Raw genomic sequence first — 138,909 nt, forward strand, 5'->3', positions numbered from 1 at the left:
GGAGACCGGGGATAGTTGTAACACTTCCAATTCCTCCAATCAGGGCTAAGTTTCAAATGATGTGACTCATCCTGTGCATGCCCAATTCAGTTCTGCTATCACATGTGAAAAATCAGCACATTTTGTCAACACAGACAATTTAACACGAAAAAAGTAATTTGTATGCCAAAAAGTAAGTTTTTCTACTTTATTTCAATTTCTAATAGCATTATCTGCTTTGCAGTTAAACTCATCAAATGTAAATTATGTTATTTGTATGTCTATGGGGATATATTCTGTGTAGGTCTTTAGTGCTAATGTTTTAGCCGTTGGCTGTAATGTTAGCTAGTTCATGGCTATAGGTCTCTGGGTCAGTTGTAACAGCAACAGTCTGGGTTAGTTGTATGGAACGCCAGGACTGCCATAATGAATTAATTAAATACACCATTAAATAATTAATTAAATGTGGCAATAATTAATTAAAATTGGAATTAATTAATTAAATAAATAGTTATGACACATGTAATTAATTAATTATTGACACATTTAATTAATTATTTATGTATTTCACATTTTAATTAATTATTGACACATGTAATTAATTAATTATTGACACATTTAATTAATTATTTATGTATTTCACATTTTAATTAATTATTGACACATTTAATTAATTATTGACACATTTAATTAATTATTTAATGATATATTTATTTATTTCATTTTGGCAGTCCTGACGCCTGGCTCTCGTCATGAAATAATTTTATCTGTCAGCCTCACCCATCAAACTCAGGGGGCGGGGTTAACGCTGCCCATGCAGCTTCTCTAACATTTGATTGGTTGCCGTGCAAAGTAAGTCAAAACAGGTCGATCCTAGAAAATCGATTGCTTGTGTAGACTTGGGGCAGCCAGTTATCCCAGAATGCAGATCAAATCACAAGCAGCAATGGTGGTGGTGTAGTTTTAAAATACCCCGTTTTTCTGTCACCAGCTACACTTTTAACAGTGTTTTAGCCGCGAATGTCGCGACGTATGTCTGGTCAGGTTGTCAACATAGAACATGTTTGCAAAAGTGCTCAGATGTTTTCAGAGATTTCACTAGCTCTGCTAACAGTTAGCATGCAGAGTGCACCGAGGGGGTTACGTTAACCGGTTTGTTTACATATTCCACTCTCCGTGTTCCACATGTTGCATTCGCAGATTCTCATTTTCACCGAACGATCGTCTCTTTCCGCCTGGTCTTGTGTCTCTGTGCTTCTGTAACATAAAGAACGAGCTGACATTTTTCTCACGAAACCAGCGATCAGCTCAGCAGACCCTCAGTTTACCTGCATGCATCCTCCTCCTCATCTGTCAGCTGTTTAACACCTGCTGCTAATTCAAGAAACACGCCTAGTTACCTGGTGATAGTCACAGTTTAACTGGGCAGCCGGTGCTCGATATAACGCAATGTCAGCGCATTTTTCTGCACAAGATAAGTAAATATAGTGTTTTCCCCGAGCGCAGAGCTGCTGGAGCTCGTTTCCTTACAGAGCACTTTATAGGCGAACAGCTTTATCAGCGGCTGATGTCCAATCACCGGCACACAGCTTTCAAACCTCAGCTGAGTTTTAGCTCTCAGTGGTTAAACGCTGGACTTCATTCACTCAGGTTCTGTCTGTCGGGTCACGTTTACTTCGCTGTTTTATTTACAACTGAGCAAATCGGTTTGGCTGAGGTTAAAGTTACGTTTCATAACTGCATAGTTTCACAGACGTTTAATGGTTCACTGGCACATGTGTTAGACTGAACTATCATCTAAATATCATCTGTTTTTTAATAGTTATTCAACTGTATTCTAAGCACCAGCTGTCTGTTAGAATGTGATTTTTTTCTCTCTCTCTGTTGGCAGACGTATAAAAATGCGCAGGAAAATCTGACATGCATGGCAAACTTCACCGACGATATTTAGGGAGGAATAAACACACATCAAACATAAATGAACCATTTGTCTGTCTCCATAATTGAGAGAATTTTCTCTTCTTATGTCAACACTCTCTCTCTTTTTTTTTGCTTTTTTTTTGCTTTTTCGGTCATGTTATGTTTACCTGTCAAAGGCTTGTTACAAACTATGAAACACATTGTGCAGACTTCTGGATGTTAGAAGAAAACTAATACTGCTCATGAATGAGACTAAAGGCAGGAAGGTGTCCTTTAAAACTAAACATGTTAATAGGACCTCCCTGTTTATATCATAGTTTATGATATAGCACGTGTATTTCAGTAATAGCCTGCTGAGGCCACTATACGTGCTGGCCTCATATCAAATGTGAAGGCAGACTGAGTCTATGTTTGACGTTTTTTATATCTAATCTTCCTTTTCAAACATTTAAACAGCAGCGAGTCTGCAGCTGAGGGAATACAAATTCAAATTGTCGGAACAGGTTTGCTCGTTTCTTGGATTCATTTGGTGATTTATTAAATGTATAACTGTTATTCTAATCTGCTGCTGAGTCTCTTACACTTTTCTTTATGCTGTATATTTTCACGTCTCTGGAATAGTTGGCAGTTAGATAGTCAGCTGGGAAACTTTGTGTTAACTCATGGAGCTGAGGATATCGTGGATATGCTGACCTCGCTGCGTGGTGTACAGAGCGAGGTCAGCATGATTAATATTCACAATAAAAATATTAGCCGAACATCATGAAGTCTGTATGTGTTTCATAGTGTCGAACAACCTTTGTACAGTTAAAGCCAGCAGTTACTACATGACGGAAACACCAACGTTATCTCTTTTATGTGTTTATACACAGGTCACGCTGATTACTGAACAAAAACCCAAAGATCAGATGTTAAACAGATTTATTTGCTCTCTCTCCTCCTTAAACATGTTTTTAATGTTAGTTATAATTCAGAATTGGCGACTGAAACACGTAGGACACATAAGAACATCAGGAAATAAAACACCGATAAATATAACCTCAGTAAAAGAAGTCAGCGGGGGTTACTACAGCTGTGTACCGGGGCCTGCGCTTTGTCGGTGGGATTGCTTGCGAGGCGAGCGGGTCTATCCCACGCTTTGCCGTGAGACTGGGCAGACATCTCCGAAATCATCGAAACACTTTTGCAAAGAGGCTGTATCTTGACAAACCGACCAGACACATGAAGATTAAACCACTACATTCTCGGCTAAAAAAATATTAAAACGGTATTTGGTAACACACAAACAGGGTTTTTCAAAGCTCAGTTCTGTTAGCTTCCACATGCCGGTTGTTGTGTGCTAGAAACAATGGCCACCAGGCCAAAGCAATGGTTTTGACTCGATCAGCGTTAACCCCGCCCCCTGAGTTTGATGGGTGAGGCTGACAGATAAAATTATTTCATGATGAGAGCCAGGCGTCAGGACTGCCAAAATGAAATAAATAAATATATCATTAAATAATTAATTAAATGTGTCAATAATTAATGAAATGTGTCAATAATTAATTAAAATGTGAAATACATAAATAATTAATTAAATGTGTCAATAATTAATTAATGAAATGTGTCAATAATTAATTAAAATGTGAAATACATAAATAATTAATTAAATGTGTCAATAATTAATTAATTACATGTGTCATAACTATTTATTTAATTAATTAATTCCAATTTTAATTAATTATTGCCACATTTAATTAATTATTTAATGGTGTATTTAATTAATTCATTATGGCAGTCCTGGCGTTCCATAGAGTTGTAACAATAATGCAGATGTGAAAACTTACCACACTATTACTTTAACTTATATTAACCAAGTTGGGGCAACGACATCAGCAGAGAGAGGTTCACTGGTCGCATTTGTATATGCGGTTAATGCCATTGGCAACACAATTCCTCCACTGTTTGTGTTCCCACACATACATTATGCAGACCACTGTGTCAGAGATGGACCAGTAGGAAGTACTGGTAGTGGAAATAAATCGGGATGGGTGCAAGAAACAGATTTCCTCATCTTTCTGAAGCACTTTGCAAACCACACCAAGGTAAGCCATGATAAAAAGTAATGGAATTGCGATGCTGGTGCACAACTACATTTTTTCAGCTTCATTGTTATGTTCAAAATTGGTGCAAGAGTTGTAGGTTATAATGCCCACTGACCCAATGAGGCCAAACTCAAGGAAGACCAACCAAAATTAATGAAATATTCAGTTGCAGAAAATTCCATAATTTGTCTTTTTTGGGGGGTTGGAATATGTTCAAAAGCTAGATTTCTGCATTCTGACACACACACACACACACACACACACACACACACACATACACAGCTACATAAATGGATGTAAGTGCATTCATGTGTTGAATAAACAAAGATTACATGTTAATGTTTTGTCAGTACCCTTATTTCATTGTGTTACATTTCACCCCAGGATATGTTACAACTAACCCAGACTATGGGGTTAATTGTAACATTTCACTCTTTGTGTTTGAGGCCATACCATGCAATGGGTAATTGTGCTGCAGAGAAAATAGCTGCACTATTTAATAGCAGAGACATGTAAATACTTTGCATTACATTTTGAATCCACTACCTTAAAAGAGCTCCAATTTACAGACAGAAATGTCAAAAATGTTACAACTATCCCCGGTCTCCCCTACATATTAAAACAAGCTTCCGATAAAAGCCGTTTAATGTGTAAGACAGTCAAGGTGAAGTCATAATGAGTTGAATCAGTTAATTAGTTTTTCATGCCGACACTTTTTTTCGTGGTTAGAAGTGGATTGTTTTTTACCAATATTATAATCCCCCAAAAAATCAAAGTTTAAAACTGACGGGAAGCCTGATGCGATCTTTTACATGACATCAGTTAGAACGATTAGGTGGGTATTTAATGTATTTAATACTTTTAGACAGTAAAGTGTAAAGGAGAAGGTGGGGCGCAAAAGACACTCCTCATTTAGCACGCAGGGCTTTTTTTCATGCTTTTCATGCTGAACACTAATAAAAGTGTAGTAGCTGCACTCTGTAATTGTCATATCCTCCTCACTGGGTGATAAGGAAGAGAGAGACAGAGAGATAGATGAGTTTATTTATTTTTCATGAAACAAAAGCAACATCTAGGCTTATACATGACAGCAGACTGGGACTGAATGATTTACCATTAACACCCAGGCACAACTTACGCATATGCTACCAAACATGGCACTTAAAGAAAAAATATAATAATAAGAACTCCACATATACACAAACACCCATGCATAGTTACTGATGGTAAGCAGTGGCACCATCTTCTTTAACATGCAAACTGAAATAGGGGTGAAGTTCCCCAGTAAACAAACACTCTGTGGCTCATAGAATGACGCAAAACCTTCCTTGTAATCCACAAAAACTCCAACGTTTGTGAGGTTTTCCTTTGGGCAAAGGAAGCAGGTGGTTCTGTGAGGACTGTGCAGACTTTGTCATCTTTTTGCGATCACCCAGGAATCATTTTTGGGGTTTTGTGAGAGGTTCTCCTTACGGCTTGTGCTGGCTTTTATTACACCCAGATGCTCGTGTTGCTAACCTCCACCTCCCAGTAAGATTTCCCATGGATCAGGCAGCTGAGCCCAAGCAGATTGCTGAATTACATCTAAGCCTCTGGAGCTTTCTGCTTCTCTTCTCTGGCTCTCACTTGCTTCCCTGTGCCCGGATCCAGCATTATATCCACTACAGTTACAACAAAAACAACACATCTGTAAATATAACAATGCCAGGAAACAGGAATCATACCTGCAATGAATACAAATGAGACGTGATCAAACTGTTTTTACTTTTTTTTTTGGTCCCCCTCTCCAGGCCATTAAGGGGCACCCAAAGGGCTGACACATTTTAAACTACATCAGTAGTAATGTGAAAAGTTTACAGTGACAGTAGACAAGACCTGACCTCCCTTAGGGGGACCAACCTGCCTCCACTCATGCTTGTTGCAAGTGGCACACATAATTCTGTTTAAACAAACTCCATGACAACAATGATGCAAACAAATAAATGTAAACGAAAGGATTCATCCTTCTGAGAATAATAAGAAAGAAGGAAAAAGAGGATGAGGGGAACAAAGCAACAACAGTAGTGACGGGGCACTGTTTAAAAAAAGCTTTAAGTTTGGAGTTGCAGTCACAGCACCGCTTGTTAAAAGCTATAACAATATTCCATGGTCTTCAGCTACCTACTTGTTAGCTTTCACAGTTAAAAACAACCAAACCAAAACACAGTTACCTAGCTGCTAACACAAACCACAACTGCTCTTTCATATTAAAAGCATCAGAAAATGTTAAAAAGGATCTTATTTTGAAACAATAAGACATGTTTGAAACTTGAGTTTCCACATTTCCAGCAAATCAGCTGCTAATCGAGCACTGGCTGCAGTTCCAAAACTCAGGACTAAAAGCTTGAGGAAAAATCTGAAACAGATATTTTAAATATGAAATGTGTGCCGTACCTTTGAGTGGTTTCGATCCTTCATGTCTGGGTCTTTCTCTTTTTGATGATCTTTAGTTTCCCTGGCTGAAAGCTTCTGGATAAGCAGCTTCACCTGAAAGATAGTAGGCACTCAAGTATCCATTGAATTATCACCCAACCATGGACTTTGTGGTAGAGGTGGGCGGATCCAACTAAATATCGATGGTATGGATACCAACGGTGGTATTGGTATCGGATCAATACTTGTGTGATAGGATTGTTACTTTGTTACTAATAGTGTTGATTTTTTTTTTTCTTGGAAATGAAAAAAAAACCCTTGAACATGCAGTATGAAACATGTCTGAACCTTTTTGTGTTGACTACACATCTATTTTATTGTTAGCTTACAGCACAGCGACCCAAAGTCCTTTAGAGACAGACGGGTCCATGTCTCCAAAATAATCCAGTTTCAGAACACATGAAAACCCAAAAGGTGTGTTTTGTTAACTCATTATTGTACAAAATAAAAATCACAATGATTTAGTGTCCAGTAAAATGTGTTCACAATGTTTCAATTAGTGATGATTAAGCTCATAAATCATGAGACACTGCTCTCTCCTACATAAGCTGTCTTTATAGGTTCAAAGCATCAGTATTGGCAGTACTAGTATTGTATTGGATCAATAGCAAAATTTGTGTTATTACAAAGCACTACTTTCTGATTGGTGTCCAAATGGAGTCCCAGACGTGTTCTGGTCTTATAGAATTGGGGAGTTGGAAGAGCTACAACAAAAGTCCAGTTTACTTTCTAGCAGCTGCTTAACAGACGGTCATTTTGTCTTTTGATAAAAAAGGTCAAAGTCAGCAGTAAAGATGATAAAACAACATCTTCTTTCCCACTTATGCCACATCAGGTCAGCCGAAGGAGAACATGAAAGCTTCACACAGAAAGTGTAAAACTAGAAAACATGTGCTAACCCCGGCACAGTTGTGCTATCTCAACATGACTTTTAGCTCTTTTTTTAGACTTCTTGGTCAGATTGTGGTGAAGTCAGCGCAAAACGATAGAGGAAACAGAATTTGTTAAAAACTAAGAATCACCCTCTTTGGTGGTTGCATAACCCAAAAAGGGAATATATGTTTCTGTTTTCACTCATACCAAGAATATCATCGGAAGAAAAACCAACACTTCCTGCTTTAGCAGCATTTCCTGCTTCACCCCTCTACACCCTCTACAGTACAAACCACATTATGCTCTCTGCTTTCTAAATGACATTGACTGTGGTTTACCCCGTTTGCAGGTTTCTGTTCTTCTCTCCGTTTCTCTTTTAGTCCGATTGTTTTCTCCTGTGTTGTATTGGCTGAAAACATCCGGGCCAGATGCTTCACCTAAAATGCAGCAAGCAATAAGAACTGAAAACAATCAAGCAAAGAAAACAGATGAAACCTCTCCTGTAGTAAAGAAACACTCAGGTGCAGCAGCTGCAGTGAAACAAGCTGTCAGGTCTGGCTGAACGAGTGTCAGACGTTTTCGTGCACAGGAAGTCGTACCTTCAAACCAGAGGAGAAATCTGAGAGTGGTGCATTTTCACACGCTGTAGAAAAAGATGATAGTAATCATCAGCCATGTTTTTTATTGTATTTTTCTCAATTTTACATATAAACATTCTCATATTGTGACATACATATTTTGGGATCCTTCTCCGCTGTTAGTGATGCTTTCGCTGCTGCAGAATTGATTTCAATGGGATCGCTTTTTGAATCTGTCACCATCTGTCAGAAAAGGTGGATAATAGTTTATAACGCATGAAGAATAACAACACAGCTCCCTGTATTTGTCTCCTGTGATATATTGCAAACATATATGATATATGTTTGCTTCATGATGGATTCATCTAGCTCATGCTTTTCTGTGAAACGTGCTCGCAGAGGGGCACGGTTCTGGCTCAACTGCAGGAGGAGGAGTGGTGCAGTGCGGTGCAGAGAGTAGGTGGAGTATTTGGGACACTGGCTGTGCATTCCCTAATTAACCTGTGCTTATTAGGCAGTTTGCCCAGACCTGGAGATGGACACATGCCCACACAGAGGTGCTGTAGCTGATCTGCATACTTGACAGTGAGAAGCAAGAGCCACTGCTTTGAGAGAGAGAGCACCCTGAGGCCGGGCGCATCGAGAGTAGCGACTCTTTCCTCTTATAAATGTGTGTGTTCTGTAAATAAAGAGTGTGTGCCTGATGATGCTGCATCGACACGGACACAAAGTCTTGAACTACAGAAAGAAAAACAATGAACTCCAACATAAAAACTTTAAATGTAATATTTTGCTCAACCAGCAGCTTGAAGCTAAAACAGGATCCACTCATGAGTTATTTGGGTACTTCAGGCTGGATCAAAGAGCTAAATGACTTTTCCACTGATGGAGGAAAGGCAACAGATCACTCGCCCTGCACCTGTGTGGGTTTCTGCTCCTCCCCGTGCTCCTCCTTTGCTTTGGCTGCTGTTTCCTGGGCAGAAATGACTGAAAACCTTTGAGCCAGCAGTTTCACCTGAAAGATATTGAACATATTAGAAAGCCGTGATTCATTAAATGGTGTTTGGGGTGGGGGGAGGGGTGGGGGGTCATCGTAGACATGATTAAAGATTCTATATTTTGTGTATTTTAGCCTTCAGGCTCGAGCACAGGTGTTGGTCCGTGATCATGATCATGTCCCATGTTTTACATATTTGGCTCCTCCCATTAACGTATGTGTGGGTTTGTGTTGACTGTTGAGACAGGTGGAGACTGCTGATTGGCTGCTTTGAGTGCGTATTTGATGACTGGATGGACAGCAGCCTCTCAACCTCCAGCTGGCAGCCAGCAGAGAGCCAGCTGTTAACTGGGATCTTGAAATGTGAGGACTGAGCAGCAGTGAGGAATTGATTTGAGAGCTGAGAAGCTGAGAGAACATTCTGAATTCTGTTTTCAGCTGAGTGCATTTAGGAAATAATGAATTGTAAATAAATAAATTGCTGTACATATTGAGCACCTCAAAGCCGTAAGATCCTTTTTTTCCTCCTTTTCCCCCAGTTGGAAACCGAGGTTAAAGGACTGTCAGCACTGCTCTTTGCGTGAAAATTGTAAAAAATAAATTGCAGAAAAGGTTCTGGTAGCATAATTCACAGACCTGTCTGTAGTTATAAAATAAAAAGTTTAAAATATATGACCTCCTTCACGTTTTCCAAAAACATCCAGTGGGCCAGATTGAAGTCTTTGCCAGGCCCATACAGGACCCTGGCCCTTATGTTTGACAGCCCTGTTCTAGGTTATCCCTAACTTGGGGATGTACTACAGGATATAAGAGGGTTTTACCTGAGATGGTTTTTGGTTGGCTCCGTGTTTCTCCTTTGTTGAAATCAGCGTTTCCTTGGCTGAAAACATGCGGGCGAGTTCCTTCACCTGAAAAAACATCCATAGCGACAACCAAACTCAAGCATTCCCATCAGAACGCTCTGCAGTGTCACAACTGTGAGTGAGAGATATGGAAGACTCTGTACCTTCACACCAGTGGAGAGCTCAGCCTCTGCAGCGTGATCCACTGCAAACACAAACACAACAGCTACATCATTGAGCATGAATGCATTAGCCTGAAATCATAGAGGGGCACCTCAGTGTCAACTATATATATGTTTAATTTTGTGTAATAAGCTAGGATATTTATAAGTAGAGCTATTTTGTTATATGTTGTAATATTTCATTTAGTTGAGTTAGTTACTCTTACTGTCTTGGGGCACATCATTTCCTGTGGGATTAATAAAGTATTCTGATTCTGAATGTTTATCGCCTGAACCATACGATCACATACACTGTGTTGGATTGTCCTTCGGTGAGACGTCCGCTGCTGCAGGACTTGTTTGTGTGTTTGCACTCATTACATCTGAAACGTTCTGTCAAAAAATGAGAGGATCGCTGTTAAAATTTGAGACATTTCAGAGTACAAACTGTACCTCAAACATTTGTAAGATGTTTTCAACGACAATGCTTAAAAAGTCTTAGATTAAAAGTTCAAATGTAGCTAAATTAATTAGATTAATTCTGATCAGGTGCCGTTGGTGACTACATGCTACAGCTTCCTGTTTACCTCTGGTCTGCAGGCTCTGACTTCACAGTTCTTCCCCTCTGTCATCTGAAGTTTTGGCTGTAATTCAGCTTTGAACCTCTCCAGCCTTTCCTTGAATAAAGCCGAATGCTTCTTCTTCGGCGGGACCGGAGGTGGTGCTGTCGGGTGGTCTCTGGCTGATTTGCTTGCCTGGAGGTTTAAAATTGAAACATTTGCCGTAACGTTCAAAACAACCAGAAATAAAGTGAATGAATAAAATAATGTTCCTAGTATACGTCACAAGAGGCTCAATTTTATAAAAGAAAGGACTACACTGGCTTAAAAACATGCATAAAGCTCATTCATCACTTAAAGGGGGAGCTACTTTTTTTGTTACAGTGGTGGATGTTCATTGTAGATACGGTCGAATTTTCTGGCAATTCATATTTCAGGCCTTAACGGGTTAAAGGTCATCAGTCTAATGTGTTAAATTGCAGTACCTGTGAAAATGTTTGATTCTGTGTGTGATTTTCCTCAGCTTGGCCTGCTGGTGCTGGGTTTGTGGTTGCTGGACTCATCATCTGCAAGATGTTATGCACTGTAATGCAAATGTTGACTGCTAATGGCTAAAATTTGACTAAATGCCTGAACAAAGGTCGGCCTCGTACAGTCTATTCAATACCTGTCTCTGATCCTTCGTCTCTTTCTTTTCTAGCAGCTCTGCTGTTTCCGGTTCTCGAGTACTTGGAGGTTCTCCGACAGATCTTCTAACCTGAAACATTTTTAGAGAAACACATGTTATTCTTGTTTTACCAAAACACTGCTTCATGACACCAAACTCTGGTGGTTTGTTACACAAGCCGAAACATTTCTTTGAGAAAGTCACAGGACTCTACCTTCAAACCTGTGGAGAATTCCTGCTGCTGGTCACTGGTGGCTCTTTGGAAAGATGGTTGTGAGGTTGGGGGTGCTGTGAGGAAAAAAGGATTGCTTTAATGTTTTTTTTCCCAGACAAATTTTTTAAAAATAATTTGTCTTGAATAAACTTTATTTCTTTGGTCACACATACGTGATTTTGGCTTCTCCTTGATTTTGGCTGCTGGTGTTGCATAGTCTGCAGATGGGTCAATGTTTATATATCCTGTCATTGCACTACTGTCTACTGCCTAAGAGAGACAAAACGTTTCTTAAACTGAAGAAACATGTGTAAAACCTAAAGTCCTAAGGTCTAAAACAGTGACATACATGTGATAATGGTTGTTGCTTTATTTGTTCCTCCTTAGATTGGATTACATTTCCTGGGTATGGTGGTGCTGAAGGCTCCCTGGCAGGTGCAGTCACCTGTAAAATATGGATTCCATTTACATGCTGCTGTTTACTCATTTTAAAGTACTATGAATGGATCCATTGTACCTGTGGAAGGGTGGGGAACTCGTAAAGTTGATGGTCTGACTTTGAGTTATTGGCTCTTTGGGTGGAGCGTTGTGCAGAAGCTGCTGTAAAAAGATCATAGTTCCAGCTTTCGCTTCTATTCAAAGTCATACTCTTAGATCGTAGCTCTGCACACACCTGATTCGTATTCATCCTCTCTGAACGTTGCTGCAGAGCTGTTACTGCTGCTTGTCTTTGCTGGTCCTGGTGAATTCTGTCAGGTTAAAATGAAACTATTTGAAAACTAGCTGCCGTTATTGAAGACTTTTTACTATAGAATGAATGAAAAAACAACAGCCACGCTAACTGCTCATTGATGCTGTCAAAGAGTAGACTAAGATGGGCTACATGCATGTTAATTATGATGATCATGATGCCAGCTTGGCTAACATTTGCTGCTTAGCATTAAAGACAAAGTACATGAGAATGATGTGATTAGTTGGTTTGGTGCTGGACAGTCCTTCACCAAACTCTTCCTCTGAGGGATGTTCTGCAGTCAGTAACTGTACTATAAATGTGAGATGTTAAAGATTAAATACTAAAACAAAGGTTCTGCTTCAAGCAGCCCGTCTGGTACCTGTGTTTGATCCTTCCTCTCTTGATTTTTGAGCATCACTGCTGCTTCCAGGGGAACCTGAAACATAGAAAAAGAAAACACAGCTTCTTCCTCTTTTTCAAACCACAGCGCTACGTGATACCAAACTCTGCTGTTTTAGCGCACAAGCTGGAACACTTAGAGAAAATCACCGCACTCTACCTCCTGCTGCTGAACGCTGGTGGCTCTTTGGAAAGATGGTTGTGGGGTTGCTAGTGCTATAATAAAAAGGAGGGTTTTTTCAGACAGGTTAAAAAAAAACATCTTCTTTTGTATACATTTTGTTAATTTCTTTGTTTATACATACGTGACTTGGGCTCCTCCTTGATTTTGGTTGTTGTTGTTGGATAGTCTGCACAGCAGTCAATGCTCAGATATCCTGCCACTTCTCTACTGTCTTCTGTCTAAGAGAGACAAAAAGTTACTTAAACTGGAAAAAACAAAATACAATAACCTTAAAATCTAAAAAAGTGAGGCACCTGTGAAAATGTTTGCTGCTTCACTTTTTTCTTCTTAGGCCTGACTATGTTTCCTGGGTATGATGGTGCTGAAGGCTGCCTGGCAGGTCTGTTCATCTGAAAAATATTGATTCCACTGACATATTTAATCACTTTAAAGTTATTTGAGCAGATATTTCCATCCTGAATCTAAATAGCAAAATACAATTTAAAAAAAAAAAGGCAATGCTAAATCTTAAACTGTATTACCTGCTTTTCCCGGTGTTTTACCGTAGCTGGGACTGATTATGTGGTTGTTTAAAGAAGTCAAGGATAACTAAAACACAAAAGCTACACTTCAAACAATCTGTTTTGTACCTGTGTTTGCTCCCTGCTGTCTTTTTTCATAGGCAGCACTGTTTGTTCCCGTGGTGGAGGAGTTGGAGGCAAGGATCTTTGTACCTGACATACAGAAAACACTTTAATTCCAGTGATATTGCACTTTAAAAAAAGCGTCAGCAGTAAACTTTGGTGGTTTGTCACATGCTTAAGCATTATTTAGCAAAAAACCACAGTACCTCTAAACCAGGGGGGAACTCCTGCAGCAGGCGACGGCTGGCTCTTTGGAAAGATGGCTGTGGAGTTGTGTGAAGTGCTGTAATTAAGAGCAGATGATTTTTTATCACACTTTTTTAATCTATTCCTAATGATTTGAACAAAGCTTGTCTTGAATAAACTGTAACACTTAATTCTTTGTTTGTACTTACGTGATTTGGGCTCCTGCTTGATTTTGGTTGCTGTTGTTGCATAGTCTCTACAGAGGTCAACACTCAGGTATTCTACCATCGTGCTGCTGTTTTCTATCTAAAAGATAGAAAACAGTTCTTCGTTTAAACTTTCTTTTAAAGTTTAAAAGAAAAATATCTTAACTTGTAAAAACAAAAAGGTACCTGTGATAATGTTTTCTGCTTTACTTTTTTCTCCTTAGGCCTGACTACATTTCCTGGGTATGGTGGTGCTGAAGGCTCCCTGGCAGGCCTGCTCACCTAAAAAGTATTGATTACATTTATATGTTACTGTTTACTCACTTTAAAATTGGCCGACTATTAACTCTAACTATCATTATTAACGATAACTGTAGTACCTGTGGAAGGGTGGAGTGTTCCTGCAGCTGATGCTGCGACTTTCTGGCTCTTTGGGAGTAGTGCTGTGTATATGCAGAAGCTGCTGTAAGTAAGAACACAGCTCCATGTTAGCCTCCACATTTTGTTGTATGAGAATCATGTTTTTACTAAATTCTAACTGCGTACATACTCAGTTTGTATTCTTCCTTGAATATGACCGTTGCTCCAGAGTTGGCATAGCCGTACACGCTTGGTGACTCTGGAAAATTCTGTCAGGTTGACGGATAAAGTTGAGAAAAAGTTGATATGTAATGAAAACACTAACATGGAAGTTTTTGTACAGTGATCAAAAGTAACACAGCCAGCTAGGAGCATTTAGGGGGATCTGCAAGTTACTACACTTTCGGTGACCTTGATTATCAAAATGTCGGGGTCGTCTGTTCACCACGTGATTTAACGAAACATCAAGCAACTAAAGTCATTAAGTCATCCTTTACTTTTATAAATTATTTTTTTGTTATTTTTCATTCTGAAAAAAAGAAAAGCCGGTGGTGGTGGACAAAGCTTAAAGTGCTTCCTGTCACTCATTTATTGGCCTAAAAAGCAAACTCATACCTCTTCCTTTACAGTCGCCTTCTTAGCTGGTTTCCAGTATTCCGTGTCCTCCTCCCACTGATTTTTCCAGTTGTACTGCTCCTTTTGGGGGATCCTCACTCCCTTTGGTGTGCATCCCATCTTCCCCTGGTGAATTCTTAATCCCTGGTAAGTCGTAACTTTGTTCCATCCGCAGTGACAAACCTGGAGGCTCAGGTTTGAATATTCTGTTGTTTCTGTTTGTCACATAATTCAAGAGTCAAATGAAGATTTTAAATAGTTTTAAGCAAAAATAGAAATTTATAGCAATGAAAATTATTTTTTTTTAACTAATTCCGGTTTGGTTCGCTTTAATCTGCTGATATGGGATCCCGTTCTCACACCTGAGGCATAATATACGTCCCACGGCATTCCTGAGGAAAACGAAAGGTGACCTTCCGTGTTTTTATGGTAGGTGCCAGGTTATGGAGGAAATCCAGGAGAATGACGCTCCCTCAGTAATAGACGTTTGAACCATGTATTCCAGCCCTAACCCTAACCACAACTTTAATGCTGTTAGATAGTGTTAGATAGTAAAATAAAGGTACATGTGTAGATTCATTCCAAACAGTTCTCATGTTTCCTCATTTTTCTCATGATATAGGGATGTGTTGGGTGCCCAGAAGCGTAATATGATTTGTCACCTAGCGTAAAATGTTACACTTTGGGAGTGAGAACATGTTGGATCAGGTCTTTTCCTATTGGGGTGTTTTTATCAGTTTGAAAGAAAAGTTATAATCTTGAACTCACACAACATAATATTTAAAAAACAAACAAACCTACCAATCTTGAAAGAGGTGCAGACATCTAGCCTGAGGTCCATTTGAGTTTTTGTGTGTCCCACATAGCTCTGTGTGTAATGCTGTGGAGGGTCTGAAACCCTCACACCCTTCGGGGTGCATCCCATCTTCCCCTGGTGAATTCTCAGGCCCTGGTAAGTTGTCACTTTGGACCATCCGCAGGAGTGACAAACCTGGAGCTCCATTTTTGCTGCGTGTCTGCATTACACACACAACAAAAGACACACAGAGGATGCTGTGTGACTTCTTTTTTTGCTCTCAAAATAACTGTGCTGACTGCACAGAGTGATTCACGAAACACTATCAAGAACGTAAACTTTCTGTGATTGTTATTACAGTGTTCATTTTACCTCAAATGTGAGAACAGTTATCTTTTACCATTTTCTTGTGTTGTGCGCACAAAAACTATGATTTTTTTTTTTCTTTTCAAAATGTGCATTAACATCTGGATCATCATATAAACGTTTAAAAACATCCAAGCTACAACAGCTGCAGCGGCTCAGGTAGCGAAAGTGACACACTTCCCCTTATTCACAGCTGCTGTGGGTCCATCTTTTCTACTGTAAGTCGTCACTTCCCTAATATTAGAAAACTAAATTTTTAATTGCTAATATTATTTACCTAACTGGCTTGTGTTGGTTGCAGACCTACTGCATTAAAAGCAGCAGGCTGGCATCAAAAGGCAGCCACTGGGTCGTCTTCCAGGTAACTGTCTGATGATAGACAACAGGAAAGCACCGTAAAACATCAGTTTCATTACTTCCCTTTTCAATTTTGACGTGACTACAGCTAAACCTCTACATGTGTCTTCTCCATCACCTACTTCTATCATAGTTTAAACAAACTAAATAATAATAATAATAACAATAAAGTAGTCAATTCTACTTTTTTAAAAATTGATTACAATTCCTGGAGTACGTTAGATATCCATTTGTAGCATCACACCGAAATAAGCTGTGACTTGATGATGTACAGGCTCCTCATTATTTAGGGCACTGTGGATTCTTGATTTTGCTCTCCTCTGTTTTCTATCGTAACAAACAATAGCAAAGATCAGCTGAATAAATCTGCTCTCTGTGTTACTTACAATAGAATCAGGGCGATGGATGCATGTGGTGCCTCTACTGTGCACTCTTCTCTTCCTTTGTCTACCGTTACCTCTGTGCTGACATGATGTTTGGTATGCTTTGTTTTGTGCTTTTACTTTCGTTTCCGGAAAAAAGAAAAAAAAGGAGGAAAAAAACCCGCCAACCGCCCCTGATAGATTTGCCCAGACATGATTCAACTGCATATTATCACGGCACACAAACATGGTCACAGCCATGATGAATAAAAAAGGAGAGAAAAAGTTATATTTTCAAACAGGGATTTTATTCATTACATGCTGTTTGACATTGCCTGACAACACTGAATGTCATTCATTTAGCCTGAAAGTTGACTACTTTTCTGGAAGCAAGGCAAAATAAGGAAAGGAAAGCAGTTTACATTTTTATGTTGTTTTCAGATGATGCATTGTTCTGTACACTGAGGCTTTTAGGAAACCTTGAAACTGTAAAAGTGTACATTTGATATTTGTGTGTACTTTTTATGGGACAGTGGTGACACAGCTAATCATGGACCTTGACTCAGTTACAAGAACTGTCTGTGCTCAGTCACCGCTTTGCCATAAAAAAAATACAGACGAGTTTGCAATGTGAAAAACTTCAAAATAAAATTAAACACAATACAAGTCTGTGCTAAAGAACAGCCACAAAACACCCCAAAATAATTAAGTGGGATACATAACTAAAAAACTGGGAATATAATTAAAGTATATGTTTTGAAAGCCCCTTATAACACAATATTTTATTGCTGATCTTTATTGCCCATACATTCACTTAAACACAGACTGTTGTTGCTGTTGCAGCTGATCAAGCTAGAGGTAGGTTGTGGTTATTTTGTCATATGTGCCGATATTAAACCACATTCAGCTAAAAGTGTAAAATCAAATGTTCCGTCAATCAAGAATAATGTTGGATCAGTGTTTCAATATTTATATCTTTTATTAGATGTTCATGTGGTTTGGTTATTTATCTTTTGGTTGAAAGTACACTGGGATAGGACTTTTTTTTTTATTAGTGATCTTAATAGTATTTGTTTTTTCATATTAATGTATTTTTTTAATCTAATTGAATACAATCTATTTAATAATAATAATAATATATTGGATTTATATAGCGCTTTTCAAGGCACCCAAAGCGCTTTACAATGCCACTATTCAGTCACTCTCACATTCACACACTGGTGGAGGCAGCTACAGTTGTAGCCACAGCTGCCCTGGGGCAGACTGACAGAAGCCAGGCTGCCATATCGCGCCATCGGCCCCTCTGGCCAACACCAGTAGGCGGTAGGTGAAGTGTCTTGCCCAAGGACACAACGGCCAGGACAGAGAGCCCGGGGATCGAACCGGCGACCTTCCGGTTACAGATTCTATTTTTGGAGTGTATTTTTAAATTAAATTGTGTTAAAATGTACAAAACAGTGATGTCATGTTTTGTGACGAGGACCCAGGCACAGAGGGACTTGATGAATTTAAGAATCTTATGATTTAATAAAGAAATTTGCAGACTTGCACAGAGAGGGTAAAATTATGATGACTGATAACGGAGATGAAGACAACAGACGATCAGGGACAGGGAGCAACAGGGGTTTAAATGCACCAAGGAGACAGTCAGAAGGAACTTGGGACAACTGGAGACATTTAGGGATGCAGGGACTGACAGACACGGGGAAGACGTGTCATCGTGCTTTGCCTTGTTACCCATATTAGATTCTTGATGAATGTGTGTTGTTGTTATTCAGCCTGGTTCAATGTGCCCCTTTTTAACTTTGAGCACCCGCCCCTTTAAACGTCTCTGCATGGCCCTGTTGTCATGGTAAAAAAAAAAAGGGGAGAAAAAAGATTCTTCAGTACTGTGCCCAGATGTTTTCACTATGTTCCACTTGGTCAGAAGTTTGGGACAGTTATTGTCCCATCCAAGAGTTTTGGCATTGATACGTGAGCAGAAGAATTACAGAAATTTGTATTTATACAATATCAAAGACGGAGAACACATGAAGTCTCACCCTTAGGGATGGTTACTGGTATCCGGCGCCATGATGGCACCGGTTCTGACATAAACGGTAGTAACCAGACCGAAAAGCAGCGCACATTTTGGTGCTTTATTTCGGTGTTTTTTTTCCTGAGCTGTGATACACTTTAGATTCTAGCCAATTATTTTACGTTTCCGAGGATAGTAGGCGGGACCTGGTACGTACGTTCTGTTAGAGCAGAGCTACAGATTAAACTAAAAAATCAAAATTGTTGAAATTTGGACAATCTTACCTGCTTGATAGACAGGTGAGAAAACTCTGTTTGCACAAAGAAAAACATTAAACTGTTACTGAACACCTGAACAAATAAATTGCTCACCAGTGATGCATTCCCTGCACCAGATCCAGTGCATTTGGTTATTACTGCTTTTTCACAGCAGAGATAATCAAAGGATCGCTGTTTTTCTCATTTTGTTTTGGGTGTGGACTGAAATATGGGAGGATCTCACCACCGAACAAACACTCAGTAAATGAGTAGATGTGAGACTGTGACGTCACATCGTAAAAGGACACGAGACCTTCCTCGTAATCTACAAACACCCCGACTTTCTGAGGTTTTCCTTTAAGTGAAAGGCTCACGGGTGGTGTTGCCAGGGCTAAATAGTTCTGGTCTTCATAATGTACAATAACCCAGTAACCGTTGTCAGGATTGATCGAGAGATTCCCCTTGCGGTTTGCGTAACGTCTTGCCACACCCAGATCCCACCCGGGCTTGTTCCTGACCTTCACCTCCCAGTATGCCCTGCCAGAGGACAGCCTGTTGAGCCCCAGGACACTTCCAAATACATCAAACCTCTGCGGAGAATCAGGATATTTCAACGTCTTTCCACCATCTCTCACTCTTTTCCCATTATCAAAAATTTCAAGGCTTTGGTGTGCAGTAGTTGGGTCCAACTTCACATCCACTGCAGTCAAAAGAATACAAGTGTGTGTGTGTTTTTTTTTTTGTCCATTCACAATGAAGATGTAGAACAATCACCATGTTCTTCTATTTAAATACTGTTTTTATTTTGACATACACACCTGCAAATGTAGAAATCCTCTTGAATTCTGTGGAAGCAGCAATCGGAGTAAGATGCAGTATATCAAGTATAGATTTTAACACAAGTCATGACGAATTAAAGGACTCACCAATGGGTGAGAGTTTATCCAGTTCCTCGCGAATTTGCTTCATCATGGTTGAAGTTGTAGCTGTCAGTGTGCCGATGGAGAGTGAAGTGTCAACATGGTCATTTATCCCATTAGATTCCTTCAGGACTCTTAGAGGAGAAACCTGTTTGTGTGTGTGCAGACACCATGAAATTTATTGATTTTAGTGAAGCAGAACTGACACGGCACATAAATTAAATGTTTCCTCTTTTAAGTGCTTTTATGCTCCAGTATTTTTAAAAAGCAGAAGACGGACTTCAGGCCTTTGTGGCTCACCTCCAAGTCTGGGTTTTTGATTGACTCATCAATGGCCTTTTTAAGCACATCAAGTTCTCTCTGAAGCTTCTGGAGGAGATCCTGACTGTCTCTTTCAACTTTCCATCTCCTAGAGTGTGCAAAAGACAGCCTATTTTATTAAAATGTACTGCACCATAGCAACATAAAGGATTTCCGTGGTGATGTTAAGCTGTTCATCACTGATAAACTAAGTGACTAACTGTAACTTAACATCACAGGACCAACCTTTCGTTCAGAGGCTGAATGGCTTTCTGCCGAGCATCATCCACAATATTTATTATGTGGGAGAAGAAATTGTTGACTTCCAGCCACTCTTCATCCAAACTAGCCTGAAAGCCGTCAAACAGAGTGGAGGGTTTTGATCAATAAACAAAAAACAACAACAACAACAACAACAAAAAAACATATGTTACAGTCTTTACCTTGCAGGCTAATTCTGATGATCTGACTTCTGCCATCTTTTGCTCTCTGATATGAATTTGCTGCTCGAAATCAGCTTTCAGTTTTTCATGTTTAGCCTAGAAAGAGGACAAAAGACACGTATAATACTTACAAGTTATAATAAGTTTAAAAAAAGAATGTCAGCTCTGTACGTCTGCAACTAGAGTTATGCTCAGATTTGCAGGCAGGAGAGTTTTGTGTTTTTCAGGTTTGCAAGCATTTACAAGATTTTCTGCTTTGAGCTTGTACCAAAAACGATGGCATGTCATCTAACAAGTGTTAACAAGGGTATGTCACTGGACCCTGCAAATGTTAACGTCATGGTGGAGCTAGAAAAAGAGCCCAGTTATTAATCAACCTGGAGAACTGATTAATATTGGATGGAAAATGAAATCTCAGAAACAGCAGTTCCTCTAGTCGCCACTTGAGGCTCGCTCCTAAAGTGATTCAGTCCAAACAGACAGATTGTAGTGTTAAAATGCCCAGCTGAACAGCAACAAAAGACATGTTTACAACCAGGTACAAAACTGTAATAGCTGCCCCCTTCATAATAGCTTTACTGTCAATATATGGCTATATAACCAACCTATGTGAATATTAATAAAGGCCTAAAGTGAGGGATGTGGTGGTTTTGATTGAGCCATATGCAAACACACAGCTGTAGCCGTAGGTATCTCCAAGGCTTTATTTCACAAGCTACAGTGTTTCTGATGTTTTTGCCTTTTGAAGCATTTTCAGCTTTTCTTAGGGTTTAGTGAGACAAATTCCAGTTATTATTACTCTGTTACTAGGCACTAGTAACAGTAACTGTTACTGTAGTAACTGTATTAAAATTGCAGAACCTTTTGTAGATTTTTGGCTTTCTTCTCTTCCTCCAAGGCTATCCCTATAAGACCAATTGCTGCTTGCTGAGCTGCGGTCCTAGGACTCTCCAAGAACTGTGCCACCTATAAGATACAACAAGAGCAACAGAGCACAAGGGTCAAACTTGACCTTAAGCTCGAACAAAGAAAGTCATAGAAAGGTGTTTAGGCAACCTTGGTGCTCATGTCCTCCAAGGCCTAATATATTGTAGTGAAGTTCTGTTCACCAAAATGAAATCTGCTTGAGCTGTTATTGGTTTTTACCATGACAGAAATTTGAAAATGATATCTTGAAAACTAGTTAAGAAACAGACAGACAGACAAATAAACAAATGGAACTGATTACATACTCTTTACCGTCGGAAGAAGAATTAAACTATTGTTTATATAGTTTTACTTTGAAGTCAACAATGAATCTGTTGAACAATGCAGCCAAAAGGCCTGTTAAATTCTTAGCAAATGAGCAAAATGATGTATTTGGCCACTTTGTGCTCTTGTAGAGGAGCTTTATTTTGGCTTGATAAGGTACACTTCAGTATGAGTCCATTTTACATGCATCAGAATGGTGGTTCTTAATAAATATGCAGTACCTGAGCTCTGGAAACATCAAAGCGGGCCAAAGTAGTTTGATGAGAGGATTGAGGAGTCTCATAGACTGTAAAGAAAGAAGACAGGCCCTGCTCACTGTTTTGTGTCTGTTATCAGTTGTAATTGTTTTAAATGTGATGTGGGGGTTGCTATACTGCTAAATTCCATAAATTGCTGAAATACATTACCTCTCATTGTAAACTGGGATGATAAGAGAAGTGTTAGTGAGGATATTTCTCTTGGCCCTACATCAGCACAAACACATTACAATCGATTGCACTCACCAGAACTCTCTATATTGATTTCAGGTTCATTGTGGCTCGGTGGAAAGAACCTGAATCCCTGGTGACCTCTGAAGCATCTACATTTGGTGACACCACAGCGGGAACACTGTGCATTCATGTTGAATAAGTTGGATGTCTGTAACACAATATTGCCAACATATTTGTGAGTGAATCAAAAAAAAGCAGTGGATGATTAAATTTACTTTCACAACATCCTTAACTCTATGTCTACCTCTCCCTAAATTTCACCACACCTCTGCACTCCTCTGTTAAGCGGTTTCTTTCATCTGTTTGCTTATGTTTCTTTTCATTTTAATAGTGACAAAACAAAACTTAAATTGAGAGCTTTATCGTTTGGATTTTTTATTTTGTTTTTTGTGACCATAGTAGTCGTGGCACAGACTGCATAGTGGCAGTGTTTAGAACTTTCAGAAAAGTAAGTGTTGTTCCAAATTATTTGAAGTATTGAGCTTTTCCTAACATGAGGAACCAAACTCAAAAAGGGATACTACTGGTACAGTACCCCCAAAAGGTTGATTCTCTTCATCTGGACGTAACTACCTGGATGATTGAACATGCATCAACATACTGGTACAGTAGTTTCATGGGTTTAATAAGGGTTTCAGGTTAAAAATAGCTTTTTTGGTGCAATGCTGTCATAGTTATTAACACTGATGTCTTTATATCAAATATACATATCCACATGAGACAAACAAGATATTTATTTATTTATTTTTCAAGCCAATTGACATCAGGAAGTTAAATGGAGAGTATTGTCTCAGTAAGATTACATTTTGACAGGTCAGCATCTCAGTGAAATGAAAGTTATTTTTTCAAGAATGACCTGGGCTTAGAGGTGTTAAGACTGAACAACGTGCAACACGATTGATCTAGCATGTCTGTGTACTGTGGGAGGAAATACCCAAGCAGGCACGGGGGGAAAATGCAAGCTCCACACTATCCCCAGCCTGAATTCAAATCTAGGAGCATTATAAAGTACAACAACAGTACTATAGATCGATTTGTGTGTGTAACAGTCACTGTGGTTTCTAATCCTAATCAACTTGGTGTAGGAGAAAAATGTATTTATGTGTGGTTATACTGTACATAATGTTTAATAAAAGATAAAGGTAGAAATAAATTGGGTCGTGTCCATAACACAGGGATCTACATAAATTTCATTAGTTTTATTGATGCTACAAGAATAAAACATTTGTGTTATGGTTATATATAAACCATTTATAACCACATATTTATAAACTTAACTTAACTTAAACTATAAATATAAAACTACCTTTTAGTGTTTGACCACGCGTGATTATTGGAAAGTGACATGATCCTTTGCACAGCACAAACACTCACACCCTGAAATCTACTTTGGACTAGAAGGAGTTAAAATGAGTTTATAGGAGTAGTGTTTGCATTTCAGGTTGGATTTGTTTATTCCTGCAATGGAAAGAAAAGCAGTCTAGTGGGAAAATATTGTTTCATGTGTAGCTGAGCACACACCCTGCAACCTGCGGTATAACCATGACAGCTTCCTCATCCCTTATCCTTGTGCCTCGCTATAACGCCTTTCAATTGTGTTCTGTGTCCTGATTGGCTGTATACCACTGTCAATCAATCTCCTCCGTGCAGCGTTTCCTTTACAGTACAGAATGCGTAATGCTCGTCACATTTACATAAATCTTTTCTACTTAGGTTCTAGGGTGTTTAAACAAGAGAGAAAAGTGTGAAAATATTCATGCCCGTCTGACAAAAGACCGGCATATTTAAGGTCTTCACAGCCCTAAAACATCTGTAATAATTGTTTTTTTTTTTTTGTGTGTGTGTGTGTGTGTGTGTGTGTGTGTGTGTGTGTGTGTGTGTGTGTGTGTGTGTGTGTGTGTGTGTGTGTGTGTGTTTAAGCTATATACTTCGCGTATTTCGCCTATTGCAGGTTAACGGGTTGGATTTGCGGGTCATTAACAGGTTGGATTTGGTTATTCCTGTCATGGAAAGAAAAGCAGTGTAATGAAAAGAAAAAAGTTTCGTGTGTAGCTGAGCACACACCCTGCAACCTGCACTTCACTTTGATAACAATGACAGCTTCCTTATCTTAAAACGATCCGCATATAAATAATTGGAGTTGTGTTGCACAAGTTGGTCTCTATAATTTTGTTTAGCTACACTACAATCTACCTGTTAACTATGAACTTTTTAGATTTTAATTCATACACAAGATGACTTCACAGCATCTACACAAAATGAAAAACATATAAAAACACAATATTATACAAAGGCGTGATATTTTAATATGATCTGGTTTTCTTTCGCTCATACAGGCATGACAGTGAGTGGATTAGTTAGACTGTCAGGCTATTTTTATCATGAAACGTTTCAAAAAGTTCAAAGTAACACCAGCAGCCTACCTGCTCTCCTCCGTATCTCGATGCTGTGCGATCTGTTGCTTTCTCGACACTCTGCTCCTCTCTGGTAAAGATTCAGCGGTTCCAGTTTCGTTTTTTCCCGAAACCATCCGTTTAAATTCAACTGTAAAGAGTTGCGACACATCATTGCGAAATACTGGAAACGTCATGGAAAAGAAACAAACAAACGCGAAAAAAATGGAACTGCGTTTATTAATTCTTTAAGAAAAACAAGAGAAAACAAACACAAACACAGCTGAGATCCTCCTGTGACTGTACATGGCTGGTCTGTCAGTAAATCGGATACTAACATCTTTTTTTATACTGTAGTGTAAAGGAGAAGGTGTTTACCACACGTGTGGGGCTTTGCGTGAAAAAGACACTCGCGCAAGTCTTTCTTTCATGTTTCATGCTGAACAACACAAAAAGTGTACTGGCTATACTCTGTAATTATCATATCCTCCTGCGCTCGACTAATTGGACGATAAAGAAGACAGAGACAGAGAGAGACAGATGAGTTTATTTATTTCCCATTTCCAGCATGAAACAAAAGCAACATGGAGACTTATGACAGCAGACCGGAGCTGTGTCCCAATCCAGCGGTCTACGTGGACTAGGTAGGCAGGGTATGGCGTTATTTTTGTGCCATGTGAGCTCTGAGCACACGTAAAAAAAAAAACAAAAAAAAAAAAAAAACAAATAAACCAAACCAAAACAAAAGAAACGTTGAGCGCATGTAACAAATACTGGGCTGGGACAAAAAAAAAAAATCGGCCCAGTATTTTGACTAGAGACCGACCCACCAGGTATTAAAGCCATAAAGCCTTTAAATGAAAACGAATGCTGTTGTAGTCAAAGGAGCTTGCAAAGAAAAGCGTCTGGACTTCTTTAAGTTGCTTGAAGACGTTTCACCTCACATCCGAGAAGCTTCTTCAGTTCTAAGGTCAAATGGTGGAGAGTCCCAGATATAAACCTAGTGGGAGTAACCCCCCACAGAGGGACAAAAGGACCCCCTAATGATCCTCTAATCGCCTGAGCCAAGGTGTGAAACTGGGTGTGGGTCCCAATCAGCCAGAGTTTCGGGTGAGTTCATTGTGAAATCGCCCCTGCCTTATAGGTACAATGTTGCTGTTGAGGGGTTTCTGCTGCTCCTGCTGCTGATAGTGCTGGAGGGCAGGGCTGTGTTGAGCTGAGATTGTAGACATTAAAAAGTCCATAGGAGAGATGGTGGCTGATTAAACAAGTATCATGAGATAATAACAAAATGCAAAGATTGGTGACAGCACTTGGAACCATAAGGCAACAAAAACTGTGAGAAATAATTTAGGCTCTGCCTGTGAATCACTCTTTGCTTCTCTTCTTCCTTCCATCCCATCATTTCATATATATCTCTCCACTTGCTGTCTATCTGAGAACAAGGCACAACTTGCTATTGCACTAAACTATAATTTAATTATCCACACCTAACAACTCTTGCACTTAATCTATAATAAAATGATGACAGAAAAATGTTATAGCCCTGCCTTTAGTAGCCTCACACAGCTCCTACTGTTTCCTCCTCATGTCCTTACCAGGCATGTCTGGACAATGTTATATCAAGAGTACTAATTTAAAAAAATCCATATACATATGGATATATACGTGCTCTTTGTGAGCTCGTTCCCGGCTCGTAACCAGCGCGTTCTGCCGTCAAGAGCGATCATTGGTTAAATGTGATTATGTGACTGATGCAAGCCAGATCCTTTTATTTAGGAAAACCGTGATTAATAGTTAAATATTATTGTTGAGGACTCTGCACGCCCACACACATAATATATATATATATATATATATATATATATATACATATATATATATATATATATAGGCTGTGTAAAGATGCCCCAGAGACAATCCAGCACATAACAGCAGGGTGCAAGATGCTAGCAGGCAAGGCATACATGGAACGCCATAACCAAGTGGCCGGCATAGTGTACAGGAACATCTGTGCCGAGTATAACCTAGAAGTCCCGAGGTCAAAATGGGAGATGCCCCCAAGGGTGGTGGAGAATGACCGAGCTAAGATCCTGTGGGACTTCCAGATACAGACGGACAAAATGGTGGTGGCTAACCAACCGGACATAGTGGTGGTAGACAAACAGAAGAAGACGGCCGTAGTGATCGATGTAGCGGTTCCGAATGACAGCAATATCAGGAAGAAGGAACACGAGAAGCTGGAGAAATACCAAGGGCTCAGAGAAGAGCTCGAGAGGATGTGGAGGGTGAAGGTAACGGTGGTCCCCGTGGTAATCGGAGCACTAGGTGCGGTGACTCCCAAGCTAGGCGAGTGGCTCCAGCAGATCCCGGGAATAACATCGGAGATCTCTGTCCAGAAGAGCGCAGTCCTGGGAACAGCTAAGATACTGCGCAGGACCCTCAAGCTCCCAGGCCTCTGGTAGAGGACCCGAGCTTGAAGGATAAACCGCCCGCAGGGGCGTGCTGGGTGTTTTTTTTTTTTTATATATATATATATATATATATATATATATATAATTTTTCTTTTTTTTTTTTTAAAGTTGCCTCAACAAAAGGGCACTTTGGGCACTCATCAGCAGTGTTGGTCAAGTTACTTGAAAAAAGTAATTAATTACTTAATTACTTTTTAAAAACACGATTTACAACCTGAATAGGTAATAAAGTGATAGATCTTTCAGCCCAATTCTACTTTTTCTACATAATCCATCATACAAAATGTAATCAAATGGAAAAGTCTCTTTTTTTAACTTGTTTTATCAGTTTTAATCTTTTAACTTTACGCATCAAGCAAAAATTTAATTATATGCAACATTCTCTGAATTGAATAAATTAGTTTAACATTTAAACCTATTTTCTGCACATTCCAGCACATAGAATAAAATATTTTTTGTGTTTACACTCAGTCTTTCAAATAGATGCAAGTAAAACACAGCAGAAAATAAATAAAGTCAAAGACTCAGCGGTCCTGTTGCTCTATTTTCACCTGTAAAGCAGGACTGCGGTAGGCAAAAAAAAAAAAAAAAAAACTGCGGTAGGCGGAGGTTTACCCTGGTGCAGGTGTGCTGTGGTCAGTTGAAGAATCCGCGAGTTTCTCTGTGAGTTTCCCATTACGTGGTAGCTACTCGGTGCTTGCTTGGAAGTTTAGGGTTTTTTTTCGCTGTAAAAATAAGTTTTCTTCCCACGCACGATGGACGCTAATGTTTCTGTCACTTTTTATGGAATCAAACTCAAAGTAAGGTCAGTGCTTCCACGCTTTAAACGCTGCACGCTCATACTCTCTCCCACAATCGATATGCGATCCATTGTTGATCTGCACACAGCTGTTGTCACTAACGGCGCTCGCTTACGTCACTGTCATGAGACATTCTCGCAAAAAAAATCACAGTTTTAGTAACGCAGTAACGCAGCGTTCCTACGGGAAAGTAACAGTAATCTAATTACCGTTTTTGCAATAGTAATCCCTTACTTTACTCGTTACTTGAAAAAAGTAATCAGATTACAGTAACTCTGTTACTCCGCTCATCAGGGAAGGGGGCGGGTGCTCAAGCCCCTCTAACCCCCCCGCACGTGCCTGAAGCAAAGAAAACAGGTAAAACCTCTCCTGAAGTAAAGACACATTGAGGTGCAGCAGTTGCAGTAAAAAAAATAGGCTGTAAGGTCTGGCTGAACGAGTGCGTGTACAGGAAGTCGTACCTTCAAAACAGAGGAGAAATCCCGCACCGCTGCCTACAACACGGGACTCACGACGGGGGACATGGACCCGTACAAAGCCGCGTCATATAACGTGCGGAGGGCGGTGAAAGAGGCGAAGCAGCGCTACGGGAGGAAACTAGAGTCACAACTCCAACAGAGTGACTCTAGGAGCCTGTGGCGGGGACTAAGGACAATAACGGACTATAAAGCACCAACAACCGGTATGACGAACGCGGCCGTGACTCTGGCAGACGAGCTGAACACTTTCTATGCTCGCTTCGAGGCTGCAGCTAAGGTCTCCAACAATGCTAGTGTTAGCGGCGCTAACGGCTGCAGACAGGAAGATACTGCCAGCACCGGAAATGTGCTCGTCATCTGCGAGCATGAAGTAAGGAGAGCCTTCAGAAGAGTGAACACCAGGAAAGCAGCAGGACCAGACGGCATCCCAGGTCGTATCCTCAGAGACTGCGCATACCAGCTAGCTCCTGTGTTCACTGAGATATTCAACATCTCTTTATCTCAGTTGGTGATCCCCACATGCTTCAAAGAGTCCATCATTGTTCCTGTCCCGAAGAAACCCCACCCTGCTTCTCTCAATGACTATCGCCCTGTAGCCCTCACCTCAGTAGTGATGAAGTGCTTTGAACGCCTGGTCAGAGACTTCATCATTTCTTCACTACCAGACACACTGGACCCACTACAGTTCGCTTACCATCCAAATCGTTCCACAGACGATGCCATCTCTCATCTCCTCCACACATCACTCACTCACTTGGACACTAGAAGGGGGAATTATGTTAAAATGCTCTTCATAGACTACAGCTCTGCATTTAATACCATAATTCCCTCCACACTCACCACCAAGCTGGAGCATCTGGGACTCAGCTCATCTATGTGTCAGTGGATCTTCAACTTCCTAACTGGCAGACCACAGGCAGTAAGGATGGGCGGACATGTCTCAGCCTCCACCACTCTCAGCACTGGAGCCCCCCAGGGGTGTGTCCTGAGCCCCCTGCTGTACTCTTTGTACACATATGACTGTGTGGCCACTACCAGCTCCACCACCATCATCAAGTTTGCTGACGACACCGTCGTGGTGGGCCTGATCTCTGATAACAACGAGACGGCCTACCTGAAGGAGATTAGGAATCTGGAGAACTGGTGCCAGAGGAACAACCTCCTTCTAAACGTCAGTAAGACAAAGGAGCTGATAGTGGACTTCAGCACTAAGCAGGAGAGGAACTACCAGACCCCCGTCATCAACGAGTGCCCAGTGGAGAGAGTGGACAGCTTCAAATACCTCGGAGTTCACATCACGCAGGACCTGTCATGGTCCTGTCACATCAACACCGTGGTGAAAAAGGCCCGTCAGCGTCTCTACCACCTCAGACGCTTGAGAGACTTCCAACTGCCCTCCAAGGTGCTCAGGAACTTTTACTCCTGCACCATAGAGAGCATCCTGACGGGAAACATCTTAACCTGGTTCGGAAACAGCACCATGCAGGACAGACGAGCTCTACAGAGGGTTGTGCGGTCAGCTGAGCGCACCATCCGCTCCGAGCTCCCTGACCTGCACTCAATCTACAGCAGGCGGTGCTGGACCAAGGCCAGGAAGATCGTGAAGGACCTCAGCCATCCCAACAACAGACTGTTCTCTCTGCTGAGGTCAGGAAAGCGATTCCGCTCCCTGAAGACCAACACAGAGAGACTGAGGAGGAGCTTCTTCCCACAGGCGATACGGTCTCTCAATCACACCACCACACAGTACTGACCCACACATATGGTTCTTACACACACACTGGACTTTCTGGACATTGTTTTCACTTCATTACTTAAATCACGCTGCTGTTATTGTGTATATATTTATTTATATTTCTTCATACATTCTTATATAGTTCTATATTGTGTATTTTGTTGTACAGTTATTTTATTTTCAACTTTAATTTATATATTTTATCTTATTCTTTCCCAGTTAAATTTACCCTTCATTCTAATTTGTGTTGTACAGTTATTTCATTTTTAACCTTAATTTATATTTTATTCCTTCCTAGTTAAATTTACCCTTTTTAATTTTTCATATTTATTTCCTATCTTATTCATAGCCTTTTCCTTTTTTGTTTTCTTTAGGTCACGAGCAGTTGTCCAAGCATTTCACTGCATATCGTACTGTGTATGACTGTGTACGTGACAAATAAAATTTGAATTTGAATTTGAAATTTGAAATCTGAGAGTGGTGCATTTTCACAAGCTGTAGAAAAAGATGATAGTAATCATCAGCCATGTTTTTTATTGTATTTTTCTTAATTTTACATATAAACATTCTCATATTGTGACTTACATAATTTGGGATCCTTCTCTGCTGTTAGTGATGCTTTCGCTGCTGCAGAATTGATTTCAATGGGATCGCTTTTTGAATCTGTCACCATCTGTCAGAAAAGGTGGATAATAGTTTATAACGCATGAAGAATTTCAACACAGCTCCCTGTATTTGTCTCCTGTGATATATTGCAAACATATATGATATATGTTTGCTTCATGATGGATTCATCTAGCTCATGCTTTTCTGTGAAACATGCTCGCAGAGGGGCACGGTTCTGGCTCAACTGCAGGAGGAGGAGTGGTGCAGTGCGATGCAGAGAGTAGGTGGAGTATTTGGGACAGGGTTAGGGCTGTGCATTCCCTAATTAACCTGTGCTTATTAGGCAGTTTGCCCAGACCTGGAGATGGACACATGCCCACACAGAGGTGCTGTAGCTGATCTGCATACTTGACAGTGAGAAGCAAGAGCCACTGCTTTGAGAGAGAGAGCACCCTGAGGCCGGGCGCATCGAGAGTAGCGACTCTTTCCTCTTATAAATGTGTGTGTTCTGTAAATAAAGAGTGTGTGCCTGATGATGCTGCATCGACACGGACACAAAGTCTTGAACTACAGAAAGAAAAACAATGAACTCCAACATAAAAACTTTAAATGTCATATTTTGCTCAACCAGCAGCTTGAAGCTAAAACAGGATCCACTCATGAGTTATTTGGGTACTTCAGGCTGGATCAAAGAGCTAAATGACTTTTCCACTGATGGAGGAAAGGCAACAGATCACTCGCCCTGCACCTGTGTGGGTTTCTGCTCCTCCCCGTGCTCCTCCTTTGCTTTGGCTGCTGTTTCCTGGGCAGAAATGACTGAAAACCTTTGAGCCAGCAGTTTCACCTGAAAGATATTGAACATATTAGAAAGCCGTGATTCATTAAATGGTGTTTGGGGTGGGGGGAGGGGTGGGGGGTCATCGTAGACATGATTAAAGATTCTATATTTTGTGTATTTTAGCCTTCAGGCTCGAGCACAGGTGTTGGTCCGTGATCATGATCATGTCCCATGTTTTACATATTTGGCTCCTCCCATTAACGTATGTGTGGGTTTGTGTTGACTGTTGAGACAGGTGGAGACTGCTGATTGGCTGCTTTGAGTGCGTATTTGATGACTGGATGGACAGCAGCCTCTCAACCTCCAGCTGGCAGCCAGCAGAGAGCCAGCTGTTAACTGGGATCTTGAAATGTGAGGACTGAGCAGCAGTGAGGAATTGATTTGAGAGCCGAGAAGCTGAGAGAGCATTCTGAATTCTGTTTTCAGCTGAGTGCATTTAGGAAATAATGAATTGTAAATAAATAAATTGCTGTACATATTGAGCACCTCAAAGCCGTAAGATCCTTTTTTTCCTCCTTTTCCCCCAGTTGGAAACCGAGGTTAAAGGACTGTCAGCGCTGCTCTTTGCGTGAAAATTGTAAAAACTAAATTGCAGAAAAGGTTCTGGTAGCATAATTCACAGACCTGTCTGTAGTTATAAAATAAAAAGTTTAAAATATATGACCTCCTTCACGTTTTCCAAAAACATCCAGTGGGCCAGATTGAAGTCTTTGCCAGGCCCATACAGGACCCTGGCCCTTATGTTTGACAGCCCTGTTCTAGGTTATCCCTAACTTGGGAATGTAGTAGAGGATATAAGCAGTGTTGGGGAGTAACGGAATACATGTACCGCCGTTACGTATTTAGAATACAAAATATGAGTAACTGTATTCCGTTATAGTTACCGTTTAAAAAGGTGGTATTCAGAATACAGTTACTTTGTTGAAATAAATGGATTACACTGCGGTACTTTCCTGTTTCATTTTGTCGCGGGTCAGGACTGTTTGGGTTTTGTTTGACAGCTACGTTCTTTCGTTCCAGGCGGCAGCGTTACGGTTGCCATGGTTACAGGGCGACGCTCTCTCTCTCTTTCTGCGACTGTGTGTTTCCTGGGTGAGAGAGCGCCTTTTCGTTGTTGTTGTTGTGCTAAGCTAACAGGCAGAATGCTACAGTCCGTGTTGCAGGGAGAATGCACTGCCATACACGTTATGTGTCTGTGAGCGCGAGGAGGGAGAAAAAGGGGAGTGGAAAGGTTGGAGTTGTCGTCGAGGAAAAACGGGAGCTGGAAGCATGTAAATATAATAATAACCACTGCAGCCAAGAAGAGTGCCTGACGAGCCCAGTTGTAATTAAGCTATTAAGACTCGACTGTACACCATGTTCGTGTTTTCCTCCGAAAACAATAAGTTCCGTTGGAGCAGCCTTTCAACGCCTCTCTCTGTCTCTCACAAGAAAAGTTGATCCACACAACAAAGTAAAGCTATTTTTCGGCTACGAGCCGACAGGGACCCCGCTGTATTAGTCAGAGGTCCCTTTACTACAGTTCGGAGTCGCGGACCTTCAGTAATAGTAATAAATCACACAGCAATAGTACATTCACGTTGTTGTAAAAAGCACGATAATATATTAAGTAATCCAAAGTATTCAGAATACGTTACTGTCATTGAGTAACGTAACGGAATACGTTACAGAATACATTTTGGGGCATGTATTCTGTATTCTGTAACGGAATACATTTTAAAAGTAACCTTCCCAACACTGGATATAAGAGGGTGTTCTACCTGAGATGGTTTTTGGTTGGCTCCGTGTTTCTCCTTTGTTGAAATCAGCGTTTCCTTGGCTGAAAACATGCGGGCGAGTTCCTTCACCTGAAAAAACATCCATAGCGACAACCAAACTCAAGCATTCCCATCAGAACGCTCTGCAGTGTCACAACTGTGAGTGAGAGATATGGAAGACTCTGTACCTTCACACCAGTGGAGAGTTCAGCCTCTGCAGCGCGATCCACTGCAAACACAAACACAACAGCTACATCATTGAGCATGAATGCATTAGCCTGAAATCATAGAGGGGCACCTCAGTGTCAACTATATATATGTTTAATTTTGTGTAATAAGCTAGGATATTTATAAGTAGAGCTATTTTGTTATATGTTGTAATATTTCATTTAGTTGAGTTAGTTACTCTTACTGTCTTGGGGCACATCATTTCCTGTGGGATTAATAAAGTATTCTGATTCTGAATGTTTATCGCCTGAACCATACGATCACATACACTGTGTTGGATTGTCCTTCGGTGAGACGTCCGCTGCTGCAGGACTTGTTTGTGTGTTTGCACTCATTACATCTGAAACGTTCTGTCAAAAAACGAGAGGATCGCTGTTAAAATTTGAGACATTTCAGAGTACAAACTGTACCTCAAACATTTGTAAGATGTTTTCAACGACAATGCTTAAAAAGTCTTAGATTAAAAGTGCAAATGTAGCTAAACTAATTAGATTAATTCTGATCAGGTGCCGTTGGTGACTACATGCTACAGCTTCCTGTTTACCTCTGGTCTGCAGGCTCTGACTTCACAGTTCTTCCCCTCTGTCATCTGAAGTTTTGGCTGTAATTCAGCTTTGAACCTCTCCAGCCTTTCCTTGAATAAAGCCGAATGCTTCTTCTTCGGCGGGACCGGAGGTGGTGCTGTCGGGTGGTCTCTGGCTGATTTGCTTGCCTGGAGGTTTAAAATTGAAACATTTGCCGTAACGTTCAAAACAACCAGAAATAAAGTGAATGAATAAAATAATGTTCCTAGTATACGTCACAAGAGGCTCAATTTTATAAAAGAAAGGACTACACTGGCTTAAAAACATGCATAAAGCTCATTCATCACTTAAAGGGGGAGCTACTTTTTTTGTTACAGTGGTGGATGTTCATTGTAGATACGGTCGAATTTTCTGGCAATTCATATTTCAGGCCTTAACGGGTTAAAGGTCATCAGTCTAATGTGTTAAATTGCAGTACCTGTGAAAATGTTTGATTCTGTGTGTGATTTTCCTCAGCTTGGCCTGCTGGTGCTGGGTTTGTGGTTGCTGGACTCATCATCTGCAAGATGTTATGCACTGTAATGCAAATGTTGACTGCTAATGGCTAAAATTTGACTAAATGCCTGAACAAAGGTCGGCCTCGTACAGTCTATTCAATACCTGTCTCTGATCCTTCGTCTCTTTCTTTTCTAGCAGCTCTGCTGTTTCCGGTTCTCGAGTACTTGGAGGTTCTCCGACAGATCTTCTAACCTGAAACATTTTTAGAGAAACACATGTTATTCTTGTTTTACCAAAACACTGCTTCATGACACCAAACTCTGGTGGTTTGTTACACAAGCCGAAACATTTCTTTGAGAAAGTCACAGGACTCTACCTTCAAACCTGTGGAGAATTCCTGCTGCTGGTCACTGGTGGCTCTTTGGAAAGATGGTTGTGAGGTTGGGGGTGCTGTGAGGAAAAAAGGATTGCTTTAATGTTTTTTTTCCCAGACAAATTTTTTAATTTGCTACATGCATGTTAATTATGATGATCATGATGCCAAATTATTTTTTAAAAATAATTTGTCTTGAATAAACTTTATTTCTTTGGTCACACATACGTGATTTTGGCTTCTCCTTGATTTTGGCTGCTGGTGTTGCATAGTCTGCAGATGGGTCAATGTTTATATATCCTGTCATTGCACTACTGTCTACTGCCTAAGAGAGACAAAACGTTTCTTAAACTGAAGAAACATGTGTAAAACCTAAAGTCCTAAGGTCTAAAACAGTGACATACATGTGATAATGGTTGTTGCTTTATTTGTTCCTCCTTAGATTGGATTACATTTCCTGGGTATGGTGGTGCTGAAGGCTCCCTGGCAGGTGCAGTCACCTGTAAAATATGGATTCCATTTACATGCTGCTGTTTACTCATTTTAAAGTACTATGAATGGATCCATTGTACCTGTGGAAGGGTGGGGAACTCGTAAAGTTGATGGTCTGACTTTGAGTTATTGGCTCTTTGGGTGGAGCGTTGTGCAGAAGCTGCTGTAAAAAGATCATAGTTCCAGCTTTCGCTTCTATTCAAAGTCATACTCTTAGATCGTAGCTCTGTACACACCTGATTCGTATTCATCCTCTCTGAACGTTGCTGCAGAGCTGTTACTGCTGCTTGTCTTTGCTGGTCCTGGTGAATTCTGTCAGGTTAAAATGAAACTATTTGAAAACTAGCTGCCGTTATTGAAGACTTTTTACTATAGAATGAATGAAAAAACAACAGCCACGCTAACTGCTCATTGATGCTGTCAAAGAGTAGACTAAGATGGGCTACATGCATGTTAATTATGATGATCATGATGCCAGCTTGGCTAACATTTGCTGCTTAGCATTAAAGACAAAGTACATGAGAATGATGTGATTAGTTGGTTTGGTGCTGGACAGTCCTTCACCAAACTCTTCCTCTGAGGGATGTTCTGCAGTCAGTAACTGTACTATAAATGTGAGATGTTAAAGATTAAATACTAAAACAAAGGTTCTGCTTCAAGCAGCCCGTCTGGTACCTGTGTTTGATCCTTCCTCTCTTGATTTTTGAGCATCACTGCTGCTTCCAGGGGAACCTGAAACATAGAAAAAGAAAACACAGCTTCTTCCTCTTTTTCAAACCACAGCGCTACGTGATACCAAACTCTGCTGTTTTAGCGCACAAGCTGGAACACTTAGAGAAAATCACCGCACTCTACCTCCTGCTGCTGAACGCTGGTGGCTCTTTGGAAAGATGGTTGTGGGGTTGCTAGTGCTATAATAAAAAGGAGGGTTTTTTCAGACAGGTTAAAAAAAAACATCTTCTTTTGTATACATTTTGTTAATTTCTTTGTTTATACATACGTGACTTGGGCTCCTCCTTGATTTTGGTTGTTGTTGTTGGATAGTCTGCACAGCAGTCAATGCTCAGATATCCTGCCACTTCTCTACTGTCTTCTGTCTAAGAGAGACAAAAAGTTACTTAAACTGGAAAAAACAAAATACAATAACCTTAAAATCTAAAAAAGTGAGGCACCTGTGAAAATGTTTGCTGCTTCACTTTTTTCTTCTTAGGCCTGACTATGTTTCCTGGGTATGATGGTGCTGAAGGCTGCCTGGCAGGTCTGTTCATCTGAAAAATATTGATTCCACTGACATATTTAATCACTTTAAAGTTATTTGAGCAGATATTTCCATCCTGAATCTAAATAGCAAAATACAATTTAAAAAAAAAAAGGCAATGCTAAATCTTAAACTGTATTACCTGCTTTTCCCGGTGTTTTACCGTAGCTGGGACTGATTATGTGGTTGTTTAAAGAAGTCAAGGATAACTAAAACACAAAAGCTACACTTCAAACAATCTGTTTTGTACCTGTGTTTGCTCCCTGCTGTCTTTTTTCATAGGCAGCACTGTTTGTTCCCGTGGTGGAGGAGTTGGAGGCAAGGATCTTTGTACCTGACATACAGAAAACACTTTAATTCCAGTGATATTGCACTTTAAAAAAAGCGTCAGCAGTAAACTTTGGTGGTTTGTCACATGCTTAAGCATTATTTAGCAAAAAACCACAGTACCTCTAAACCAGGGGGGAACTCCTGCAGCAGGCGACGGCTGGCTCTTTGGAAAGATGGCTGTGGAGTTGTGTGAAGTGCTGTAATTAAGAGCAGATGATTTTTTATCACACTTTTTTAATCTATTCCTAATGATTTGAACAAAGCTTGTCTTGAATAAACTGTAACACTTAATTCTTTGTTTGTACTTACGTGATTTGGGCTCCTGCTTGATTTTGGTTGCTGTTGTTGCATAGTCTCTACAGAGGTCAACACTCAGGTATTCTACCATCGTGCTGCTGTTTTCTATCTAAAAGATAGAAAACAGTTCTTCGTTTAAACTTTCTTTTAAAGTTTAAAAGAAAAATATCTTAACTTGTAAAAACAAAAAGGTACCTGTGATAATGTTTTCTGCTTTACTTTTTTCTCCTTAGGCCTGACTACATTTCCTGGGTATGGTGGTGCTGAAGGCTCCCTGGCAGGCCTGCTCACCTAAAAAGTATTGATTACATTTATATGTTACTGTTTACTCACTTTAAAATTGGCCGACTATTAACTCTAACTATCATTATTAACGATAACTGTAGTACCTGTGGAAGGGTGGAGTGTTCCTGCAGCTGATGCTGCGACTTTCTGGCTCTTTGGGAGTAGTGCTGTGTATATGCAGAAGCTGCTGTAAGTAAGAACACAGCTCCATGTTAGCCTCCACATTTTGTTGTATGAGAATCATGTTTTTACTAAATTCTAACTGCGTACATACTCAGTTTGTATTCTTCCTTGAATATGGCCGTTGCTCCAGAGTTGGCATAGCCGTACACGCTTGGTGACTCTGGAAAATTCTGTCAGGTTGACGGATAAAGTTGAGAAAAAGTTGATATGTAATGAAAACACTAACATGGAAGTTTTTGTACAGTGATCAAAAGTAACACAGCCAGCTAGGAGCATTTAGGGGGATCTGCAAGTTACTACACTTTCGGTGACCTTGATTATCAAAATGTCGGGGTCGTCTGTTCACCACGTGATTTAACGAAACATCAAGCAACTAAAGTCATTAAGTCATCCTTTACTTTTATAAATTATTATTTTGTTATTTTTCATTCTGAAAAAAAGAAAAGGTGGTGGTGGTGGACAAAGCTTAAAGTGCTTCCTGTCACTCATTTATTGGCCTAAAAAGCAAACTCATACCTCTTCCTTTACAGTCGCCTTCTTAGCTGGTTTCCAGTATTCCGTGTCCTCCTCCCACTGATTTTTCCAGTTGTACTGCTCCTTTTGGGGGATCCTCACTCCCTTTGGTGTGCATCCCATCTTCCCCTGGTGAATTCTTAAACCCTGGTAAGTCGTAACTTTATTCCATCCGCAGTGACAAACCTGGAGGCTCAGGTTTGAATATTCTGTTGTTTCTGTTTGTCACATAATTCAAGAGTCAAATGAAGATTTTAAATAGTCTTAAGCAAAAATAGAAATTTATAGCAATGAAAATGATTTTTTTTTAACAAATTCCGGTTTGGTTTGCTTTAATCTGCTGATACCTGAGGCATAATATACGTCCCACGGCATTCCTGAGGAAAACGAAAGGTGACCTTCCGTGTTTTTATGGTAGGTGCCAGGTTATGGAGGAAATCCAGGAGAATGACGCTCCCTCAGTAATAGACGTTTGAACCATGTATTCCAGCCCTAACCCTAACCACAACTTTACTGATGTTAGATAGTGTTAGATAGTAAAATAAAGGTACATGTGTAGATTCATTCCAAACAGTTCTCATGTTTCCTCATTTTTCTCATGATATAGGGATGTGTTGGGTGCCCGGAAGCGTAATATGATTTGTCACCTAGCGTAAAATGTTACACTTTGGGAGTGAGAACATGTTGGATCAGGTCTTTTCCTATTGGGGTGTTTTTATCAGTTTGAAAGAAAAGTTATAATCTTGAAGTCACACAACATAATATTTAAAAAACAAACAAACCTACCAATCTTGAAAGAGGTGCAGACATCTAGCCTGAGGTCCATTTGAGTTTTTGTGTGTCCCACATAGCTCTGTGTGTAATGCTGTGGAGGGTCTGAAACCCTCACACCCTTCGGGGTGCATCCCATCTTCCCCTGGTGAATTCTCAGGCCCTGGTAAGTTGTCACTTTGGACCATCCGCAGGAGTGACAAACCTGGAGCTCCATTTTTGCTGCGTGTCTGCATTACACACACAACAAAAGACACACAGAGGATGCTGTGTGACTTCCTTTTTTGCTCTCAAAATAACTGTGCTGACTGCACAGAGTGATTCACGAAACACTATCAAGAACGTAAATAAGTGACTTATGTATGTATGTATGTATGTATATATATGTATATATTGTACTATTCTTAGTTAGCGTATTGTCTGTCTTGTCTTAATGTTGGTTTAAAATGGAGCACTGTAACAAAAAATAATTTCCCCCAGGGATCAATAAAGTATTCTGATTCTGATTCTGAAACTTTCTGTGATTGTTATTACAGTGTTCATTTTACCTCAAATGTGAGAACAGTTATCTTTTACCATTTTCTTGTGTTGTGCGCACAAAAACTATGATTTTTTTTTTTTCTTTTCAAAATGTGCATTAACATCTGGATCATCATATAAACATTTAAAAACATCCAAGCTACAACAGCTGCAGCGGCTCAGGTAGCGAAAGTGACAAGCTTCCCTTTATCCACAGCTGCTGCGGGTCCATCTTTTCTACTGTAAGTCGTCACTTCCCTAATATTAGAAAACTAAATTTTTAATTGCTAATATTATTTACCTAACTGGCTTGTGTTGGTTGCAGACCTACTGCATTAAAAGCAGCAGGCTGGCATCAAAAGGCAGCCACTGGGTTGTCTTCCAGGTAACTGTCTGATGATAGACAACAGGAAAGCACCGTAAAACATCAGTTTCATTACTTCCCTTTTCAATTTTGACGTGACTACAGCGAAACCTCTACGTGTGTCTTCTCCATCACCTACTTCTATCATAGTTTAAACAAACTAAATAATAATAATAATAACAATAAAGTAGTCAATTCTACTTTTTTAAAAATTGATTACAATTCCTGGAGTGCGTTAGATATCCATTTGTAGCATCACACCGAAATAAGCTGTGACTTGATGACGTACAGGCTCCTCATTATTTAGGGCACCGTGGATTCTTGATTTTGCTCTCCTCTGTTTTCTATCGTAACAAACAATAGCAAAGATCAGCTGGATAAATCTGCTCTCTGTGTTACTTACAATAGAATCAGGGCGATGGATGCATGTGGTGCCTCTACTGTGCACTCTTCTCTTCCTTTGTCTACCGTTACCTCTGTGCTGACATGATGTTTGGTATGCTTTGTTTTGTGCTTTTACTTTCGTTTCCGGAAAAAAGAAAAAAAAAGAAGGAGGAAAAAAACCCGCCAACCGCCCCTGATAGATTTGCCCAGACATGATTCAACTGCATATTTTCACAACACACAAACATGGTCACATGATGAATAAAAAAGGAGAGACAAAGTTATATTTTCAAACAGGGATTTTATTCATTACATGCTGTTTGACATTGCCTGACAACACTGAATGTCATTCATTTAGCCTGAAAGTTGACTACTTTTCTGGAAGCAAGGCAAAATAAGGAAAGGAAAGCAGTTTACATTTTTATGTTGTTTTCAGATGATGCATTGTTCTGTACACTGAGGCTGTGGTGGGTTTAGGAAACCTTGAAACTGTAAAAGTGTACATTTGATATTTGTGTGTACTTTTTATGGGACAGTGGTGACACAGCTAATCATGGACCTTGACTCAGTTACAAGAACTGTCTGTGCTCAGTCACCGCTTTGCCATAAAAAAATACAGACTAGTTTGCAATGTGAAAAACTTCAAAATAAAATTAAACACAATACAAGTCTGTGCTAAAGAACAGCCACAAAACACCCCAAAATAATTAAGTGGGATACATAACTAAAAAACTGGGAATATAATTAAAGTATATGTTTTGAAAGCCCCTTATAACACAATATTTTATTGCTGATCTTTATTGCCCATACATTCACTTAAACACAGACTGTTGTTGCTGTTGCAGCTGATCAAGCTAGAGGTAGGTTGTGTTCAAGACTGCAACAAATCATTATAAGTTAATCTGCTAACTTCATTTTCAACTGATCAGCTATCTGTTTATAAACAAATCTATTAAATGTTCAGGATTGTTCTAAGAAAAAATAACTTTCTGGATTAAATTGTGTAAGCAATTTAATTGTTTCATCTTTGGATATGTTATCGAATAACCTTTCGCAAAAAAAATACAGAAGTAACTACTAAGCAAAACTGTCACAATGTTGAGTGCAAGTACGTGTAGTTTTTAATAGTGTCTGATTCACAAAGTTCTAGGATCCATTTGGTCCTCCAACATGGTGTAAAAAAAAAAACACCACACACACTCTTCTTACTAACCACAGTATTTTAAGCTTCGTCTAAATTACAGTTAGATCAAGAGTTTGTGTTCTAGATCAGGTTGTAAGTCTTGACTGGTTCACATGTTGAATAGCAGTGTGAGCACACTGTAGCAGCATTGTTTTGTGTTATGATTCTGATTATCTCAATTAGTAAATTGGACCAAACCAGGGGTTACGAAGACTGCTTTAAAGGCTTTTGAGTAATAAAGCAAATAACGGAGAAAAGATAAATGGTCAGTACTTGCTTTACTATCATTGGTCTGTCACTAGCTGCTAAACGTAAAGATATATATAAAAAAAAAAAGTCTAAGGTAAATGAAATGCCTGATAATTCCCATTTTCCTCTATCGGAAAAAAGAAAAACAGGAAGGTTGTGGACCAACAACCTTTAGTATATTGTAGTTAAAATGCATTTCTTAAGACTCCATTGGTATCTCTCTACAAATAATCAAAGGCTCAGAGTTTTTCTCTTCTTGTTTCACGTGTGGGCTGAAATATGGGTAAAGCTCAGCTCTGAATGAACACTCAGTGAACGAGTAGATGTGGGACTCAGCCTTCACATCGTAGAAGGAGACGAGGTCTTCCTCGTAGTCCACAAACACTCCCACCTTCTCAGGTTTCTCTTTTAGGTGAATACGAACTGGCGGTGCTGTGAGGGCTGCATACTCTTCTTCTTCATAATGTACAATAACCCAGTACCCATTATCTGGGCTGAGTTTGAGCTTCCCTTTGCGGTTTGCATCGCCTCTTACTAGGCCTATATCCCACCCCGTCTTGTTGTTGACCTCCACCTCCCAGTAAGACTTCCCAGAGGATAAGGTATTTTGCCCCACAACACTGCTAAATATATCAAATCTTTCAGAGACACGGGGTAGTTCCTGATTCTCTCCTCCATCTTTCACTTCCTTCCTATCTTCAGACAGCACGAGGCGTTGGTGTGCAGAATCTGGATCCAGTTTTACGTCCACTGTAAAATTAAAAACATGTAAAAGAAAGTCTGTATTTTAAACAAGTCACAGTTTCTAAGAGAGCAAATAATATGAACCACATACCTGAAAACTTTGGGATTCTCTTCAGTTCTGTGACGAGAAGAAAAGTTTTAGATTGATTAAGTCAACATTTTAACTTTTAGTTTTCACTGCTCTTAACTAGCTGCTCTTACCAATGGGAGTTAGTTTATCCATTTCTTGCTGAATTTTTTCCAGCATTTTTGTTGTAGTTTTCCTGATGGTGCCAAAGGACAGCGATGTGTCCAGGTTTACCTCATCCCAGTCTATGATGTCTCCAGTGTCTGTAAGAGATGGGTACTTCTGCAAAACAGAAATACAACCTAACAGTTTGAATGCTGTGCTGAACAAAATGTCAGTAGCTAATCAGATATGTTTATCCTTCAGACTGATTATGAATGTGCCACATATATCATCCCAAAGTTTTCTCTACCTTTAGGAAAAGGATGTGGTCCTCGAGAACAGAAATGTTATCTAGTTCAGAGATGGCCGTTTCAAGATTGTTGATCTCTGCTTCCAACTCATGTTTACGGTCTTTTGCTTCTTTTTCCAAAACCTGCCTCCTGTCTGTTATTGGCTTATGGGCTCTGGCATGGGCTTCTTCCACAATGGCGATCACAGCGTTGAACACATTGTCAATAACCCACCACTCATTTTCCAGCTGGTCCTGAAAATGGAATGAAACAGGAATGTCTATTTGACTGTTCACCTCTTTTTTCTGTATTACATAGAGTCCCACACAACTTTTTGACTGGTTTAGTTAGGGAAGGTAATCTGAGAAAGGTTCAGCATTCAGTCAGTTACCATAAACACAATTTTTATCTTTGAAAAACAAACTGACATGGTAGATTTTCACTTTGACTCGTCTGATAGCAGCTGGATAGTGTAGTGGTAAGACTACACACATTCAGAGTGAGTGTCACAAGTTTGATTCCCACATGGTATCCAGTAAGGGTCCTGCCTAGACCCCCCATGCTAAAACCAAGCCCTGGAATGGCACAGCTATGTCTGCAGCCTGTCCACAGCTCGGACTCAAGAATTTCACTACATGTTGTACTGTGTATAATTATGTATGTGACAAATAAAGGTTTGTTGTTTGATTGACTTTTCTCTAAAAGTCAGTTTACTTGCTGCTTACCTTGCAGCTCCTGAAAGCTTCCTCAATCTCAGCAGTCTTTGTTTTTCTCTTGTCAATGTTCTCATTTAACTCTGTCTTGGTGTTGTCAAGTTCAGACTGTAGGAGAAACATAAAATAATACTTTAAAAATGTATTTTTTCCACGTGTACTCATTTTTTGTGCACTTGAAAATTCTTTCACATGCCACAATATAGTCAGTATAGTAAGTAAAATATATACAATGCTGTCAAGACTCAAAACACATATTCAGAGGTTGTTATGGTAACTTACCCTTTTCTTCTTCCATTCATCTTCAGTTGAGACAACCTCCTCCTGACCTTCCATGCAGAGAACACAAATGCATGCCTGCCGCTCCCTGCTGTACAGCTCCAAGGGGCGTCCATGCTTCAAGCAGGCCCTCGCATCCAAATTCTCCACCGGCTCCACCAACTTGTGGCCCTTCAACCTTTCTGTTGACAAATGATTGTCCAGGTGAACTGAACAATACGATGCAAGACACACAAGGCAGGACTTCTTGGCCTTCAGCTTTTTGTCACTGCAAACATCACAGGCCACCTCCCCTGCAGCTCCAGTGTATTTCTCTTTCAGTTGTTCAACAATGTCTCTCAGGACTATATTAACATCAGGGATCCTGCTTATATAATTCTTGCATAGTGGGCACCCTCTGTCACCGATATTACAGCTCCGGATCAGACACAGCTTGCAGAACGAGTGACCACAAGCTGTAGTGACAGGATCCGTAAATGTGTCCATGCAGATGGAGCAGTGGAGATGCTTCCCCAGCGAGCCGGGCTCACTGGGTGATGCTGAAGTTGGGACCATATCTGCTTGAAGAGAGGACCACAAGGTTATTCACTAAGAAAAGTAACAGTGACTTTTATTTTGTCAAATAAATTTTCCTTGAAATTCTTGTTTTGGATTCAATTGTTAGAATATGCGTTTCGTGAGTTGTTCCTAACATAAAGGAAACTGTAACCTTGTAAGGGGTCATCGACTTCATAATGTCCTTTATTAAAGAAATAATAACGATAGTGGACAATATGTACCAGCTCCACCCACAAATCCCCGTACACTTCTATGTAAAATTGCTCAGCTTTGAAGCAAAAACTAAATTTTGGTGTATGCGGCTTAGGTAAACCTTCCTTGCAGCTTTAAAGCACTTGGTTGATATGACACTTTCTTAAATTACTTGAGGCTTAAAGCTATGCATTGCTCGGGGGGTGTCTATTTCCAACTAAGCCACATGATGTATAGTCGTCACCTAAACAAACTGAGCTAACTGAGCTGGACCTCCCAGCTCCCAGAATTAATTGTACTAACCATTCAAAGAGTTTGTGGTCACGATTTGATGTATGAAATTCTGCCATGTCATGTTAATTAGCACTACTTTCTGTGTCCATGTGAGACACATGGATTACCAAGCTTGCTAGCATTATCTGATGATTTAGCGCTCTAATCTCTAAACGTGTAAATACGGTCTCTTACGCAGAAGAAGGTGAGCTGAAACAAAGGCTTCAGAATCAGTTTACAAATCCACTTCTAGTTACTTCTAGTGGAAGTACGCCTAACAAAAAAAAAAAAAAAAAAAAAAGGAAGTACGCCTAACTGAACAAGATTGAGTTTATTGCTTATTAATTCCACTTTGTAATATCATTTAGTTAAAGTATTATGATTAATATTATTTACCAGGACTTACTTAAATTCAACAAAAGTTATTTGCTAATATTTAACATGTGTGCAGGTCAAAGTATTCACTTTATAGTTAATAAAGTCAGCAAACAGTCAAACTAAATAGAATTGCATACACTGTAATTTGTGGGCAATAAGTTGGATACAATGACGATTTATTCTCTGAAACTTTCTACTGGCCCCTCTTAAAAGTAAGAAGTAAAAACCACTGAATACTAGTGACACACCCTGTAAATAAGCCTCACAAATGGGAGTGTTGAAGATTGGAGGAGGAAACTCGACACCAAATATAAAGTACCGGTACACACTGTAAGTTTCTATTACAGTACAGTTGATCACACACATTTGATTTAAATCTATTGCTGTAAGCTAACTGTATATTACATGTAATATCTGTCATTTAACATCAGTCTTTTTATATGAAGTTCATGCAAAAAGTACAGTATTACCTTTCAGCTAATGAGATCTCAAAGGCATCTGTCTCCGTTTCCCTTTACTCCCGGTGTGTGTATGAGTGTGTGTCCTTCCTTTTGGACTTCCTCCTAGAGTTTAAGTTTCATTTCTGTTCATACTCCCAACCGTTCACATTTTTTACTCCAGAGACGAGTTGGCATGCAAACGCATAAACAAATCATCTGTGTGCCTGCAGCAGGGCGTGTTGTGTGTGCTCAGCATGTTCATACAGATCAAGTATCCAGTTTCACAAGACCTTTTTATTGCACAGGACTTCGGTCGAAATACTGCCTATTGCTCATCATAAGTTTTATTTTACATACATTTTATTGGTTAATCAAAAAGGAAGACAAAAGCATTTTTGGCACTGAATAGCAGTTAATTGCATCACCCACCCAGTAATAAGTTACATTCATACAACCAAGTTCAACGTCCCTGAGGTTTCTAAACTTCACAGTTTCTTTAAACCCGTATAAACGATTCATTTTTTAAATATAAAAATATAAAATATAAAATTCAGTGCATACATTGGATTTCTGGCAGAGTGATACATGAGATCAATACCATTTACATTAAATGTATGACCACAGCCACCGGCAGCTTAGCTTAGTTTAGCTTAGCAACAGTTTAGCTTAGCTTGGCATTGGAAATCCTGGGAATTAGCTAGCTTTTCCTTTTTAAAAGTATTATTGAGGTTCAAAAGTATAAATAGTTCAAGTTTGTGTTTCACTGTAGGCTAAAAGTCAGCTGGTTGTATCCTTACATTAAATGCAAAAATAATTGAGTGACACTTCTCATCTCTTTCTCATGAATCAGAGCATACTTTTCCTTGAAAGCTAACACACCCACCCAGCTGAGATTACATAATCATTTTATAGCTAAAAAAACAAACAAACACATGAATAAAGATTTGATGATCAGCATGTTTCTTGAATCACAAAGCACCATGGAGAGATCTCTGCAGAGACAAGAGAGACACAACACTGAAATTAGTGTTGTGTTTTGTGTGCATGTGTTTAATGCTGCAGTTGGTGTTAAGTTTACCAGGAAGCAAACCTGTAAGAATAAGAGATCATCTTCAATCTTCAAGAGCTGTTCTAGCTCAGCATTTCTCCTCTGGAGCTCAAAGATTTCATCTTCCAGCTGTTCGAGCTCTTTATTTGTTTGCCATTCCTCTTTTGGACTTTGTCCACTGAGATCTACAGTGAGTTTGATTTTCTCAGCTTCACTCACTCTATCTTGAACCTCTTGCTGAAGTTTCATCCTCCTTCGTTTTACAATAACCTGTGGGGAGACACTGCATTAGCACAGCTAAGCTGACAAACTGCAGGCACACTTGTACCATGTTTTGTTAAATCAAGTCGTCGTATGGTCTCCTGAGCTTCTTCTGAAGTATGTTGCAATCCTGTGCACCCCGTGATGACAGTTTCTTTTGCTTTGATGGATGACACAAAACAAAACTCCATCAAGAGCTTCAGTTCACTTTTTGATTACAAAAAGAGTCAATTTTTTGACCCCCATCCAAATTTACAAAAGTAATCAAAAAGGGAATGAAAAGGCAAGAAATGGCTGCCAAGATGTAAGCTAATTCTTACTTTTGTTGTTTAATTTGTTAACAAATATAACTTACAAAACAGCTTTAACACTAATTGTCTGAGATTATTATGGGATAGCATGTGAATCCAACTGAGTGGCAAGTTTTTTAGTCTTTTTTTAAGCTGAAATTAGAGAATACTTATTACATTATTGCCAACAAAAATTATTTGTAAATACTTTTTCTAAAAAAGCTTTAGCAGAAATTTCTTTACCTTCTTCTTAAAGGCTTCCCGGCTAATAGAAATGATGTTGTGGCTCCAATGCTCTGTCTGTGCACACATAGCACAAATGCACGCCCGGTCACTCCTGCAGAACTTCTCCAACTTCTTCCCATGCAGTTTGCACACAGAATCCTCGAGGTTTTTTACCACACTGACCAGTAGATGGCGCCTAAGCTCTTCAGTCTGGTAATGTGCTTCCAGATGAGTGGTGCAGTAGGAAGCCATGCACATCAGGCAGGATTTGACTGCAGGACGTTTTGCTGAGCAGGAGTCACAGGGAACCTCTCCAGCTTTTAAAGGTTGAGGTGCTTTCACAGTATGTAGTGTCTGGTCTGTTTTGAGCTGTGGCCTGGTAGGAAACAAAGTCTTGCAAAGGGGGCACTGGCAGGCCTCGTTGATTTTCCAGTATTCTCCAATGCATCCCAAGCAGAAGACGTGTCCACAGGGGATGGACACGGGGCTTGCGAACTCATCCAGACAGATGCAGCAATTAGGAGGGTCTGACATCGCGTCTTAATATGCCTGTGCAAATACAAGCAACCTGCGGCCTGTTTCAGTTTGCTTTTTGCACAGGTGATGATTTGTTTGAAGCAGTACGTCTGACAAGAAAAGAGAGGTTTTATTAGCACACATTCAACATCGTTCTTCACAAAGCTTGACATATCAGAAGGAAACTACACAATTACACACTGCACAGAAAACAGCTTCTGGTTTAAAGCTGTCCAGAGCTACTGTCATTACGAAGACTGTCCACTTTTTGTGCAAAATACCATAATACATATACCTGTTTGTGACTGACTTTGGCCCTGCAACCCTGATAACAATAACTGAAGGAGAATGGATGGATGGACATAACCATACTGATTGCTTGAGCCATCGATGCCCATCAATGGACTGGTGTATCACTGACTATATGGAAATGCACAGTTCACCAGGCTTCAGTCTTTATTGCTTTGGTTATTCATTAGAATTACTTTAATAGCTAAATATGGCAACAGATGCCAAACAAACACTTTTTCTCCTCATGTTTCGTATCACTTGGCAGGATCAAACAGTAGCTGGCATTTGAATAACACTTACTCCATCTTTGTATAAACTGCTTTGTGTTTCCTTACTGGGAGGATTAATGTTAAGATCACATGAATAGAAGAATGTTTTTACAGGCTTCTCTACTTAAGTACAATACAGAAAACTGGTTGGCTTTAGCAAACATCCATTCTCTTCAACTTATCCATACCTTTGTCTGGAGCCTATCCCAGCTACCAGAGGGTGAGAGGCAGGGTACACCCTGGACAGTTGCCAATCTGACGCTGAGCTTACACACAGAAACAGGTAACCATAAACACTTATAGGCCATTTAGAATCACCAGTTAACCTAACCCCACTAACCGCATGATTTTGAACCCATAGACACATTGCAGTCTAACTCTGGACCTTCTTGCTTTGAGGCAACAGAGATCATCACTGCTCCACAGGTGCTGCCCAACTTTAGTAAACACATTAATAAAAAGTAACATGTAGTGCAGTGCAAATATCTTAAGCCATTCCTAATTTCTTTGGATGCAACAGTTTGCTGAAACGTGTGCAAGCATTCATGTAAGGCAAAAAGATTTTTTTGTTTTTTTTGTTTTGCCTCTTCCGTTTGGTTCTTTACCCATCAGAAATACTGTCAGAAGGCCAAGAAAGACGCCCAAGAAAAAAAAAGGGAAAACAAGGTGAAAAAGAGAGCAATATAATAAACGCAACACCATCGCATTAATCTAGCTAAGTGTAAATAACACTAGATACCAAGTATTAAATGTTATTGTGTAGCACAATGTGCTTTGAGGTAGAAGCCAAGAAAGGGGTAGTTTGTGTCTGTGAACAGTGAACACCCATGTGTACACCTGTGTGGATGAGCATTCTTGTATTCAAAAGGTTTATTCATGTAACGATCTGCTAGGGGGTGGAGCCATAGCCCCGTCCCACAGGGCATTAATCAGGCATGGAGGAGATCCAGGCCCCAAACATCCAGAGGCCCCCAGAGTGCGAGAGTCTAAGAAGGACCATCGGAGGGGCAACCGTGACACCCTGCTGGGAAGAGCTGAGGAGAGCCCCAGACGAGGGGTCACCTAGCAACCACGGAGCAGAGGCCAGAGGTTTGGGTGGATCAAAATGGTACCTTTCTTCATCCATGATTCCATCAATGTTCACAAGATCTCCAACACCACTGGCTAAAATGCAGCACTAAACCATGACAGAGCCACCACCTTGTTTTACAGATGTCTTCAGACTCTCGCTGTTGTACCTCTCTCTCGGCCTTCTCCCTGAAAACTGACAATGATTTGAACCGAAAGTTTTGGATTCATCGCTCCATCAGTCCTGATGTTCTGTTGCCAAATCTCACTTAATTTGGTATACCTCAGCCTTCTTCACGGCTACCCTTCCAATGATATCATTTCTGTTGAGGCTTCAGTGAACAAGAGATGTATCAACTAAAGGGCCAGATGCTTCTCTCAGGTCCTGCGTCAGGTATTTTCTGGATTTCTTTTCCTATTTCTAAAGGAGTTCTAGATACTGTTCATCATAGTTTTTTTGCACACCATGCCAAAATATGCCAAGTTTTGACCGTTGTAAAATGTGATTTTTGCACCAATAATGTGATTACCATATTGCTTTATCTTTGGCATTTTTAAGAGATTTGTTTAGTGACAGGGCGACAGTAACAAAGTGCCCAAAGATATGATTTAAAATGAGATCTTTACAAAGATGTTATGTGTAGACACAAGACTGGTTCATTCCTTGAGTTACGTTTCTGATTGAATAAATGATAGGTCTGTTAAGTGGCTTGACAAAACGACTACTTCCTGTAAAAATAGTCAGGTATGAAGACTGGACTGAACATGAGTGAAAAGCAGCCAGTGTCCAAATAAAAACCTAAAAGATCTTTAGACAACTATTGCTCAAAATCACTCTGAAGTAAGGCTGGCTCTTTGGAAGTAATATATTTAAAAAAGGTTTGTTGGCACAAAACATTTGCACAGTATTAAATAAACGACTTCAGTTGGAGGTCAGTCAAATATCCCACAAAAATCGATCTGAAATGTTATAATGAAACACTGTTCATGAAACAAAGTCTGATAACTTTAATATAAAGACAAAAACAAACATTACCATTACCAGCATTTTGTCACTGATACAACAAACAGCAATGTGGAAAAGAAAAACCAAATATGTATATAAGGCAGTTCAAGAGAGCAGTAAGAATATTACTCACATGTAACCATATGAGGTAATGAATAAGTTTATAGGCTCAAGAGCAAAGGTATGTCCAGTCAATCAAACTGTTGATCAGACTTGTGTGCAACACCATATTTGTTCTGAAGTGGCATGCCACCGTAACAGTTTGTTCAAAAATTCATGCAAAACTGGATTTTCCTGCTTTCATACGAGCATATCTGCACTAGAGGGGGAAAAGGTTCCTGCTCATTGATACTGATAGTGAAAGAATTCTGAGTGTACGTCACAAAACATCTGTACTACATCAGAGCCATGCAGGAATCTTGAAGTTTTGCGTATCCTCCAGCCACTCAGCACTGAGTATTCTCTATGAACGTAACAGCATTAATGGCTACATTTGTCACAGTGACACAGCCATCAAACTAAACTTATTTTAGATTGTGGCTTTTCACTCCTGAGCCTGAGAGTAATACGCATAACATGAAAATGACTCATTCACCGCTCACACGAACTATGAACAATGTAAACAAGTTCAACTCAGCTGTGTACCTCCACAGAAATCTCATGTAATGGTCAAAAGCTGTCTTCAAAATACCAGAAAGAAAAGAAATAATTCATAAAACATACTTACAATTATTTTCTAACTGCCAGCTTGTGTATCCTCAGGCACTAACAGCAATGAGCTACACTCTGCTCACTTGGTTCTCCTGACATAGAGATAGACACACCCACCACTGCTAGGAAAGGGGCTGGCCCTTCTGGACAGCATACACCCATAAACTCGGGCCCTGTTAATAAAGCTCAAACCCTGGCAAAAAAAGCCCCGAATAATTAAACATATCAGAGTTAAATAAACGTGTTTCTTTCCTGCCTGAGTTACTTAATAATTTGTAAGGTACTGCAAATAATAATATCTTTATATTTTAAGTTGTTTGCCTTCATTTTAAATGGGTTATAGCTATTTATCACTGTTTTCTCCTTACTTATATAAGATTATGCCAAAGTTGCTTGGTATGTTAAAGACTGAGACTGGTTAGAATTTGTTATTACATCTATACATTGAAAAAAACTTCAGAAAAAGAACATTTAAAGTAAATATCTAAAAAAAGAAAAGACAAGACCTTTCTCTATTAAACAAACCTCCTAGCCATTCCCATGAGTTTACGAGGTTAACTTAATGCACCATAAAGTTCCTGTTTTTACAGAAGCAGCTGTGGTGACTACCATACATGGTGCTGTACTCCGGAGATCCTACGTCAAAGATTTTGACCCCACTCGAGTAAAGCTAAATAAACAGGATGCGTAATAACAAAAAATTGATTCAAGTCTTTCAAGTTTCCTTAAATGAAAGCTCTGAAACAGACAGAGGATGGAACTAACACTACATAATACTGATTAGTTTGTTATATACTGTGCACGCACTCTACAAGCGCATATTTAAAACATCATTTGCATGGTTCATAGCCTGGCATTCTGAACAAATTGTGCGTGGTATTTTTATCTGTGTCATAGTTTATCACAATGTAAAAGAAGGCAACAGGAACAACAGTCGATGTTAATTATTAACCTTAAATTGGTCATTTCCGAATACGTTTTATTGATGTTCAGATTGCGCAGCACTCTGAGTTCTAAACTTTGATCTTATTATTCATTTATCATTTTGATTGTTGAAGGAAGTGAATTAGAAATAAAGACAATCCTTAATAAGCAAAGGCTCAGATTTCTTTGCCCTACTGTGTAGATAAAAGTATGGAAATAGTTTCTCTGTGAAAGACTCTCCTGTGAAAGAGTAAATATGCAAGTTCTCATTCACGTCAAAAAATGAGACTCTGCCTTCTTCATAGTCCAGGTACACTCCTATTAACCTTGGCCTAGGGAAAAGGTAGAGACCTGTGGAGGATGTGGAGTGAACTTTATAGTCCAAAAACCTTTTTCCTATGGCAAAGAATCCATTTTCTCTTTTCAAAAAAACCCTTCCTGATCTGTTTACACTTTCCTTGGCAACACCCACATCCCAGTTGTTTCTCAGGCCCACTTGGACTTCCCAGTAGTGTCGGCCAGAGGTGAAGCCCTTCGTCCCAAACACCATGGGACAGTCAAACCTCCCAAAGTCATCAGACGAGGGGCTTGCTGCTCTGAAGTACTTCAGACGTTTCCCAGATTCAGTCACCACAAGGCCCTCGCCGGCAGTGGAAGGGTTAAAGGCGATTGATTCTTAAAGGAAAAAAGACATATGGTCAGTTACATATATATATTAATAGTTATGTTGAGCTTTTACATCTTGGAAAGTAAACTAAATATAAATCTATGAACTCACCTTTATATTGCCTCATCCTGGTCAGTTCTGAGAGGAAAAAACATCACAGTGAGGCAAACCTTAAGTGTAAAACACGTGTGGTGTTTCAAATCACATACTTGTACTGTGAGATTTGCATCAACAAATTAAAAGAAAACTCTTCTTCAATGGCAGCCAAGAATATGAATATACAGACAATTCTATGGGTGGTGTAACTTGTGACAAATCAATCACATGCTAGTGTGAACGCAGAAGAACAACTACAACTACGTGCAGTAGCATGAGCAGATATCGCCATGTTAGTGTTGTTCCTGGATTAAAACTACAGAGTTTTGCATTGTAGAAACACCATCACACTAAACACCAGACTCTAACCCTAACCTTACTGTGATATCCCAGCAATGTGATTGGTCACTTGGAGCATTGAACCTGGACCAACATTAGTTTTAATGATCCAAGAACAAAACCAACACAGGGATAGCAGATGCACCACAGGTAATACTGGGATTAAATGAGATAAACTCTTCTTTATTTATCCCATAGTTAGCGAATAGCTGTTTCACTTGCCCAAACATAAAGATGTGGAGTACTCATAACTGGTCAGAGGGCCCGGTGGCGCCAGTGTCCGGCAGCCTCGCCTCTGTCAGTGCGCCCCAGGGTGGCTGTGGCTACAATGTAGCTTGCCATCACCAGTGTGTGAATATGTGTGTGAATGGGTGGATGACTGGATATGTAAAGCGCTTTGGGGTCCTTAGGGACTAGTAAAGCGCTATATAAATACAGGCCATTTACCAACTATGTAAATATAATCTGGCAATTTCATCACATTTGCTGAGTTGAGCGTTTTGACCATTGCCATCTTGCTGTTTTGAAAGAGGTCACAGTTGAAGGTTGGATCTAACTGAGAAGTGAACGGACAGTGAATGCTTAAAGAGTAACTTCCTGTCAGTCAAAAAGGTCACCTATTTAAAATTTATGTATTTAATAAAGTGTAAATGTAGAGACTAAGACTATAAAAGTCTTTAGGAAAAGCTTTAGAAAGGTCATTCATCTTGTACGAGGTCATGTTTCCATAAATGTCAAGTGAACTTTTTGTAACCATACAGATTCGCCCTCTGCTGGCCATTTAAAAAAAAAAAGGAACTTCTGCTTTGGCTGTTTAATTTCATGTCATTTCTTCTAAATAATCCCATGCATCCATTCATTTCCTTCCATTTATCCAGTTCAGGGTACTTGAGTCAATCTGAGCTGTAATGGGGCTGGAGCACGACCTATACAATTGTTCATTCACACCTACAGCCAATTACCAGTTAACCCTAATGCTGTGGGAGGAAGCTGGACTACACAGAGTAAACAGGCACAGGCACAGTGAGAATAGGCAGGCGTCACACAGAAAGACACCAGCCAGTGGATTAGAAGACCTTCTTTAAATTATTTATCCCTCTTATGAAGAGTTTTCACTCAGCTGGCGGAAGCTATATTTTCCATGCAGATGGCACTGACCAAGAGCAGCATATTTTTCCAGGCACTGACGTTAAATGTGCTGTGGTGTCGTTTCGTGTTTGCACACACTGAATTGTCAGCTTCACAGCAGAAGAACTGACTTTTGTATGTGCACAGCAGCCTCCACGACAATCAGTCAAATGCCGTGATCATCATTTTAATATGCTACGTTAACGTGTACAAACAGAAGTATCCAAACTAGAGAAATCTTCACACATAAAACAAACGCTGCAGATATTTACCTGCTTTTGTGAGAGTTTTCAGTTCAGTTTTGAAAGTGTGCACAAGATGAGCCATGGCTCTCCTTGCCGTCTGCACACACAAGTCTGAGTAAACCTTGATCTTGGACCAATCCTTGGAGGCGGAAATATTGCTCAGAGCCTTCAAAGTCTGAAATGATTCATAAGGACATGATAGTGAGTAGCAGCTATTTTCAGTTGGATCTTTTTTTGGATTGGGGCAGGGGTGAGTGAGGAAAAGATACAAAGCGATGGATAAAAGATGGAGAAATTTGTTGCACCTGGCTTTAAAAGAGATATATTTTATTATAAGATGCTTATAGGTCATAGTCTGTACAACTTACCTGTAAGAGCCACAGGTGGTCCTCATTTTGTGAAAGTTCGTCCAGCTCTGAGTGTTTTCTCTGCAGTTCTGCGATTTCGTCGTGCAACTCCTGAATTACCGCTTCGTCTTTCTCTTGTGACTTTCTGAGCTTGATTTGAATGTTTGATCGTAGTTTAGCCTGCATCTCTTCTACTTGGTTTATCAGATTACTGAATAGTGTATTGTTCTCCTCAATCTCTTGGTCTGCTTTTACCTGCAGGAGAAAGAAAAGGGCTCCATTGGTAAACATGTAGGTGTGCACTGAACACTGTAAAGCTTAATGTGACAAATTTTACATTTGGAAATTTGCCTCAATACTCACCTTCCGCAGTTCGGAGCCCTCATTAAATTCCTTTATCTTTTCCATCCTCTCCTCAATCATCAGTTTGATCTTTGCTTTTTGAGACTCAATATTTTCCTGAAATGTACAATTTTAAGCAATTAAATTGGGTGAAGCAGTCATTTTCAAGGATCCGCGTTCTCATTTTAACAAAAATGTAACAAAATAAAATTCAGCATCGTCTTACTCTCTGCTGAGCCCCTTCTTCTTCAACAGGTACTGTCTCATGGTCTTTGTGGTCTGTCTCACTGCACAGCAGACAGATGCACACCTGATCATCTCTGCAGAAAAACTCCATTATCCTCTCGTGCTTCCTGCACATCCTCTCCTCCAGATTCTCCACTGGCTCGATCAGCTTGTGTCTCATTAAAGAGGGAACTCTCTGGTGAGGCTCCAGATGGGCTTCGCAGTACGACGTCTGACACACCAGGCAAGACTTCAAGGCTTTGAACTGTAAATCAGTGCACACGTCGCACGCCACTTTCCCTGGTGCATCCGTGTCTTCAAGCGTCTCCACCTTCCTCTTCTTGATTTGGCCTGAAATCTCTGCGATGACGGTGTTTGTGGAGAACTCGGGCCTCACATAGAATCTTTTACTGCACGTTGGACAGTGACATAACTCACTTCTGTCCCAGTGCTGAGTGAGGCAGGTCCTACAAAAGTTGTGACCGCAAGGTGTAGTGACCGGGTCACTGAAGACGTTCAGGCAGATCGTACAGACGAAATGATCCTCTGGCAACGAAGCGAGGAAACCAAAAGCTGACATGATCTCTGTAGATGAAAATATCATTGATATGCTTTACATTTCTGTTCTTTCAGGCTTTTTATATCATATGAAATATGATATAAAGGGAAAAAAAATAGCTAAATAGATAGAAATAGATTTGGCACTAAGTGTGTGTTTTGGCTGTTTCCAGTGAGAGCCCTGACACACCCAATGAGTCATAATCATATCAATCTCTTTGCTTGTTTTAATTTTGGATCACATACTTACAGTTATGCATTTACAGTAGAAGCAAAAACAAAAGAAAAACAGCTCAATTTCATTTTAACTTGACTCACCTTATTTCTAGTAACTCGGTAATTCCAACAGACTAAACTCCACGTTTGCATGCAGATATAAAACCTGCTGCAAACAATTCACCACTCGTCTCTCACACGGGAAGTAATATGAGTGAACCTTGAAGAACCGGGGAAGCTCCAGTCACTTCAGTGGGCGTGGTCAAACTACATCATTTGGCTGAAATGAAACTTAATGCTGTAGCAGGAAAATAGCATCATGTGGGCATATCTGAAAAAAAAACCAAACATTTATTGGTGTAAACATTTCTCCCAAAGCATGTTCGCAAGATCAGTCACTGTAAATAGCAGCATGCAATCATGAATTCAGATTAAAACAAACCACAATCTCTTCTTTTTTTTTTTTTAACATGATGCATTTAAAATGAATGTCTCATTTGTGTTATACATTTTATATTTTGCCAAAACCCATATGAGAAGCTCAATACTACTCTGGTGGACTGACTGTGGTGGATTGGAATCCATCTGGCTGCTATTTTTGCAGATTAAACCTAAATATTGTTTTTGTCAGGAATCGCTGTGCGGCAGGCAGGAGTAGGACCCAAAATGCAGGACTCACAGGCACAAGGGAATGAACTCAAAACTCAGCTTTATTTGCTGGCAGAACAAACATACAAACTAAACTAAACTGGGAAACCACAAACTAAGAACTCACAGGGAGATCCACACAGCATGAGGGACGACGCGACACTGACTCAGAGAAACACAGGGTTTAAATACACTGGGAAGTAACGAGGGGAATGAGACACAGAAGGAGGGCACAGCTGGGAGAAATCAGGACTGACGAGACAAGCAAAGCAGGACGCATTCACATGAGACACGGACCATCAAAGTAAAACAGGAAGTATCACACAGAGACGCGAACTTGACACAGTGGAGACAGCAACTAAGAAATACAGAGACAAACCATAAGGCAGAGGTCTAAGAACCAAAATACACAGGGAAATACTCAGCTGGGAACACAAGAGACTAGACTAGAGAGAGTAACAAAAAACCAACCATGAGAACATAATGCACAATGCAGAGTGACAGAAAACAAGAAACTCAAACATGCAAAGACACACAATTACACAGAACAGAGGGGACACAGAGAGACATGAAGGGCAAGGGATCAAAACTAGAAGCCAAAGAATAAATCACACACAAGTACAATAATACAAAAATCACAAAGAACTAAAAACGCTGGGTCAGGAGACCCAGGACCGTGACAGTTTTAGGTCAATTCAAATTTTTAAAAGCATTCAACTTCAACTTTATTGAATTTTTTCTCTTTTTTGGCAAACAAATCATACTTCATATCAAAGAGTTGGAGGTAGTGTGCAATCATAACTTCATAATAATGCAAAAAGTACAATTACAGTTATTTATCATATGCCGACTATTATTAAACGAGTCAATATCAATGGGTATTTATCCCTAAGGAGAAGAACTCATCCATTAGCCAGTTTTGCCAGATCAGTCTGCTGAACGTAGAAGGAAACATCTTCTTCAGCGCCGTGGCCCAAAGGCTATCTGCTTTCCTGCAAAGAAACAACTATATTGACACATCAGTGCAGAAGGCCAACATCCGGGCCTTCTCAAGATATCTAAAGCATGCCAGCATCGTCTGGCACCAAATTCAAACTGCCAAGAAAGACCCTCATGTGGTGTTTTTAGAACTTGCCAATGCCTTTGGGTCAGTTCCGCACGAGATCTTGTGGATGGCCTTCAACTATTTCAGCGTACCAAACCACATCACAGGACTGGTCAAGACCTACTTTCAGGATCTACAGTTTTGTGTGACAGCTGAGAGCATCACCACAGCTTGGCAGCACCTGGAAATTGGTGTAATGGCAAGCTGCACGATTTCCCCTCTGGCATTTATCATGGCAATGGAGTTGGTCATGTGGGCATCCCGGTGGGTAGTGGGAGGTGAGAGACTCAGGAGTGTCTGTCTTCCTCCTATTAGGGTCTACATGGATGACATGTGCTATGTGCTAGGCGATTGCTACAGAAGCTCCAGGAAAACATAGAATGGGCAAGGATGGAGTTTAAGCCGAGTAAATCTCGCAGCATCTCCATCATAAAAGGAAAACCGACAGCCGAGCAATTCTATATCAGTGAAGAACCAATTCCAACAGTCTTAGAGAAGCCCATAAAGAGCCTGTGACGGTAATATAATGCAGACCTCAACGATACGTGGCAACTAGAACAATTAAGGGAGAACCTGGCTGATGACCTCAAGTGGATTAACAACACTGCACTCCCAGAGAAACTTAAGCTCTGGTGCTTCCAGTTTGGGTTATTACCCAGACTACTGTGGCCATTGACAATCTACGAGGTCTCACTCAATCATGCCAATTGACTAGAGAGGCTAGTGAGCTCCTACGTTAAGAAGTGGCTCTGACTTCCCAAGTGCCTCAGCAGCGTTGGACTCTACAGCGACGGGATACTGTCATTGCCTATCCCTAGCCTGGTTGAGGAGTTTAAATGTGCAAAAGTGAGGCTGCCTTTCCTCATAACAGCCATCCCTCAAGAGTCTCTCCATCTAAAGCAATGCATTATCAGGGACTGTAACATCTAGTCCTTACACCCCTAATCTTGATTTAATGATAATGATCTTAATTTAATTTAACTACTTATTTTTCTGCTGTATACTTTTTTTTTTTTTTTGCCTGTCCCGTTTGGCTCTTTTGCCATCAGAATTATTGTCTAAAGGTGCCCAACGGATTTACTTTACCAAATACACCATCCCAGCCTTGCTGTAATGGTCTATTTCATTCATCTTTTATTGTTTATTTTATTTTATTTTATTTTCACTTGCTAATTATGGGACAGACTTGACTGGGAAAAAGAAAGGGGAGAAAAAAGAGGGAAAGAAAAACAGTGGGGAAGAGGGACGGTGATAAAGGGCAAAAAAAAAAAAAAAAAACATAATAAGCAGACAAAAAATACATATATCAATCACCTGGATCACCTGTTGAGAAAGAAAAAAGAAAACAAGCAGAAGAAAAAAAGAGCAACATAATAAAGAACATCACGATGATCTATGGGAATATAACAGTAAATACTAAATATTAAACATTATTGTGCAGCACGTAAGATCAACAGAACACAGTGTGCTTTGAGGTAGGAGCCAAAAAGGGTGTAGTTTGTGTGCGTGAGCACCCGTGTGTACACCTGTGAGCATGGACGCGCTTGTTTTTAAAAGGTTCCTTCATGTAATGATCTGCTAGAGGGTGTGGGGGGCCACAGCCCCGTCCTCCAGGGCATGAAGCAGGTATGGAGGAGATCAAGACTCCAGACATCCAGAGGCCCCCAGAACACAAGAGACCAAGGAAGACCAACAGAGGGGCAGCCGCGCCACTGTCCCTGAGGAGAGTCCCAGATAAACATTTAGATGTCAAGTTAAACGGGATAAAAGGGGGTGTTTTACTGTTATTTTAGCATCAGCATTATTATTGCACCAGAATCATATAACAAGCATTGCATTAAACATTTATTGAAGCTTTTGACATTGTCCTAACATTTGTGTTCCAGTGATTGTTATAATCGCAGGTTAATCTTCTATTCTTAATCGTATATTCACAGGTGTCAGGATAATCATATGATCTTCTATTGCAGGTGTAACCATGATCATTTTTATACATATTGCAGTTTGTTGCTCATTATAGAGTTGTGCTCAAGTTAATAAGGGTTAAAAGCTACAGTCAATGCGATGTTTGGCTGATCTATGGTGTGGAGTGACTTCGAGCATAGAAGGCCGCACGCGCTTACATAACACTGATATCATGGTATTCTTTGTGATCTTTTATTCAATTATATCTTTAAGTTAAGTTTTAAGTAGTGGTAGTTGATTAAATGGCATTCTTTTAAGATTATATACTTGAGTCAGAGCATTACACGCAGATCAACTTAACAACCTGGGAGACCTTGTAGCTGCAATATTGTGTCTCCATAAGGGACAGTAGGCGGAAGCAAACACATGATTTCTTGGGGGGCAAATGTGAGGATTAAAAATGGCTAATTTGTTTTTGATGTCTCTTCTTAATATGAGTGGTTTTAGTAATTTTCAGACACACCTTGCAAATGTACTTATAATGAGTTGGCACTCGGCCTTTTGAAGGTCATAAGCTTCGTTCGGCGTGATGGTCCGGACTGATAAAGTGTAGGAAAATGCCTTGAGTGCAGAGGGCATAATGCAAACACGCTTACACACACATAGGATATGATTAGAATAAGTCCCTGGGACATTCTGAATATTCTAAGCCAATTCTGAATCACTAGAAGGTCAGTAGATAACAACATTAGATTATTAGGGTTAGGAAGAGAGGTGTTTTGGTTTTCTGTCTCTTACAGAGAAAGGAACAGACACCAGACGAGGTCACAGAGATACGAGGATCCTTCGCAGCAGAGATAGACACAGTGACTGCCGAGACACCAACTGGGTCCAAGTGTCATGGCGTTTGGACTCCAGCTAGTCACTCCAAAAGGATGGATCCCATAAACACAGCAATAACCATGAAGGGGTTGGCGGAAATCCAGGAACACCAGACCAACGAGGTTCGAGAGGCTCTTGGGCAAAAGGGGGACGCGTTCCTGATCTTTTTCTGGAGGACACACAGGACCCGAGGATACACAGATCGTTGTTTGAAATCGGGGCAGAATAATCCCCTGATCTGTGCCACGACTGAAGGGTTGTCTAACCCCTGAGGTTGAAGAAAGAAGAGCAGAGGATCACCCAACTGGACGACACTGGTAGCTGCAGCAATAAAATAAAGGCTAAAAGCTCCTTGGACAGAGGTTCTAGTCTGAGTACGTCTGAAGGGTATAAGGTAGCACCAAATAAAGCTGTGGGAGAACTGGGGAGTGTCATATGTACCTGATATTGTTGTAATAATAGTTTGTCTTGCACCTGAACTGCGCAAACACAGAGGTCATCTCACGTATGGTTCGCCCATCAGGGGGACAAAGGACCTCAGGAGTGAGAAGAAATGAACCCGGCCACAATGGATTATAGGGTGTTGGTGAGCTCATTATTCTAACGAGCTCATCAGGGGGAGTGTTAAATTATAATATTATTTTATGCCATGTTATACCCCTAATTAAAGATTGTGAATTATTATGTAGTTTTAGTTTGCATTATTCTCCTGAATTAGAAGAAGCTGATAACTATTGCATTAGTTAAACTGATTTGCATTACATTAGACTGCTGATTTATTGTGGATGAATGATATTGTTTTATGATGTTATAAGAAATACTATTTGCAGAAAGTCATCGCCTTATTTGTCTGATTAGAAGAGAACAGAGCATACTGGAGTTTTCTGCCCCATCTCAGCAGGAGCAGATAAATAGGGAGCCAAGGTCGTAGCTTAGGCGCCGTGTGAGAGAAAAGCATGTGAATGTTTAGGCTTTTATGATAAGGTGGGAGAACCAGAGGCTATAAGAGTTTGATTAATGCTCCACCATTTTGAGATCTGAGGCTGTCTGCATACAGTGTCCATCTCCCACGCGTGTGACTATTAAAATCATCGTTTGACTCAACCCGGCCGGACCAGTGTTGTTATTGTGGTTTTTTCTCTTGTCTCCATCCCCAATTTTGAACTCGTAACAGGGCTCACTCAGCAGCCGCGGAGCAGAAGCCAGGGGGGGTTGCAGTGACGTGCCCGGGAGCTCCGCCGGCAGCCAGCTGTGCCTGAGTGACCGAGCCCCAGGCCAAGAGGCCGAGGGCACCCCACCCCCGAAGTGGCCCGAGCGAGCCCCAGGCTCCAGGCCCCGACAAGCAGCCACCAGGAGTGAGCCGGTGTGTACCTGGACCCCCATCTCCGGACACAAAGAACCACCAACGCACCGATGTCTGAGGGACTCCGCCACTGGCAGGTGAAGTGGTGGTGGGGGGAGATAGGCCTCCAAACCTTGGAGGGCCTGAGATGTGCCCAGAGAGGTGGCGTCTGATACCCAACCTGACATATAGACACAGACATACAGGCACACACAGACACAAACATACATTCCCACCCTCATGCTCTCATATGCACTTACTCCACACTCAACCAACGTGGAGACAGACATAAAGAGACGCTGTACACACAATCACACTCCCCAAGCGTACTCTACGAACCGGGTCCAGGTACCCTTGCCCCTGGTGGGGGAAACTGCACTCAGACCCTTTTCCCTGAGAAGCAGACCGCCCCGACTCCACAGCAGCAGGGAGGCCCCACATTCCAGACCCCAATCGGACGGCCAACTCCTCCTCCTTGCCCCCCGCTCCAACAGGCCGCAGAGAACGGGGGTGTGTGAAAACGCCAAACCTCCCTCCGCCCGCTCATATGTAGTGTTGATACATGTGTGTTCTAAGGTGCATTTAAAACCCAGGAGGGCATGGAGCTACCTGCCAGAGAGCAGCAGGTAAGCGCATAGTCCCTCCTGCTAGCCCTCAATGTCTACGTGTATTTAAAATTGAGAGGTGGGCAACGACGCCAGGGGTGAGGTGTACGCCCTGATGGTCTTTTGGATACCGTGTAGCGTGCCCACCCCAAGATCCTATATGTATGTGTAATGAGAGTGTAGGGCTTTGTGATATAACCAACATTTCTATCTATCGCCCCGATAATGATATAAATCACAAAAATGTAACATTTTCTGTAAATTCTGTGAATCTCGGGCAGCTCGACTTGCATGAAGTGTTTCCAGCTGCGCGTCATGTAGCTGGAGTCGAGTGTTTTAGCCGATGCATGAAACGATACATTTTTAGACATAAAGTTGTAACAGCCGCCGTTTTCTTTGTGAGTATTTATTACACAGGGTGCTGCGGGGAAAAGCTTGTTCTAACATTTGAGTCTAAGGTTTATTTTAGCGGGGGAGCTACTGAGGTCAGCTCCCCCGCTGACCCCAGTAGGCACCCCCATACTCCGCAACCCGCCAGGGAAAGGGGGCCCAGGCCCATCCGGACCGGGGCCCAGTTCAGCAGCGCCGCCTGTCCACACAGAGCCCAGGACAGTCCACCCGACCCCACCAAAGAGAAAACTGCACCCACCCTGTCATCCACTCATCTTCCAGACTACACAAGACAATAGACGCCCAGGCTGAGATCTTCTTCCACCTCTCCTATATCTCCCCCTCCTGCAGAGTGAGTTCCTGAAGAGAGGAGACCTCCTGCAAGATGTAACAGCCTCCCCCACCAGTTGAAGAGCCCCCCTAGGTGGCTCGATGAGCTGGCGGCACCTTGCGCCAGGGCTGTGCCCCCATACACCCACCCGCCCACAACCCTGGCAACACACCAACCAGGACCCAGGCCCAGCCAGGGCCCCAGCCCAGAGACGGAGCACCCCCAGAACCTCACGCCCCTCCCGGCTTTCTGCTCTATGCTTATCTGAGGGCAAATATATGCAGTTCATGAAATTGTTACCATCAACAATTTTATTCAAATATTTTTGTGAGTCAAAGTGCCCAAAGATACTATTTAAAATGAGATCTTCGCTAAGATGTTAGGTGTAGAGACAAGACTAGTTCCTTCTTTAAGTTACGTTTCTGGTTGAATTATTGTTAAGTGGTTTGACAAGAGAAAAAAAAAACACATACCAACACAACACACTCCTGTGAAACTAGTCAGGTATAAAGACTGAACTGAACACAAGTGAAAAGCAGCCAGTGTCCAAATAAACACGTAAAAGCTCTTTTGACAACTAATGGTCAAAATTACTCTGAAGTAAGGCTGGCTGTTTGGAAGAAATTTTTTTGTTGGCTCAAAACATTTGCAGTGCTAAATAAACTTCCATTTGGAAAATCACACAAAAATTGAGCTGAATGTTTATAATGAAACACTGTTCATGAAACAAAGTCTGATAACTTTAATGTAGAGACAAGAAAAAACAAAAACGCCAAAACCCAACACCACCAAACATTACCATCACCAGCATTTTGTCACCGACACAACAAACAGCAATGTGGAAACGAAAAACCAAAATATGTATATATGGCAGTTCAAGACAGCAGTGAATAGCGTATTTACACTCGCATGAAAATATATGTGGCAGTCAATGAGTTTATAGGATCAAGAGCAAATATATGTCCAGTCAAACTGTTGATCAGACAGCAACCCTAACCCTTCCCCAATCAAAACCAGGTTTGTTCTGATGTAGTATACTACTGTAACACTTTGTTCAAAAATTAATTATACATGTTACGTATCTGTGTCAGTATCTATCACCATGTTTATTTAAAAAAAACAAAACAATTATTAATCTTAAATTGTGCATTTCCAAGTGTTTTTTGATGTTCAGATTGCGCAGCACTCATCTGAGTTCTAAACTTTGATCTTATTATTCATTTAGATTGTTGAAGGAAGTGAATTAGAATTAAAGACTCTCCTGTGAAAGAGTAAATATGCAAGTTCTCATTCACGTCAAAAAAGGAGACTCTGCCTTCTTCATAGTCCAGGTACACTCCTATTAACCTTGGCCTAGGGAAAAGGTAGAGAACTGTGGAGGGTGTGGCGTGAACTTTATAGTCCAAAAACCTTTTTCCTGTGGCAAAGAATCCATTTTCTCTTTTCAAAAAAGAAAAAAAAAGAAAAAAAGAAAAAGAAAAAAAAGAAAAAAAAACCTTCCTGATCTGTTTACACTTTCCTTGGCAACACCCACATCCCAGCCATTTGTCAGGGCCACTTGGACTTCCCAGTAGTGTCGGCCAGAGGTGAAGCTCTCTGTCCCAAACACCATGGGACAGTCAAACCTCCTAGAGTCAGACGAGAGGCTTGCTGCTCTGGAGTACTTCAGACGTTTCCCAGATTCTGTCACCACAAGGCCCTAACTGGCAGTGGAAGGGTTAAAGGTGACTGATTCTTAATTGAGAAAAGAAAAATGGACAGTTTAAAAGAACATGTATGCACATTTTTTAACAGTTAAGTTGAGTTGAGTTATATTGTCTTGTCAAGATTTATTAACACTAGCATCCCCAGGCTTCTACCTTTCTACCTATAAAACCCGAGAGCAGTCAAATGGTGGAAGTGGAAGCTAAATTGGCTAGTCATTCATATGTATATTAGGTCGTTACCTAGGAATTCTGGAGGGAGGGGAGTGGGGGTGAGTGATTGAGGGGGGGGGGAGCTGCTAAAAGTTGTGAACTTCCTTTTGTGTTTCATCTTGATGCATTCTCAATCATCCAGGGAAATAAATCTCCAAAAGTCACCAACTTGGAGTGTTTCAGTTTGCCATCTTGGGGAGAAATCAACACACATGGGTGTATGTCCTTTGTTGCTGACATTTATTGATAAAAACAGTACAAAAAACCAACCATTTGTACACATATTTACAAATAATTCAACATTGTCAGCAATCACTCACAATCCTGGCACTGCCACGGTATCTGTCGTCTGCATTTACCACATGTGTACCTGTAGCAGTGAACACATCGCACAGTGGCCTGATTTTTTTTGCATCTGTGTTTGACCTGACACGTGGCCCTTTTTCCAGGGCTCGGTGTGGAGGGTTCTGCCCGAAGCAACTGATCTTTTCTTGCCTTCTTCGCAGCTACATGAGAGTGAGCCAACTCTGTTGCAAGCGCCACCAGGAAGTCCACCCGTCTTTCCTTCGTCCCGGTGCATGCTTGATACAGCACATGTGCATTCAGTGCTGCCATGTCAATCATGTTATAAAACACGGCGACTGGCCAGCGCCGTGTTCCTTTGCGGACAGTGTACTCCCGAACCATCTGGTCCATCACATCCACGCCACACTTTGTTTTGTTGTAAAGGGTGACAGTGTTTGGCTTCCTTTTGGTGGTGTTATCAGTCTGAACCACGCTGTGCATGCTGCTAAGAATATAGACTGTCTTCTTCCGTTTGGCCGCATACGCCGTCAGCGTGGCAACAGAGGTTGAAAACACCTAAGAAATAAGATAAATTGTTATTTCCATAGCCCTTTTACACACAATGAAACACATAAACATAGAACCACAAAAGACCTGCAACATACCTGAGTGGTGAATTCATTGCGATCTGTCTGTCTAGTGGATTGAGGAATTTCCCTGCGAATCTTGTTGACTGTGCCGAGGATGGTGGTTTTCCGTCCAAGAAGTTTTTGCGCAAGTGAAAGCGATGTGAAAAAATTGTCCGTGGTAACATTTCTGCCCTTGTCTAGGAATGGTTCCATCAGCCTCATTACTACATTTTCAGAAAGTCTCTCCCCGGTGGGACGACTGGGGTCCTTGCCAAGATATGGGAAGACATTGCAAATGTACTTGGATTTTAGGTCGCAAGCCACCCAAAACTTGATCCCAAACTTGTCCGGCTTACTTGCAATATACTGCAGGAAACAGCAACGCGTCTTTGATGGGAAAAGCTGTTCATCAATGGTGATATGCAGACCAGGGTTGTAGCACGTGATGCAGTTGGTGACAAATGATCCCCACACACTGGAAATTGCAGCAAACTTGTCAGTCTTTGCTCGATCACAGCGGGTGGACTTGTCATCAAAGCGTAGGTGTTGCATGATGTTTTGGAAGCGGTTTCGTGCCATAGTTCCAATTATCTGTGGGTTTCCCAGGTTTGCTGACCAGCAGTCATTTACCGATGGAAGCCTGCAAACCCCCCGCAAGATCACAATTGCAATAAATGCCATTAGTTCAGGGAGGTCCATGAACCAATGAACATCCTCCGTTTCCTGTGCATGTTGAATAGTCCATTCTTGAATGCTACGAAGCATGTCAAGAGTGACGAAACACAGGAAGCTCTGAAGGCGAGTCGAGATACTTCTCCTGGCCTTAGCCGTTGGCTCTCCATCTGCAGCGTACGCTTCTATTGGGGTGAAAGGGAGACAGGTCCCCACATGTTCTTCACGCCACACTGTGCCATCTTTCGCTGTCTCAGTCCCCAAACAAGGTCTCTTTTTCGGTGGAGAAGCAGTCTCCTCATCTGCAGTGTGAACAAATTCAAATTGTGAGCAAAATGGGAAAATGGGAAAATGGGAAAATCACAAATGCATGCATAGATACTAATTATAATTCCAGTATCTCCTCCTCTGTATCAGAATAATGTCTGAAATATCTTACTTACTAACTACATCCACTTACTTGTTTGAAATGAAAAAGGAAATAACATGAAATGACACTAACCGGAAGACTGATCAGACAGCTCTGAGTCCGAATCCGGCTGAACTGCTAGGTCTTCTCCATCCGAGTCACAAGGGTCGACCTCCGTCAGGATCATTTCCAAGGCTTGCTGAGTGGTGAGTCTTCTCTGCATTTTCTTTCCTTGGAGAGGAGGTCCGTACACCAGAGGATTCTTCAGGGCAGGCAGGGCGATGAATTTTCTTTCCTTGGAGAGGAGGTCCGTACACCAGAGGATTCTTCAGGGCAGGCAGGGCGATGAATTTTCTTTCCTTGGAGAGGAGGTCCGTACACCAGAGGATTCTTCAGGGCAGGCAGGGCGATGAATTTTCCTGCACCCATCCGTCAGTAAACTGTACCTGGGCTTGTTGCAGTGACCTGAAGTTACTAAACTTCATGAGTGTATGCACTCACTCCAAGAACCGTATAATTATAAATCTGAGCGTGGTGAAAGTTGGGCAGCACGCTAACGTCTTTTGTCCACTCTGTGTGCTCGTAAGGGTCTGACCCTTTCACTGGTTTGATTTTTTCCTCGTATCTTTTCTTTGTCTTTTCGTCGAGTCTGTCTTTGTACGGACCGTCATTCTTCCATTCTTCTCCTTTTGTTTTGTACATTCCTTTGTTGTGCGGCAAATAAAAAACAGGAAGGTATTGGAACCGGAGAATGAACTTTTTGCGGTGCTGCAAATGCTTGCATTTGATGCGGTACTTGGATTGTTTTGCCACGAGTTCCCAGCATGCAATGTGCGAAAATCACGTGATTGCTAAACAAGGGGGAGGGTGCATCCGGCCTCCTCGGCTGTAATTGGTCCAGCCCAGAGTCGATCATGACCAATTGGCCAATCCAACACCTTTCATTATATATACCCTAAAAGAAAACCAAAAAAAAAAAACCATCGGCCCATAAAAACAAAAAATCGCCAGCGGCCCACCGGGCCCGATGGCCAGTCCAGCTATGGTCACAGGAGGGTGATGTGGAGTGAAATGAGTGGTGGAAGGGAACTTACGTTTGAACGAGTGGTTAAAGAGTTAAGTCATGGTGAAGGGAAAGTGGTGGTTTTTCGTTTTTTGAGAAATACTGGTCTCATCAAAAGGATCTGAGGATTCAGGAATGACGGACGATTAACAGCCAGGAGGTGGCAGTAATGCAACAGTTTTGGATGCAAGCTGCCGTTAAACTTGACTGAAGAAGAAGCCTATGGAAACGCTTGAATATGTGTTTATTAGTTGCAGGAAGTATGTTAGTCAAATGAGAATGTTGAGGGTAGAAACTGTAGTTTGAAAAGGTGGCTGAGTGGTTAAGTCATGATAAAAGGAAGTGTGTGGTTTATTGTTTCTGTTTTATTTGTTTTGTTTTTTTAGAAATACTGTACTCATCAAGAGGATCTAAGGATTTGGAAGTGATGTAACAGTAAAACCCAGGAGATGGCAGTAGTGCAACATCTTTGGATTCAAGCTGCCATTAAAAATGAAAGAAGATTTGGGCAGGTCAGTTTGAGTTATGTTTTGTTGTGGCTTTTGGGTAGAATTTTGTTAAGTTGATCTCTTTTATGGACCCACTTGGGTCTTAAATAGTTTGTCATTTTAAATATTTGTAATAATGTTGTCCTTTTTGGCTATACTACAACCCATGTGTGAAGATTACACCTGTGTTTTTATGTTCTTGGCTGCCATGATAGTCTTTTATTCCTTATCAGTTCTTTAGTAAACAATATTATTCCTTCCCACTGTCTTCAAAGTGCTTGCTCACAGGGTGTCATCTGGTTGGTGGGGTTTGTCTATATATTTTAGGGTCCTTGCAAATTAAAGTACCTTGAGGCAACTGTGACTTGGTACTATAAGTAAAACTGTCTTGAATTGAACTGATTATCTCATTCTGTATGCCTGGTATGGTTTTATAGATTAAACAAGCTTAGCATAAGGCCTGGGAACAGGTAGAAACTGCTTTCTTTTAGACAATGCTTGTGGTGGTCAGAGGGCCCGGTGGCGCCAGTGTCCGGCAGCCTCGCCTCCGTCAGTGCGTCCCAGGGCAGCTGTGGCTACAATGTAGCTTGCCATCACCAGTGTGTGAATGTGTGTGTGAATGGGTGAATGACTGAATGTGTAAAGCGCTTTGGGGTCCTTAGGGACTAAGTAAAGTGCTATACAAATACAGGCCATTTACCAATGCTTCCAGTCCTGCTAAAGTAAACCCAGAAACATACATAAAACTTCTGAGGTGTAACATACTGTTGAGCAAAAGACCTCCCGTCAGTAGATTTTGGGACTTCTAAACATTTTGCTGCAATCTTTAGAGAAACAGCTAACTGAACTTAGATCAAGATCTGTTTCTACCATGCTTACATTAATGTAGTAACTAGTTTTCCATTAAATGTTCAGCAAGAAAATAATTGCACTTACTCACAAAATAAAATTACTCTATTGTTATGATTTGTCTTCCTGCACACCCAGTTTTTAATGCTAATCAAATCAAGCAAGCATGTTGGCTACAAATTCACAGGATGTATAATTAACATATTTAGCTACAGTTCACATGTAATTAAATCGGGTATAGCTACAACAACTTTTGTTTTTATGTCCTTAGCTTTGCTTGATCAGATGTTTCTCATTCACAGGACAGATGACGATGGTGTCAGAGGCTTTGTCACAGCAGTACAGGTAGAAAAATGGAAGAATTTTTTCAGTGAAGGTATCCTCAAAGGTGTAAATATGGGTCCGTGCTCTCACATCATAAAACGACACTTGGCCTTCTTCGTAGTCCACATACACGCCCACTCTCTTGGGCTTAGGGTCGAGGGAGAGCAGTGATGGTGGGGATGTTGACGCTCTGTATCCCTGGCCTTTCTTCATGGCCAGAGCCCAATAGCCTTGGGTGGTGCTTACAGAGATCCTGCCCTTTCTGTTAACAGATGACCTCGCCACACCAAGGTACCAGTCATCCTTTTCCCCCACCTGGACCTCCCAGTAGTGTCTGCCAGAAGTGAAGCCCTCATGGGCCAATACTATAACCACCGTGTCGAAGCGATCGGGGTGGTCCGGGAGGTCCTGCCAGGCACCCAGGTGTCTCACCTGATGTCTATCCTGAGAGAGCTGCAACCACGGGTTAGCTGTGTCAGGGTCAAGAGTGACATCCACTGCAGAAGAACGAGACAGAGGATATATTTTGTTGGGGAGTTTAATGATGAAAACACAGGAAAGAAAAATAAGTAAAAAAAGCTTTACCTGTATATTTCAGAACTTTTTTGATCTCTGTAAAAACAAAATACAACATTCTCTTAAGATATGTTTCTTATACATCTTTACTTTTTTTAAAAATAAAATGAATAGTCACACAGTAACAAAGGTATTTTTGAATGTTTATGGAAGTCCTACCACTGTCAGACAGTTTGTCAATCATTTCAGTCAACGTCGCCTCTAGTTTGGACACTAATTTTCTGATCATGCCAACACATGTGTCAGTGGGAACACTGGTCTCAGACCAGTCTTTAACAGATGGTGGAGTGCTGAGGGCCGGGAAGCTCTGCAGAAAGATACAGCCCAAGGGGGGGCAACAACTTAGAAACACGTTATTGACTAAAATAAGATGACCACAGTCATGGTTCTTTTCAAATAACCACAGATCACAAAGATTTTAAGGCTTCTGAACTAAGAAACAAATATGGTTGTAGAATTATTTCCAAATTAAGAGACTCAAATGCTCAGGGTTGCGTCAGAATGGGCATTATTTATGAAACACTGCCAAAAAAAACTTGCAAAGCTACTCTTTGATTGGATTGCAGGTATTGGAATGCAATACAGTGTAGAGCAGAAAGAGGGCGCTGTTGTCATTTAATTTAGCTATTAGTGAATACTGTAAAAGGCACCTGGTTTCACTGGAAAACAGGGTTAACAAAATGCTGGAAGTGTCATTTTACCATAAAAATCCTTTGAAATGAAGAAAAAAATAAGGAAAAATTAGAAAAATATCCATGAACTTGTACACCTTGCAAGGTAAAATATCAAGTACCACAACTTAAATTTGGCTCCCCGACACTGAGCACTGAAACAAAGCCTCTCTCACCTTTAAGAAATGAATGTGGTCAGTCCGAGCAACGGTTTCCAACTCTGTGTTCCTCCTCTTTAGCTCAGTGATTTCCTGTTCCAGTTCAGTAATGAGGCCTTGAGCCCACCTCTCCGTCTGCCTCTGCTTCTCCTCGATGACCAAAACCAGCTCGGCCTGAGTTTTCTGGATGGAGCGCACCAGCTCCGAGAAGACCTGCATGCTTTCCTCAATCTCTCTTTGAGCACTGGCCTGAAAGTACAAAAAGCACATGTATGTTGAACAACCATGTGAGTGTAGATTGTGACGTGGCCATGCAAAGGTAAAAACTCACTTTATTGAGCTCCACAGAGTGTTTGATCTCCTCCACCTTTTTCACTCTGTCCTGGATCATCTGCTGAACGTCTATTCCTGTCCTCTTAAGCTGTGCCTGCACAGTATCAGATCACACGGGCATGACTTGTGGTAATTATAAACTTGATGATGTGAAAAGATTATTAGTCTTTAGTTGTAATCAGGCAACAGAGAAGATAACATCATAAAGACACTGTGGACCAGCCTGTACAAGGCGAGGTCTGTGCAGCATAGTTGTTCGTGTTAATGTTTCCTTAAAATCCTGGAAGGTTTAGGTTGAATCATTAGTTTAGTAAAAGTAAACAAAAAAACAAACAAAAATTCAACTCATAGACTCACAAACAACAGAACCTGTTGTATCACCAAACCTTTCTGACATGTTAAGGGCACAATAGGTCAAAGCTTGGTGGTGCCAAGGGGTCATTTAGTGCTTAATAAATGTATTAGACCACCACCCAATATAAGGTTTATGCCACAGCTGCCCTAAATTAACGGTACTTGTAATTATGAAAATATTTTTTATATTTTTGTAATGGTTAATCCACCAATATGTGCAAGTTCTATTTAAATCTAAATCAGAAGTATGCAGCTCCAGGCTTCGAGGCCCGGTGTCCTGCAGCTTTTAGATGTGTCCTTGATCCAACTCAGCTTATTTAAATGACTAAATAACCTCTTTAACAAGCCTTGAAGTTCTCCAGAGGCCTGGTAATGAACTAATCATGTGATTCAGGTGTGTTGACCCAGGGTGATATCTAAAACCTGCAGGACACTCCCTTAAGGCCTGGAGTTGCCTACCCCTGATCTAAATGGGGCGACCGTGGCTCAGGGGGTTGGGAAGCCTATCTGTAACCGGAAGGTCGCCGGTTTGATCCCCGGGCTCTCTGTCCTGGTCGTCGTGTCCTTGGGCAAGACACTTTACCCTACCGCCTACTGGTGTTGGCCAGAGGGGCCGATGGCGCGATATGGCAGCCTCGCTTCTGTCAGTCTGCCCCAGGGCAGCTGTGGCTACAACCGTAGCTGCCTCCACCAGTGTGTGAATGTGAGAGTGAATGAATAGTGGTATTGTAAAGCGCTTTGGGTGCCTTGAAAAGCGCTATATAAATCCAATCCATTATTATTATTAAATGATATATCTAATACTAAATTTAGCCATAAATCTTAAAATTTTGTCAGGACCTGAGTGACAAAACGCTTCTCCCACTGAAATCAAACGTCTAAATGAACAGAATCAACTTTCTGGGGTTAAATGTGACACTTAATTAATTTCTGACTTCCCAGTGAAGTCCAGAAATGTCTGTATACAAACATTTTTGACAAATTTCAAAAATATTTGTCATTTCTGTCACAGCTGATCTTATAAATCTGTTAAGCACTCTACATAATATTTTTTTTATGTGGTTGATCTATCTACAGTGCATTACTAACGATACGATTAACAATTAACAATGAAAAATGTGCATCATAACCATCATTTGAATATCTTTCACCATTTTGAATGTGGGAATCTGTGAACTTATGACATTAACTAAAGATGAACAATTAGCTGACTATAAATAGCAGAGAGGGTGTGTACTGGGTGCCATCTGAGCTGATCCTTTTTTCTTGATAAGACAAAAAAAAGAAAGAAAAAAAAAGAGAACTTCTTGCTGAGAAATGAGGGTGCATAAATAATTCAATGAAAATATCTTGCTCTGCTTCCAGCGCATACAGTAGTATGCATCTCCAAAAAAGGTCATATTTATTCATATTAATAACTAAAGAATCCTTTTGAAGGAGTCCACAGAGTCTGGCAAATGAAACTGGAGTGTTGTGGAGCCACAGATTGAAAGGCTCTGTCCCATCCTAGTCTTCAACCATGTACAAGTAACAGTAATACATTTGAGCCTGCAAACAAACACTTCAAGCAGAAGTGTGTTTAACGAAAGTCTGAAGCTTTTCCATTTAGTCCTCCGTGTGTAAGTATGAGAGTTTATCTGTTTTATCTTTGGCACCAATCACCTGATTTAAACTATGTTAAAAAATACTGCGTAAATCGTACATGACAAGGTGTAAACAAAATATCAGTCTCCTATCTGTATAACTGTGCTTTCTGCAGTTCTCCAGATCTGCTGTCAGCGATCGTGACTTCAAGCATCCATCATTTTACGTTAACTCTGGCTGCACTCGCAAGAGTCCATATTTATAGAACAGTGATACCAATTTTTTACTCTAAACATTTTGAAGGGCCTAGGTCAAGTGGTTTTTTAGATAATGGATTTGAAACTATCCCTCCAACAAAAAAGAGAACAGCGGTAGTAAGACATGAATCTTTCCACTTGAGTTCCTTTAGCTAAGTCTGAGCTGGTCCGGGGGGAGGCAGTTGATGAACCGGCAAGAATTGACCCGCAAATATCTTGAAATCTTTTCCAGCACAGATAAACATTTGGTCCCTGTCCTATATTTGGATGGCAGCGCATCTGTCTCACCTTTTTCTCTGTCCATTCTCTCTCCACAGGGACTGTGTAGTGAGCCCTGTGGTCCGTCTCGGTGCAGAGGACGCACACGCACATCTGATCCTTCTTACAGAACAGCTCCAGGAGCCTCTCGTGCTTCGGACACATCCTGTCCTCCATGTTGGCAACGGGCTCCATCAGCTTGTGCTTAGTGAAGCGGGCTGAGTGACATTTCAGATGCTCCTCGCAGTAGGAAGTCAGACACACCAGGCAGGATTTGACCGCCTTCGGCCTACCTTCTCCAAGGCAAACGTCGCACAAGACTTCCTCCCAAGATTGAGATTGGAGCGAAGAGAAAGAAGGAGATGGTAAGGTCTGAGGAAGTTGAGAAGCAGAGATTTGAGGTGAGGGTGGGGGTGATGTTTGGGGAAGTGGAGGTGGTGGCTCTTGTGCTGTGGCTTGGTGTGCCAGTGGAGGAGAGGTCTTTGGAGGTGAAATTGGAGGGATTAAAGGTGGTAAGTCTTCTTGCTGTGGCCTCTTCTCTCCTTGTTTCTCCTTCACTCCCTCTTTCTTTCTCTTCTCCTCTTGTTTCAGCTTCAGCTCCTCCAAAAGCTGCTCTTTCTGGTCTTTCTCCAAAAGCCTCTCCTCATCCTCCCTTTTCCTCCTTTCTATTGTCCACTTCCTTTCTTTCCCTTCTCCCTCTTCCTTGCTTCCCTTCCCTTCCATGCTTTTAATCCTAATCTCCTTGAACTGCTCTGCAATTTCCCTCAAGACAGTGTTGACACTAATATCGGGCCTTTTGTAGAAGGACTTCTTGCACATAGGACACTGATACAAAGGACTGCTTTTCCAGTATCCCAGGATGCAACTCTGGCAGAAGTTGTGTCCGCAGGGGATGGACACGGGGTTGGTGAAGACGTCCAGACAGATGGAGCAGTGCACCTGCTCTTCTGAAAGGTTCCCAGTAGTGGCCATTCCTGCACGGCGGAGAGGCAGGGTCATTTTCAGTGCAAGCAACCAGCCTTTGAATGGGTCATCAAACCTGCTGTGATATCGAGGTCGCTAGGATTAGATGGCATGACCTTAATGATGTCGTCTACAAGCAGATCTACAAAGCAAAGCATGGCGGGACTCATTTATCATTACATGCTTTGAAATTACAGGTCATAATGTTTTAGGTAAACATTTAGAATAATGACAAATGAGTCCCGATTAGTCCCGACTCATTTTAAGAGCTTACATGCATATGTCAATATTTAAATACAAAACATAGTCAACATCTTTCATAATCATTATTTATATTAAGATATTTTGAAAGTATTTAAATATTGATACTGCCCTCTTGTGGCCACATATTGTAATAGTCACACTGCTTTTAATTTCTGACCCAAGAAATTTATAGATAAATACAACTATAACTATAATAAGTTTATCAGAGGACGGCAATTAATAGAATCATCACATGAATTTTAACTCCTAATCTTTTCTTTTTAAAAGCAAACTCCATATCACAAGCTAAAGATTATTATGTCTCTCCTGTACGCTGGTACACTGCGACACAAATGTATCTGTGAAGCTGCAAGTAAGCAGGTTTGACCTATAAGACAGGCAGCTTCAGGCCTAGGTGTTCGTGACAGACCAGATTAAGATTTTTCCAAAAATACTAGCGTACCGCATGACCTGTCTTGCAGTGCTGGCAGCGCTTAAACTTTCTTATTTTGATAAATGAACACCTAGTACCTAAAAATATACAAACTTATAACTCTACGATTGAAGTCTTCTCTTGAACTATTTTAATCTATAATTCCCTGCCTGCAATGGAAAGAAAGTCCATACCACAGGTCAGCACTCATTAGAATAAAAATGTTATTAGAAAAAAAAATCCAACAACAATACTCCCCTAAGAGTTATGTCTGTGTACAGAGAAGCAGATGATACCCTGTGGAAATTAAAAACACAGGAGGTGAAGGGAGAGACAAAAAACAGAGATCTGGGAAACTCACCAGAGAGCAGCTGCCTGGAGACTCCACAGTGCACTGACATATGAGACAGGCTGTAACCGCTGCCCCTTACAGCCGCCCCCCACACAAACACACACTCAACTCAGACCCAAAATATACCCCGCTCCCCCAGTCTCCTTTTAACCTAGATACAAATATTCTCTGGCCATGACCCTCAAAGCTCCAGGAGGAATAGCTTTAAGTCTTCAGAGAATACAGCACATTAGCTAGGGTCAAATTCAGGAGTTTGACAAAGAAATTAAAATAGCAGAAGTAACACTAAAATCTGAGAACGCTTACATGTTGAGGATTTAATTTTTTGTGTTAATAATTGTAGGATTTTCAAATTGGCAAAATTTAAAACACAAAAAAATATTAGACTGTTAGCTTAGCACAAAGATTAGAAGCACAGACCATATAAAAACATGGATGTAATATCCAGGTTTTAAAAAAGAATAAGTCAACGTGGAAGTGTCTTAAACCTGCATTCTACCTGAAGGCCACCAGAGAGCGATAGCTGTGGTTGTAAAAAAACAAACAAAACCTTTGGGCCTGATAGAAGGCCATGCTTTCTGCAAACAGTTTGTGGACTCAGTCACTGATTTCTGGTTATACTGAATCAAAAATGAAGTCGATTTATAAAGCTTTATAGTTTTTGTATCATTGTATATTTCAAAATAGAGCCTTAACCATGACCACTGTTCACCAGCTAATGACGTATGACTGGTAAGTAGTTTGCCAACTAGCATGTAGTTTCACAGTCAAACCCGTCCCTCTTCATATCATCCATTCTTTTAAAGATGGTGACGGTAAAAATGCCAAAGTTGAGGCTTCAGAAAGACATGTCAGAAACCAGTGGATGACACGACGGTAGCTACTACAGTCTATCTCCTTCATGCTGTCTATGACTAAAAACACTTTCTTCTCTCTCTTTGCTGGCATTGCTAAAGTTCAACATTACAAGTGTAGTAAAACAGACAGCTGACACTAAAATAGTTCTATATTTTGTGGAGATTATACATGATATAGATCACTGATATTTTTTTTTTAGCTATGCTAAGCTAAAGGGATCCAGAGGATGCCTTAGTCAGAGGCTTTTTTTTTATCTTCTCTTATACCAGAGGCCTATTTAACCAACCCCAAAGACAGAGCTCACATTTCAAGGTTGCTTTTGTCGATTTATAACAAAAGTAAGTTCAGTGTAATTCAGTCTCCTGACAGTTTTTTTTAAATGTTTTGTCTACATAAACCCTTGAAGAAAAAGTAAACAATGTGATAACCACTGCAAAAAAAGTGCAGGTGTTTTAATTATGTTATGACTCCATCAGGAGAGTTCATGTTTTTTGTGTAATCTTATTTACTGTCGTGACTTAATGGACAGTTAATATGAGTGAGATAAAATAAAACAAGATATATATTTTTTAGTTTCTAGATCAAATGGCTTGAATTGTCCAATGACATAGGTTTAAAAACAAAACAGACTGTTAGGTTACCAAACATGGGTGTGTCTGAGGCCCTGAAAAGTAGGACACTGCCACTGATAAAATGACAGGCATGGTTAAGTGAAAACTTGAGTTATCTCAAATTTATTGATTCAAACTGCTGAGTAAGTAAAAAAAAAAAACTTGAGATACCCAACTGGAAATTTTGAGATAATCACTTCAAATTTTGACCTATAGGCTTTTTTTTCTTTGTCTGTTGTTGGTTACCCTGAAAGTCCAAATTAGAGGGGTAATAAGTTCAGCAGGAAATTCAGCTTAAGTCACTTAAGCTACAGTAAATATTTTTTTGACATGACTGTTTTTGTGAGATATCTATAGATAGATAGATATAGATAGATAGATATCTATAGATAGATATCTATAGATAGATAGATATCTATAGATAGATATCTATAGATAGATAGATAGAGATAGATAGAGATAGATAGATATCTATCTATAGATATCTATAGATAGATAGATATAGATAGATAGATATCTATAGATAGATATCTATAGATAGATAGATAGATAGAGATAGATAGATATCTATAGATAGATATCTATAGATAGATAGATAGAGATAGATAGAGATAGATAGATATCTATAGATATATATATATATAGATATATATATATATATATATATATATATATATAGATATATATATATAGATATATATATAGATATATATATAGATATATAGATATATATAGATATATATAAAATTCAGTTGAGTTGGTTTCTTCGTTAACAGGAAGTCATGCATTTTGTGCCTTAATCAGCTTTATTGAACAAGTTCAGTAGACGTTACAAAAGTATGTGATTCATGTAGAAACAGAGAACTTTTCCATGGCCTTTAAACAGGTGATCCTATCATATTTTTTTTTTAAGTAGTGGAGATCAAAGTCATTAAATATATACAACATTAATACAGATTCTGTTATATGAAAAAAGCAGATAACTGTGTTTTATATTACTTTTGATGTGCAAAATAGTTACAGTAACTAAAGCTGTAAAATGATTGCACTGGTCTCCCCATGCTATCCCCACTTAATGTGTCTATATTGGTTTTTACAATAATGTCCATAGGATACAGTCTTAATTACAATAGGTAGGTACAAGTACAAGAAACCTTGATTCGATTCCCCAGGCAAAGTCTAAATCACTAGAAACGAAGTTTGCATCTCTTAACTTCATTACTTGGCTCTCCGAGCCTTAGAGTTGCAGTTACACAAAGACTTACAGAGTAGGGAAAGTGCCAGCTTTACTCAAACTCATCTATCATCAAGTAAGAAACAAAAAAAGAATGATTTATTGTCCTTCACATGTTTTCACATCACTACATATTTCTTCTTTACTGTAATCCAAGTTTGAGTTAACAGATGATAGTGCAAAGAAAAAACTGCCTACATTTAAATAAATTGTAAATGTACCATTATAATACATGTATCAGTCAATAAAGAATTTACCTCAGAAAATAGCCAGTATTATGCTGAGAAAGTGATGGCGGTGTGTATAAAAAAGATGTTTTATATATAAACAGAATGCATAACCTAATGCCGACTGACTATACCCTCAGCTGTGTTTAACATGGGTTATGATGAGTGGGGCATTATTCTTCCCCTCCTGGGCGAGACAGGGGCTGAAGATCGGGTACAGGTTCTCACTGAAGCTATCGATAAAACTGTAGATATGCAGACGAGACTTCACATCATAGAAAGAAATCTGGCCTCCTTCGTAATCCAGAAAGATTCCTACTTTACTGGGTTGGGAAGGCAGCACTAGAGGCAAGCGGGGCGACGCAAGCACTTTCACCTCCCCGTTCTTCAGCCACAGGCACCAGTACCCACCCTCGGGACTCAGCTTGATCTCACCCTTGCGTCGGGCAGAAGCGCGGGCCACGCCGAGCGTCCAGGCCGTCTTTCGCGATACGTCCACCTCCCAGTAGTGTCGCCCCGTGCTGATCCCCTCCCGGCCCAAGACAAAGAGGGCCGGGCTGAAGCGCTTTGGACCCTCACAGTGAGTGGATTTGCGCTCTTCATACCTCACCTGCTGACCATCATCAGTCACAGTCAGGTTCCTCTGGGCTGTGGCAGGGTCCAGAATCACCTCAGCTGAAAAGGAAGGAGCAGAATATGAGACAGGGAGAAAAATCTGCATTATTTATTGCCACTTCTGCTAAAAAAAAATAAATAAATAATGGGCTCCTTATTCCTGAACATGCCACAAGGGTGTCTGTAAAATGGCAGCATGCTACGGGAGCAATCCCATCTCTGCTGTGAAGAATTACTTCCATTTTGTGGGCATTTAGAAGAAATGAGCATCATCATTTACTCAAGAGAGGCCTCCTGCTTTACTTTAACACCCTTATGTACAAGTGGCACGAATGTGCTCCCTAGAAGAATTATAGCTACAAACCATGGATGTCACCCAGCTAACACAGTAGAAGTGTTACTCACATGCGTAGTTCTGCACCTTCCGGAGCTCTGAGAGAGAGAGAGAGAGAGAGAGAGTGTGTCAAAGTCACAGCAGATGGCACGTGTGGGTGGTAAACACACAGATCTGAACCAGAGCTCTAAATGCTCGATGCATGTGCCGCTGTCAGTCAGCTGCCTCTTCCAGCGATCCCAAGTGGATGATCTGCGGCATCAACACTATCTCCATCTGTCCAACCGTCTTGCATGTGTGACCGTGTGAGTGTGGCGCGATGATGAGTCACTTTCCATTCCAAAGTGTGCGTACAGTGACCTACATATCACCGATTTGGATTTTGCACAGGATGTGTGGTTTGTATTAGACAAGGGAGGATGGATTGTACTAGAACTTTGCATTCATTATCCCATGCAGGGATCCCAGTAAAGCCTGCTGCGAGTTTGATTTTCAGTTTAAAGGGGTACTTGAAGCTGCGGAACTGTATGCAGCGTACGCAGAATGGAAAATACTCATTGTGACTATGAACATTTTTCAAAACACTCTTCCAAATGATTGCAGACATGTTGATTTGCATTTAATACATAAAACATGAGCCATTTCAGATCGCTCATTTTTAAAAGTGCTTTCAGAAAAAGGATTAAGAAAAGATTTTGCTGAATATGTGCTAATATTATGTAAGGTATTTATTTAAATGTATCTAGCCCTGCATGATATGCACTAGGGTTTAAATGATGCTCTGTTGGAACTAAAGGGCTAAGATCCATGCGTTCATATTGTTTGCACCTACAGTCTGAAATCATGACTTATCAGTTTAGGCAACATTTTTTCCAGTTTTCTGTTGTCTAATTTTGATGAGCCTGTGTCAGTCATAGCCACATGGACCTGGTATGGTCTTCTGCTTCAAGCAGTGGTGGTCCTAGCCTGTTTGGCTGACGAGTTATTGTGAGTTATTAAATGCTGCTCCAGCCACCAGAAACTCCCCCGCCGCCCCACCCTATCCTCCCTGTGCCGCAAGCAGCAGGCGCACCTCGCAAACGAGGGCGCCCTTACTCCCAGCAAATGGCCGATAGAAAATCGATCGGTGCCTATGGCATTCCCAATATGCGCTGGCATGACGTCGGGGCGGCATGAGTATGAGCATTTTTTATTTTTTTTGCCCATGCCGGTGATGCCGTCCCCCACCACTATGCCTCCCCGGGCAACCGCCCGTGTCACCTGTATCAAAAACCGCTACTGGCTTCAAGGTTTGACTTGTTGCTACTCAGACATGCTCTTCTGCAAACCTTGTTTGTAATGAGTGTTTTTTTTGTTGCTGTTGCCTTCCTATAAGCTAAAGGCAGTCCAATCATTCTCCTCTGACATCAACAGGCACAAGCCATTTCTCCCAGATAATTGCTGCTCACTGGATAATTTCTCCTTTTCAGACTTTTCTCTGTAAACTGTAGAGATGACTGTAGATCAGCTGTACTAATATTGAGCGCATCTGGCAGCATTAACCAAGTTGCAAGTCGCTTCCCCATTTTGATCTTCATGGTTTGAAGCTCAGCTGACATGTGATTGGCTAATTGGGTATTTTCAATTAATGAGTATTTGAACCGGTGCACCTAACAATAATAATAATTCCACAGACCCGCCCGCATCGCATTTCTGTGGAACCCAAGGAATGGAAAGAGACGGCGAGGAAGACCCAAAATAACGTGGAGGAGTACTTTCCTTGAAGAATTATGTTCGGTTGAACTGTCATGGGATGAAACAGTAACCGCCGCGATGGACCGAGTTCAATGGCGTTCTCTTGTCGCCCGATGTGCCGATCGTCGTGGGAGGATCTAAGTCTAAGTAAGTCTAAGTAAGCACCTAATAAAGTGGTAAGTCTATATGTAAACCATGCTCTGCTTCTAGCATTGTAGGCATGGTATTGCTGCAGCACTAGTTGTTTTGTACAGTTTCTCAAATACAATGGTTTTAATAGCTGCATAAGTGCATTAGGTCACAAGTTTGGCTAGCTGCCCTTACCTTTCCCATATATTCTTTTAAGCTCATCCTGGAACTTATCAATGAGGCTGCTGACCGAAGACCGGATGGTTCCCAGATAAAGGTCAGTATTGATGCTGACCGCTGACCAATCAGTGGGCTCGGGTAGGGGTGACAGTGATGTCAGGTTCTACGTGAAATAGAGAGGTCATGCAAGGTAAGATGAACGGTGCGTCAAAGGAAATGAAGTCTGTAAAGTTTACAATGAAAAGAACACACTAAATATGACGCCAACAGTGTGCTCAGTGCTGTCCTATTTAATTTTGTTAATGGGAAACACAGAACAGAGACACATTATTGCTCTGACGGGAAAAGAAGAGAGCACTCAGTAGAGGGCATTGTCCAAATGTGGTAAGTAAATTCCCTGTCTATCAAAAAGAGATGCACTGGTCTGCTTACTCTCAGCTTTGATGTGTCTGGGTATTCGAGGCTTCATGCCTTCACTTCTATTGATGCTATGTAGAAAACCTCTAAAGTAGCAACTTCAAAGACATCTATTCATTCACATGGGGAAATGGCTATAACAGGCTCGGTCTGCTCATGGAGGCTTTTGATGTTGTGTCTCAAAATCTCTGAGCAAACACAGCTGGTGCAGCCACAGAGGTAAATAATTGGCTTTGCAATTAAAAGTAAAGCGTGTATACAGTTTTCAGAACAGGAAAACAGAGATATGTTCAGTATAATACGATCCATATGATATTGTTCAGGCTTTTCTGGTGAAATCATAAGGGTAGAAAGTCTTGTGTTTTAGATGCCTGTGAGATTTCCATTATTGTGAATAGCACAGCTTATTCTGTTAAGTCTTTAGCCTTCTAATAAAATGCTCTGCCCCAAATGCACAGTAATTGTGTTTTCAGTATGTAGGCCAAGCTGGAAAAGCAAGAACTTTAAAGGCTAGCTATATTTAGTACAGAAAAATAAAGTTAGCATCCAAAGCCTGAAGATACTCTCTCAAGACCTGGACCTGTCTGCATGCCAGTGTGTGTTAGACCCACATGGAGCTCTGTAGTACCTGAAGGAAAAGCACTTTGTCGTGCATCTGTGCATGGGCTTCTAGCTCATTGCTCCTCCTCCTCAGTTGGCTGAGTTCATTCTCCAAACCCCTGGCCATTTCCTGGGCGTGACGCTCCGCCTCACGTTGCCTCGTGGCTATCAGCTCAACCAGCTCCGCCTGACTCTGCTCCACCAGACGCTGCAGCTCTGCGTACACCTGCCAGCTTTCCTCCAACTCCTTCTGAGCACTGGCCTGTGAATGTGAGCGCCACATGGCCAGTGTTACCAGTGTGAACATGAGAAAAGCTCAGAGTCCAGATCAGATCGTGTTCAAGACCGAAGACCGGGTTTAAGGAGGAATGCCTGCGTATTCTTAGCAACAAAGTTCTTACAGATTAACCAGAGTCTAGAAGTTACTGAGTAACACAGCTCCTTTTACAGGGGAGCTTGGAGGACAGGTTGAGATAGTGCTAATCCTGTGGAAGAAGTTATTTATTGTCTTGTACGTGGCGTTAATGAGGTAGAGAACATTCTATACAAACATTACATAAACTGCATTGTGGGAATGCAGGATCTTTGAGATTAACTTGAGCCACAACTCTGAGAAACACATGAAAATGCAAATGTTTGATGCAGCCGCATCAGACATTAGCCTTTAAAATGGCAGCTCTTTTGCACAAAGTTCCAGTTATATTGGCTTGAATAGACGTATGTTTGTGTGGGGAACAGTTGCTGTGAGTATGCATCATACATGCCACCTTCTGTGTTCTCTACCTAGACACCACCCTACATTTTTAGGACCTCCTGTTGTGTAGGAAATTTTAGAGAGTGTCCGAACCTGATTTCACATGTGAAGTCAGCTTATGCTGAATTATTTCCTTTTATTGTTGCACTTTTTTTTTGTTGAAAATGATTTTCCATCCACACCCTTCTTTTTGCTCCCTGATAGCATCGCTCCATTTGAACTCTTTTTTTCTTCCCAATGACAAGAGCATAGGGTCACATTTCATTTAAACATTAAAATGTGTCATTTGTTTGAGGTGAAACGCCTCAAAGGTTCACTTAATCGCCAAGGCTCACTTTGGGAGTCACTTTCTGTCTGCAGACCCTTCGGCTGGTGTGTCCTTGTAGGATCTTAACTGTTGTTTTACACGTGGAGCTTCACAGCATGTTATTCTGCACCTTTAAATCTTTGACAAGAAAAACTAAGTTCCCCATTAAATGACCTTGGTTTCCACTCACAATTACGACTTTCCACAGAACAACTCTCATGTTGCAATTTAGATGACTGGCATCTTTATTTGTTTGTTCTCTTCAAAGTTCAGGGTTTGACATGAGTAATTGCACCTTATTTAGGCAGTTAGAGTGATAAGAGAGAAGTATTGCATAAACATCTTTATGTAACATACAGATTTTTAACCTCTGGAAATTTTACTTTAAGTTTTCTGCTACTGTTTCTAAATGACACTAAATGTGGAATAGCTCCTTTATTTATCACACGCTAACACAGCATTATCTTTATTATTACTATTGTCCTGCACATTTAATGCTAGCATGAAGTTGTAGACTTTTTAAAGTCCTGATAAAATGTCATTTTATATCAAAGGTTTCTTGTTTAAATGTTCCTTTTTTTAATGAGACTCTTGTCCACACTCACCTTTGGCCTAAAGTGTTGATTGTTGTATATATCTTTCTATATGAGTCTCTATTTGTTTGACGTAATGATTGACAGAATTGGAGGCATTAAATAAAACTACCATAATGATTCTAGCAAATTAACATGTAAGTACTGCAGTTTAAAAAAAACAACCAAAACCCAGATGTTTACTTAGTCAGTTGCCTCTTAAGTGTCTTTGCGCACCACTTGTGTAACTGGATTGACAGGTTACATCTTCCATTAGACGCTGAAACCACCAGATTTTCCATCTCAAACTGATAAGTTACATGCATGTTAAACTTGCTCAATAAATTCAATGTGTTGTTTAGTCTGTCAGCAGCATGTAGCTGGACACGAGTCCATGTGTTTGTACAGTAAACACAGAGGGAACTGTGGGAAAAAAGGTTTCCAGAAAGAGGAAACCAAGAGTAACACTGAAACCAGGAAATTTCACTCATGAATGTTTTGCATATGTGTCATCAAATTCAAAACTACCCAGATGTGACAAGATGTGAAAACCTAAACATAGGACAACTGATATATTTAGTGTTACCCTGGTAAAACCTGTTACACTCCCAGCATTATTAGTGTAATTGTCCTGGAAAACCACTCAGGCTTGTTATCTTTTCATTTCTTATTCCAAAGCAGCATTTTACTGCAGGGAGGCTGTGGCTGGAAACAGGGTGTGTGAGAAACTAAATGTAAATGTTTACACTGGTCTCACTGGTTGGACGGCCTCAGACATGGATCTGAGTGTGTGTACACAAGACAAAAACAAATGACATTAGTGCTCCACCTTATCTGCTACTGCAGAGCATGAGAGGTATGAGATGTGGGTGGCATCCCGCCTCAAATATGTCCTGCTTGTACTGGAGCATAGGTCTTTTAGTTGGCTCACCTTGCTTCGATGACTAATAAAGATGAATCTACGTTATTAGGGGTAAAACTTAAGTGTCTGTTGGCTTTTAATAAACTGCTGCTGGTCGTCTTACAGCTGCCCTTGAGCAACAGCTTTTTCTGGATCACAAAGCTGCTTAAAGTGCAAATAAGGCTTTTGAGCTTCAGCTAAAGAAAAACATTATATGAGAGCAGACTGGCAAATATTTGAAATGCACTTTAAACATATTTACAACAGCAACGATTAGGCTGTTTCTCAAATACATGTACAAGTGTAAAAGGACTGGCCTGTTTGTATCAGCCACTTCTGATAAGATGCCTTTGGAAATGCCGCACTGGTGCGACGCTCAAGAATTCAGCTTGAAATCTTTCGGCGATAACAAAACGTGAGTGGAGTTTTAGATTGAAAACAGTATCGTGGACACAAATGTGTTTCTTGAATCATGCTCCAAAACACAGCACTTGAAATGCTTATCCCTAGTTAGACTTCAAAACACAAGCAGATAAAAATCAGTGGCATACAAAATGTATCCAGGAAACAGACGCATTAAAAAATACCAGACTCCAAACAAACTCAAACAAGACCAACTCCAGTTATAATGACACAGCATAAAATAGAAGACAATAGATTATTCACAACTGCATGGTTGATTCTGATTAAAAAAATGTTTCAGTTTGATTTTAAATGATCAGTGTCCAGCTTAAGTTCTGAAGACAAACAGCTGTACATGTTAATGCATTCCTGAAAAGAAAAATCCCAACAGATGCTGTGTGTGTCACACATACCAAAACCACGAGGTCAGTGAGTAGCTGAGGAGTATTTGCATATTATTGTAGCTTTGGATTAAATTTAGGTTTTCAATTGTAATGAAACTATAACTTAAAAGGTTTCAGCACAAAATGTGTACAATTATAAACTGGAAGATTGTACACTGTTAGGGTTAGAAATGGGAAAAATTTGTTGTTCGGAAAATTCATATTGAAACAGTAGATTGCATTTTTACAAGTTTTTAACAGTGTAGATCATCGTAAAAAGCTTAACTGTTGTGGACGCTGTTTGTGACCAGGAGGTTACACAAAATTTACATTCTTTTTTTTTTTAAAAAGGACTCGTAAGGCAAATCCACGATTTGCTTTTTAATTTGGATTCAAAGCTTGACTCTTTACTGAATAGAAAACTAGACAATATTTACATAAAAACAGTTCTTAGCACTGACTATCGATCAGTCAGCCAAATGTCGATACTGACCAATACTGGAAATGTTGGCTGAATGTTTACCATAACCAATGACCGATGTTTATGTTATAATCTATTATTTTTGTGACGTCTGGATGTTCAAAGCTAGTTCGATGAAGGCTCGAATACTTAAAATTGTTAAGTTAATCTCTGTTTCTTAGTAGCTTAACCATGATGTCACATGCAGGTTTTTATTAGACTTACCTTTATGACCTTGATGGACTGTTTGATCTCGTCAAGTTTCTTGGCTCTCTCCTTGATCAAATGTTTCAGCTCTGATCTCTTCTTTCCCATGTTACCCTGTGAGACAAAAAAACCAGAGGTGTGTCTTACCAAAATTTTCCTGCTTTTATATCATAAAAATATCTCAGGAGTCATTTTAATGATCTTGTCATACAGGGATACTGACCATCTTCTTCTTAAATTCATGGTCAATGGAGACAATCTCATGGGATTTGTGTGTGGCATCGGCACAGGCAGAGCAGATGCACATGTGGTCGGTCCGGCAGTACACATCCAGGAGACGTTCGTGTTTCTTACAAATTTTGTCTTCCAGGTGGAAAGTTGGTTCAATCAGACGATGAGACATCATTGCCCTGACCTGGAGGACAGTATGGGCATGAGTGGTACAGAGACATAAATACAGTTGCTCTTAAAATTTATAGAAATATTTGTTTTTAGGTTATTTAATTAATTAACATTTAACAAACCCACCTTCTTATGATGCCTGAGGTGGGACTCGCAGAAAGACCCAGGGCAGTTCACACAAGATTTCAGCGCCTTTAACTTCCTTCCAATACAAGCATCACAAGAAACATCCCCAGGCTGGGCAAACTCTCCGGTATCCTTCACTGGCGAGCTGCTCTCGCCCGTATCTGAGCTCAAATTCCATCTGGATCCGTGAGAGGCGGTGCTTTTAGCCACCACCAGCCCCTGAAACTGGGAGGATATTTCAGCCAGGACCCTGTTGACGCTCATCTCAGGCTTTCTAGAGTAGCTCTTTTTGCACATTGGGCACAGGAACTTCTTGCTGTGGTTCCAATAGCCCTGTAGACAGGCCTTGCAAAAGCTGTGGCCGCATGGTGTGGAGACGGGCTCCACAAATATCTCCAGACAGATGGAGCAAGTGAACTGCTCCTCAGAGAGAGAATTAAAGCCTGGAAGACAGAAGGAAGTGTGAGAGGCTTAGTACATGTGTATTTATAATATAATTAGAACAGTCAGTACAGACACCGTTTAAAGCAGATCTTAACATTTGACTTTCATCTTCTTCTCTTTTTTTTTAAGATATGTGGCACGTGACTCACTTGAGTCGTGTGGAAGCCTAGACAGAAACCTGCATAGAAACAGCTGTGAAACTCACTAGGAAGGGACCTGAGGACAGCAGTTTAATCTTCTTATAAGTGACAGCTTTTCTCTGGAGACTTTACATATTACATCATTTTAAATCCTAAAAATGATTTGGTTAGGTTTAAGTTGTTTTTGTCGACTTTGTATCTGGTTTATCCGTCCTTATTGGATAAAAATGAACTTGGAGCAGTCGAATTAGGGCAAAAGGAGCCACAGAGGAGATGAGACAAAATTATATGTGTAATGAGGTCATTTTGTATCGTGACCTGAAAGATCTACAGTGCTCAATAAATTGCCCACCTGTCGCAAAAACTAGAAGACACAAATATTTTAGAAATCTATTTAAAATGTTCAGTAATACCTGTCAATAACTGTAATTGGATAAATAAATACATTTAAAAAATTCTAATTTATTTTACTTTTTTCTGCTTGTTTTGTATAACAGTAAAATATAAAATTCATGGATCATATATTTTAACATGAAAGATATTTCTATTAAAGGTCTTGCACAAACTGGTGGATTAAACATTACAGAAACATTAAAAATGATTCTGTTCATTATCAGTACAGTGCAGTATCATTTAGTGCAGCTGTGACATAAACCTGACATTTAGTGATTGGCTGATAATTTCTTTCTCTTTTTTTGACCTCTGTATATCTGTCTGAGGCTTATGTCAGGAGGTGGTAAATTTCCATTCAGAGTTAGGGGGAAAAGGGCTAATTCAAGGATTCTACTTTTTTTGTGTTTTTGTAAACTGATTAGAATTTCTGAGCTTTCTATATAAAAAAAAATGCAATTCACCATTTTCTTATTCATCTAAGATAATAAACTGCAGTGGATGGGGAGGCAGTGGAATCATCTCCCACCCTCACTTTTTTTTGTCCAATGTCCAACTTCCAGAATACACTCCCTAATTTTGCTGTTGCTGTTACCTCAAATTCAAAAACTGATTGTTCAAAGCACCAAACAGTAAAAATGAAATTAGAATTCCTGATTACAAGCAAAAAAAAATTGACCGCCACTTTAAATCTAGTACAGGTGTCAAACAAAAATAAGGCCTAAACTGATCCACAGCTTGTCCTCAAAACAAAGTAAGACAAAGCCAGGAAGACACTTTTTCCAGTTAACAGTTATGTGACATCCAGTGAGAAAGTATCACCACAAACAAGGAACTATCTGCAACAGTGTCACTGTGTCCTGTTGAGGGCGAGAAACTATCTGAGGAATGCAGATATTCTGGACCTTCTGCACCTGCATCATACGTTTGGCTTAGGCATGAGCCAAATGAACTTTTCCACCAAATCTGCTACGACAAACAACCTCTATACATCACGACATCTGCACTGTTTCAGTTTAACCCAAATCTAAAATGTTTTTTTTTAACATATGTAGTTTTAAACTAGGCAAGTAAAAAGTCAGGTACCGTCAATTCCAGACATCTGTCTGTCTACACCTCCTGTAGTGTCAGCATGGATAAAGTTCCTAACATTTGATAAGAAACTAGCACTAAGATTATGTTAAAACAGGTACAACTCACTCATGTTTTCCTTTGACCTCGAGCGGTGCGCTTCTTCACCTCACGTACTTTGCTGTGAATCACACAGCTCCGGTGTTGAACTCTTCCTGAAACTTGCAGTGGACCTCCCACTCTCAGTGGGACACACCCAGACTCTTTTGTTATTGCTCAGTGATTTCTCCTGCCCTGCTCTGCGCATATGCAAAGCTCTTAAACCAACAAAGGTGTTGCATTTTCATCATTGCAGAGATCTGCCCCTGCTTTCTGTGGCTTTCTGCCACTGTATCTTCATAAAAGTCAAGAACACAAAAGACTTGCTCTTCAAGAAGTCTCAGACAGAGGTGATCACTAGCACTGTAATAATACTGAGACTGATACTAAGGTAAAAATGCTAAAGAAGTTAAAAAACAACAACTATTAACTCAGAGGGTGCATTTTGGGGTTTTTTGGTCTATATTATACTGTACATACATCATTTGGTAATATTATCTTTCCTCCCATTACTGTCTGTGTGTGTGTGCAGGTCTCTCTCTCCTACCTTTAGGCTCTGTGTTTGAACGTTTTTGTATGATGCAGACACAGTTGGAATCATATGATTGGCTCTTTCAATGAGTTTGCTTTCTCTGGATTGGATCGTTGGTTGATAGCAGACTTTTAAACTTCTTGAAACAGCTGACATCTACTAGTTCCCAGACATCTACTAGACCTTCGCTGATCCCAGCAAAGGTCTGCAATTTAGATCTGTGTATTGTCTGGAGAGATTCGTGTAAGTGCAGTCATAGAGTTGGCGGATTATGGTAGTCTTGTTAGCTGTGAGCTTATACTTTTATTTATTATTGTTTTGGTGGCTTAGGGTAGAGACTTGTCCTTCACTGTTGGTGGAAAGTAGTACTTATTAGCAAGATTATGTTTGTTGTTTTGGTCCCTGAGGACCCTGAACTGGTCCTGGAACTCAAAAATCTCACATCAATTGAAGGCGAACTGGTACTGTGAAGATTAGTATTTGAGTTGCAACGTTTTGATACTTGTCAAACCATTCAGTGACCCAGTCGTGCCATATGGAAAATTCCTATGGACCTTACAATGTTTAATCAGAGAATAAAGGCCATAAGTCAGAATAACTCCATAAGCTCCTCAGGGGCTCAGATTACTGGAGCAAAATGCCCTCAACAACAAAACAACACCAGCAGATTCCAACAGTGTAGACATAAAGAGCTCAGATTTTTCCTTTAAATCTAGAGCCTGTCTGTACACACAGACATCAATTCACCTTTTTAGGTTTGTTTTAATAAAGATGTTAGTTAGAGTCTGTCTCTTTCTAGTCGTATTGCTAAGGTAACCAGCTGCTGGTGGCAGCTTCACAGGATGTATGACAATGCCTACAGTCCATTAGTCCATTTTACACGCCCCACTGAAACATAATGCTCAGTTCAAGCTTCAAAAGACATTAGCAGAAATATTTTATGTCATTTTTCATGGATAAGTTTTGCGATTTGAGATAAATTGATAATTGATTTCTACAATCTTTTGCTTGAGCTGTTCAAACTAGTTTTTTACTTGTTTTGTTTTATTTTTATTCAAAACTCTTATCTTTTCTGTGACCCAGCAAAGGTCATATATGGATTAAACCTTTCCTGTAAAGAAGAATGACACCTGCCTCTCTTCATAATCCAGAAACACACCCACCCTCTAGGGAGGTGGAGACAAAAGTGAAGGATAAGTCTTTTGCATTATTGCAAAAGTGCTCGCTCCTTCCCTGTGACTAACTGTGACTAACAGTTGTTTTCTGGGCTGGGAGTGATCTATTGTCTTCTCATCAAAGAGCCAGAAGCAGATCCCAGCATGCAGTTGGATTTCTCCTTCATTCTGGCCTCCCAGTAGTGCCTGCCTGTGGTTCGGCCTGGAGTTGCAACAGCAAAAGTGTTTTCTGTGAACCTTGCTGGACTAGCTGGAACTTTCTGACTTGCAGATACAGCATCGATGATTATGTTGTTAATTTCTTTGCATCACACATTGTATTCTAAATTTAATTTGAACATAAAAATCTAAACTACTGTAGGGGTGTTCAGGAAAAAAAGGTGACGAACCTGCAAACTTCATCCCTGCCTCAAAGTCTGTGGGTGAAGACGGGAGATAATAACCAGGGTGCTAAATTATACTGTTGATGTTTTCAGTGATACATGGCGGGAAATAAATTGCCAAAAATAGCTCTATTTATCAAATCTCCTGCTGTGCTCAAATCACCTTTCATGACAACATAGTTTATTAGTTCCTTCCATGTGCATTTCCATCAAATCCCCTTCCACCCATTACACTGTCAAAGACATGGGGTCAGAAACAGTCTAAAGCCAACATTTTTCAGCCAGTCTTTAACTCCTTCTGTCATTTTTTAAACCCCATTTTAGGAAAATCAGCATGCTCTGACCAAGACAAAGTCAGGGACCTACTTCACATAGACAGCGTTGCATCTTAAGTTCATCCAATTTGTATGTCTTTACATTTGATGAAAAGACTGAATAGAAGAAGCAAATTTTGTATTATAGCTCCTGCTAATGTGATGAAGTGCATATGCTTGTGTAATGCCTGTTTAATGAGAATGGTGTTAAAGTTTTAACTTATTCTAACCAGCAAACTAGCTAATGTTAACATATCGAGTATGTTCACCTGTTGTGAGATAAAGACCCCACAACGCCATGCAAAGAAACTCCAACAATCCAACAAGCTCAGCTACATTTAAGAGAAAGAAAACTCAAGAGAACAAGGCCATCTGCTCAAACCAGTTGGAGGTGAAGGGAAAGAAGTGAGGGGGGAAAGGAGAAGAGAGAGTTGACAAACTCTCAGGCTAAATTTCCCACTCTTGAGACTTTTTTAATCGGGTTTTGTCAAGCCAATATTTTCTTGTTTTCTAATGTGTTAATTATTTTTAAATGGCACTTTAGAGCTTCTCTATTTGCAATCCAAGAACTTTAAAACAGAAATTGTGCTCCCCTCAGTTTGCATATTGGGTGGTTGGAAAATGTTGGCGTTAATTTTGGTGGCGGGCACAACATAGCACACCAGTGGGCTTATTGAGGCCTCAGTCACACAGGCCTGGAGACAGGTCAGCAACTGTTATCAACCACTGGCTGCTAGAGAAAAATGTGTATTGGATAAATGTGTGGGTGAAAATGGTTGCAAAGAGGGCACTACACCAAAAACGTACTTCTGATTCTTTGTTTGCTAGCAGATTGCTGTGATCGCCCATAGTGTGCATGCAAGTCTTTGCCTGCAAAAACCATTAACAGTTGTAACCTATTACTGAAACCAAGGCACAAATTTTACTTTGAAGGCAAACTCCTTGCATTTCCTGTTTCACCACTGTGCGTGTGCAACTGGCGAGTGTGTGCAGACAAATTGCCGACAGTTATGGATGCCTGCGACTACCTCCTAGTGCAGGGTTTCCCAACCTTTTGGAGCCATGGCACATATTTCACAATAGAAACACACATTGCACACCACCAAACAAAAATGTCACAAAAAGCATATTAATCGTTTTTCCCTGTGCATCAGGTATAGCGGAAATGGTTCGGTTTGTCCCCAGTATACCTTTTTTACTTTCTTCCGACCACTACTCATGCTAGGGCCTTTATCTGGGTCAGAATTTTTTTCAGGGCCCAGGTAAGATTGACTACTACTACCAACTTAACTACTACGTAATTTCTTCTGCAGGTAGTTGTACTGCCCTCTAGTGGAAGAGAATGTAATTATTCTGCCTGTGACTCACACCGCTCACTTAGAGCAGTAATCAGGTGGAACCAGATCATCTTCCACGTCACCTATGTGCCGTGATACAGTGGTTGGGAAACACTGTCCTAGTTTTCTCCTAAGGAACAGTGGGTGCCAACTGGTTTGTAGGCCTATGTGACTGAGGCTTAATCAGATGCCTGCTGCAGTTGAAATCTGCACCAGTGAAAACAGTCACAGTGAACTACAGAAGCTCAGGTAAAAGTGCAGCTCTTAAACCTCAAAGATGATGATGAACAGCAGAGTATGGGTAAAGCTTTTTTTCCCTTTCCATTATTCATAGCAAGTGTCTTAAAAATGATTAAAGTTTAAAACTGACCTGTCACATTTTCTGATGTGTAATGAGCTTTATAACCTTGCATGGCTGCTTGGATGAAAATAGACTTTCCATCTTAGCTGATGCCTCAATACAGGGTATACATCCACTGATGATGGTGTAAAGTCAGATATTAAAGACCAGGCTGTATCACTAGTGCACTGATCTGCAGGATGTAGTCTTCGCTTTGTGACAGCTGCTGCAGTTCATTGTTTCTCTTCTCCACTTCTTCAGTCTCTTGCTTCCGCTCTTAGATAAGTTCTTCAAGCCTCTTCTGTTCACCAGCACCCCTCACCTAATTCTACTCTATCAGCTCTCTGTGGGCTCTTTCCATGGACTTCATCACAGACTTGAATATCTGAACACTTTCCTCCATTTATTTCTGTGCATTCTCCCAAGAATCATTCATAAAAACTACCGGATAATTACAACAGAGACCATGTGGACTAAATCAGCACTGGAAGAGCTTCTGACAAACTACAAAAGTGGACAATTTTTACTTGAGTCTGTGATATTCTGGATATTTTTAATTGAACTATTTGTATATATTAGAGGTATTTCTTATATTTTGTAACTTTGTAATGTGTTGTATTATTTCAATTAGTTCAGTCTGTTACTGTGTTTGTTGTCTAGAGTAACAGTGACCACATCCATAGGGATTAATGAAGCATTGTGATTGTGAGGATGATGAAAATTCATGATTTGTGATGATTAATCACACTGCCTGTAGGTGTGCCTGAGCTAAAGCAGATGTGTACAGCTGTAACAGGTGTTAACTGCTGCCTGTTATGCTCTGTTTCCCTCATCTGAAGGCCAAAAAGTTTTTTGGCAGTGCTGATAAATGAGGAAAACTTTTCTATTTAAGTTATTCATAAAACAGGCATTTTGTTTAAAGCTGCCCTAGTGTGTTTGCTCAGGTGGAGGATTTCTGCATTTTTCCTTTATAATAACCTGTACATACAACTCCTTCCTCTACAAAATGAATCTGAATTGCAAGGGATGTTAATATGAACTCTTAATTATAGTGACTACACTGTAAGAAATAAAATCCATAACAACAACAACAAAAATAATATTCTGGCAGCTAGAGTACTGTACTGTAAAATAAAAGAAATTTTCCATTTAAAATTAGAAATTTTCCATACTCATTATACAGTTTGGTAGCTTTAATTTACATTAGAATTTATGTATTTTTACAGATGTTTTCTGTTTTATGAAATAATACAAATACTTGGGGTTAAAATTATACAGAAGTCCTCTTGTATTAAAATATTATAATAAGATGTTGTGCATTTAAAATTTCATTTAATATAATAAACCATACACCGCCCATTAAAAAGGGTTAAAATATTAACAATATAACATAGTAACTGGGTTTATAATTAGAACAAACCAACATTTTTGATTAGATCAAAAGTAATTTTGTACAAAAATCATCTCCATCTTTACTCTTAAAAATGTATTGCCACATACCTTTTTAATGCATGTATTTAAAAAAAAACAAAAAAAAAGGACACTGAAGTATGAAAGCTTGGTCACACCAGAAGGTAGCGCAGCAAAAATAAGCTTGGTGATGTTCTGACTCTTTGGATTTTGAGCAGATGCTGAGCTAACCTCTAAAATCTAGTGAAAGTATGTTACTGACACGATCAGTCCCAGTAGTTCACTCACTGTTTTCTTATTTCTTCTGTATTATGTGGTTTGATCTCTCCTTTGAAGAGTTTTGTTGGAAAAGAAAGCAAACTGATAAAATAAAAATGATTCTCTACAATCAAGTTCATGGTAAATGGCCTGTATTTGTATAGTGCTTTTCTAGTCCCTATGGACCCCAAAGCGCTTTACACTACATCCAGTCATCCACACACTGGTGATGGCAGCTACAGTGTAGCCACAGCCACCCTGGGGCACACTGACAGAGGTGAGGTGCCACCGGGCCCTCTGACCACCACCAGTAGGCAACGGGTGAAGTGTCTTGCCCAAGGACACAACGGCCGAGACTGTCCAAACCAGGTCTCGAACCAGCAACCTTCCAATTACAAGGCGAACTCCCAACTCTTGAGCCACAATCGCCCCTCCTTTGTATACAGAGGTTTTCCACCTTGCTGGCTGTCATCTTTAGTATTATGTTTATTTCCCATAATTAAATGATAATTTCATGCATCTTTTAAACATAAATAAAACTTAAAGTTACCATTTTCCCACCTATGTATGTGATCGGCGTCGGCACAGACCTGACAGCTGATTTTGTCATGCTTCTTACACACTCGCTCCTCCGGGTCCCTGACTGGATCAGTGAGCTTGTGCTGTCTTATGAGTCTCACACTGAGACATCATACACACCACACAGGACTTTGTGGCCTTTACTTCCACATCTGTGCAGATATTGCTCATCCTTTCCTGCTTATCACTGGGCCTGCATTTGTGCTACTGAAGGGATCTTAGCTGAATTCAAAATGATTCACAGCATAGAAATGATGTGACAGTGAATATCAAATGCTGCTTGTACTATAGTGAAATAGCCAAAGAGTGTCTGTGTTGTGCTATGTTGCTTCATGGAAATGTAAACTAAATAAGTCTTTCCCAAATAAATGAAATCCACATATCTACTAAAGTGTGGTAAACCAATCTTAAAGTTTCTTTGTCTGAGAGGAATTTGTGAATAAACTAAAATACTGCACAAATGAAAGTTTGAGCCTGATGGTGGATCAAGGTGAACCACAAATACAGATGTGTTAAATAAACCTGTTTACAGCCTGGAATAATTTTTCTTTCGTGACAACTGTGCAGGAGGTGAAATCTTTAGTTAACTCACCCATTTTATTGTGTTAAGGCTTAAAGTTGTGTAGGAGTGTGGGTGCTCTGAAGGGGGTTTGGGACGAGTTCTTTGCTAGGCAAATTTAAGTCATTTGAAATCAATCAATTCATTGATAACTTTATTCCCTCCTCTACTGTACATACGATCTGGCATATATCCCATTTTTTATTCCTATTTATTCTATTTATCCCCTTTGTATATTTTATTTATATTTGTCTCTGTATTTATATATGTGTGTGTGTGTGTGTGTGTGTGTGTGTGTGTGTGTGTGTGTGTGTGTGTATATATATATATATATATATATATATATATATATATATATATATATATATATATATATATATATATATATATATATATATAACAATTCTGTAACTGTAACTTCGGTCGTTGCTGTGCTTTTTGGAAGTCGAATTTCCCAGAGGAACCCACCCGAGGGATTAATAAAGTTCTATCTTATCTTATCTCTTATGTTGACAGTTGTAATGCTAAAATCAAGGAATTAAAATAGGAGCTCACAGAACAACGGTTAACATCATGGTGATTATGTCCATCTTTCATTTACAGTCTATAGCAATTACACTCTTTATTATGACCTGAAGAATCTTTGTCTGTGTTACTTAATGTGCAACAATGGCAAAGCTTCACAGAAACACAATATTTTTGTGATTTTCTTTTAAGGCATTGAATGTAATTTAAAATAACTTTTCAGTTTTTAAACATAACATTTTTATATTTATTCTCTTTTAAACATGATTTGTGTGGTCTTCAATGCAGATACATATGTACCTCCCCTAAATGCATTAGAAACTGTCATGCTCTATCGCATCCACTAGTGGGCGGTCTTGCACTGGCACTGAGGAAACATCCCCCCCCCCCCTCCCAAAATCTAGCAGATACTTTACATTCATCATGCATTTTTAGTATATATGCTGTCACCCATAGCAACGTTTGAGCACAACAGCGGCTGAGAATGGTCAAACGGTGCATCCAGCGAGCACAGCTGAAGTCAAAATGCAGTTTGTATACTTTAGCAGGACATTCTGCTTTTTGGATTCTGACCTCGAATCCACAGACACGGCCAAGGTCTCCCAAAAAATATTTATTTCTTTTTTACACTGCAGCATATTGACAGAATTAGGGTCAATAACGCTCTAAAGAGGGGGGCTCTGCTCCAAAAAAATGACCACCCCAGGTCTCTGAGATGATATTGATCCCCTTTCCCTTCCAGCAAATGTCACAGTGTCTCCATTCATCACATTTTACTGAACCTCTTGTGTTTTCCTTTGACCATTTTCTCCGGAGGATCTGTCTCCTGCTCGTCTTGCTTTTACCGCACCGCTTACAGCTCCTTGCTTGGAATTTGTGTCAAGAGGAGTCGTCTCATTTTATTTGAGCTATTGCAGCAAATCGGCTCTCACGTGTGCTTTGAGATGTCCCATATGATCTACGCTGGTTTCAAAGCAGATGTCTCATATGCAAAATTGCAAACATGTGATTATCTGTGTGTGTGTTTGTAAATGAGGGCATGCATCTGTGCATGTTAAAATATCATATTCAGTGTGGCCCTACAGCAAATCCACCACAGTGATTATGTTGCATGATGTTATGGAGCTAGAATTTCTTTGAGTTGGGGGGGAGTGTGTGTGTGTGTGTGTGTGTGTGTGTAGTGGGGGGATTCTGCTTTCTCTTACTCTCTGTCGCAGTGTCAGTCAAGGTAAATGTATTCCTCCTCCCCTCCTTTCCTCCCCCCTTTCTCTTTCTCTCTCTCCACCTCTCCTTTGTATCCATCCATCTTTTCATCTTTCACCCACCTGTCTGTCTCCTGTTTTATTCATCCTCTTTGTTCTTCCTCACATTGTTTTATTTTCCATTACTCCATCCCTGTGTTCTTTTCAGGTTTATAAATAGAAGCTATACCCTTCTCTTTGTCTTTGTCTGTCTCTCCCTCTCTTATTCTTCCCATTGCTTCCTGTTTTCCCTTTTCTTCCCTGCAATCCGGCACTTAGCCGAGTCTCATCTTGAAGCTACACTACGCCGTTTCCCCCCACACCCCCCACCTCTCCTTCTCTCCACACCTCTCACTCTAAATTCTCTTCGTGTTGCACCTTCGTCTCCCTCTTTCATGCTTTAATTTGAAGAACTCTTAAATTTTTTTTAAAAAAATAGCCTGCTTGCAAATAGACACAGTCCTCAAGAAAAGGGAGCTTTAGGTAACCCACTCATCTACCTTTCCCCTCTCTTCTCGCCTTGCCTCTAAAACACAGATAATGAAAAGGGGGGGGGAAAGAAAAACAGCTCATTCTCCTTATAGTTTTCTCAGCATGGTGCTGCTTCCCCTGCGCCCTCCCTCCTCGGGCTCTGTCGTCTTAATTCCACCCTCCTCCTCCGCCTCATGCTCTCTGGTTTCTTAGAGGTGGTATCAGTGCTCTCACCTCCTTCAAGTTGATACGGGAGCACCAGCGAGCATTATTGATAGTCAGTGCAGATAGTGTCACACTCTCTGTGTTACTGATAACCTCGCCGTGCCCCCAGAAACCAGAGGACAAAACCCTCAGATGAACTGACGCCTCCTAGATCTGATCATGTGACATCTCTCAGTGGAGTAAACACACAATTGCGCTCCACCATCAGCACTCCCTGCGAGGCTCGTCATTGTTCTAGATATTCTCCTTGGACTTTGTAGAGGAAGCAAAATCAAGAGTTCATAAAGTGTCTTGCTTAAGGGCACTAAAGCAGAGCAAGCTGACTTGAAGGTTTGATTATTATTCTTTGATTTCCTGAGTAATTACCTAACCCTGCTGCCATATGGTTATGTAACAGGTGCAGACAGATTGATTGTTCCAAGTGTTGTGGAACCAGTGATTTGTTAATTAGTGACATAACATGTTGCATTAGGAGCTCCGACACCCGACGGCTTCATTATGCAGATCACCCCATGCTGAGTGCAAATCTGATGTCTAAAGTTACTCACTCATGCTGAGAGTCTATCATGTATCCAACACCCTGAGCGATTCACTTGCTTCGTAAAAGGAATTAGTCATAGCGAGGCGCGCACAGCAGCTGGTTAGTTATGGTAAACACTGGCACCAATTATTAGTGTTCAACTCCGAGGGCAGCAACTGATCTGCAGATACTGGATGGGTGATATCGAGGCCAGGACTTTCTGTTCCTGTTGCAGTGGTGACTATTACTACAGATACATGTATTATTTCCACATGTTTACCTGCATGCAGCGATTGGATGGTGCACCTCATACTAACAACACAAATCCTAAAGCTTCTCTGAGAAATTTCTCTGAGAAATGAATGAAAGCACCTTCATTGCCGCTAAAGTCTAAGGCTACGTCCACACGAATGCGTTTTTGTTTGAAAACGCATCGTTTCTCTCTGTTTTGGCCTCTCGTCCACAATGAGACGGCGTTTTCGCTCAAGGAAAACGCAGCGTTTTGAAAACACTCTCAAAAACGAATGCATTTGAAAACGGTGCTTTCGTGTTGCAGTGTGGACAGCGAACCATTTCGAAAACGATGACACATTGCAGTCATGCCACCAATTAAACTAAGATAGCGGAGGGCGTTATACAGCAGTTGTTTTGTTTGCGCTCAATTTTGACAGCCCTATTAAAGATTAATATCAGTCTGTACACGCTTCAGATAGCTTTTCTTCAAATTCTTTAATTCCCCCCGCTTTTGCAACTTTGTACTTTGTGTTACTCGCAGCAACAACTCCACCTCATTGTTAGTCCATTTAAAAAACTCGGTGCTTTTCCTCAACATTTTGCTGCGACGTTTCAGAGAGCCGGAAAGTAAATAAACGGCTGACAGAAATGAGGCAGGTGGAATCTTCTTGCGTTTCACGCATGCACAGTACTGGACCGTAAGCGCTTTTGGCTGTTTCAATTTGGACGCACAACTCTGTGAAAACGACTGAAAACGCTAGTGTGGACGTGGAGTGTTTTTAGATGAAAATGCAGTTTTCAAATCTATCCAGGCGAGTGGGGACGTAGCCCAAGATTTCGACATTTTCTCAAGAGGTGTGGCTTCTTTACACTGTAACTTCAGCTAATATTCTGTATTGTACTTCATTTAACTAAATAGATAGATAGATAGATAGATAGATAGATAGATAGATAGATAGATAGATAGATAGATAGATAGATAGATAGATAGATAGATAGATAGATAGATAGATAGATAGATAGATAGATAGATAGATAGATAGATAGATAGATAGATAGATAGATAGATAGATTTAGTCCTTTATATTTCTTACACTGTCTTCTTAGTTTTATTTAAAACTCCAGCTCTCTTTTTAACTGTAAAATATACAGAAGATGATATGAAAGAGAAACACGTCATCCATGTTTTAAGACAGCAAGATTGAAATCTTACAGCAGCGATGAAGAAAACAATGCGCAGAAATATTGGCAGCTTTTCTGCTCCACCACTTTGGATCCCGCAGCTTCAGCAGCCAGACGCATGCGGCTGAAGAAAAGCTACAACACTGCAGTGCTTCATTCACATGCGGCACTCAATCCGTGAGCTGCTCCTCTTCCTGCTGCTGCATGCTCTCTCTCTCTCTCTCTCTCTCTCTCTCTCTCTCTCTCTCTCTCTCTCTCTCCCTGTGTCTGTGCAGTCCCTGGACAGAGAGGGGCTGACTTCTTTCACTCTAATATGTGTATCACACCCGTATCAGGTAATACCTTTTCATGCATCATATGGCTTTTGTCCCTTTCATGACTTAATCTTTTTTTTTTTTTCAGTGTAATTGAGACATGCACACACGGGCCAATGAAGGATTTTCTTAAAACCATATTCTGCTTGAACTGCCAAACACAGCTCGGTGGTTGACAGCGCCATTATCCCCTCTCCCCCTCAAAATGTGATCTGATCTCATCTGATGTCGTCTGATCTGATCGCTCGTTTCATCATCTCGTGCAATTCCACGTATTATTCTCCCCATATGTCTTTGTAAAGACACTGAAAGCCATGCAGCATATCTTATGATTGCGCCAGGCGTTTTGAGGCCAACAACACGGCGCTCAATGAAATCCGAGGCTTAAACGATGAAGTCCAAAAATAGGACTATTTAGCAATGATGCATTTCAGCTGCAGGATTTTCTCTTTAAGCTGAGTGAAGGAATACACGATCAAAGAGCATCTCAGGTTGGAGGCAACAGGCTCACATGGAAGTCCGGATATTTGGAAACAACTGTTTTCTTTTGATTCTTCCTTCTCTGAGTAAGTCGGTGTGTATGAAGCTTCACTTTGTTGGCCTACCGCCAAGAGCGCACTTTACTTATGCTCTCCTGCCTTTTACCTAAATAAAGAGGATGACCTCTGACCTCCTATAGTACTCTTTCTTTTACATTACACTGTATGCACTGACCACAAAAAGGTCTAGAGTAGCACGAGCCTCTCTTATTTCCTTTGGCAGAAGCCTCTTGCTTTTAAACCCTCATACAGAGTCTGTGAAAAGGAAGCAACTAATTGCACTTTGCATGTGAATAGAACGCCACTGCAGGCAGTATAATCTCTGCTTTAAGGCTGAGGTGAACCTGACCTTTTTATCTTTCAAGGTTTTTCTTCATTGACAGTACAAAAAAAAATCATCTATCAGTTTTTCAAATTCAGGGGATGGATGAAGACTTTCCAGGCTGTCATTGGGCAAGGATTCATCCCGGACAGGCTGCCATCCACCAAAGGGGTAAAGTTCAGAGAATTATTCATGCTCACATCCACATCCACACCTACAGCCAGTTTCAAAGGTTTTGCATACCTTAGTGAAAACAGGAAATTGATCTGAAATTGATCTTGAAGTGGCTCGAGAGGGGTGAAAACTCAATGAAGAATTGATGGGAACAAACAACAACAGATGGAATTCAGTACTGAGTTTATTAGCATTTATTGACATGTGGGTTAAGTTAAAGTCACCAGTTAAAAAAAACAAACAAAGCCATTTTGTGTAAAGAAATGAGACAAACCTACATTGGATTTCTTGCATTGGATGCTTTTAATTACATATTTTTATGGATTTTAATCTGTTTGTAGACTAAGACTGTTGTCTTTTTTAAAACACAAGACAAATTTGCATTCTTTTACTCGCTGCATTTTTTTTTTTCATGTTTTGTCTTCAGTTCACTAAAGCATAGGATATGTAAAGTAACCTTTGGCTGCATCTACACACAGACACATATACACTGTATTGGTCCACCTACACCTACAGGAGCTGCTCATCCAAGCAAACCTTGAGGTCACGAAGCTCCCGGAGGTCAGTCCTTGTGCTGATGTTAATGCCAGAGCAGGTTCTGGAGCCGAGTCAGCAAAGCGTTGGAGACTTTTACAGCACTCAGTGACCGCACTCTGTCACTTTTAGTTATTAAGTTATTTACTGAACAGGGAAAAAAAGTTTTTGGATTTGAATGTCACAATATGAATTTAGTTTGTTATTTGCTTAGTAAATAAGCAAATATTTAGGCGATCGTGGCTCAAGAGTTGGTAGTTTGTCTTGTAATCGGTTGCTGGTTCGAGCCCCGGCTCCGACAGTCTCGGTCGTTGTGTCCTTGGGCAAGACACTTCACCCATTGGCTATTGGTGGTGGTCAGAGGGCCCGGTGGCGCCAGTGTCTGGCAGCCTCGCCTCACCAGTGTGTGAATGTGTGTGTGAATGGGTGGATGACTGAATGTAGTGTAAAGTGCTTTGGAGTCCTTAGGGACTAGTAATGTCATGGTCCTGGGTCGTTGACCCAGCGTTTTGTGTTTTGTGATTATTTCCCTCTGTTCTAGTTATTCTGTGTCCTCCCCCCTTGTGTCCGGTTCGGGTTCTAGATTTCCTGTTTTGTTCTGAAAGTCTGTGTCTGTTGTCATTGTGTTCAGCTTGTGTCCTCCAGTCATCATGTGTATTCAGATCAGCTGTTCTTCCCTCCTGTGTGCGATTACCCGATTACCTTGTGTGTGTGTATATATAGTGGGTGTCGGTCTGTGTTCGTTGTCGGCTCGTCTGTGTTTCTTGGTATCCTGGTCCTTGGTCTGCGTCTCTCTGCTCCGCTCTCCGTTTTGTAAGATTTCAGGTTTGCTCTTTAGTTTCTCCCAGTTTAGGTTTGTCATTACTCATGCTTCATTGCCTGTTTTTGCCACTGCCACCGTGTAAATAAACTTCACTCGTATCATCAGTTTGCTGCATTTTGGGTCCTCCTTTTCCTCCACTCCACACGGCTCACTCCGCCAGTCGTGACAAGTAAAGCGCTATACAAATACAGGCCATTTACCATTATAACTTTTCATTTCATTCTAATTATTTTTTGCTTTCATGAAAGGTGGTCGAATAAATTTGTTAAGCAATGCAGCTATTTATTTACTGTTACTCACTGCATATTTTTAGTGTATTTATATTATATAACTTGGCCATGAAGAGGCAGAGTCACAGAGAGAGAAGAGAAACAGCACAAGGAAAGCAAAGAAAATCATACAACTATATATGTATATATGTATATGTATATGTGTATATGTATATATATATATGTATATATATATGTATATATATATATATGTATATATATATATGTATATATATATGTATATATATATATATATGTGTGTGTATATATATAAAAAAAAAAACACCCAGCACGCCCCTGCGGGCGGTTTATCCTTCAAGCTCGGGTCCTCTACCAGAGGCCTGGGAGCTTGAGGGTCCTGCGCAGTATCTTAGCTGTTCCCAGGACTGCGCTCTTCTGGACAGAGATCTCCGATGTTGTTCCCGGGATCTGCTGGAGCCACTCGCCTATCTTGGGAGTCACCGCACCTAGTGCTCCGATTACCACGGGGACCACCGTTACCTTCACCCTCCACATCCTCTCGAGCTCTTCTCTGAGCCCTTGGTATTTCTCCAGCTTCTCGTGTTCCTTCTTCCTGATATTGCTGTCATTCGGAACCGCTACATCGATCACTACGGCCGTCTTCTTCTGTTTGTCTACCACCACTATGTCCGGTTGGTTAGCCACCACCATTTTGTCCGTCTGTATCTGGAAGTCCCACAGGATCTTAGCTCGGTCATTCTCCACCACCCTTGGGGGCATCTCCCATTTTGACCTCGGGACTTCCAGGTTATACTCCGCACAGATGTTCCTGTACACTATGCCGGCCACTTGGTTATGGCGTTCCATGTATGCCTTGCCTGCTAGCATCTTGCACCCTGCTGTTATGTGCTGGATTGTCTCTGGGGCATCTTTACACAGCCTGCACCTGGGGTCTTGCCTGGTGTGATAGACCCCAGCCTCTATGGATCTTGTGCTCAGAGCTTGTTCTTGTGCTGCCATGATTAGTGCCTCTGTGCTGTCTTTCAGTCCAGCTTTGTCCAGCCACTGGTAGGATTTCTGGATATCAGCCACCTCCTCTATCTGCCGGTGGTACATACCGTGCAGGGCTCTGTCCTTCCATGATGGTTCCTCGTCTCCCTCCTCTTTCTTGGGTTTCTGCTGCCTGAGGTATTCACTGAGCACTCGGTCAGTTGGGGCCATCTTCCCAATGTATTCTTGGATGTTCGTTGTCTCATCCTGGACTGTGGTGCTGACACTCACCAGTCCCCGGCCCCCTTCCTTCCGCTTAGTGTACAGCCTCAGGGTGCTGGACTTGGGGTGAAACCCTCCATGCATGGTAAGTAGCTTTCTTGTCTTTATGTCAGTGGCTTCTATCTCCTCCTTTGGCCAGCCTATTACCCCAGCAGGGTACCTGATCACGGGCAGGGCGTACGTGTTGATGGCCCGGATCTTGTTCTTACCATTCAGCTGACTCCTCAGGACTTGCCTGACCCTCTGCAGGTACTTGGTGGTTGCAGCTTTTCTAGCGGCCTCTTCATGGTTCCCATTCGCCTGCGGGATCCCCAAGTACTTGTAACTGTCCTCTATGTCTGCAATGTTGCCTTCTGGTAGTTCAATCCCCTCAGTTCTGACTACCTTCCCTCTCTTTGTTACCATCCGACTACACTTCTCCAGTCCGAACGACATTCCAATGTCATTGCTGTATAGCCTGGTAGTGTGGATCAGTGAATCGATGTCTCGTTCACTCTTGGCATACAGCTTGATGTCATCCATGTACAGGAGGTGGCTGACAACTGCTCCGTTCCGTAGTCGGTATCCGTAGCCAGTCTTGTTAATGATCTCACTGAGGGGGTTCAGGCCTATGCAGAACAGCAGTGGGGACAGAGCATCTCCTTGGTAGATCCCGCACTTGATGGTGACTTGTGCTATGGGCTTGGAGTTGGCCTCTAGTGTTGTACGCCACATCCCCATTGAGTTCCTGATGAAGGCTCTTAGGGTCCCATTGATCTTGTACAATTCTAGGCATTCCAGTATCCAGCTGTGGGGCATTGAGTCATAGGCCTTCTTGTAATCAATCCAGGCAGTGCACAGGTTGGTCAGTCTGGTCTTGCAGTCTCGGCTGATTGTTCTGTCTACCAGTAGCTGGTGTTTTGCGCCTCTGGTATTCTTGCCAATTCCTTTCTGTGTCCCGCTCATGTATTGACCCATGTGCCTGTTCATCTTAGCCGATATGATGCCTGACAGGAGCTTCCATGTAGTACTGAGGCAGGTTATTGGTCGGTAGTTGGAGGGGACCGGTCCCTTCTTGGGGTCCTTGGGGATCAGGACCGTCCGGCCTTCAGTTAGCCATTCCGGGTGTCTCTCGTTAACTAGCAGCTGGTTCATTTGTGCTGCCAGACGCTCGTGGAGTGCAGTTAGCTTCTTCAGCCAGTAGGCGTGAACCATGTCGGGCCCTGGTGCTGTCCAACTCTTCATACTGGAGACCCTTTCTTGGATATCTGCCACTGTGATGGTTACTGGACCCTGTTCAGGGAGGTCGCTGTGGTCTGCCCTCAGATCCTCTAGCCACTGAGCATTGCCGTTATGGGTTGCGTCCTTCTCCCATATGCTCTTCCAGTATTGCTCCGTCTCCAGCCTTGGTGGTGCTGTTCTCTTATTATTATTGTTCCCTTGCCACTGAGAGTACACCTTTGCTGGTTCTGTGGAGAACAGCTGGTTTATTCTCCTGCCTTCTATCTCTCTGGTGTACCTCCTCAAGCGGCTGGCCAAGGCTGTGAGTCTTTGCTTGGCAGTTTCCAAGGCCTCAGGTATGGACAGCTTGCTGTATTTCTTAGGCACCTTATTCGTCGCACCTTTCTGCAACTCCGTTAGTTGGCTAACCTCTCTCCGTGCTACTTTGATCTTGCCCTCTAGCCTCCTTCTCCATGGAGGGTACTGCCCCTTATGGCTGTTCAACTTGTAGCCAAGCATCTCACTGATCACTGCTGCCGTATTGTAGATCAGCTTGTTAGTGTCGGTAATCGTGGTTGTAGGTATTGCCCGTAGTGCTGCATTAACATCATCTAGCAGACCTTCTGAGGGTACTTCACGTAATCTTGGTAACCGGCTACGGGGGATCCAGGTTTCAAGCTTGGCCATGATCCTATTTTTCAGGTCAGTTCCTCTCGCACTCAACGATCCTTCTCCTATCACACTTGGGGCTATGTACCCAATCTCGGGTGGGGGTGATGATATCTCCCCCCTGACCTGGCGTCCTGACTCCTCCTTGCCGTAGCATTTGTGTTGTACCTCGTCAATCTCTAGCTGTGAGAGCAGTCCCTTCTTTCGAATGTTGGAACACTGAGCTACTAGTTGTTTCGCCGTCATTGTGGATGTTGGGTATCGAAGAATCCATAGGTCCCTCATCCTATTCATGTAGCCCCTTCCGCCGGGGTTACTTGCGTAGTAGCATTCCAACAACGCCCTGTTTTCGTCCCTTGCCCACCGATGCCTTCTTGTTCCAGTAGCCCACTTTTCGTCAGGGTGCCCTGGTTCCTCAACACCTGACGCGGACCTTGTTGATCCGGGCGACGTCCGAGCCGGCATGCCTTCATATTTATCTGTCTCGCTCATGTCTGCGGTAGGCTTGCTTAGCATAGGGGGTCTAGCCTTAGGACCCTTACTGGATACAGACGCCCCAGGCAGGAATCGAACTTGCAATCCTCTGTTCCAAAGGCGTGTAGTCTAACCACTACGCTGCCAGCAGCTGGATATATATATATATATATATATATATGTGTATATGTATATGTGTATATATATGTATATGTGTATATGTATGTATATATATATATAAGCGGAAGGAAGGGGGCACTGGTGAGTGTCAGCACCACAGTCCAGGATGAGACAACGAACATCCAAGAATACATTGGGAAGATGACCCCAACTGACCGAGTGCTCAGTGAATACCTCAGGCAGCAGAAACCCAAGAAAGAGGAGAGAGACGAGGAACCATCATGGAAGGACAGGCCCCTGCACGGTATGTACCACCGGCAGATAGAGGAGGTGGCTGATATCCAGAAATCCTACCAGTGGCTGGACAAAGCTGGACTGAAAGACAGCACAGAGGCACTAATCATGGCAGCACAAGAACAAGCTCTTAGTACAAGATCCATAGAGGCTGGGGTCTATCACACCAGGCAAGACCCCAGGTGCAGGCTGTGTAAAGATGCCCCAGAGACAATCCAGCACATAACAGCAGGGTGCAAGATGCTAGCAGGCAAGGCATACATGGAACGCCATAACCAAGTGGCCGGCGTAGTGTACAGGAACATCTGTGCCGAGTATAACCTGGAAGTCCCGAGGTCAAAATGGGAGATGCCCCCAAGGGTGGTGGAGAATGACCGAGCTAAGATCCTGTGGGACTTCCAGATACAGAAGGACAAAATGGTGGTGGCTAACCAACCGGACATAGTGGTGGTAGACAAACAGAAGAAGATGGCCGTAGTGATCGATGTAGCGGTTCCGAATGACAGCAATATCAGGAAGAAGGAACACGAGAAGCTGGAGAAATACCAAGGGCTCAGAGAAGAGCTCGAGAGGATGTGGAGGGTGAAGGTAACGGTGGTCCCCGTGGTAATCGGAGCACTAGGTGCGGTGACTCCCAAGCTAGGCGAGTGGCTCCAGCAGATCCCGGGAACAACATCGGAGATCTCTGTCCAGAAGAGCGCAGTCCTGGGAACAGCTAAGATACTGCGCAGGACCCTCAAGCTCCCAGGCCTCTGGTAGAGGACCCGAGCTTGAAGGATAAACCGCCCGCAGGGGCGTGCTGGGTGTTTTTATGTATATATATATATATATATATATATATATATATATATATATATATATATATATATATATATATATATATATATATATATTAGGGGTGCAACGATACACAAAATTCACGGTTCGGTTCGGTTCGGTTCGATACTTTGGTGTCACGGTTCGATATTTTTTCGATACAAAAAAAATGTTCATGCCTTTTTAATTTGTCATTTATTAAAATTGTAAATATATATTTTAACTCAAAAGTACAGTTTTTAAATTTAACCCTAACCCTTGTGCGTGTTTTTTATTTTGACAGCGAATGCGCACCTGCGGACCACTTATGTGCAGCCCTGGTTATTTAGCTCGTCATATTGCAGCCACAGAAATTCTTTTGTCCATGAAACCATAAAGCTGCACTTTCTTTTTGCCTTATAGTCTGATTTGTCATAACTTCTCCGTTTTGTGGTAAGCTTTTCTTTGGCTGTCACTTCTTCACCCTGACCTGTCTTATTTGGCTCAGCAGAACTGAAATATATATCTGTCTGTGAAGGTTCTCAGTCATCCAGGTCATCGTAGTCAAATATAAATCCTGCTGCTTTTACATACGTACTCACATAAGCTCAGCGATTCTCTGCGCGATCAACCTCTCACATGTTTAAGCTGCGGGAGATTTCACTTGTCATGTTTGCATAGTAAGCTAACGATTAATAAGACGTTGTCAGAGGAATTGGTGCGCAAATTATCATCACTCACAGATCAGTGCTGTCGCTCTCTATACACAGTTCGCGTGATTGCAAAGTGAAAGCAAAAAAACAAGCGCAAATTCAAACGCGATTTCAATATGTCACATATTGACAGTGGCTCACCGATGCCAATGACATAATAACCCAGCTACATTTCCGAAAGAATGCAAAAGCATTGACATATATTTTTCCTTCCTACAATAGCCCGACGGGCAGGGCAGAGATAGATTTTGGTACCCCGATTGAAAAAAATCGCTAGCCCCGGGACGTCGGGCTAGCGATATTGCGAGCCCTGTATCTGATTGAGGAATCACTCATCTTTGGAAAAGAGAGTTTATTACAGAGAAATGTCTCTTTCCAAAATAAAAGCTATACTATCTGCTTCTTCTGGGCTATATTCTCAGCAGCATATTAAACAGCTGTCTAAATGACTCGGCTAAAGTTAGTAGCATGCTTGCTTTTTTTTGTCTGCTTCCACTTGTCTTTGCACTAGGATGATGTCGGCGTAAATGTGCAGTCATATTCGTTGTGTTCCCACTAGTGCTTTCAGGTTAATCTCGTTGAAATGACGTTAACGCCACAACACAGCAAATCTCCGTTAACGAGCTACCGCGATCGCCCCGTGCATGGGGCTAGACGGCCAACACGTTAACGAGCTAACTGCGCTAACACACTAGCTCCCACCCATGTAATTGAGCATTGCGTGGCACATCCAACATACTGTTTTACTTTAGTCCATGACTCGCTTACCTTCAGGGTCATACGTCACATGAAAACCAAAATAATTCCAAACGCCAGATCTGAATGAGAGTGGGGGAGGTCCATGTTGTAAGGAGAGCTTAACTTCTGTCTCGCTAGCTTGCCCTGCGCTCTTCCTTCTGAAGATGCTGTCTGTTTGAGCGCTCAGTGAATCTGCGTTCGACTACTCCGCCTAGGCTGCACTGTCGACCCTAGGCAGAGTAGTCGAACGCAGATTCACTGAGTGCTCAACACAGACAGCATCGTCAGAAGGAAAGTTGATAAAATAAATTACAAATTTTGTATTGTTCGATACATATGCGTACCGAACCGAAAGCACTGTATCGAACGGTTCAATATCGATACGAATATCGTTGCACCCCTAATATATATATATATATATGTATATAGATAGATAGATAGATAGATAGATAGATAGATAGATAGATAGATAGATAGATAGATAGATAGAGACTCTTACTCAGTAACTCAGGCAAATCAATAGAATGACAAATATGCTGTGAAATTTTGTCCCTGTGTTTACATGTTTAATGTAAAAAAAATGTGTCAAGGGGATACGCAAAGACATGGAGTCCTATTTATTCTGTGTATAATTGAGTGCTCCCAATTCCTAAATTCCAGTTCAGTAATGAGCAATGCATTCTCTGTCGTGTCATCCATGAGTCTGTTTGAACTGGAACAGCACCCAAAGGGGGCCTGGATTGAAACTAGCTTCTAGGGAGACTAGTGGCAATACTGGCATCCCCTGAAGAAACGGGGTCAGAAAGATCTCCTTTAAGCAACTGAAATTACTTTTGGAGCTGTACATACAGATTTCATGTTTTCTTTGTTGCTGCTTCTGTTTATGACACAGCAATAAAAACACTGTTAAATTACAGTAAGGTGCTGCTAAATAGATTTGACATCACAATGCTTTGCTTTCTGTAATCTTACAGTAAAAATGTGTGGTAGTGTCCTGTATAGAATCCATTCTTAATAGTAAAATACTCCCAGTTTATTTTGTATTTTAGTGTTGCCTATAATGTGTGTATTTGTTACATATAGAACCACATGGCTTTCCATTCCCCCTGAACTTTATCAGTATAGTCAATTTTCGTGATGAAATTTCACGAGCTAAACCTTAACTAAACCACATCACACCTCTGCAACATTCACAATATTGGATAAAACACACACACACACACACACACACACACACACACACACACACACACACACACACACACACACACACACACACACACCATTTACAGAGCATGTTACATAATTATGCACAATCTCCTTGATATGATACAGGAATTTGTTGCAGGGAATCTATTTTATAATCCGTCCTCTTCCACTTACTATTCACACCTGTGGAAAATTTAGCATAAGCACTAATTGCATGTCTTTGGGCTGTGGGAGGAGGCCAGATTACCCGGAGAGAGTCCACACAAACTCACACAAAATTTGAATTCAGGACCTTCTTGCTGTGACGCTACAGTGCGTATACCATTACATGACCGTGCTGCCCTAAATGTATCTGACAGAATCGGTTTGTTAGCCTGCAAACATTTTGGATAATTCTCAGCATTTATGGAAGCTTTGATGCAAAATTCAAAATTATTTGATATTTTTTATTTGGAGGTTTAATTAGGAAATCAAATTTTTAGACATTAACACAGTTTTGTCCTATGGATGGAAAAAGAAATGTATTTTTTCTTTTTCAGTGGTGGAAATGCTTCTGTATTTTATTGATTAGAATACTTATTTACTTTAAATTTAAATAATATCATTCCTGATTTTATGATGCTGCCATGGCAAACAGATGGGGTATAATTGTAAGTTTATCATGCAACAAATGAATTATAATGTATATGTACAAAACTGTAAATAGCATAAAAGTCTTGTTTATTTATTCATTTAAAACACAGCCACCGTTTGTCTGCTTGCAGAAGACATTGTGGGATGTCTGTTCATAGCAATGCACTAACCATAGTAGTTTTCATTGTTTTAATGCATGTACTTTTTTTTTTTTTTCAATAATCTGATCGATATTTCTCACTTTTTTATAACAGATGGTCTAGCACAGGCCCGACCAGTGAAACTCCATTTTCTGTCGGTATAAAGAAGTTTAATTGCAGACATAATCTCTGAGATAAGTGCATGACAAAGTAATCCTGCTTTAGCAAATGAAAGAACATTTCTCAGCATCAATTTGCTTAAATTGTAAGATATAAATGTGCATATTATTTTAAAAAAGGACAGAAAGAAAGAAAGAAAGAAAGAAAGAAAGAAAGAAAGAAAGAAAGAAAGAAAGAAAGAAAGAAAGAAAGAAAGAAAGAAAGAAAGAAAGAAAGAAAGAAAGAAAGAAAACTGTTGTGGACACAATAAAAAACAGACATTTCTATAGTTGTGAGAAAAAAACCCCAGGAAGTCTTCTGTTATTAATTACTTATTTATGGCTTTGGTATAATAAGAATAAATGAATGGCCATGGTGGAAGTTTGTGTGAGCAAAAAAAGTTGTAAAAATACAGTTAAAAGCAGAAAATCTATGCTCTCCTTCACTTCTTCCACAGCTCTTCAGTGGGCCAGATTGGAGTCTTTGCCCCCGGGCCTCATGTTTGACTCCCCTGGTCTAACATGACCTTTATTGGACACCTGCATGGTTCAGTTTTTTGGCATTGACCAGTTTTGACCAGTGAGGTGATTTTAGGGTTTGAACCATGTTTGTTGAGGGTCTTTGAAGGTTTAAAAAAAACAAAGAAGAAAACAGTTACACAGTTGTTAGAGTTGAAAGCAGTACGCAGCAAATTTTATTTAGTGCAGAAAACACAATACAGGGAGTGTTCATGTGCATTCTCACCTCAGTTACCACTTCTGAAAGTCCAACAGCACAACTTAGATTGCAATGGCAAAATACGCAGAGGGAGTTCATAGTCTACAACATACAAATATGGATTCCACATGCCTCGACATAAGAAACACAACAAAACAAGTCGGAGAGGTTCACAACAACATAGGCAACTATATAAGTTACACAAACATAATTCAATAAATAAAGCCTCAATCGTCATGGTAGAAGAAGTAAAGATGCATTAAGAATATTTGTGATTTGTGGAATGGGGCCCTGTAGAGCTTCCTGATTGGCAGATGCCTCCCTGAAAGGACAGTGGTCACCGATTGGCCACGCTGTGAAGGGTAAGCCAAAGCCTCGGTGCCACGTTGTGAGCGTACAATCATCTGAAAGACGAACTTAAAACCTACTTCTCGTGTTTTCGTCATAGTTGGGGACAAACTGCCTGTTGAAAGCATGCTTTTTGGAGCTTGCTCATTACAGTGAGTTATATTAATCATTTCGGGTGCTTTCACTGTTGCTTTACGCAACTACAGATAACATAAAGAAGGGATCTACACGAAGAGATTATCTAAATATGTGTTTTTGATCTTGAAAGTATGGCTTTGATGTCGTTTCTAGGCTGTAAAGCTGAGCCCAAATATCTGCACCAATTACTTCCCTCTATTCAGCACATTATAGTCTTGTCAAGCATAAGAAGTGGATATAGATAAACATATGCAAGCAGGGGGGAATATTGAGTTAGCAAGCATGGATTTAGGGAGACACTGTACAGACGATGCGATGTGAATGATATTTACAAAAGCTTTGGCCGCTGTTTGCCAAGCTCTTGTCTGCCGTGACGTCAGAAAGGGTTTTTAAGGAGAACGTGGGGACTTCTCTTAAGCCAAACTATATGCAGCTTTGCTCCATTCGCGATCACAGCAGTGAAACAAGCTTTTTATTCCACGCATCTTCCCTCATTCACAGCGAGCAAGCTGTGCTCGCCGAGCCCCGCATTCGGTTGCCTTCGGGGAAAGTAAAATGAGGTCAGGCTAACAAAGCAAAGCGAAAAACACAGCATTGGCAAAGAAAGAAAGAAAGAAAGAAAGAAAGAGAGAAAAACCAGTGTCTTTACATATGCTATGCGTGCAAGGAGGAGGTAAATATCTAGCCAAACACTGGTTTGGAACACGGGTAATAAAACAAAAATATGACATTTGATATGAGTGACAAATCTGACCTGAAGCATCCTGTTGAGGCATGTAGCCACACTTTGAGCAACGCGCTGAAGTCAACATAGCAGCATCAGTCATGTGATAACTGTAGTAAGCAAAGTCCATCCACACGAATGGCTTAATAACAGTTTAATAATAGTTTAATAAAGAGCAGGTTAGTGAATTAGTTCTGGCGTTTGTGATATCGCAAAGAAGGAAAAAAGAAAGGTGTGATCCCTGCCTGATTGTAGGAGAAAGTCATACATAGAAAGAATGGAATTGCATTGAAGATTTGACAACATGCAAACTCATGACCGACCACAGAGAACTGCAACTTCGATGGCTTTATCACCTTTACCTGTTAAGCTGAATTTGTATCAAACTGCTTTTTCTCCCCCATGAAACTTTTACGAGTCGAGGCATTTGGGCTCCTGCGCATAAAAGAACAGATGTTGCTCGAGGCCAAAAGACGCGTGACCGTTAACTCCAAGGAGGATCAAACCTGCAACCGGTCACGTGTCACCTCTGTCTCACAGCCTCAAATCCACAGGGATTTTCTCAAGTCACATTTCACATTGAAATGACCACTTTACTCTTACTTTCTTGAATCGTGTCTGTTGCCAAGCAACATTAATGCTCTTTAGTTTCTGACAGGTAGCTATTTACAGCCTCCAGACTCTGTTTCCAGTTACATCTGGCCCCTGAACAGCTCCTACAGTGACAATTCAGACAGCTTACCTTTTTATTTTATATGTACACATAAGCATGCGTCACAAGGTTATTCTGACTTATTCTTATGTTAGTCTTCTGCATATGTGACTGTAAGGAAAGTTACATGTGTGTTACCATTATGCGTATAGAATTCATATGTATTGCCTTCCTCAGAATTAAAGGAAAAGCTTACTGAGAGCAGCTGGAGCTGAATGTTTTAACTTTGCTTTTAACAGCGAGCCGTGAGAAAGAAAAAGAGAACAACTATCTGATTTCATGTTAAGTTGTCAAAATCGGCTACTTTAACAAGATGGCTCTTAATTGGCATCGGTAGTATTTGCGTTTTAAAAATGTTCATCATAAACACTTCATGCACAAAGTCACAGTCTGATTTCATTTTTATTTCATTTTCTCCTTAGCTTTAAGACTAGGCTATGACGGTGTAAACGGCCTCCAACTATAGATATCCACTCTTTATTATTGCAGCACAATTTCATGACTGATTCTGCAGACACTTGTGTTTCATAGTATCCACGGCTTTCACCTCATTGGGAGAATTTTGGATCCGCACTGCAGTGAATCTGGATTTTACAGTGTAGTCTATAAATTTCCAATGCAGTCATTTCAGTGGAAACTGGTTATTTTAAACAGCCTCTTTTTCCATTGAGTTGTTGGGACATTTTTAGAGGGTAAAATGCATGAAATTATTTAACAGGAACAGCAGAGTATAAGCACTAATTGCATGTAACAGCAATTCAGCAGACTGATTAGGCGGATGCTTTTCTGTACTTTCTCCTTCCCATTGGAAAGATTACAAATTTTCCAAGGATGGTGTTCTCAAAGTAAGCGGAGCTATCAAATGAATGGTTTCCATCCATCATGTGATGGTAACAGATCATTTAGTGGGCAGTTAAGAGTCTTGTAAAAAAAAGTTTTAAATTCCCTCAATTATTCACTATTTGTCTGAAGCCATCACTCACATAGTAACAAGATTACACAGAAAATAGAGAGCTTTTACAGCGCTCAGAGGATATACTGGACAGCAATATTTTCGGACAACATCTGCCACTCAAATTCTTTCCTAAAGCTGGGTAATATCTCACAGGTACACATAAAGGAGGATGAATCCCAGTGCTGTCCACTAAGCTCAGCTGTGCTGTATTTTTAACTGGGTAATCCCATCAGGTGAAGCGCAAATGCATTTACACTGGATATGCCCAAACAGATTTAAAAGAACAGTATTATGTGAAAGCAATGTTGATGCTTCATGTGTCTATTCAGCATGCCTGCCAAATCAAATCCACCTAAATCCGCATTACTACATGTATGTCAGGTAATTATTTGAAAACCGTGTCCAATCCAGTTAGGGGAGAAAAGGGGGTTTGATATCAAAGTCAGGTGATGACATCAACATATTTCCTTTACGCTGCTGGGGGTGGTGGGCAGGAAAGGAAAACGGCGAGGCCGTGATAGAGAAGAGTGTTCGCGCAGCAGCTTGTGCCGGTTGCACTGCTCAATGTGCTCGAAATAGAAAAGAGGTTACATTCCAATAATAATTCTAGTAATTAGTGGAGATTATTATTATAGCGATGGAGAGAAAGTCTGGCTTTAGAAGCAGTTCAGTGTGCTACATACATTGAAGAGGAAAGGGGAGGGTACATGGATGTGTGTGTGTGTGTGCATTGACCCATTATATATATAAATATGTGTGTCACATCATAAACTGTACATGTATGCTGAAGGAATGATACATTTGCACAGTGTGCTTATATAATCGCCATAACTGTGTTTTTTTCTGTTTTTTTCTCTCTCTTGTTTGGCGTCTTTCTTTCCATCTCTGCACAGTAGCTGCAGTGCGTCTGATCTAAAGGTGAGAGGGCTCAGGTTCACGGCTGGCATCCGTTTCGAATCATTATCAAGAGTTTATTTAAGGATGCAAAGGTTTAGGTTACTAAGGGACACTCAGTAACCCAACACTTAGCATGGTTGAAAGGCGGAGACAAACTCCTTAAATGCTGTGAATGTGACAGCAACACGATGCTTGTTATATAGATGAGCGAACGTCTTTCAAGACAAGTGACACGAGACCTGGTTTCTGACCTGCTGGCGTTCAGAAAATTCTTGGCTGTTCAAAGACACTAAATCTGTGGTGATGACAACAACAATTTATACTTTTTACTACTTTAAATATTAAATATTAAATTACTTTTTAATACTTTAAATCAATATAGTCACTTGTTACAACATTTGCAGAGATTTGAACTGCATCTAGTCTTTCTCGGTGGATGGAGTGTGATCATTTTAAAGCGCTAGCATATAATGTGGTGGTCAGTACTTAAGTTTTACATTTAACTTAATCAAAATGTCCTCAAAAACGTTATTTTTAGCCTTTACGTATTTTCTTTATGCCTCAGCTTTAAATCTTTACATGTAAAACTGCCTAGCAAAAAGAACAACAATTATTTAAACATTTAGGAGTTTATCTAGGCCTATGTAGTGCATAGATTAAATATTTAGCAAGCTTTTAAAGAAGTGAACTACTTTAAAAGTGAGCCTTTAAGGGTGAACTCTATGTGACACTAACGTTCCTTTGTCTAAAACTTTTTAAAAATCTACAAATTTCAAAATACTGTTGGTTTTAGCTAGCTAGCTAGGGTCACAAGTTTTAGCTAACACATCAAAAGAAAACATCTTACAACTAAAATGTGAGAAAAAGTCTGACCATAGACCTTTATTTAAATTAAAGCAGTGACAATTAGCCTTTTTTCTCTTTGCTTTTAGTCCTTGGATTCAATAAACGAGGAACAAATTGTGACATTAGCCACAAGCTTAATTTCAAGCGACATGATTTCTTTTTTTAATGAGCATGTATGAATATTTGAAATCATTTCCACCGGTGGTGCAGTGCTCGATGACATTTCACCGCATCATATTTCACTTGGAGACTGCCAAAAGCTGAAATTGTAGTCACCTAAACATTCATGAGCATGAATGTCACTCATTAGCGGTGATGCGTGTGAGGGGTATTAGCGACTCGTATTATCAAGCGGTGTGCCAGCTCTCCATCACATATTGATCTCGCCTGCAGCAGACTGCCTCCAACTGAGCGAGTTAGTGGCCTTGTTTCCATGACCACCACCTCAGTCACCTTTGAGATCAGACTTGCTATTCAATATCTGGGCTACACAAGAGGCGATCCAGAGGTGATTTTACACCTGAGCCAGTTACTCGGTGTTATTTTCATCCTCGCTGAGAGAGACGCAGCGAAAGGAATAAAAGCCTTGTGACGGCAAAGGAGGTGGAAAGAAAAGAACCTGGAAACTAGAGAGTGTGCTTCCCTTCTGTTTGTGCATTCCTGTCTCGCCAGTGTTGAAGGATGTGTGCTTATTCTGTCAGTCAGCAGTCAGTTTGCCTGTTTGTGTCTCTGTGTGCTGGGCTGCAGGAGGAGCAGGGTAAAGAGCCTGGGGGGGAGTTTGCATGTTTGGGAGCATCGAGGGACAAACAGGTGGCATGTAGGGACATCTGCAAAGGTTAATGTGGTGACGGGAGGTTACAGTATTTCGTCATGCTAGATTATAAATTCCAAACCCCACCCCGCTTTTTCCCCCTTTCCCTTTCTTTCCCCTCTCAAAGCCGGCCAATCTATCATGCAAAAAGGTATTTAATGACACTTTGCATAATAAGACAATAAATCCAGAACGATTTCAACCCCTGCTCGAACCCCCCATCCAACCGCCCACCCGCTCTCAATCATTGACTGTAATTTTGTATATCTGTGGAAAGATTTTTTTTGTTGTTTGTTTTTTTTTCTTCTTTCTTTCGTTCTTTTCTATTATAATCATTCAGTCACTCTACTTCTTTTTCTTCTGGAAGCGCCTGAACTGGTTCTGGATGGCAAGCGCTGCCTTCTCTGTCTCCGGTGCCTCCAGGTCAATGTCGATCTCCTCCTCCTGCTCCTGAGGCTTCGCTGCTGATGCCTTCTCTGGAGAGGGTTAGAAATCAGAGGGGAGGAGTTAATAATAAGCAGAAAGACTGGTGAGCAACTACCTGTTTATTACAAAGATTTTCTTAGCCGCGCTTTGATTGTACAGTAAGTGGAGAAATTAAAGGCTATAGAGGAGATAAAGGGAGTGATTTCAGAGAAGTAAAGTGCCTATTATCACACAATGCTCCAAAACCTTCTATCACAGAAGAGAAAAGCGACAACAAAGACTGAAAATGTGCTCTATAAACTGCACTGCACGTTGGCCTGATCTGCAGCGAGTGGATGAACAAACAGCACATCCAGCAGCGAGGCCTAGTGGAGTAGAAAATCTCCTAAAATACAGTGTTTATTAAAAACCTAGGAACATGATGTGAAACCAATGATGTTGCTGTTATTTTTCTGACACAAAGAACAGCTCATTCCCCATTTAAAAAGACCGTAGCATACAAAATGTCCAGTCAACTATTAAATGACTTTGTCGACAGAGGCTGATTGGTACACTATGAGACTGAGCTGTCCTCATCTTTGCAGCGCTTTAGGACTGAATGGTTTTCAGTGAAATTAAATAGTTGTTATTCATGTGAGGGAAAAATTCTCTCGCAGTCAACCAATCCAGGAAATGCCACCTGGAAGTTAATTGCTTGTCAATGAAATGACAGTAATCTGGGGAAATTTAAAACCAGAAGCTGTAGCCAGATAAAAAAAAAGTTTCAAATGTAGAACACCTTTCTCTGTGTTAGTTGTTTGTCTTTTTGGTTTTAATTTAAAGATGAACTTTTTCATCTATCTTATTTTACTGTCCATCCTTTGGGAATGTCTGTTCAGCATGCCCAGGTTGCTTTTCCCTTACATGGATTCATATCCTGTAATACTGGCAAACAGGGGTCACACAAAGCTGGTTAGCAACTTGATAAGTTAACCCAGGGTTTCCTCAGCGCATTAACATGACAGGGATGGCAGCAGTTGACTAATCACAATATGGATACACGCACTGGCAAGAGAGCAACTGATTTTATAGATGAAGCTAAAACTATACTGTGGATAAAATTTTGAAGAGGTTAAATATACAAAACAGGCTAAAAGCAACACAGCTGCTGTATACATGGCAACAGGTTGTATGAGGGAAAAGCTGTGTACAGTTGTTCAGTGTGTGCACTTTAATCATTTTGTTTAGTCAAACTGGAAAAGAGCTACTGTGTTAATACATTTTAGCCTATTTAAGGCCATTAAGCACAGGTGGCCAAAATACCAACTGTAGGTTAACAGACTTATTAATATCACAGCTGTATCATTAAGGCAAAGGAGAATGAATGTTTTATATCAAGTAGTTTATTAAATTAATGTTTAAAGACAGTAGGATTTGATGGTTTGGAAAAAAAAAGAAAAAAAAAGCAGAAATACAAAAATCAAATTCAAATGTGGGCTAATTCGATATAAAGTCCAGATAGGTGTCCTGTTTTAGGATCTTGTAATAAAACATATATAACCATATTACTATTGATGCTGCCAGGATCACTATTAAAAACCTCGTTCTGTTCAACTCTCCTACAATCTGTCAACAGAGGTTAGAGAGGTCTTCTAGGAATGGACCTGATTGGTCAGTAGGCGATGATTTCATATGCATCGATCTCTAATTTGGACTGAACAAGTTATCATAGATGATCTACACCAGTAAGAAGAAAACCACCGTTGTTGTAGAGAGAACACAGGGTTACCCTGAAGCTACCTGGATAAGTCCTGCTTTGCAGCACAGACTCTGAAGCGGTGCATCTTTGATGTTACAAGTAAAACTAAAGGCTGAAGGACTACGAAACAGGAATTGAGCTAATCCAGGTAACATCATAGTTAGCTTAGGACTCTTAGTATTACGAAGGCAGCCCACCTCTTACTGTACTTGAGCTTGCGGGTCTTATGTCAGATTTGTATGTAGACAAACACTAATTCGGTTTTTATTTTTATTCTCTGCTTGCTGCCGCAGTGTTAAAACACTAATGTGGCTGCAGCTGAAGGAATTCAAAACTAAAACGATGTTACGCACATCTAAAAATGTATTTGAATAAATAGTAATCCATCAGATTGTGCCATATCTTAATAACAGACTACTGGGAACTCCAGGCCTCAAGGGATAGTGACCTGCAGGTTTTAGATATCCTCCTGGGTCAACACACCTGAATCAAATGATTAGTTCATTAGCACAACTTCAAGACAGGTTGAGGAGGTAATTAAGCCATTTAAATCAGTTGTATTGGATCAAGGACACATCTAAAACCTGCAGGACACCAGACCTTGAGGCCTGGAGTTCCTCCACCCATGACTTACACTGTCAGCATTTTTGCCAGCTTGCCGTTTTGGCTTCAAATGTGCAAAAGTGTATAGCATGGGGTCCCCAATCCCAGTCCACGAGGGCCGGTGTCCCTGCAGGTTTTAGATCTCACCCTGCGTCAATCACATGATTAGTTCATTACCAGGCCTCTGGAGAACTTCAAGACATGTTGAGAAGCTAATTTATCCATTTAAATCAGCTGTGTTGGATCAAGGACACATCTAAAACCTGCAGGGACACCGGCCCTCGTGGACTGGGATTGGGGACCCCTGGCGTATAGCTAGCTAGACTGATAAACCCTGGACTAACTTACTCAAATAGATAACCACATTTGTGTGACCGGTTAGCCCAGTTGTTAATGTTCGGGTGAATAAAGCCAGATAACAGAAAGATATGGGGTATATTGAGCTTGTTTCCTGGTACACAGCCCTGGGAAAGGACTGTCTGACACAAACCTAAGCAGTAGAAGCACTTCAAACACAGTCTACACTTAAACTGATTATAGTAAAGAAAAACAGAATTGTTTATTAAAAGCTGTGAGAGATGAAGTCACGTCACTCTAAACTGCCCCGATCTTAACCAGCCACTCGTGAATTTTACTACTTGCTATGTTCAATTTCAATTCAATCCAGCTTTATTTATATAGCACCAAATTACAACAACAGTTGCCTCAAGGCGTTTTATACTGTGACGTAACCACCCTACAATAAAGAAAAGCCCAACAATCCCCTATGACCCCCTGTGAGCAACAATTTGGTGACAGTGGGAAGGAAAAACTCCCTTTTAACAGGAAGAAGCCTGCGGCAGACCAGGTTCAAGGAGGAACAGCCATCTGCTGTGAGTGAGGAGTGAGGAGAGGGAGATGGGATGAAAGACACACTCTGGAACAGAGCCAGAGATGTTGCCAATAGGAAAAGGGCTAAAATGTGCCCATGCTGTCCTTGTGCTGCTAACTTCACACTGAAACTGTCGACACAATCAGCTGCAAAATGTAAATCAGCCAAATCCAGTTTGAATGTAGGCCATGTTTGAAGTGCTTCCACTGCTTCGTGTTCTGTCAGGAAGCCCTTCCTGACCTTTCTCTGAAGCCTTTCTGTTGGTCTCATCGAAGCCACCAGACTCCTGACAACAGCTGTCATTTTACGTCACAGAGCGCGCCACCCACTGGTTTACCGTCGCCCGCTTCGGTTAGTTTTTACGGTGCGACTTTGGGGTGTGAACACATTAGTCGATGCAAGCTAATACACCAACATCGCACAGCTTCAGGACAGCAACCACACTGTTCTGCGAGGTAAAATTAGCGTTTCTCTCAGTGGTGTCTGGTGGCTTCAAGCAGCTCCAGCAACATTTCAGAACGGGCTGTCTGACATCAAGAGAAGCAGTTAAAAGAAAAAGTATTACAACATATCCATCATTTGACCAAAAATAGAGATCATGCCACTTTCATTGTGTACAGAGACATAATGATGCAACAAAAGGAAGAAAAAAAACTGAACTGGGTTAGACTCCACTGTGCAGCGTGACTACAGACTTTATATAAGCTTATACCTTCTCCCGCTGCACCTCTGTGTGTGTCTGATTAAGTATGAATCAGAGCGCTATGAGTAGCCCTGGGGCATCTACATCATCTGTACATTCCCGCCATACTGTATATCTGTGTTAGCTACAAGATACTACAGTCATTACAGCTGGGCAACCTTGCCTCAGGGCTAGAATGGAAAACCCTTATGTGAGATTAAATTTAGGTGCATTCAAAAAGAGAGAATGCAGAGAGATTAGAATGGCAGGGAAATATGAGAGAGTAGCACAGTGAAAAATGAAAAATGGAGACAAGACAGGAGACATGGAAAAATGGAAACTCTAAGTCGCTGGTTTTGATATTATGGAATATTTTATAGGATAGAAGAGAAAGACTCGGGGACATGATGGAAGGAACAGAAGCTGATCACAGGTTTTGTTGGTGCAAACGTGATCGATTGTGCATTTCCCAGTGCTGGAATTAGTTATTGATGAGCAACATTGGACAAAAGTTAAGCTGCAGCCAACTTTTTTTTTCTTGCTTGACGCACTGCTGATCGGGTGGCTGTAGCTCAGGTGGCAGAGCAGGTCAGCCACTAATCAGAAGGTCGGTGGTTCGATCCCAGGCTGCACCCTGGCTGCATGCCAAATATCCTTGGGCAAGATACTAACCCCATGTTTGCTTACTGGTGGTGGTCAGAGGGCCCGGTGGCGCCTGTGTCCGGCAGCCTCGCCTCTGTCAGTGCGCCCCAGGGCAGCTGTGGCTACAATGTAGCTTGCTATCACCAGTGTGTGAATGTGTGTGTGAATGGGTGGATGACTGAATGTAGTGTAAAGCGCTTTGGGGTCCTATGGACTAGAAAAGCGCTATACAAATGCAGGCCATTTACCATTTACCATCCCTGCCAGAATTCCTTCTTGCCCCCTGGTTGCTTAGCTCATGGAAAATCAGCAGTCTGATCCCTCCATAGAAAAAAATGTCACTTTTCTAATAATATGGAAGAACAAAGAGGAAGAGCAGGATGCTGAACGAAAGAAATAAGCAGGAAAAAAGGCTGTGGAAGAGATATGGTTAGCGACTTTGTCACTATATTTAATAATGCTTCTGATTTGCTCGACAAGTTAATAACTCCAGAGTGATGGCAATTTTAAACTTGCTCATTAACCACAGAAAAGAAGATACCTTTGCTTCTTTCTCTGCAGTCTTTATGAGCTTTCTCTTACTTTAACAGGCAGCGGTGAGCCCAAACGAGCCGTCTGAACCTCTTTCTAAAATTCTCCCGAAAAAGCTATTAAACATCTAATGAATAAAACTGCCACAGTAAGGTCTGAGGAGTTGCCAAATCTGACGGCACTTAGGAGAACAGCAAAAATCTGCTGATGCATATGAATCTGAAGTCACTGCGTTTGACTCTAAGGTCCCGAGAAACCTTGTGTCCAACCAAATCCATATAGCATTATTTTAAGGAACCTCTGTTTTGACCAGAGTATGTCCTTTATCTCACACACTCCAATATATATCATTACTCATATGATGAACAAGCATTAAGCGTCCTTAATGATTCTTAATGATCAGGTCTCATCAGCACCATATTATCCCAGTTCCTTAGGCTTACTTGGGGGTTCTTTAAGAAATGAGAAACAATGGAAGGTGGAGGCCTGCAGATCAGGCTCTTCTCCTGTGGCACCAGCTCCCAGTGTGGATTCAGGAGACCCTCTTTACTTTTAAGATCAGGCTTAAAGTTTTCTTTCATTTATAAGGCTTACAGTTAGAGTTAAACCAAGTGACCTTGAAGTATCTCTTAGTTATGCCACTGGAGGTCAGCGCTGCTGGAAAATATCTCCAGTCTCATCCTTTTTCTTTTCACTCCCCACTGATTATTGACATGCTTGCTTTGCGTCTTCTTTATGGTTTGTGCTTATTTCTGTTCTTCTTCTTTCTCTTATCTTTCTTCTCACACATCCGACTGGTGGCAGCAGATGGCCGCCCCTCCCTGAGTCTGAAATGAGGGTTTCTTCCTGTTAAAGTCACAAGTTCTCGAACTGCCGCAGTGTTTTTTTTCTCTCTGTTTTAAACTCTTTACCACATAAAGTGCCCTTGGTTACCTTTTGTTTGGATTTTGCACAGATAAAAGTGAACTGAATATGATGAATGCAATGCATACAATAACATGCAAATGCTGGAGAGCAGGGGCGTAATTTCCAGGGGGGTTAGGGGGGTTATGACCCTCCCCAATAATCAGACCCAATCAATATGACCCCTCCAATAAAATTATGACTTATCTGCATAAATAGGCTGTTGATTTTCTTTACTTGTTTCAGGTATTACCAGCAATATAGCTGCATGTTTAATCATCTGGGAGTTTACCCAGATTTATTTAGACAGAGAGCTTGACCCCCCCCCTCCCAATGTTCAGCACAAAGTTACGCTGATGCTGAAGAGCAAAAAAATACATCCTGAATTTTATATAAAGGAAAACATTTTAAACCAAACAAAACTAAGACCTACCTTTGTTGTCAGCTGCAGTTGTCTGACTGCTGTTAGCAGAGTTGGTGGATGCCAGCTGTAGAGGAAAGAGAGCACTTTAAGCATTTTGTACTATAACTGCATGCATTACATGTGTATTTTAAAGAAGTAAAACACAAGCTAAACCACGGGACAGTCGAGCAACTGATTTTAGGTTCGATTTTAAGTGTTTTGAGTAATAAAGGAATCTTCGGTCGGTATTTTATTCAAATAAAAATAAAATTTTGCCAAACTGCACAGTGTGATAATCGTATATTTGTTGCTCAGGAGCAGTTCCTGGCAGACTGAGATGAGAAGCAGAAGATGGCACGAAGTCTTCTCTGCGCTCTTTAAATGACTAAAGGCTTCAAAATGACACATTCACTGTGCAGAGAGAGCAGAAAAGACGAAGCTGAATGAGCGCGTGCATGTGCGGGGCTCTTCAGCAGCTTGTCACATGGCACATTGGCCTCGTTTGGGCGCTCAGCAAAAGCAGCGCGAGGCAGATGCATCTCATTCTGTTTTGTTTCGCTAAAATCCAGTTTGTTTTGCAGCCGTCTGCCTCGCTTCCCTCTCCTTCTTGTTTCCACTATTTGGGTATTTTTGCTTCTTTGCTGAGCTGTGGTGCTGTATGGTTTTTGTTTTTCTTATCAAGCACATGACCCCAGTTATTTAACTGTCACACTTTTTTCTTTCTTCTACACTTCCCTTTTTCCCCTTGTTAAGACATTAGTCGTCACACGTCTCTGATTATTCTCTTTCTGGTCTTTCTTCTTGCATCTCGCCTTTTTTTTCAGTCACTTGCATGTCCTTAAAGCCATCAGGAAATAGCGAGTCGGGGAAAGTGACAGAGGAGGAGATGGCCAGAGAGAAAGGGGGGAGAGATTTAGACAGATTTTGAGATTATGCAATGCTGTTTCTGACAGAGAACAAAAAAAAAATTAAGTCCATGCCTGTGCCTGAGTTTGAGTGCGTATGTGTCTGTTGCTGCTTAACTCTGTCCTTATTGCACTTTATGATCCATGTAACAAATGGCCCGTGCATAACCCAATATTCAGCAGAGCGTGAATGAGTTGGTGAAGCGGGGCATGTCACTCCGGCCCCGCCAATAACTCAGTCTCCTGCCATGTCTTCAAGCACGCATGAGTGTATGCGTGTGCTGTGTGTTGATTTGTGTGGGAGTTCTTCTGTGACCGTACAGTGTGCAGGCATGACGCGTAAAAAGCCGTCAACAGCCAACCCAGGGTCAACGCCAGACTCTGAGGAAAGCTGTGCAAAATGTCCAGACACTGCGGGTGTATACAGTATGTGCCTGGTGACTTTGGGGAGAGAGAAGCAAAGGAATGAGAGATATAGAGGAGTTAAGAAAAGGAAAAAAGAGCGAGAGGGTAAGGCAAAAGAAGAGCGACAAAGCATTGGAGGGAAGAAATTCAAATGACAGGCAAGGAGGCAGCAGTAGAGACGGGGATGTTACAGACCAAAAAAACAAATGCATGAAAAGAGTGAATGTGTCTGGGAATATAATCACTTTTATACCAAAGGTTTTTCAATTTTCAAGGTATAAAAGCTGAAATCCCATAGCAAATGGAGTAGTATGTCTTAATTACAGCACTTGGCAAATTTATTAGACCGCCACCCAATGTAAGATTTATGCCAAAATTGCCCTAAGTTCACATTATTGGTAAATTATCAAAATAATTTTTATGTTTCTGTAATGGTTAATCCAGCAGTATACAATAGCTCTCAATAAAAATTATATTTTTATTGCTAAAAGATATTTATTGTTGTTATCAATGCATTTCAAAATTCACTGTTTTACAAAAAAGCCTGAAAAAAGTAGTAAAGCACTTTTTTTTTATTACAGTTATTTATGTCCATTTCTGAACAGAAAAAAAAAATGTTTTCATGCTTGAATGTTACACTTGATTAATTTCTCACTTCTCAAAGAAGTTCAGTGTGCCGACTTAAATCTGAGCGTTAAACGTCAATTCAATTCAATTTATTAAAAAGAAATCTGGATACATTTTTAATATATTAGCATTCTTTATATTTGTATTACATGTGTCTAATACATGTATTAAACACTGTATAACCACAGTGACTTTACTGTAACAGTATTACTTCCTCCAGCAGGAAGTAGGCAAGGTAGTGCAAGCAACTGTTATAACACAGTTATTAAATTCGAGTGAACCCAGTTCACAACAGTGTGTAATAGATAGAACTGAAGTGTTCTGTGCAGAGTAGTACTCAAGTAAAGAACAACGTCATCAGAATATCTCAACACGGCCATTTTATTTTTCAGCTGTTAATCATTAATCAGCTCTCTCTTTCTTTACAGACATTTATGAAACAATAGGTAGTTCTAAAGAGGTCACTGAAATTGAGTGTGTTACTATAATTGTGGCTGTCGCAACTATGTCACTAGAATTGATACTTAGAGTACCATTCTATATCAAAATGTTGAAAACACAACAGTAGCTTTATTTGGGTTTTGTAGGTACTTTAGGAAGTGTATGTACCAAGGCATCAATTTCTCCAAACCTGAAGGGGGCAGCATACAGCTACAAGCATTCTAATCTAGAAGAAGAAGGAATCCAATAAGCACAGGAAAAACTACAAATCGCACATGAAAAATTACACATGCAACTAGTACAGCTATTGCGATAGCTCTGCTCCAACTCATTGATCAGAAAAGGAGTCGACTAGAGAATATAATACAGTGGTTCTTTGTTTATCGTGGGTGATATGTTCCAAAAATGACCCGCGATAGGTGAAATCCGCGAAGAAGCCAACTTTATTTTTTAGAATTATTATAGATAAAACCCCTCAGTGCACAGTTTATACACTTTTCTCAGACAGGTGTGAACATTTTCACACTCTTCTCTCTTGTTTAAACACTGTCAAAGTTCAAACCTTCGTAGAAAAATACGTCCAGTATAATGGAATGAAACCGAAGGCACCCGTGGTTGCCTTAGACGGTGCAAAACGTTTCATCGACATTGTTGTGTTTGTTGAGGAGAAAACATACAGTGCAGCACTTCAGAGTCACACTGCTAGCGATCGAAGATTTATGTAAATTTGACAACCTGAACGCATTCTGTACTGGACAGGAGACACGGCACGAGATTGATTGACAATGGTCTACAGCCAATCAGGATGCAGAACACAATGTGCTGTAAAAAAAACAAAACAAACAAAGAAACAAAAAAAGCATGTAGAATTGCACACAAAAAATCAGCAAAACAATAGTGAGGGACCACTGTATAGAAATAGGGAATAGAAATGTCCAAAGAGAGGAAATACCTCTAATTTACCAAAGCAGCTAAAAGCTATATGCTAATGTGATGTAAGCGTAACAATCGTAGATTACTTAATTTAATAGACTACTCATACGATAAAAACATCGAAACCATAATATTATCTCTAGATGCAGAAAAAGCATTTGACAGAGTTAATTGGAAATTTTTATTCGCAACTTTACACAAATTTGGTTTTGGAAACTCTTTCATAAACTGGATAAGAATATTATACAATTCCCCAACGGCTCGTATCAGAACAAATGACCAGACATCCTCCAGCTTCTGTCTCCTGAGGGGCACCAGACAGGGATGCCCACTCTCCCCTTCACTTTTTGCAATTTTTATCGAACCTCTAGCAGCAGCATTTAGACAGGCTACAACAATTAAGGGCATAACATGTAAGAACATAGAACATAAAATCAGTCTCTATGCGGATGATGTGTTGCTTTTTCTGCAAAACACACAAACCAACCTCTCTGAGGTAATTACTTTAATAAACTGGTTTTCAAGAGTTTCAGATTATTCAATTAACTGGCCAAAATCTACAGTTCTCCCCATTAACTGCTCCTTCCATAATTCTTCCTCTGCCCCACTGCAATCCGGAAATATTAAATATTTAGGTATTAATGTCTCTCCTAAGCTTTCAGACTTAACTAAACTAAACCACATCCCACTTCTAAAGAAAGTAGAAGGCGATCTGACTAGATGGAAATCTTTACCCATATCACTCATGGGAAGGGTCGCCACTATAAAAATGATGATCTTGCCAAAAATAAATTACTTATTTTTGATGATCCCTAACAAACCATCACAAGATTGGTTCAGATCTCTGGATTCATATATTTCCAAATTCCTTTGGAAAGATAAACCCCCGCGTATTAGCTTAAAAACGCTACAAAGAACCAAGGATAGAGGAGGATTAGATCTGCCTAATTTTCACCAATACTTCTTAGCCAACAGGCTTCAGTTCATCTCAGAATGGTTAAAACATTCCTTCTTAGTTGAGCCCTGGCTAGATGTTGAACAGGCACTATGCAAGGATCTAGAGATTTCAGACCTACCATTTATTAGCTCAAACATCAAAAGACATGAATGCTTTAAAAGTATCAACATCAGCTTTTCTCTAACAGCATGGTGGGAGTTTCTAAAAATAACGGAGTCTTCATTAATCCCATGCAAACGTACACCTATCTGGAATAACCCTGACATATTACAAAACAATAATATGATTAATTTCCCAGAATGGAGTTGTAAAGGAATTAAATACTTAGAACATATATTAGAGGGAACAGAATTTATTCCATTTGACAGACTAGTTGAACAATATGGGATCAACAAGACAAGGTTTTTAGAATATCAACAAATTAAATCCATAGTAAAAAAGAAATTTAACCTCAGTCAAGTTGAATTACAAACACCACTAAGTGCGGCACATTTTCTTACTCTTAAATCCCCCAAATTATTATCTAAAATATACAGAACACTTTCTAAATTAGATGAATCAATATCCCTTCCTACTGCAAAGTGGGAAGCAGATTTATCAGTCAACCTAGACCAAAACTTCTGGTCTCAGATTTGCTTAAAAACTTTCAAATTAATTAAAAATCCCAGTCTGCAATTAATACAATACAAAATACTTCATAGAGTGCACTATACAGGTCATCGGATGTTCAAGATGGGCTTTACATCTTCCAACAACTGCTCACACTGTCAAGGCAATACACCAGACAATTACATCCACGCTCTTTGGTTCTGTCCACCAGTGCAAAAGTTTTGGCGCGAGATATGTGAAGACTTATCAAAGTGTCTGAAATGTAACATTCCAACTTCCCCCTTAGTGTGTCTACTGGGCAGCTTAGATAATGTCACTTCAGAAAAGAATATCGCCCATATGGTTTTCACTGCCCTATGCATAGCCAAGAAAACAGTCCTCATGAACTGGAAAAATAAAAATAATCTTAATTCTAACCAATATAGAAATTATCTATTAGATTACATTAGTCTTGACACAGCCTCTGCCACCACATTAGATCAATTGCTCTGGGCCCCTTTTATCAGCTCCATCACCTAGTAGGGGTGGGGGGTCATAGTTTGGTCCCGCCTTCACTGTTGTGATTGGTGAGGGGGTAGGGACAGGCTTAGGGCGTCGGGGGGTTCCCCGGAGGCATCTTCCTTGGGGGGCTCAACCCGGGGTAGCGGTCACGTCCGGTTGGGGGCTCTGTTGGCTCTCAGGTGACTGTTTCCTCGCGGCTGCGTGCAGCGGGGCTAGGGGAGGGTCTGTGCTGACGGACGTGGGTTACTGACCTGGCAACCTGGCTGCCCCTGGGTGGGTCCGGGATGGGCGTGAGGTTCTGGGGGCGCTCCGTCTCTGGGCTGGGGCCCGGGCCGGGCCTCGGGGGCTTGGGTCCTGGTTGGTGTGTTGCCGGGGTTGTGGGCGGGTGGGTGCATGGGGGCCCGGCCCTGGAGCAGGGTGCCGCCGGTGCGTCGAGCCGCCTGGGGGGCTCTTCATCTGGTGGGGGGGATGGTCACATCTTGCAGGAGCTTTCTTCTCTTCAGGAACTCTCTGCGGGAGGGGGAGATACAGGAGAGGTGGAGGAAGATCTCAGCCTGGGCGTTTACCGTCTTATGTAGTCTGGAAGATGTGTGGATGGTGGGGTGGGTGCAGTTTTCTCTGTGGTGGGGTTGGGTGGACTGTCCAGGGCTCTGTGGAGCCGGAGGGCGCTACTGCACTGGGCCCCGGTCTGATGGGCCTGGGCCCCCCTTCCCTGGCGGGTCGCGGAGGGTGGGAGTGCCTACTGGGGTCAGCGGGGGAGCTGGCCCCAGGGAGGGGTTACCTGCCCCTCCCTTCCTTCCCTCCCCATCTCCAGCTGCCTCCCTCTTCCCGCTCCTCCACAACCACCCACACATGCAGGGCCTTGGAGTGGGGGTATGTCACCAGGGTGCAGAGGAGGCTACCCCCCCCCCCCCCCCCCCCGTCCCCTTCTGGCTGCCTCTGCCTCAATTTTATCCCACAACTTAGACATTCACATTATTCACACTCTCATTACACATACATATAGGATCTTGGGGGTGGGCACAATCACGGAGTCCAATTTACCATCAGGGTGTATACCTCACCCCTGACGTCATTGCCCACCTCTCAATTTTAAATACACTTAGTCATTGAGGGCTAGCAGGAGGGACTATGCGCTTACCTGCTGCTCCATGGCAGGTAGCTCCATGCCCTCCTGGGTTTTAATTGCACCTTAGAACACATATGCATCAACACTACAATGAGCGGGTGGAGGGAGGTTTGGAGTCTTCTCCCACCCCCATTCTCTGCGGCCTGCTGGAGCGGGAGGGCTAGTAGGAGGAGTTGGCCGTCCGACTGCGGTCTGGGGTGTGGGGCCTCCCTGCTGCTGCGGAGTCGGGGTGGTCTGCCTCTCCCCACCGCAGGGAAAAGGGTAACACCACCTGGGTCTGGGTGCAATTCCCCCCTCCAGGGGCAAGGGTACCTAGACCCGGTTTGTAGAGTACGCTTGGGGAGTGTGATTGTGTGTACAGCGTCTCTTTATGTCTGTCTCCACGTTGGTTGAGTGTGGAGTGAGTGCATATGAGAGCATGAGGGTGGGAATGGATGTTTGTGTCTGTGTGTGCCTGTATGTCTGTGTCTATATGTCAGGTTGGGTATCAGACGCCACCTCTCTGGGGACACCTCAGGCCCTCTAAGGTTTGGAGGCCTATCTCCACCCACCACCACTTCCCCTGCCGGTGGCGGACTCCCTCAGGTGTCGGTGTGTTGGTGGTTCTTTGTGTCTGGGGGTGGGCGTCCGGGTACACACCGGCTCACTCCTTGGCGGCCGCTTGTCGGGGCCTGGGGCCTGGGGCTCGCTCGGGCCCCCTTTGGAGGTGGGGTGCCCCCGGCCTCTCGGCCTGGGGCTCGGTCACTCAGGCGCAGCTGGGGGCCGGCGGAGCTCACGGGCGCGTCACTGCAACTCCCCCTGACTTCTGCTCCGCGGCTGCTGGGCGAGCCCTCATCTGGGACTCTCCTCAGCTCTTACTGGAACAGTGGCGCGGCTGCCCCTCTGTTGGTCTTCCATGGTCTCTTGTGTTCTGGGGGCCTCTGGATATCTGGAGTTTTGATCTCCTCCATACCCGCTTCACACCCTGGAGGACGGGGCTGTGGCCCCCCCACACTCCCTAGCAGATCATTACATGGAGAAACCTTTGGAATGCAAGCATGCTGATCCACACAGGTATGCACACATGGGTATTCACAGACGCGGACTAAAGCTTTCTTGGCTGCTACCTCAAAGCACACTGTGCGCTGTCTATCTTGCGTGCTGCACAATATCGTTTATTATTTAGTAAATATTGATATCTATGGCTAGCTAGTTTATTGTGATGGTGCTTTGTTTTCTCTATTATTATGTTGCTCTTTGTTGTTTGCTGTCTCCTCTGTTTGTTTTTTTTGTTTTTTGTTTTTTTTTCTCCATACAGGTGACCCAGGAGTTCTTTTTTTTTTTTTTCTCTCTCTCTTCCCCCCCCTTCTCACCGTCTCTTCTCCCCTTTGGTTTTCTTTCTTTCTCTCCCCCTCTTTCTCTCATTCATTCCCCCTGTCCTATTTATTTAAAAAAAAAAAAAAAAAAAAAAAAAAAAAATGACAAAGGATGAACTGAAGCTCTGCCATCACGTAATGTCGCATACTGCTGTTTCTGATGTCATTTAAAAAAAAAAAAAAAAAAAAAAAAAAGCGTAACAATAGTAACCATCCTAACATTTCACTCTGCGTCTTATCAACAAAATATAATGGTAATTTTCAATACATGATTTGCCACCATAGCTGTGCTTTAAATGTAGGATGATCAGTTTGTTTCGGTATCGAATTTGGTATCAAGAATCATGTAAGTCTATTGGTACTAACTACTAAATTTCTGGTATGTTGATATCCCTAATTGTTGCAGATGACTTTCTAAAATTGCCTCCCTCCTAAATATTCCACAATGCAAATGGTAATATTCTGAAGCGGATGCATTTAGGATGCATCACAGTAACTCAGCCACAAAGTGTCAGACAACGTAAAGTTACAGAGCGGGGCTTCAGAGTGCATAAAAGTCACCAATGCTCTACGAGTGTACACTGATTATTTCCAGCAGTGCAGCCTTTTTCATTTTGTAATACAACTACGGAAAATAAGATAACCCGATTCTGTTTCATATCATTGAGATCAGAACTGAGTGTCCACAGGGGCAGCTCTGACTCAGGAGGTAGAGTGGTTTGTCCAGTCTGTGTGCCAAAGTGTATACGCAGGCGAGGCATTGAACGACAAATTGCCCCCACTGCATTCATCCCTGTTTGTGTGTGTGCATGATTGAAAATAAGCACTTAAAAGCATAAAGCAGTGTACATGTGAAAAGAAGACACTTCTAGTTAAAAAGGTGCTCAGTGTAATAGAACACTATAAATAAAACACTGTTGCATTTCTTTATAATCCAGCAAAACAAACATTATTATTGTCAGTGAGTTTCAAAATAAAATGAAAATTGTCTGAGTTTTATAATAAAAGACTATCTCTGTTCATTCCTACATTCATATTATAGCTGCTAATATATACTGTTTGTGGGGGTAAAGTGGCTTTTTTTCAATGAAGATGAGTATGAGTATTTTTGTGCTACCTTTGCAATGTCTAAAAGCAAAGAGGTATTCTGTAGAGTACAACCAAAACAGTTTGAGAGAGCACTCTAGCCAGTCAGAAGCTGTGATGTTGGAGCCACTAATGAAAACAACTTATTTATAACTATATAAACCACATATAAAGCTATTCAATTTCAATAACATAAATCCACCGATCAGACATACCATTGTGACCACCTGCCTAATATTGTATTGAGCCCCCTTTTGCTGCCAAAACAGCCATCACCCATAGAGACATGGACTCTACTAGATCTTTAAGATGTGCCTCTGCTGTGGTACCTGCCACCAAGATGTTACCAACAGATCCTTACGAGGTGGGACCTCCATGTATTGGTTTGTCCAGTATGTCCCACAGGTGCTTGTTTGGATCGAGATCTGAAGAATTTGGACACCTCAAGCTCGTTACATTCCTCAAACCATTCTTGAACCACTGTTGCGGCTTGCTTTCTTCCTGTAGTGTTCTTCAGGTAACCAATGCATATGCACCCAGCCATGATGCAAAAGAAAGCATGATTCATCCATCTTTCATGGCTCCGTGGTCCAGTTCTGATGCTCATATTTTTGGGGCTTCCAGCAACGGGTCAGTACGGGCACCCTGACTGGTCTGCAACTATGCAGCTCCATATGCAACAAACTATGATGCACTGTATTCTGACAGCTTTCTATCAGAACCAACATTGACGATTTTCAGCAATCTGAGTTACAGTAGATCGGACAACATGGGCCAGCCTTCGGTCCCACTTGCATCAGTGAGCCTTGCCTGCCCATTACCCTGTTGCTGGTTCACCACTGTTCCTTCCTTAGATCCCTTTGGATCAGTACTGACGACTGCAGACTGGGAACAGTCCACAAGACCTGCACTTTTGGCTCTGACCGAGTCGTCCAGCAATTTGACCCTTGTTAAACTCACTCAAATCCTTCTGCTTGCCCATTTTTCCTGCTTCTAACGCTTCAACTGTGAGGACAAAATGTTCGCTTGCGCCCTAATATATCCCACCCTCTAACAGGTGCAATGATGAAGAGATAATCAGTGTAATTTACGTCACCTGTCAGTGATCATAATGGCAAGTCTGATTGGTTTAAACTGTGGTCCAAAACACTGGCATAAGATGTCTTCTTCAACTTATTTTGCTCCATTTTACAGGGAGAAAAAAGCCCATTTAAAGCCGTACACTGTACAGCATTGCTGCAATAGTGGTGAAACATCAGCAATAAACTACAAAACCTGAAAAACAAAAGTGAAACAAAAAGAAAAGAACAAGGCGGTGAAACAAAAAAAAAAGGTGATGGGGAAACATAAAAAGGCGAAATGAGGGAGAGACTGCAGAGATATGAGTGTTTCTGCAGCAAGAGGGTGAAACACTGCAGAGAGAGGGGAAGGCTGTATGTTCAGCATTAACACACATTGCACAGTGAAGTGCAGGAGCTTTTAGCGAGGGCGGCACTGAAACAGGCTTTTACTCAGAAAGAATCCCTTCCTAACGGTGTGTTTGATAAGCTGAGCGAGAGAAAGCGAGAAAGACTGAATCTGGCCTTGAAAATATGACTATGAAAACCAAAAGTCAAAGGTTTGAAAGAGGAAGCAGGGAAAAAAGCAAAAGATAAAATGACAAAGTGTGGGTGACAAATGAAAAGAATAGCGTGAATAAATGTGTGGAGGAAGGGTCACTAAATGGCTTGAACATTTTTCAACCGATTGAGCCAGTGCAGTCATGGCTTTTTTTTCCTGTGAATGTCTGGCAGGATGTGGCAAGCTATTTGAATGAAGAAATTAAAATGGTTGAAACTTGATTAGAGTGAGAGCATGATGGACCTGTTACGATAACCAGAGTACATCTTTATTATCTCATTTGGATCGCCTCAAATTCCCATCCTTTTCTTTCAGACACGTGATTGTCCGAGGTATTCAGGCTTCTAACTGCAGCTAAATGGGATGGAGGAACTCATAAGTGACAGAGTCAGAGAAATTCAAGTACAAGAAGACAGAGAAAATTACACGAGGGAACACTGTGGTAACACTTAAACTGAGAACGTGAGACATAAAGATATAATTTGACAGATCTTAACTGTGAGTTGAATTTAATCTGACCTAAGGGACTTCTTTATGAACTTGTTAGCTGGTAAAAAAGATACATTTTGGCACAACAAATCACTTATTCTATTAATAACAAGAGTAGCTGAGTGATAAGTAGTTACCAAATTGTATCAGAGTAGGTTTTTAGTGATCCAGGCCACAGTAATATAAAATGCTTGAGTCAACGGCACGTGGGCCTCTTTTAAGTTCTTGAAGGTTCAGGTTCTGTTTCATCTTCAGAACTGAAGAAGCTGTCTACGTGAGTGGTAAAACATCTTCGAGAACCTAAAAGAGCTCAAGCTGTCTTTGACTGAAGCACTTTAGACGTGTTACCAAAAAACTGAAAAGTGCTTAGACAGCAAAAGAGCATGAAAATGTTTGCCAACTAAAAATGGCCCTAAAACAGACCACAGTGAGTTGCAGTCATAAGCCACAAACCAGAGGTTGTTGCAGTTAAGTTGGCACTTGTTACCATGTGTTTTTCTTTCTTTTCAAAGCCTCAGCTTGTACTCATTAATACGCAGTCTCAAGTGTACGCAATGAAAGGATGCGTACCTTCTGTGGCCTTGAGAATCGAGGAATTTCCAGGACCATGATGTAAATCAAAAGCTTACAAATCTCGTGGATGATGAAAGATATAATTAACTACAAATACTTGGCCCCTTCTCTTGGCCTCTGGTTCTTGAATTAAGCTTTGAATAGACAGTGAAAGATTTTCCTTGGAAGCACACTGAAACGTATAGTCACTTGCTACTTTATTAGTTACTGGGTTTGACCGTATTTTTGTTTCAGAACTGCTTTAATTTTTCATAGCGTAGATTCAACAAGGTGCCGGAAACATCGATTTTGATCTGCACTGATGTGACAGCATCACATAGATGCTGCAGATTTATCAGCTGCACATTGATGATTTAAATTTTGTGACATCATGTTTTGTCCTCTTGGTAGCAGTCAATAGAAGATGTGATCATAAAGAGAGAGGTTGTGGTGTTTAAGGGATGATAATTTGGTGCTAAGGAGCTCAAAGTGTGGCAACAAGATATCCGCCACACCACCACAACAAGAGTAGCAAAGTGAAAGATTGATACAATTCAGGATGGCTCTATGCTTTCATGTTCTTTTTACGCCAAATTCTGACCCTCCATCTAAATATTGCAGCAGAAATTGAGACTTTTCAGACCAGGCAACATTTTTCCAGTCCTCTATTCTAAACCCATGCAAATTCTAGCCATAGGTTCCTGTTCATAGCTGACAGCAGTGGCAGCTGGTGTGGTCTTCTGCTTCAAGGTTGTCTCTTAACAACTCTTCTGCATACCTGGATTGTAATTAGTGTTTACTTAAATGATTGTTGCCTTCCTATTTGCTTGAAGCAGTGTAATCACTCACCTCCAACTTCCGGAATCAACCAGACATTCTCACCCATAGATCTGCTGCTTATTAGATATTTTCTTTGTTGCACCAAAAACCATGCCACTTAAATAGTGTTTTTTCCCAATTTTGATGCTTGGCTTGAACTTTGGAAGCTTTTTTTGACTATGTCTGAGCTTCTGAGCTTCATTTGGCTGCTCCCTTTTTTGCAAGGGCTTGCCACAGCAGATAAACTGACATATTTGGCACAGATTTTGATGCTGGATGACCTTCCTGATGCAGCCAGGGCTCTTTGGCCACTCCACTGTAGAGCCCCCTCATCTTTAACATGCCTTCGTGTCACTGCACTGTTGCTTCAGTGTGACTGACTGATTAGATATTTGGATTAATGAGCAGTCAGACAAGTGTACCTTATAAAATAGGCATGAGTGCTAGTATGTTTTCCATTAAGAGCTTCCCTTGCAAAGATGCTGGATCATTTCTTGGAAATAAAAGTTGAAAAGCGTTGAATAAGAAGCTTGCTGAAAATTTTGGTGGAGTTCTAGTAGTTAATGTGAGGGAAAAGGTAGAGAAAGGGTAACTAAAGGGAAAGTTGTTAATTCGTGTCACATACTTGCTGGGAAATCCCTGCTGAAAATGGCATGTGAGAAACACTTTCCCCCTGCACTTCCTCTATTAGTTTTGAAGGGCACTTAACCCCCTTTTGCT

General features: G+C 41.0%; 8 protein-coding genes across 18 annotated transcripts; all 8 read right to left on the reverse strand.

Moving 5' to 3' along the window:
- Positions 1–5,027: 5,027 nt before the first annotated feature.
- LOC146674524 (uncharacterized) lies at positions 5,028–16,645 on the reverse strand. Of its 4 annotated transcripts, XM_085396459.1 has the most exons (31): positions 16,559–16,645; positions 16,093–16,184; positions 15,455–15,669; positions 14,654–14,868; positions 14,229–14,307; positions 14,059–14,141; positions 13,865–13,960; positions 13,682–13,778; positions 13,493–13,569; positions 13,293–13,376; positions 12,957–13,052; positions 12,785–12,881; positions 12,640–12,695; positions 12,460–12,516; positions 12,021–12,096; positions 11,865–11,947; positions 11,697–11,792; positions 11,521–11,617; positions 11,348–11,421; positions 11,134–11,223; positions 10,952–11,032; positions 10,494–10,661; positions 10,218–10,299; positions 9,910–9,950; positions 9,725–9,811; positions 8,826–8,921; positions 8,062–8,149; positions 7,928–7,971; positions 7,667–7,765; positions 6,417–6,509; positions 5,028–5,644 (listed from the first exon to the last, which is right to left on the reverse strand). In XM_085396459.1, the coding sequence occupies exons 3-31, from the start codon at positions 15,654–15,656 to the stop codon at positions 5,636–5,638; spliced, it is 2,643 nt and encodes an 880-aa protein (XP_085252585.1). In that variant the 5' UTR covers positions 15,657–15,669; positions 16,093–16,184; positions 16,559–16,645; the 3' UTR covers positions 5,028–5,635. The 4 variants fall into 4 exon arrangements, with proteins under 4 accessions (XP_085252585.1, XP_085252571.1, XP_085252562.1 ...); XM_085396445.1 differs by lacking the exons at positions 5,028–5,644; positions 6,417–6,509 and having other exon boundaries at positions 7,747–7,971; positions 11,865–11,944; XM_085396436.1 differs by lacking the exons at positions 5,028–5,644; positions 6,417–6,509; positions 16,093–16,184 and having other exon boundaries at positions 7,747–7,971.
- Positions 16,646–16,820: 175 nt separating this feature from the next.
- On the reverse strand, positions 16,821–45,929 carry LOC146674525 (E3 ubiquitin-protein ligase TRIM21-like). The gene is made up of 8 exons (XM_085396779.1): positions 45,813–45,929; positions 43,945–44,498; positions 43,675–43,770; positions 42,970–43,203; positions 42,692–42,839; positions 42,582–42,608; positions 40,880–42,496; positions 16,821–17,129 (listed from the first exon to the last, which is right to left on the reverse strand). Exons 2-7 carry the CDS (start codon positions 44,494–44,496, stop codon positions 41,946–41,948), a joined length of 1,608 nt encoding a protein of 535 aa, XP_085252905.1. The 5' UTR covers positions 44,497–44,498; positions 45,813–45,929; the 3' UTR covers positions 16,821–17,129; positions 40,880–41,945.
- On the reverse strand, positions 17,118–24,751 carry LOC146674526 (zinc finger protein RFP-like). Its single transcript, XM_085396641.1, has 10 exons — positions 24,637–24,751; positions 22,226–22,361; positions 21,944–22,008; positions 21,333–21,437; positions 20,472–20,567; positions 20,275–20,378; positions 20,029–20,137; positions 19,735–19,876; positions 19,627–19,653; positions 17,118–19,508 (listed from the first exon to the last, which is right to left on the reverse strand). The coding sequence occupies exons 2-10, from the start codon at positions 22,341–22,343 to the stop codon at positions 18,964–18,966; spliced, it is 1,311 nt and encodes a 436-aa protein (XP_085252767.1). The 5' UTR covers positions 22,344–22,361; positions 24,637–24,751; the 3' UTR covers positions 17,118–18,963.
- On the reverse strand, positions 32,879–39,934 carry LOC146674527 (uncharacterized). 5 transcript variants are annotated; one of them, XM_085396491.1, is made up of 24 exons: positions 39,868–39,934; positions 39,063–39,277; positions 38,280–38,494; positions 37,855–37,933; positions 37,685–37,767; positions 37,491–37,586; positions 37,308–37,404; positions 37,119–37,195; positions 36,919–37,002; positions 36,583–36,678; positions 36,411–36,507; positions 36,266–36,321; positions 36,086–36,142; positions 35,647–35,722; positions 35,491–35,570; positions 35,323–35,418; positions 35,147–35,243; positions 34,922–34,995; positions 34,708–34,797; positions 34,526–34,606; positions 34,068–34,235; positions 33,792–33,873; positions 33,484–33,524; positions 32,879–33,385 (listed from the first exon to the last, which is right to left on the reverse strand). In XM_085396491.1, exons 2-24 carry the CDS (start codon positions 39,262–39,264, stop codon positions 33,203–33,205), a joined length of 2,307 nt encoding a protein of 768 aa, XP_085252617.1. In that variant the 5' UTR covers positions 39,265–39,277; positions 39,868–39,934; the 3' UTR covers positions 32,879–33,202. The 5 variants fall into 5 exon arrangements, with proteins under 5 accessions (XP_085252617.1, XP_085252609.1, XP_085252640.1 ...); XM_085396483.1 differs by having other exon boundaries at positions 35,491–35,573; XM_085396514.1 differs by lacking the exon at positions 39,868–39,934 and adding an exon at positions 38,624–38,774 and having other exon boundaries at positions 35,491–35,573; positions 39,063–39,126.
- Positions 45,930–46,062: 133 nt separating the features above from the next.
- On the reverse strand, positions 46,063–51,647 carry LOC146674528 (E3 ubiquitin-protein ligase TRIM47-like). 2 transcript variants are annotated; one of them, XM_085396672.1, is made up of 4 exons: positions 51,484–51,647; positions 47,625–48,232; positions 46,873–47,100; positions 46,063–46,774 (listed from the first exon to the last, which is right to left on the reverse strand). In XM_085396672.1, the coding sequence occupies exons 2-4, from the start codon at positions 48,138–48,140 to the stop codon at positions 46,751–46,753; spliced, it is 768 nt and encodes a 255-aa protein (XP_085252798.1). In that variant the 5' UTR covers positions 48,141–48,232; positions 51,484–51,647; the 3' UTR covers positions 46,063–46,750. The 2 variants fall into 2 exon arrangements, with proteins under 2 accessions (XP_085252798.1, XP_085252792.1); XM_085396666.1 differs by having other exon boundaries at positions 46,063–47,100.
- Positions 51,648–52,533: 886 nt separating this feature from the next.
- LOC146674529 (E3 ubiquitin-protein ligase TRIM39-like) lies at positions 52,534–56,817 on the reverse strand. The gene is made up of 7 exons (XM_085396767.1): positions 56,657–56,817; positions 55,782–56,365; positions 55,577–55,672; positions 55,235–55,468; positions 54,894–55,041; positions 53,170–53,196; positions 52,534–53,066 (listed from the first exon to the last, which is right to left on the reverse strand). The coding sequence occupies exons 2-7, from the start codon at positions 56,358–56,360 to the stop codon at positions 52,534–52,536; spliced, it is 1,617 nt and encodes a 538-aa protein (XP_085252893.1). The 5' UTR covers positions 56,361–56,365; positions 56,657–56,817.
- Positions 56,818–70,183: 13,366 nt separating this feature from the next.
- LOC146674530 (E3 ubiquitin-protein ligase TRIM39) lies at positions 70,184–76,654 on the reverse strand. Of its 3 annotated transcripts, none has more exons than XM_085396526.1 (7): positions 76,589–76,653; positions 74,619–75,562; positions 72,134–72,229; positions 71,821–72,051; positions 71,133–71,280; positions 70,983–71,009; positions 70,184–70,894 (listed from the first exon to the last, which is right to left on the reverse strand). In XM_085396526.1, the coding sequence occupies exons 1-7, from the start codon at positions 76,626–76,628 to the stop codon at positions 70,341–70,343; spliced, it is 2,040 nt and encodes a 679-aa protein (XP_085252652.1). In that variant the 5' UTR covers positions 76,629–76,653; the 3' UTR covers positions 70,184–70,340. The 3 variants fall into 3 exon arrangements, with proteins under 3 accessions (XP_085252652.1, XP_085252659.1, XP_085252666.1); XM_085396533.1 differs by having other exon boundaries at positions 70,185–70,894; positions 74,619–75,630; positions 76,589–76,654; XM_085396540.1 differs by having other exon boundaries at positions 70,185–70,894; positions 74,619–75,693; positions 76,589–76,631.
- Positions 76,655–78,835: 2,181 nt separating this feature from the next.
- On the reverse strand, positions 78,836–90,336 carry LOC146674531 (E3 ubiquitin-protein ligase TRIM39-like). The gene is made up of 8 exons (XM_085396575.1): positions 90,207–90,336; positions 88,033–88,475; positions 87,728–87,919; positions 87,523–87,618; positions 83,547–83,780; positions 82,517–82,664; positions 80,530–80,556; positions 78,836–80,184 (listed from the first exon to the last, which is right to left on the reverse strand). The coding sequence occupies exons 1-8, from the start codon at positions 90,208–90,210 to the stop codon at positions 79,646–79,648; spliced, it is 1,683 nt and encodes a 560-aa protein (XP_085252701.1). The 5' UTR covers positions 90,211–90,336; the 3' UTR covers positions 78,836–79,645.
- Between the last annotated feature and the right edge of the window lie 48,573 nt (positions 90,337–138,909).

This window comes from Rhamphochromis longiceps, linkage group LG3, assembly GCF_057381845.1.
Source record: "Rhamphochromis longiceps isolate RC_006_pf linkage group LG3, R_longiceps_female_GT1.1, whole genome shotgun sequence".
Taxonomy (NCBI): domain Eukaryota; kingdom Metazoa; phylum Chordata; class Actinopteri; order Cichliformes; family Cichlidae; genus Rhamphochromis; species Rhamphochromis longiceps.

Bases quoted from the DNA above. Each gene is read 5' to 3' on its own strand.
- LOC146674524 (XM_085396459.1), bottom strand. From the start codon at position 15,656: ATGGAGCTCCAGGTTTGTCACTCCTGCGGATGGTCCAAAGTGACAACT. The intron at 13,961-14,058 runs GTACTACAGTTA...AATACTTTTTAG, and splicing joins AACACTCCACCCTTCCACAG to GTGAGCAGGCCTGCCAGGGA. The intron at 11,793-11,864 runs GTACAATGGATC...CATATTTTACAG, and splicing joins AGTTCCCCACCCTTCCACAG to GTGACTGCACCTGCCAGGGA.
- LOC146674526 (XM_085396641.1), bottom strand. From the start codon at position 22,343: ATGAATGCACAGTGTTCCCGCTGTGGTGTCACCAAATGTAGATGCTTC. The intron at 20,138-20,274 runs GTTGGTCCTGTG...TGCACACTCTAG, and splicing joins ATTCAGCCTCTGAACGAAAG to GAGATGGAAAGTTGAAAGAG. The intron at 19,509-19,626 runs GTGTGTATGTCA...TTTTGACTGCAG, and splicing joins GAGGATTTCTACATTTGCAG to TGGATGTGAAGTTGGACCCA.
- LOC146674527 (XM_085396483.1), bottom strand. From the start codon at position 39,264: ATGGAGCTCCAGGTTTGTCACTCCTGCGGATGGTCCAAAGTGACAACT. The intron at 37,934-38,279 runs GTATGAGTTTGC...TCAACCTGACAG, and splicing joins AGGCGACTGTAAAGGAAGAG to AATTTTCCAGAGTCACCAAG. The intron at 33,525-33,791 runs GTATGTGATCGT...TTGTGTTTGCAG, and splicing joins GAAGGACAATCCAACACAGT to TGGATCGCGCTGCAGAGGCT.
- LOC146674525 (XM_085396779.1), bottom strand. From the start codon at position 44,496: ATGGTCCCAACTTCAGCATCACCCAGTGAGCCCGGCTCGCTGGGGAAG. The intron at 43,771-43,944 runs GTAAGTTACCAT...TTTCTCCTACAG, and splicing joins ATGAATGGAAGAAGAAAAGG to TCTGAACTTGACAACACCAA. The intron at 42,840-42,969 runs GTAGAGAAAACT...TCTGTTTTGCAG, and splicing joins ACCACATCCTTTTCCTAAAG to AAGTACCCATCTCTTACAGA.
- LOC146674528 (XM_085396666.1), bottom strand. From the start codon at position 48,140: ATGTCAGACCCTCCTAATTGCTGCATCTGTCTGGATGAGTTCGCAAGC. The intron at 47,101-47,624 runs GTAAAGAAATTT...GTCTCCCCACAG, and splicing joins GGGAAGCCTTTAAGAAGAAG to GTTATTGTAAAACGAAGGAG.
- LOC146674529 (XM_085396767.1), bottom strand. From the start codon at position 56,360: ATGTCAGCTTTTGGTTTCCTCGCTTCGTTGCCAGAGGATCATTTCGTC. The intron at 53,197-54,893 runs GTAAATATCTGC...TTTTCCTCTCAG, and splicing joins GAAAACTCTCACAAAAGCAG to AACTGACCAGGATGAGGCAA. The intron at 53,067-53,169 runs GTGAGTTCATAG...TTTTCCTTTAAG, and splicing joins CAGGATGAGGCAATATAAAG to AATCAATCGCCTTTAACCCT.
- LOC146674530 (XM_085396526.1), bottom strand. From the start codon at position 76,628: ATGTCAGTGCACTGTGGAGTCTCCAGGCAGCTGCTCTCTG. The intron at 72,230-74,618 runs GTGAGACAGATG...GATACTGTGCAG, and splicing joins GAGAATGGACAGAGAAAAAG to GCACAGCTTAAGAGGACAGG. The intron at 72,052-72,133 runs GTGAGTTTTTAC...TTGTACTTTCAG, and splicing joins ACTCTGTGGAGCTCAATAAA to GCCAGTGCTCAAAGAGAGAT.
- LOC146674531 (XM_085396575.1), bottom strand. The intron at 87,619-87,727 runs GTCAGTATCCCT...TTTGTCTCACAG, and splicing joins ATGAATTTAAGAAGAAGATG to GGTAACATGGGAAAGAAGAG. The intron at 80,185-80,529 runs GTGAGTAACACT...CTTCCTTTTCAG, and splicing joins GAAGGTGCAGAACTACGCAT to CTGAGGTGATTCTGGACCCT.